Source organism: Pyrgilauda ruficollis, unplaced genomic scaffold (assembly GCF_017590135.1).
Source record: "Pyrgilauda ruficollis isolate IOZ18807 unplaced genomic scaffold, ASM1759013v1 scaffold8, whole genome shotgun sequence".
Taxonomy (NCBI): Eukaryota; Metazoa; Chordata; class Aves; order Passeriformes; family Passeridae; genus Pyrgilauda; species Pyrgilauda ruficollis.
The window spans coordinates 6,006,390-6,135,631 of record NW_024529932.1 but is presented as its reverse complement, the minus strand read 5'-3'; the positions used below and the strand labels follow the sequence as shown (position 1 = coordinate 6,135,631).

At 39.8% G+C, this 129,242-nt stretch overlaps 3 protein-coding genes across 8 annotated transcripts; 1 reads left to right on the top strand and 2 right to left on the bottom strand.

Moving 5' to 3' along the window:
* The first annotated feature begins 5,691 nt into the window (after positions 1-5,691).
* IL17D (interleukin 17D) lies at positions 5,692-16,357 on the top strand. 2 transcript variants are annotated; one of them, XM_041487375.1, is made up of 3 exons: positions 5,692-5,829; positions 6,535-6,845; positions 14,394-16,357. In XM_041487375.1, exons 1-3 carry the CDS (start codon positions 5,794-5,796, stop codon positions 14,707-14,709), a joined length of 663 nt encoding a protein of 220 aa, XP_041343309.1. In that variant the 5' UTR covers positions 5,692-5,793; the 3' UTR covers positions 14,710-16,357. The 2 variants fall into 2 exon arrangements, with proteins under 2 accessions (XP_041343309.1, XP_041343310.1); XM_041487376.1 differs by lacking the exon at positions 5,692-5,829 and adding an exon at positions 6,328-6,431.
* A 3,716-nt stretch (positions 16,358-20,073) lies between these two features.
* Positions 20,074-27,707, bottom strand: EEF1AKMT1 (EEF1A lysine methyltransferase 1). 3 transcript variants are annotated; one of them, XM_041487379.1, is made up of 6 exons: positions 27,397-27,707; positions 26,901-27,035; positions 23,859-24,011; positions 22,857-22,939; positions 21,923-22,203; positions 20,074-20,726 (listed from the first exon to the last, which is right to left on the bottom strand). In XM_041487379.1, exons 3-6 carry the CDS (start codon positions 24,006-24,008, stop codon positions 20,599-20,601), a joined length of 642 nt encoding a protein of 213 aa, XP_041343313.1. In that variant the 5' UTR covers positions 24,009-24,011; positions 26,901-27,035; positions 27,397-27,707; the 3' UTR covers positions 20,074-20,598. The 3 variants fall into 3 exon arrangements, with proteins under 3 accessions (XP_041343313.1, XP_041343314.1, XP_041343311.1); XM_041487380.1 differs by having other exon boundaries at positions 27,471-27,707; XM_041487377.1 differs by having other exon boundaries at positions 26,901-27,707.
* A 5,811-nt stretch (positions 27,708-33,518) lies between these two features.
* Positions 33,519-112,617, bottom strand: XPO4 (exportin 4). Of its 3 annotated transcripts, none has more exons than XM_041487259.1 (23): positions 112,445-112,617; positions 91,723-91,828; positions 88,069-88,210; positions 87,680-87,818; positions 75,885-76,001; positions 74,949-75,102; positions 65,686-65,798; positions 63,117-63,274; positions 62,682-62,856; positions 58,446-58,622; positions 56,450-56,592; positions 56,190-56,335; positions 54,618-54,795; positions 53,139-53,298; positions 51,366-51,535; positions 50,233-50,407; positions 48,863-49,156; positions 47,780-47,960; positions 46,194-46,312; positions 45,070-45,200; positions 44,193-44,310; positions 42,880-42,972; positions 33,519-39,831 (listed from the first exon to the last, which is right to left on the bottom strand). In XM_041487259.1, the coding sequence occupies exons 1-23, from the start codon at positions 112,523-112,525 to the stop codon at positions 39,634-39,636; spliced, it is 3,468 nt and encodes a 1,155-aa protein (XP_041343193.1). In that variant the 5' UTR covers positions 112,526-112,617; the 3' UTR covers positions 33,519-39,633. The 3 variants fall into 3 exon arrangements, with proteins under 3 accessions (XP_041343193.1, XP_041343195.1, XP_041343194.1); XM_041487261.1 differs by having other exon boundaries at positions 54,618-54,714; positions 112,445-112,572; XM_041487260.1 differs by having other exon boundaries at positions 58,446-58,592; positions 112,445-112,572.
* Positions 112,618-129,242: the final 16,625 nt, after the last annotated feature.

Sequence of the window (129,242 nt, the reverse complement as noted above, 5' to 3'; positions counted from 1 at the left end):
TCTCAGGTTTTAGAAACGCTGCCCAGTTTCATAGGATGTCTGCAAGTGGTCAGAGGTGTCCTGTGGGGTGTAAGAGCTGCTTTGTGTGCAGCATGCTTCCCGTGGGACTGGAGCAGTGTTTCATCTGGGATTGCACCGCTTCTGCCTGATGGTACAAGCAGAGCAGGTTCAGTGCTGATTATGGAACACCCCGAGGAGCTCAGCAAAGAAGGCAGACAAGGTAAGCTCTGGGGCCTGATCCTTCTAAGGGGTGGAAAAAGAGCATGAGAAGGAAGTGGATGGCAGCTGCCGTATTTCTGCAAGTCTCTTGCCTGTTCCTCAGTCCTGCTGTATCTACTGCTCTGGTCACAGAATGACATATTCCTGGATGTCATGGTAGCTCTTTCTGTCAGGCTTAGTCTTGGAAGACCTAGACCACCAGGATGCAATGTACCATGCAGGAGGGAGCATTTTCAGCTACAAACTGCAGTGGCATGAGGTATTTGAGTTAATCACAGTATGAGAAAATAAATGGGACCATGGCAGGGAGCATAGATAAAGCTGTGAAACAGTGCAGAAGAGAAGGCAGGCGAGATACTGCCGTGGTCTTCTAACACAGAGACATTTGAGTAGACTCCACTGGGTTGACCCTGGCTGGATGCCTGGCACCTACTGAAGCCTGTCACTCCCCTCTGCAGCTGGGCAGGGGAGAAAATATAACAGATGGTTCATGGGTTGAGATAAGGACTGAGAGAGATCACTCACCAAATACCATTGCAGGCAAAACAGATTTAAATTAGAGATACTAATTGAATTTATTGTTAACAAAATCAGAGCAGGATAATGAGTAGTAAAATAAACCTTCAAAACACCTTTCCCCCACCCCTCCCTTCTTCCCAACTCTACTTCCTCCCACAGTGAGGCTCAGGGAGACAGGGAATGGGGGTCATGATCAGTTCCATGGCCTCTCCCACTGCTCAGGGAGAGGAGTTGTTCCCCTGCTGGACTGTTATCTCAGAGGCATTACCACCATTTCTACATTTTGGAGCCAGCTGGCATTGGCTCCACTGGACGCTGGGGAAGCTTCTGGCAGCTTCTCACAAAAGCCAGCCCTGTAGTCCCCCCACTACCAAAGTTTGGCCATGCAAACCCAATACAGCGTCTGATCAAACATTGCAATCACATAGGCATGTCCATGATAAAGTGGCTTGAAGTACCAATAACTTGGGATACAGTTCACAGCTTAGTCTGTAGAAACACTCCTGCTGACATCTGAGAGATTTTGATCAGCAGCAGTTTCTTGATTCAGTTTGCCCAGATGCATAACTGTACATTGGGTAAAATTCTGTGGATTACAAACAATTGCACTTTTGTTCCAGCCCTGCACAAACTCACAGGCAGTTCTGGAACATGTTGTTTCCTATGTAAAGACTCCCAGGGACTTCTGGAACATGCTGTTTCCTATAGCATGAGGATCTGGTTATATAATGCTTTGGGTTATGATGAATTTGCATGTTATTTTGCAAGCACAGTTGAGCTTGTTCTGAATTGACAGAAAGCCATGTGATCCAGCTCCAACACCGGAATAATGAGTTCTGCTGACAGTCAAAATGATGTAGCCCAGGTTCATCCACTTCAAAGCCGTGTTCATTATGGCTGCATCTCTACTAGAACGTTGCCAAGGCAAGCCCAGAGCAGAGGAGGGGATGTGTACCCAGCTGTTCTGTAAGACCAGTAGCACAGCAGTGCACAGTAGCACAGTTTTGGACCATGACAATTCATCTCCCAGACAATTGCCTTGCATGATCCAAAGGTAAGCCTGGGCCAGGAGCCATTCTTTGGAAGCAGCTTCAGTGCATCATCCTTCTTCTTTGGTGTAAGATGTTCTGTATGAGGGAACACAAGACTCAAGGACTGGACTCAAGACCGAAGAGTGATCCCTGATGGAGATTAATACAACTGGGATCTGTTGAGAAAGAAGCCACATGCGCATCTCCAAAGTGCTGGGTCACCATGTTGGAACACCTCAGGCTGTCACACAGGTGAGCACACCTGTGTGATTCAGGCAGCTCAGCTCTCCAAGGACAAGTGGAGTCCTTGATTCAAATAATTACCTGGGTTATATGGGATTATTGTGCTATGCAGATGTGGTGTCCCTGACCCTGTCCTTTGTTGGCATTTAGCTCGGGTGCAGTGAATTGTGTTCCCTGCTGCCATGTAGGATGCCCTTGGTCTTGAGATAGGTCTTAAAAACCACAGGAGCGGAAACCTGAATGAGCTAAAATAGTTCTATTTTCATCCAGGAAATTCAAGCAGAAACTTTTTGTCAGGTTTGGTAGCATAAAACAGACTACATCTCCAGAAGCCACACACTGCAGGTACGTGCTTCCAGCAGCATCTAAACCCCATCTTGTGTTTATCATTCTGGAATTGGTCGATTAATCATTTAAGATTCCTGCTATTATATAGATTTATTATTTTATGTTAAAAGAGCAGCAACATTAAACCTAGGAAAATGCTGATCCCTCGAGAAACTGACTCATGAGGGTATTTTAGCTTCTATTGTCATGAAAAGATCTATTATACAATATTAAACAATCCTCAGTTCACCTCTTAGACTTGAGGTCTTCCTCAGGGCAGGAACTTTACATACCAAGCTACCTTTCTCTTTACACATATGAAAAACATCTCTTTGTACAGTAGCCAAATATAAATGACTACTTGAGTAGTATTTTATTTATTTCTGAGCAAGCATAGCTCTACTGCATCAAAACATTCTTAATATTTCATGTTTTTCTCTGAACATCCTTTGTCAGATTGCATGACTTATTACTTCTAAAACAAAGCTATTCCAGAGTAAAATAGGAATTGAAAATTGCACAAAGGTATAGTTCATAGAGTCATAGAATGGTTTGGGTTGGAAGAGACCTTAAAGATCATCCAGTTCCAACCCCCCTGCTGTGGGCAGGGACACCTTCCACTGGACCAGGTTGCTTCAAGCCCCATCCAAACTGGCCTTGAGCACTTCCAGGGATGGGGCATCCAAAATTGCCAATAAAGTTTTTTTGATAAAATTTTATTATAAAGGGCTGTTTCCCTTCCTTTGTGAGAGCAGTATGAGATCATAAGAAATTAATCTAATTTTCTACATTTTGTTTATTCTTGATGTCAAGGACATAGATGATCAATTTTATGGTAAAAAAGGTTATTTTTAACCTGTTTGCTCCTCAGTTTCCCCCTTGGCAAAATGAAGTCTTTGGAAGATTCTGCCCTTCTCAAGAATTCACTTTTGCAAAGTTAAATTGCCTAACAACTGTAAAATATGCTGAGATGCTGCTGCAGAAGATGCCATGCCATGGACGCTGCAAAGTGGTGTCACAACTGCGGGGAAGATGAATGGGAACAGAAGAATGTGGGTGGCATGTTATCTGCAAACAGAATGTGAGGCGGAAGAACATCTTCTGGGAGTAATTAAATTCTCTTTCTGAAAATTTATACCTGCTGGGGATGCCAGTTGAAAGTTTGTTCCACCCAAGAACTTGAGTTATTCAGCTTGAAGGTCTGTATGATTATTTTTAAAACCTTTTTCGCATCTATCTATTTCAGATAGAGACAGGATCTCATTAATGCTGTAGCAGGATGAGAATAATCAGGTGGAATATGCCAGTGTAGAGCAATTCTGCCATTTTTGTGACAAGCATATTACTGTGATATCATTTATAATGTTTGTCACAATAATGTGATTTATTTATGTGTGAACCATAGTATCTGAAACGGGCTGTCATGTGCCAGAGCAGCTATGAAAGACAACAACCCCAACCAGAAAATGTCCTGACAATGCTGCTCCTTGGGGATTAACGTGTCTGGGAAGAGCTACATTCTTATATTTACTGTAAGGCTTTCACCATCATTCCAATGATTCTGAAACAGTTTTCCAAATTATCATAATAGTCTGATGATAATGCATTTGAAAAGGATTTTTTTCTCCTGCTATGATATATTTTTCTCCAGCTATTGATAACAATGTAAGGTTGAAGACACAAACCTGGTGTGTCCTTCATTAAACACTTTTCAGTGTTTAACATGGCATGAAATGTTCTCTGGTCAAATCAGGTGCAGAAAATGTTTCTTCTTATTTATATGAACTCATTAAAAATGTCTGTCTTGCTCTTGCTGAGCTTTGGAACATCCTGACTTTCTCATAGTAGGAATTTGTGGAACTGAACTTATTATCAGACACTGATCACTGTGGTGATAATCTCAGGAGAGAGGTAGGTACCACTCCCAGATATAAATATTGAATGACAATCTCCAGAAAGAACATTTAGAATATTACATAAAAGTGAAAGATATAGTTCTGAATCATTTGATTGAAACATCCTGTATTATATCAATTTCAGGATGGATTTCATATTAATGCGTATATTTTTTCAATATTTTTTTTCAATATTTCATTTGTATAGATATTTTAAATCCCCCTCAAATTCTAAGGAAATTGTAAAGTAACACCAATGACGAAGATACTGGTTAGTAATTTCTTAAAGTCGTGGAAGAACCTAAGTTGCCAAAGTGTATTAGGGAATATTTTATGACTCAGATGTCTCTAGGGTAGACTATGCCACAAGAACTGGCACAGTACTCTGAGTTCCTCTGTAATGGAATCTCATTTGCTGACCTGCTGTGGTTATTATTTGAACCAATGTGATTTTTCATAAGACAATACAATGCAACTATCATACAGAATTAGAATATTGCCTAGATAAGACACAGAGCCTTAAATTCAATGGCAATTTAATGCCTGTGCCATTGTTTTGTTTTTATCTGCTCTGATTTTCTTGAGGCAGGCCTCTCCCAGAAATGTTGATGAATATAAAGGAAGTACATAAAACTCACATTTTGCAAAGCCAAGTGTGGCATCCTCATGCTAGTCAGAAATCTGAAATTTCTCAAGATGCTGGTTTGTTTTAGGAAGAGTAATATAAAAAGACCTGTGGTGATAAATATTTTCCATGTTGCCACAAACACCACTCGAAGGTGGTGAAGTAACAGAAGGCAGGTGCATGGTCAGGGGCTAGACTGGACTGGGCTAAATGGACACACACCTTGTCCTAGTCTTTTGCCTGAGGATATGACTGCAAAGGAGAGTTTGGAATTCAATGTAAAACTGTCCTTCCTCAGAGCTGAAATCTGATTCAAATCCCACACAGTTAAAGGTCAAGATACTGCTGATAAGTGGTACTGACTTGTGATACATATGGCACCAAAATCACTAAAAAGGTTAGATTTAACTGTATGACTTTTCAGAAACCACAAAATCAAGTCACTTCATTACAGTTATGAATGCCAGACCATTCTTCTCCAACTCCAGCCTGTTTGGTGAAGTTGATGTCTTGTATTTCTGCGGTACCAGGCTGGAAGTTCTCAGTCTTTGTATGATTTATGATCCCATTTTCCCTTATTCCTAACCAGTATTTTCATATTTAACTATCCTTATCCTAAATGCCTCAATAGATGTGCAGGACTTCATCAGAGCACATGAAATACTTGGTTCAAGTGATAAATTGTGCCAGAGACCATGATTATATTGTACCGTGTGTTTTTAAAAGTACAGAATTGGTGGAGAAGCCATTGGAGGTGAGACTCACCTCAACCTCCTTTAGGCAGGTACGATGCAAATTTCTCTTCTTCTGAAGGGGCTTCTCCTGCAGCCAGCAGAGTGACCCTGCCCTGGGTGTCTGCCCCAGGCTGCCTCGGCAGGAGGAACGGGAGGATCAGACTCACCTCGGTGCCTGCTGGAGAAACGGCACAGCTGGGATGGAGAAACGTGCCAGAGATGCTACCTGGAATCGGGTAAGTTGGAAATCCCAAACCCTAACGAGGGACAGTGCCAACTGCCCTAAAGGAACTGAGAGAATCCAGGCTAGAGCAGTCCCTTCCCTAGCTGTAAATCCCCACACTTTTTCACATCAGCCTTGACACTTTGGCTCCTACTGGGCCAAATCCCCCTGGCTCTGCCTCAGTCTCGAGCCCTGGCCCAGAAGGTGCCACTGGATGCCGAGTATCCCGGCGGGGTTGGGGACAGCCCGGCTCCTGCCCGTGCCGCCGGTGCGGTGGGAGGGAGAGCGGGGCTCCCGACGGCAGCCCCGGCCTTGCGGGGCGCGCCGGGCCGGTGTCTCGGCGGGGTGGGCCGGATCCGTCCGTGCCCGGGGGGTGTCCCCGGGGCCGCGGGCAGCGCTGGGATGCGGGACCGGCCCGCGCCCGGCGCTCGCCGCCGTGAGCGCCGCCGAACATGTTCCTGGCAGGCGAGGCCAGGGGAGATGCAGTGAGGCGCGGGGCACTTTTCCAACAGCTCCTCCGCCGGGAGAGCCAGTGGCACGGCGAGGCGCCGCAGCCCGCCGCTCTCCCCGGCTCCCTGGAGGAGAAGCAGCCCGGGCGCCATGCAGCGAGGCAGGGTAAGGGGCTGCGGGCCGGGGGCTGCGGGGCGCGGGCGGTGGCGGGCGGGCGGGCGCGGTGTCCCCGGTGTCCCCATCCCCGCTGACGGCGGCGTCGTTGCAGGTGCGGGCGGCGCTGGCGGCGCTGCTGGCGCTGCTCTGCGCCGCGCTGCTCCCGCTCCGCCCGGAGGCCGCCAGGGCGCCCAAGCAGCGGCCGGCGCGGACCCGGAGCTGCGGCGAGCGGCCCGAGGAGCTGCTGGAGCAGCTGTACGGGCGGCTGGCGGCGGGCATGCTCAGCGCCTTCCACCACACCCTGCAGCCCGAGCCGCCGGGCCGCCAGCACAACGCCAGCTGCCCCGCCGGGGCACGGCCGCCCGCCGACAAGAGGGTCCGGCTCCCCGTCAACCTGCGCAGCGCATCGCCCTGGGCATACAGGTGACTCCGGGCGCCGGGGAAGGGAGGTGCGGCCGCCTCAGGGGCCCGGCGGGCTGAGGGAGCCGAGGCGGGGTCCCCGTGCGGCACCGGCAGCGCCGGGCTCCGCCGGCTTTGCGCGCCGTGCCGGGGCGGCTCGGGAGGAGAAGGGCGGCCGCGGCACCGGGCAGCAGCCAGGAAAGGTGCTAAAACACACGTCTGAGTAAGAGATATAAGGTAATTATGTATAAACTGCTTGTGTGAGGAATATGTCTAATGGGCAAAAAGAGAAATGAATGAGGTGGAGCAAGCCGTGAGATGGAGCTCACACCCACATCCACACCCACCCGGGAGCACAGACCACTCTCAAAAAGTCACTTGGGCAAATTGTCATATGTGACAATCACAAGACCCTCAGCAAAGGAACACCACCAAAGAGGCACCTCTTGACTCTGCAGCAGCCACAGAGAGGCTCAGACGCTTTCCCCAAAATGTGACTCCAGACGCTCCGCTGTTTCTAAAATAGTTCAGGGTACAGTCTGTGTTCCTGCCACCCACCAAACACTCCCAAGGGCTCGATGTCCCCTTTGCTGTAGGAGCGTAGGCAAGGGATGAGTGCAGCAGTATTCTACACCTGTGTTTTCAACGTATGCTTTGCAAACCTCCTTCCCCTGAGGTGGAAACGGGCTGACAGACTATTTTTAGGGGGCATAAAAACAACTAAGTAAAGTAAGTTTGTTGTGAGGCAGGTTAATAAGCAAAACAAGGGCCTGCATTTCTATAGGAAGCTGTGGAAAACTTGGAAACCAGTGATCTAGTACACTAAACCCCAGTGTGTGATCACATTCCCAGAAGACTATGAAGCCTTCTGGTGGTTTGAACAAGACTGAGTTCTGTTTACAGTTTTCTGTAAAGGACTGCAGACAACAGGAAGCTAAAACGTGCAAACTTAAAAGGAACTGACTTTCTTGCTACTCTTTATACATTATCCCTGGTATATACTTTGATGCAGTTCCTGTGTATTCAGCAAACAGTTATCTCCTTGTTAGGCTCTCCAATAAATATTTATTTTATGGCATGGGCTTTACTCGCTTTTAGTGTAAGAAGTAATCCTACTGAGAGAAAGATGGTTTATTTGCTCAGTAAGCCTTTCATAAGCAAAGTATTTTTAGCAATACATTTTCTCTAAGAAAACTGAGGATTTTTAAGCTACCTAAGAGTGCACAAAGCAAATATCATGAGCAAAACACCTACCATTGGGCTCAGGTATTTTTTTACAGTGGTTTTGCAAATTACTAATGCTATCAGAAAATTGTTCCTCTGGTTTGAAAACAATACCTTTGTCCTTATGTCTCATTGGGCAGGTATCTATTTGCAGTTGGAGCTCTGTATAGGCTTACTTTTTAATGGAGAACCAGCTGCTTTTTGGGGCTTGGCTTACAAAAGTAAATCCGCTGTACTTTTGATCCAAGTGTTTTCAGACAGACCACTAACCATTCACATACAAGTAACTTGATGACATCTCCAAGCTAGGAATTTTAAGAGATAGCAGGGAAGAAGTATTACACCATTAAAAGCAAAATCTAAAATTATATTTAGAGGGGAAAATGTTTCTCTGCATTTTTACTGCAATGAGACAGAAACAGATACTCAAGATGTGTAATTAAAGTGTGAAATATAAGACTGCTAAAGTGCATTAGCTATTACCACCTGCTATCTCACAGATTTTGAAGCTAGATATGAATATTTGTTTTGTTCTGTGGTCTTCACCTTGGTACCCTGGAAGCTCCTTAATCCTATTAGAGTTACTCCATGTCTTTGAGAGGGACACACAGCTCTCCATTAAAGACTGCAAGTAATGTCCCATTATGCTTTGTCAATGGTTAACCAATTTCACTTATACAATCCCAACAATTTCTTCTCCATGGCTGGAGTGTTAATCTGAAAAGCTGCACAGAGCTCTCTTCCATACAGCACTTTCTTGACAAGCCTATTTGCATTTAATTATTTTCCCTCGTAAATTGCTCCCCTTCACAGATTCATTGCTGTCTCCTGAACTGCCTTCTGAATCACCAAAGTTGTTCTAGTGGTGAATGCTCATAAATAAATTCACTGTAGGCACACCCCTCTTGTACATCCTGATAGGAAACTGCTCAAAGGCTGAATTTGACTGCTTGAAATTTTCATCAAGGTGCCTGTCCCGTTCCAGCGTCTCACAGACATCCTGCTCTCCGGCTTCTTTTCTGCGCCTAAAGACTTACAGTGCAGTTCATTTCTGCTCTGTGCATAAAGGCTCTTTTTTCTTTTTGACATGCATTTTAATGCTTGAGATACCTCATGCTGTTTCTCTGTCTTCATTGGCGTTGCAGCATTTCCCATTGTTACCATCTGCAGATTTCATTAACATACTGTTTATACTCCCTATTCCAGGTCATTAATAATAAAGATATTAAGTCTGGCTCTACTTACCTTCCCCTGAATATCTCCCCAGGCACCTGCTCCCAGCTGTTTAACACTGCTTCTTGTAATTCTTCTGTTCACATGACTGTTTAGTCCAAGTCAACTGGAATTTTTTCATATCAGCATTTATGAGAAAGAATCAAATATATTACTTAGAGAACTGTGTATATTGTTGACTCTACTGCATCATCTGTATCCCAAGCCTGTCATTCTGTTTAAGTGTGAGAGAATTAGGTTTGACTGGCTCAAAGCTCAAATAATCCTTCTGTGGCTTCTTTGCTTGTCTTTGCTCTGTGCTTGCTATTTATTTTCCATTACTTGGTCTTTTAATTTGGTTATACAAAAATAAAGATTTACATCACTTTTGGCTTACTGCAAGCTAGAGATACATGGATTGCACCTCAGATCCATCTGGTTCCCAACTCTGATGCTAGCAGCAATCAACAGGTGGTATTTAAGGCAAATGTTAGGGGAAAAATACTTGTTCATGTGTCTGATACTGAAATTCCATCCTGGTGGCCACAGGAGATCAGTATATAACTCAGGGCACAGAGTTTAATCACGTGAATCGCTCTTTGCTCTGCAGAGCTATAAAGAGACAGCAGAGTTCCCTGAAGTCAGTTGAGCACGCTGGATTTGCTCAGCAGTTCAGGAAGTTGGGCTACAAATTACCCAGCTTTTTTAAAAAAAATAGAGCCAGCAGCAGAAGTTCTGCCATGAAATCATCCTTCCATGAAATCATCAGGCTGACTGTGTGCCAGCTTGTGACACCTATCCAGGGGTTGCTTGTCCTTTTTAGCAGTATTACATGGACAGTCAGTGGAATCCAGAAAGCCTGCTTGTACAAGGAGGTTCTGGCATGGGCCACTTGGCTACTGCCATGGGTCAGAGCTGCTTAACAAGAATTAATGATATGGACGGACCTGCAGACCCTGCTGACAGCACAGGATGGGTGCTCTTGTTAACATTTACAGAAGCCACAATCATGGTGAATCATTAGGTGAATCATCAAAGAATTAATTCTAAATGTCTGCCTAAACTTTTGTGGGGGTCTGATCATAAAGCTCACAGCAAATGTTCAAAAATCTGATTCTGCTGAAGTCAGCAGCACTTTTACAGGTAGTGCTGATTTGTGATTCCATTCATGGTGCTGCAGAGCACAGATGACATTCATTAACCAGCTCTATGTATCAGCTTTATTTTTATTTTCTGATGTCTTAAGGCTACAATAACAATCATTACCAGTTTGCAAACACACTTCTATGTGAGTTCAGCAAAAATTTCTGTATGTGTATTCAAGAAGTCATTCAGGTTTCTGAATTTCCAAATCCTGTGGCTTTTGTTTCTGCCTCTGGGGACTAATCCTGCATCTGCTAATGGTTAATTTGCAGAGATTTAACTTTGATTGTCAGTGATGCTCTGATGATGTTAGCCAAGTTAGCCAGTCCCTTTCTCAAACATTGCCCAGCTTGTTTTTTCTGTTTTCCAAAAATCAGTTTTATTTATAAGCATCATTGGTTTAGTGCTCATTTACATAAATTCTTAATAAAAGTAATACAGGCAAGTCATTTTTCACTGGTAAAAGCCAAGCTTGTCTGCAGTGTGTTTGGACAAAGTCATACAGGAGGGCTTTCCTTCAAGTAATACTCCAGTGATTTTCTAGAAGCTTATCCAAGGCATTTTCCAGGATTTAACATTACCATGTAGCATGGTGTGCATGTCCCAAAGATGCAGCCAAGGGAAAGAATGCAAGGGGATGCAGACCTGCCATCCTTTTTAGTTGAGCACATTTGTACAACTCTTCAGAAAATCAGTTAGCACTGGGCTACTTCTGTGCAGGCACTGTGCTACCTATAGGAGTAATACCTCTGTTGCTGCCTGTAGATAAAATAAAGCATTACATGAACAAAAGAACACCTGCTACAGGGAAATAAATGTCTTGGCAAGGGAGGGAAAAAGCTGTTAGCTCTTAATCCTGTAAGTATTTCAGAGTGTGAAGGAAGGGGATGATGATCTGCTTATTAGACTTTTGATAACATCCAGCTGTTAGCCCAGTGCTAACAGTGATTTTCTGAAGAGTCGGCTCCCTGCCCCAGCACAGCATCTGACCCTCTGGAATCAGAAGCTTGGAAATTACAAAGTGACAATATTATTAAAAATACTACTTATAAAAGTAGCAGTACAGGAGAAGGCAGATTAAGTCTCTGCAAGAGTTTTACTTCTGACAGTTTTTTGAGTTTCCAGGCTTAGTAGGTAAATGGCAGGAAGTTTGTTTTTCACTGGGAGCTCCCGAAGCACTCGTAGGGTCATAAGGAAAAGCAGCCGAGTCACACTTCATTAGCAGTTCCAGTTCAGCACAAACCTGCTTCTTGTTCCAGCAGATGGGAGCAGAGCAGCTCGGCACAGCTCACTGCTCCTGTCACTTGTGAACGAGCAGTGCTGGCGGGGCAGACTCAGCCTTCCACGGTGGTGACCTGAGCTCGCAGGACACAGACAATCCTCAGCAAAGGGTCTGGGCTGTCTGGTTTGCAGCAATGGCCACAGCAAGTGACACAAGGCTGCAGGGGACACTTGAGTACCAAGGGAAAGTTGCACTTCTCTGGTTCTCCAGCACCCTTCCCAGCTCCATCCATCTCTTGGGTGAGAGGAAAGACATAGCAGGAACTTGGAAGATGCATTTTTACCTGGTTAATTAATCTGATCAAAAATGAACCCTCTTCCAGGAGAAGATGTTAAAACCTGACTTGTAGCGGCTGGTGCTTCTTAGTGGCTCTGACCCAAGCAGGTCTGGGTTGCCTAGAAAGACACAAATCAGGTTTTATTTATACAGCTTTTCTGAACAGGTTTGAGCTGAAGATGCAGAACCTTGTATATGGCTCCAAATTTTTGTGACATTTGAGTTAAGGTATTAATTTCAGGAGGCATTACTTAGAGGCTTCAGCCTTGAAGTTCTGGTCTGGATACAAAACCACATCCATATTTTGAATCCATCATTAAGTTTGGATTCTCTCTGATTCCTTCCAGTCCTGATATGATGTATTAACATTGAACTTAGTAATATAAGAGATTTTTTCCCTTGGAAAGTAGAAAACCATGCCACAACCACACCATATTTCAAAATACCCACCCCATTAATACCTGACTTTTTCCACTTGGGAATTTGGAGGAGAAAGGTGGTTGTAGACCATGATTCCAGTGACAGTGTTCTCCTGTTATCAGTGAAACCTCTTTATATGTTTGCATGCAGAAGCATGTTCATGCTTTCCAGTAACATCATAAACCAGGTGCTAGAGATAATACAGTAGAGGAAATACCAATAACTTGACACATGGTGTGTTTAACAATCCACCACTGCAATTACTCACACTTGAGTTTGAAATGGGAATGTATCACAGTAGAAAGGCCTGTGTTCCCCTTTATTCCCTTCTGCTGGCTACCAGACATTTTATTCCACACTGGTGTGAGATCCTGTAACATGAAGGTATTTCCTGGGGAAAGAAACCGAGTATAAATGGGACAGAGAAGCACTGCAAAAAATATCTGCAACATCACAGGTGTCTGGCTGTTAGAGAACTGGTCAGATTTTTTTGTGAGGAAAATAAATTCTTTTATATCTATATAAATTAACTTAAAAGTTATTTTCCTTGATGACAGGATAACCAAGTTTGTGTTTGGCAAAAGCTGTGATTCCAGATTTCCTTTAACCAGATAAACTGGCAATACTTCCGAAAAAGGCAGCTCCCTTCTGTCCTGCCTAAGCTGCTTGTTCACTCTGGCTGGTTGGTGCAGAGCTCTGCGTACGTGTAGCAAGACAGCTGACAGACCAAGCCCCAGCTTTTGATGGAGTTACTCCTCAGCTGAATGAGTTCCTTGATCAATCCTGTGACCAGAAAAACATCAGTGTCAACCCAGGGGTGGGTGTGAGAGAGACAGCCAGGCTGCCTGTTCTCACAAGGACAGATTTTGTTGACTAGCAGTGACTGCAGTCACAGCTTGAGGCAGACTTAGGGTTCTGCCTCTTCCAAACCTGAAACCTCTTCTTGTCTCAGACACAGCCTGAAGAGATAAAAGGTGAACACTTTGATGCCCAAAGAAGTACTGCCAACCCTGAGCAACACAATTTAGAAATTGCTTTAAATCTATTAAGATTTAAGATCACTTTAAGATCTATTAAGAGATCCCACCTGGAGGACTGCATCCAGCTCTGGGACCACAACACAAGAAGGACGTGGACCTGTTAAAGTGAGTCCAGAGAAGGCCATGAAAACACTCAAAGGGATGGAGAACCTCTCCTATAAAGACAGGCTGAACCTTTCAGTATCTCAAGGGGGCCTATAAGAGAGCTGGAGAAGGACTCTTCACAAGGGCATGGAGTGATAGGACAAGGAATAATGGCTTTAAACTGGAAGATGGCAGGTTTAGATCAGATACTGGGAAGAATTAAGAAGTGAGGGTGGTGAGACACTGCCTAGGGAAGCTGTGGATGCCTCATCCAGTTTATCTCAGGGTGGACATGAAAATGTTGCTCTTCTATGGTTAGAGGAAGATACAGTAGACATGAATTAGAAAAAGCGATACAGAGTTCTGCTTTCAAGGGGAAGGCACATTTATGACCCCAAATCTACTAGGAAGAAAAACCTATTGCAGAAATAATTGTACAATTCAATTCTATTTAAATTACTAAATTTTAAAACATCTTGTCATGGCTTTAACAATAATAATGTTAACAAGGATTTGTACCAGTTTTTGGAGAACTCAGGCAGATAAGTTTAGAAATGCACAAGTGCCCTTTTTAATGCTCTGTTTAACCATTTGGTCCAAAATGCAAAACTCATTCTCTTTAAACCTTTGAATCTCATAATTCAGAAAGCCAGACACTTCATACTTCCCTGTGCACTGCAGGACCCAATCAGTTCTGTAACCTGTTCATGTTTTTTTCTTTACACTTTACAAATTAGAAGCCAGACAGCAACAGCTACAGCTATTTTTCCTGGTGAAGACAACAAAAACATGATATCATTATTATAATGATATAATAATTATAATAACATGTAAGATTACACAATTCAAGATGAAAACACCTGGAATTAATCTTTATTTGCTTCCCTCTAGGATCTCCTATGATCCCACGAGATACCCTAAGTACATTCCCGAAGCCTACTGCCTGTGCAAAGGCTGCCTGATGGGGATCTTTGGCGAGGAGAGCTTGCACTTCCGCAGCACCCCGGTGTTCATGCCCACCGTCATCCTGCGCCGCACGCCCGCCTGCGCCGGGGGCCGCTACGTCTACACCGAGGACTACATCACCATCCCCGTGGGCTGCACCTGCGTCCCCGAGCAGGAAAAGGAGGCAGAGAGCGTCAATTCCAGCATAGATAAGCAAGAAGTGAAGTTGCTGGTGGGCCAGAACAAGCCCTCATCGGAATGAAGAATGTATTAAAAGTCATGTTTCGGCACTGGCCTCATATCATCACCTCACCACCTCAGGAAACTGCACTGCAGCAGCAAACACTCTCACTCACCCTCTTTTTCTGCTTGCAGATATTTCAGATATAAAATGGAAAGTCCAGTCACTCAGATCATTAGAGATGGCAATTAATTCAATTTCTTTAGCTCGTGTAAACTTCTTTAGTTCATTATTGCAAACTCCAAAGTAGCTTTTTTTTTTTTTTTCCTTAGAGCAGAACATTTTATCTTTGCTTATTCACAGTAAATTTTAGAAGATGATGCAACTGTAAGACATGGTAGCTATTACTATAGCAGGCTATGGGTTGTAGATATTTTTGAGGAATCTCTTATATTCTACTTTTAAGTACACTCGTAGAAAAATCACACAACTGCCATACATGTGACAAATCAGCAATTAAAAGGATAATTTCTCAGGCTGGGAGAGCCTCCCTTTATACTGCACAAGCTCCAAGCTTTGCCTCTGAGCTGTTACCTCTTTGGCTAATTTATACACTACAGCAAGGAAACTTTTGCTGAGTTGGAGTCATTCATGAAGCAATATTCTATGTGCTTGCTATTTTTAAACTTGCCAAATTGCTAAGGGTACAAAGGTGTTGAGAAAAAACATAATAGAATATTGTAAAAATGCAGCAGACTTTCTTGATGTGGACTATGTCTAATTACACAGAAAATATCAATTAGGAAAAACACAGTTTGGGTCCTAAGAATTCTGTATTTGATTTCATCCATCACTGACTACTTAATTTCCTTGTGATAAAACTGTGTTCCATGCAGCTGAAAGGCCAAAACCTTTCTCATTTTAGGAGAGGAGATTCCCCATTAAAAAGTAAGTACCAAGGATTGGCTTCACCTCAGGTGCACTGCAGGTGAGTAAGCAGGCTAGATCTTAACTTCCAGATCCTACAAGAGGTCATCGAGTTGAGTCCCAGTCAATCCAAACTTGTTAAATCCACCTGATTTTGACAATTACTGTTACTCATTTCTCCTTATGCTGCATGTAACAGACGATCATCACCTGCAAAAGCTGACCGGGCAGCCTTCCATCTGTGCAGCCTGCTGCTGATGGAACTTGATGGCAGGCCTCACCAGAAACCCTGCACACACAAAAACTTGCATTTCCAGAACAAGAGACTAAAGTTGACTCAGCCTAGTGAATGAGAATCAGCAATGACCAGGCATGTCTTGCACAAACAGAATTCCTCAGAGGGCCACACTCGCCAAACGGATAAACCTCTGAATGCACAGCAGAGAATCTCTTTTACAGATAGAGGATCATGACTGCAATATCTTTACAGAATAAACATCATATGCAGCAATGTATCTACATAATGAATCTTGAAATTTGCCTTAATTCATAGCAGAGAAAGCCCCTACACTACATAAACACACTCTTCTTTGGAGTGTTGTTGGATGAAGAATGGAAAGACTATGAGCTAATCACAACAAGTTGAAGACAGAATGAAAGTCATGACAACTCCATGTCTTGGTGCATCATTATTGATTGTGCTGTCTCTGACTCAGTCTAGCATAACAGTATTTTTCCAGTGCAATCTGTGAAACCTCTTACAAAGCCTAAAATAACTTTAAGAACTCCAGAAACTAATAAAGATTCCCATCACAATGTCAGATTGAAGGTTGTAGCTGTGTTTTTTTGTGCAGATGCTTTTCCTCAATTCTCCTTGTCTTTAGATGTGCGTTTCCTCCGATTGTGATGCTTCTATCTCAAGGAGATTCTCAAAGGGGAGCTCAGAGATGGTCATAAAATGTTTATACTACTCAGAGAACAGCTAATTGCCTGGCTGCTGCCAGCAATTATGGGTAGTTACCTTTTCCCCAGAGAATGAAAACACTTGCAGCACTTACAACCTCTTTTCCTTCCTCCTAATGTGGAGGAACTTCTCACCCTCTGAGCAGAAGGAAATGGTAATCAGAGGGACTCAAAAAGGAGGCTGACCTACAAAACTGGAGAAACACTGCACTAGGTGATGTTTCAGTAGCTTGATCCCTTTGGTTTCACCATTAGATTGTGAGGTTTTCTCCACATATACACTTATGGCAGTGTGAAGTTGACCCTTCAGACTCCAGGGCATAGAAAGCAAAGTCTTCACCCTAACAGGCAATAAAATGACCCCAAACAACAACAGCAAAATGTCCAACCATGCAGCACTTGACATTTAGTAGATACCCAGAGGGGCTACCAGCTAAGTCTGGCCAAACACTGCCCTCCAGCAGAACTCATTGTCTGCCCACACACTTTTGTTATACAAATTTGTCTGCAACAAATTAGTTATTAAAGCACATGGATATATATTTGCATGATGCGGAGAAAAAAAAATCTCTTTTTTTTTTTTTTGCAACTCTCTTGTCCTCCAGACATAAATTATGGAGTCATTTTGAGGTTCTCAAGTAACTAGAGCATATTCAGGGAATTCAGGGAATTCCTGTGAGACACAAACTAAAATCTCATAAATGGAACATAATCAGTTTCTCCACTCCAGAAAAGTAGATGCTTCAGAAATGAAAGCTTCAGAAATGGGATGACTGAAAGCACTTGAGAACTGCAAAACCTCCATGGATCAATGGAGCGCTTGTGCTGGTGACTCCTTCTCGTCACACTGCAACAAGGGCAGCAAGCTTCCCATGGTTCAGGCATCTTTATGCTATTTTGTTCAGAAGCCCATTTTCCCTTCTTAATCCTCCTTTTCCTCTATGACAGACTTTTAGCTGAGCCAATTTGCTTCCTGATCCAGCTTTCCAGTTAGGTGTCTCTTAAAAGCTGTTTATGTTTTAGCACGAGCAACTGTTTGATATTTTGTTAGTGAGCAACTGTTTGTTAATACTTAACATCAAGAGCTATTAGCTACACAAACACTTGCTGGCCTTCAAAATATCCTTCCACATATCCTGTCTCTCCACATTACTCATGTGGGAAAGGTTGAGTGTTAAATGTAGTTTGCATTTGTTTGGAATTGTTTTTTTTCAGCGAGGTCATCACATCATGGATTTATATCAGTTTCACTTCAAATGTGGTGTGACATTTTCCAGCTTCCAGCCCTCTGGTTACAGCTGCCACAGCCTTGCCTTTAATTTGCATGGGGGAGGGAGTGTTCTTTGGAGTTGCTTCAAGGCTTCACAAACTGTTGACAGAAGGAAGACATGAAATGCCTCACTGAACCAACTCCAGGCCCAATAAATGCAAACAATTCAAAGCTAGAAGTATCTGGCAGCTGCAGCTGATTTGAGAAAATTTTTTGTTGTGCCAGGAAAATCTTTTCCTTCAACAAGGTTGTCCCTGGAATACATTAGGAGCCACAAAACACAGAACAATATCCTTGGTAATGAGATTATTTTCTTGTCTATAGTATCGCTTAAGGTAGTTTGGAAAATTCCTATCATTCAGGAAGGCTGAGGAAAGACTGAGATGCTAGTTTGGGTTTACTTGCCAGTCATGACCTGAAGGTGTCTGTCTGAAAAGGTGAAGATCTACAGCTACACATAAACATGGAATTGCATGGGGGAACATGAACATGAAAGCAGCAGGAGGAAAAGGGGAAAAGGCTGTGATATGCTCAGAAAGTATAAACACCCATTAATCCTGCTGGGATGAGGGAACAGCCATAACTGCCTGGACTGGGCTAGTTAAAGAGGCTGTAGCACATATGACTGTGCAGTCATAAATGCCATTGGAAAAGGAGCATGGTGCTGACACTTCACCACAGTCTGTTCCAACAGCAAGTCCATCCATGAGACAGCCCCGGGAGTCAGTCACTACTTGACACTGACATTTTTATTCACAATCCTGTTACAGAAGACAGAAGACAGACTGTCTGTCTGTCACATACTATTTCTTAAAGTTACCACGCTGGCACAAAACACAAACTCACTATGGATTTTTGTGACTTGTACCCTTCTCAGAAACATCTACTTCCTTGGAATCAAGTTTAGACAAAAATAGTTTACCACCCATCACTGATGGAGGCTGTAAATGCCACTAGTCAAGCTCTGCTTGGGCAGCTGCCTGCACTCCCCAGGCTTTTAAGAGGGAAGCTGGTGGACAACGGGCTGCTCTGTTGAGTGCATCTGCACAGATTTTCATGCACCCTCAGTTCCGTAACTATGCATCTTCACAGAGCCCCTTTTCAAAGCAGTCTGACCTACATGTGAGAAGCAGCAGTGATTTTCTTGGAAGGAACTTCTTGGTACAACTTAATGGTGCACTTTTATCTTTTTAAGAAATATCTCTGATGAAGTTAATGAAGTTGACTTTTAACTCTGCTATGGAACACCCAATAATACAAATTTACCAAAGTGAAGCGAACAAAGCAGCAAAATAGGTGAGGCTTTGATTTGAACAGCACATTCTAATTTAGGTGGGTGGCAGGGGAACAGCATCATCCCTTCTGGCAATCATACATGTCCCACCTGAAGCCTCCACGCAGTTAAAAATGAAGTTTCATGAGTTACTTCATTGTCTCCATGTGCTTGGAGCGAAGACACTGAGGTAATAAACCAGTTTAAAGTACCGGTTAGTGCCAAGAGCTACGCAGTTACCATTCTGGTTTGCTTTATTTTCAAACTGCGATGATGTAACCTCCCAGAAAACAACTAAACCCAGGTGCACTTCACCTGTGGACAGTCATTTTCAGGGCAATTCTGGCTCAGCAGCAAGGATGGCATCTGGTTTGAAAGGCAAGACTGTATGGGCCCTGGGCTCACTCAGCAGAAAGCCGAGGCCTGTGCCTGTTCTCCCTGCGAGCGCTTCCTCGCTGCACTTCCCGTGTTTTTACAACACCTGTGACCAGCCTGAAACCAAGGCGTGTGAAAGAGGAAGCTGTTACCATGGAACCCAGGAACACTACATGGACTTGATTTTATGTGATTCATTTTGTAGATGCAGCATTTCTGTTAACCTTTACACAGTACGACATACAAAGACAAGTGCTTGTGTTTTGTAGAATGCTTTTAGAGATTATAAAAGTGTTGAGTGCCTTGAAATTTATGAACTAATTTCCACCCAAAAATACTTCAGTAGTGTAGTCAAAAGGTTAGTCAAAACTGGCTTTAAAATTCTCAGTTATCAAAAATCTCTACTTATGCAAAGCAAAGCTTTTCCAATGTATCATCTATTTTGACTGCAATATAGTCCAAACCTTGAATACAAAATCTAACATTTTTCTATTTGAAACAGTGGGAGTTTATCAATATGTTATTCCTCAGTGGCCTTGTAAGATTCAATGATTTTTAAGATGCTTCTATTCTACTGCTCTGGATGCTGTCTGTGTGTCAGGAGAAAAAGACAAAACCAGACAACTGGAAAAAAAAATCATAACCATTCTTGTAACTTTACACATCTGTAGATCCTCTTTAGTTTGATATTGAAATTATTAAAAAGTAAGCATTATATTTAATCAGAGCCATTATGATTCAAGATTTAAGGGACATGTGTGGGTCACATTACTACAGAAGTATCACATTCTTTGGCAATGACGATTCTGATGCCTGCAAGGCAAACACCTATATGTTGTTATAAGCTACAATCACTTCAAATAGGTCACTGATGTGTCCTCAAATGGTAAAAGCTACCAGTTAATATGAAACTCTAACAAAGATGTTTCCATTATCCAGCACCTGCATTGCTTGGTCTGCATTTACCTAATATAAAACACAGTAACTGGAAATGCTTACTCATTTAAAAGAGAGAGGCTATCACACTGTGTTGATTCCAGCCATCCCAGAAAACAGTACTCAGAGCTGACTATTTCAGCCCTGAGAAATGTGGCATAACTGGCAGTAAACAGAAAGAAGCTTGACTGAAAAAGTTGTAGATTTGCAGATGACCGCAGGAGAATCAGTCCAGTCCAGAAGCATAGTTCACATAGCATCGAAATTCATTGGCTAAATTTCGTGAGTGTTTTGGAATAAACTTGCACATCTTCACACCAAGATGCTTTGCTGCCTGTTCCTCCATGACTGCACCTGCAGCAAAAATAACTGGTATTCAGTAAGAAAAAACAGTAACAGAATGTTTGCACTTTTTAAACAGCTCCTCCCAAATACATACTTAGAGAGCCTGGTTTTTTTTAAGGAAGGCAGGCTTAAAGCTACTACACTCTCAGCCTTCCGTAACAACAGAATCTGTTGGGAAACTTAAAGTAAATCTAGAAGAATGGAAGACATCCCAAAGAAATGAATACCCAAGAAATTTCATACAAAAAAGTAGAGGGTATCAGTGCTGTTTTTACACAAACCAAACTTGAACTCAGTCTTCTTGCTACATTCCAAGGAAGTTAAATGGTAGGGAGCCATGGGAAATGCAAACAGATTACATCTACTCTTTCACTTACATAAACCATGGAGTGATATTTGCAGCTACACAGCGAGAAATCTCTGCTTTGAGCAGTAAACTGAAGGACCACTTATCCATTCTAGGGAAAAGCTTCTGAGAACCACCCTTTTTGTGACTGCCAAGTGCACTTAAACCAAGGAGCAGGCCACTTTCTTTTAATTTTTCTTTATTTTGCCTGCTTGGTTGCCTTCCCTCAAATTGTACATACAGAGGGGTTTTGACCTTTGCTTTTTGGAAAGGTTTCCTGGATCTCTTCAGACAACAATACAGTAATAACAATACTGTATTAACAGTAATACAGTAATAACAAAACAATAAGTTTAAAAAAAGCCATGACTTGGGTAGACACACATCACTTACGAAAACAGCAAGTGCACCTTCCTAAAGAAGGACCCACAAGTACAGATATCTAGTTATATGAGTTTTGTTTTTATCACTGCTTTTTAATTCCTCTTGCTGTATTTCAGTGCCTAAGACATAAACAAAACTTGCACCTATGTTTGCCATTCCCAGATTTCAATCACTGCAACTATAGAGAGTGGCTTCTACAAGAAAAAATATATTTCTGGAATTTTGCTGGATGATCTTATAATTCCTCAAAAATTTATTAGAATTCATAATACCATAGGAAAAAACTATTAAAACCCACTTCTGTTTAAAATATAGGTTAAACTCAAGCACTCAAATAAAAAGCTTAGGATACATATTCCTCCTTAAATTGATGATAATTCAGCATTATTGAGTTAGTATTTGTCTCATGTAAGTTTGTCATTAGAAAGAGAGAAAAAAGCTACTTAAGGGGACCTAATATTTTTATTAGTTATACCTGTGCAAAGCAGAATCTTTCCTTTGGTTAGGTATTTGATGGTCTCTGCAGTCTTTTGAAGACATTCCTCAGACAGATAGGGTGGATCTGCTATTACGATATCAAAACTGTGTGGCAGGAGATTTTCAGGCAAGTCCAAAGGGTGGTTGTAATCATAGAAGATAAACTCTTCTCCATACACAGAAAACCTTCTGTCATATTCCAGTATACACACGGAAAAATCCTCACCATCCTGTTCTTTCAGTTTCTGGTACACACTCGGTGCACTAATGCATGCTATCCTGAAAAAACACACAATAACTTAAAATTGTAATTTTAAAAGGCAAACAACAGCAACAAAACTCTACAGCAGTCCTCAGAGAGGCTTTGGGAAAACATTTTAAACATTGGTCCCAAAAATGTGAAGTATTCTTACTCCATTCTAGCAATTAACTACCTTAGTAACAAAGTTTTAAGTATGAAAGTCATTACCTGTTCAGCCCCATGATACACAAAGATCTTAAGCTTAACTACAGAGAAAGTCTTGTTTCAGAAAAGCAAGGAAGTACACTCAAAAATGAAAAATTACTGTTTACAGAAGTAGGAAGAAAACCAAGTTTCTTCCATCTGTTCTACACAAACACAATATAAAAACTAAGAAAATAATTACAAGTCAATAATGTGCTCTGAAGCACTTTGTATTTCTCAAAAAATTTAAAAGATTTATAGTAAACTTTTACAAGGCACAGGCTACAACATTCAATGAAATGACAAAGAGGAACACCAGTATAAACTATTAACTAAATAACATCAAAGCAGTTCTGCAGTACCTCAGCTGAACAAAACTGAAGTACAATGAGTAATGAATTAAAACTGCAAGCTCTCGTCTACATAGCAGAAACAAAATATTTGCAGAGGAGACATGTTAAATCTACAACACAATTATTAAACCTACCTGCCACCTTTTCCAGCTGCCAGAGCTGCTTCCTTAGCCAGGCATGATGCGGTTTCATCACTGTACCAAAACTGGCTCAGTTGCTGAGAAAGATAATGCACAATTACAAACAACATCAAATTGTCTAGCTGTGCTATGCAGAGTTACATGTGGTGAGTCATAACTGGAGAAAACCACAATCCACAACAACTTCTCAGTTCACAACCTGTAAAGCTGGAAAGGTGACTGTTTTCCTGACAGTCTTCCTGCTTCTGTAATCTAGTGATATGCAGCAGGTACCTTACACTCTGTTTCCAAAGCATGAACTGCAGTATCAGGAAAACCAAGAAATCCAAACCACTCACAAGGTATCTCAAAGCCAATGTGCAGATGCACATTATTTATGTGTTCTTAAATTGAGTTCCTTCAGCAGACAAGGAAAAAGGCCCTTGAAAAGTGACAGTATAGGAACAAAGAAAAGGATAAGAAAACTAAATCAGAACTATTAGAAAAAGGAAGACCAAAAAAACCCAGCCCAGAGACAAATCAGAAATCAGTCTGTCACAAATGAAAACAAGCAGCAAAACAGCCATCCACAAAAATAAAACAAATAAAACACACACACACACACACACAAAAAAAAAAAAAAAAAAAAAAAAAGTGAAAGGAAAGATCACTTGGTCTTGTTACACTATGTCTGTCTCAGACTCAGGGAAGTCTTCACTACTATCACATGCCAGGCTGGAGTTAAAATTTCCACAAGGGACAGATGCTTCTGTTAGCAGCTTTATTCCCTCTCCAGGTACTTTCAGTTTGTACCCCCCATGCAAATGTGGAGCAAACAACTATATCCAGATTTAATACTAAAGCAAATCTCCCTACAGTGTTGCCATCCATTAATAGCAACATCTTCAGTGTTTCCCTCTTTAATTTAATTTCATTTCATTATCCAGCCACAAAAGAAACTTCGTCAGGGCTACTCCTCTATCTGTGCTTCACTCACTGAAATTTATAGTTTCTTACCCAGTCTTCTTCTATTGAGCCAATGGAATATTGATTAAACCCTTGGGAGGTCTTCATGCCCTCTCTCTGCTGCTGTTCCAAATAGAACTCCTGGAGGGCAGCCAATGTATGGGATGAAAGCTGGGGAATGTCGTCATCATCATCATCCATTTTCTTAGATGTCAACAAGAAAAAGGAAATTAATTAAATTAACCCTTTTCAATTGTGAATGTTTTTTAAAACAGCATAATCTTGTGAGGTAAAACAACTTCCACCAAGAATGCAGCTAACTAGGAAAACCTCCTAACTAAAGAAAACTTATTCCCTCTACTTAGGCACTCTTAAATCAGTGAGGCCAGATGGAATAACAAGTCTCCACAGAGAATTCAGGAAGAGCAACAGCACTGTTCTCTTTCTATACAACATGGATTTGGCTTGTGTTCTTACAGGGAAGTTGACATTACAGTTCTTGGTTTCCTGTGGATCTGGAAAAACCTATAGAAATGATTCCCTTCCTTCCTAGAAATAATGATAGCTATTGGTCATTCCCTCCCATGTTCAAAAGCCACAAAATTTTGACTCCAAATGAAGTAAACTAGCGTTCTAGCTCAGCATCACCCGGTTTTAACTTCCATGCCACAAAAAGATTCCTCTAAATGCCACAAACCTACAAGGGGAAAAAAAAAAAAAAAGCAGTCAAGAAGCTCCAAAAAGACACTGTATGTACCAGTGGAAAAGTACAGGCATTTTCAGAAAGCTCCTGAAGTGCGTGCTGCCAGGCAGCATCCCTGAGCCCTCTGACCCCAGGCAGCAGAGCAGCCTCTCCCCGGGAACGGTGCCACCTCGTGGAACGGAGGTGCCAGAAAGGAACCAGCACGTGAAAAGAACTGGAGAAAACTGAGTAAGATTCTTCTCTCAAGAAACCCATTTTCCCTGCATCCAGCCTAAGGATCAGCACACGAGCAATGCCTTTAACAGACCATGGAGATACAGACAAGGATACCGCCTGCATTATGCAAAAGTCACCGAGAACCACTGGCAACCTGAACAGAGTGAATATTTTGAGTAATTTCAAGTGGAGCTGCTCATGGCTCTTCTCCTCATTCCCTGAATTACAAGGAGAGCTCCTGCACTGGCAGTCTCCTCCCCTTCCACCTTTCCTTCTGCTCTAAAAAGCTTTCAAGATGAAGTTTCCTAAAACAGCTTCTTCCTGCTTGCTGGAAAAATGGTACCTTCCCCTGGCACTGTGAGATAACTCTGCCAATTCCTCAGTAAGTTTTTTCCTAAGGAAAGCTCTTATCTGCAGAACCTGGCTTTTCCAGAGTATCATTTACTGACTTGCTGGCTTCTCAGGGGAAGAAGGGCCAAACAGGGAATTGCTCACAGCCCAAAGATCCATCTATGGCATCAGCCTCACACAAGAGAATTCCGGAGTCAAGCTACTTAGTAAAACCAAAATCATTATTTCCCCCCTAGTTTTTCATTGAAGAAATCACAAATGCTTTAAGACTATTTACATTACTAAATTACGTATTATTTTAAATATTATAGAAATGAATGTATGTCCCGACAGATAACACAGTTTCTAGCCACAATGCTCTAACAACACACAACACTATGACCATTTTAGGTCCTATACAACAATTTATTTTTGTTAGGACATGGTAGAAGTTTACAATCAATCCTTACTCAGAACATTTTTTTAATTAAATTATCTGAATGATACATAATCTGGTCTGCTATTACCCCCTAAGCAAGAACACAACCAGGCTTTGACTCTAAGAAACTGAAATGGGTGGAAAACTTCAGTTTTTAAGTCAAAAGTTGAAATTTTTTGATTTTCTGTTCAGTAAGCCCATACTGGCCTTTGCAAAGACTAAATCCAAGTCCATGAATCGAAACTCTCACAGATAAAGTTGCTGATGAAGAATCTGCCATTGTTTCAGAAGATAAAAAAAGCATACTGCTATAGACATATTTTATCTATTAATAATTTTTAGTTGATTTTTTTAAACTCTTCCTTTTGGTTTGTAAATTAAAGCCTTAGGAACCAAGAAGTAATTAACTGTGAGGTTTTGCAAGGAGAGGTAACTCAGAACATATGGTAGAAATATTACAGCTATTAAAAATGCCTCCAAAATTCAATATATTTTTCTGAATGTATATACTGACTCAGGTTATTAGCATGAAGACATTCTCATACTTCAGAACTACATCAGAAAACCCTTAAAGTGAGTTTATGTGTACAAGACTTGTAAATTCCTTCAAGGGAGACAGTTCTACTGTTTGAAATCCCTTCATTGTCTCTTCCATTAAGTTCACTGCTCTCAAGTCCAGAAGCAACCCTGAAAGTTCTGCAGGAGGATGGGAAGAAGCACAGAAGCCCACAGTGCCTCTGGCACTCAGGGAATCTTTGCACCCTTAATTCCCAAGGCCCCTGAGGCTGCAGCTGACCAATCCCTGCTTGCCCTGGGTCCCTCCACACGCAGACCATGCTCCGTCCTCACATGGACACTCTCTGGAAGCCACAAAGGGGGAAAACAGATATCCAAGAACGGCTCAAGAACACTGCGTAAGGTTTAGAAAATGACTCTCATGGTGAAGTCAAAGTTTACCTGAAGGAAAACACCAGAAAGGGAGGTAAGCTCCCTCAGACAGAGCGGAACAGGAACAGGCAGGGCTGTGTTCCTAGGGTAAAATGGGGTGAGAAACGTGGCCTGCAGTGCAGCAGGCAGGATGAAGGGGGTGGAGGTCCCTGCAGACTCCTCAGTCCCTTCCCCTGTGCACAGCTCAATTTCTCCCTTATTAGCTGATGCACTGTTCAGGCAAATGTCATCACTACAAAGTGAAAGCTCTCCAAAGAAAACAAAAACTAAATTAAGAGAGATAAGAGCTGCTGCCACAAAGAGCAGCACAGGAGACTCCAAGGCCTTGTCCACACAAGAATGTTGAATGTATTTAACAATATGGCGGTCACGTATGAAAAGTCCATTTTTATATAGCCAAATTCTGAAACAGAGAAAAAAATACACAAAGTTAAAAGAAACACTATGGAAAAATTACCAGTCTTTGGTCCCCAGTACATTTATTTCATCTGTTGTTATGACCACGTGGAGAACAGGTGATAAGAAAACATTAGGAAGGATTGCTAAAAGGCCATGGAATAGAAATACATCTGGAAAGCCATGCTGTTCTTCTCTGGGAAGGAGGAAGAAGAGGACAGTGTTAGCCCGTTAGATCTTTTACTAAGAATATAAAAAGCACATGTGCAACTTCAGAAAAGATCTTATTCTAAGAGTAACCTTGATCAAAAGACAGAGAGCATGAAATGGAGTTAAATCTAGTTGTCTGCGTTTTTTCCAAGCTGCCCAAGTCAGTCTTTGAGACAAGCCGCTCATCATCCAAGGTGTTTGTAGCACACACCGAGAAATGCTGGCCCGTGGTGTGCAACCCGAATGAAAGTCACCTGCAAGGGGCTGCAAGCACCTGCCTGGAGGTAGAGAAGTCCTGATCTGATAGACTGGAAAGCTACTAAATATCGGGACTTGTGCCCTGATACCTCAAAAGCCGGAATTTCACAATGCGGCAAAGTCACACAAAAAGTTCATAGAAGAGAAGCACTCCGAGGATTACCCAAAACGCAGAAACTGCAGTGGATTAACAAAGTCAACTCAGGAGGCCTGGGGGCTACCTCCAGCAAAAGGAAAATAATGATGTGTGCCACGGAGGGCGCGCAGGCAGGGCTCGGGATCGCCGGTCCCCCGCCACGTGCCTGAGGGGACACGGACGGTTCCGGGAGAAGGCCGGGACCTTTCCTGCTGTCCTCTCCCCCGTGTATCGCTCCGAGAGCACTCTGCAGCCACACAGAGTCCCCGTGGGGGGCACGGGGTGACCCCAGCCAGCCCGTCCGAGCCTCGGCCGCCATCGCCCGCGGGGTGCAGCGGGCTCGGGCGGTGACGGGGCGGTGACGCGGCGCTGAGGGGGCTCCGCGCCGCCCCGGCCCCGCCACCCTGGCCGGGAGCGCCGGGACCCGCGCGCCCCCTGCTGGACGCGTTGTGGCCAGGCGGCGCTGCCGGCCCCGAGCGCGCCGGGAATGGCGTGTGGGCCGGGAGGTGGGACGGGACAGGCTCGGCAGCTGAGCTGGGCCAGACACCTCAGGCACCCGCCTGCCAGACTCGGAGAGCACAGGCATCCCTCGAGGCAGATGGCAAGTGTTCAGGAGTCGCCAGCTTCTGCCTTGCACCGCAGCCCAGCGCCCCAAACTGGTTTTCTACATCTGGCGCTCCTGTGCCGGCTTTCCATTTCTATTCAGCATTAGCAGGCTGGAACAAGCTCTCTTTCTTGCATACAAACGGAAGTCGAGCCGATTCTTAGATGCTTTCAAAAGATCGCAAGTTTTAAAATACCTTCCTTGTTTAACTTCATAAAATCATAGAATGGTTTGGGTTGCAAGGGACCTAAAGAGCATCTAGTTTCAACTGCACTGCCACGGGCAGGAACACCTTCAGCTATCCCAGGCTGCTTCAATCCCACCTGGCTTTGAACACTGTCAGGGATGATCCACAGCTTCTCTGGGCAGCCTGTTCCAACACCTCACCACTGCCACAGTAAAGAATTCCTTTATAATTCCTCATCTAAACATACTTGCTTTCACTTTGAAGTCATTCCCCCTTGTCCTGTCACTATATACCCATGTAAAAAGTTTCTCTCAATCGTTTTTGTAGGCTCATTTAAGGTACTGGAAAACTGGAAGACCACAGACCCAAATCCTTCTCTTTTCCAGACTGAACAATCCCAATTCTCTTAACCTTCCCTCATGTGAGAGGTATTCCCTGCCTCTAATCATCCTGGTGTCCATCCCTGGCACTTGTTCCGACAGGGCAATGTCCTTGTGCTGGGGACCCCAGAGCTGGAAGCACTATTCCAGGTGGGGTCTCACTAAAGCATAGGGGAAAAATTTAATTCACTATTTATTTCCCTTCGGTCATAAAAACTTCCCATTTTCCTGTTTCTCACGTGTAGGCACAACATGCTTTTCTGACATCTCTCATGATCTCACTGCCCCAAGACAAAAAGCTCACCCATTTTTCTCATTCTTTCTTTATAAAATCTGATGTTTGTAAAAGTCATGTGCATAGTGTCGCCTCTCTGCCACCCAGTGACTCCCCTAGAATCCAACTCATAGGAGGTTGCCCATCAGATTATTTAACTCCTCATGTTCTCCAGAGCCAGAAGTTCTATCAGCAGTGAGCTGAATAAGAAACTGCTGTTTTACCTAGAACCTGCTCAGTCTTCACCTGCCACAACATTTCACTGTGACTGAACAGAAAGTCACGGGCTCAACACTGGCCATTAATGAACAGAACAGAACTACTGCTTTGGAAGACAGAAATACTAAATTAATGATAAAATATTTTTGCAGCACAGCTTATGTAAGCAGCAGAGAATCAATTTTCTTGCCAGCAGAGGATATGGGGATAAGCCTGTTTTTTCCTTCAGATCTCCATATTTTTAACCTCCCTCATGTGGAAACAAAGCTCTTCACAACAGTAGAGAACTGTGGGCATTTTCATTTGGTTTAAAAGACTCCTTTGCATCTGAATCTGGCATGCAATGCACTACCCACTTTGTCTTTGAAAGCTCTTGACAAAAAAGGTCTTCATCCCAGCACAGAAAACTGTCTCATATGGAGGGCATCCATATCTATTCATGCTGCCAGCACTGCTGTAACTTAAAACAAACCAACCAACCCCTTTTCCCTGCATTGTGGAAAGTGACAATTATCTTGATATTGATACCTGTGTAGCATTACTGACTGCAGCAAGAAATGTGGTTTAGGTACTACAGTGAAGTGACACTTCAGTAATTTTCCTATTTCATGCATGTTAGTAAGGCATTTTACATGAAAAACATTCTGCACAGCGCTGAAATAAAAGTAGAAATGAGACTGGGATGGCACACACTCTCAGTCCAGATTTCCCAGAGCAGCAGAGTGCCCCTTGGCAAGCAATTCCTCCTCACCAGCAAAGTTAGACAGATCACACAAGGGCACATGGCTGTGTGGGGGCTCAGGGATGGGCTGACAGGGTGACATTATTTAGGTTATGATATCAAATACTACTTGGCAGCAAACACAGTCCTTGCTTGAATCCTGTTACAAGACAGTTCTAGAAGCAAAGCTCCAAAGGAGCTCAAGTAATGCTGTAGGAAGGAAAGATAACAGGTTATCTCTGGCTACAATTTCTTTGGGATGCGAGGACAAATAAAATACAAACACAGAAATACCTGTAAAGTGCACCCTGAAAGAAATTTCTCATTAATAACTGGGTTTTATTGTTCCCTAATATTTTTTGCAGACAGGTATTTCCAGTTAGGCTATCTCCCCTGCCCTTTCACTGACAGACCCCTGTCACCCAGCAGTGACACTGGTGTCCTTGAGACAAACCTGGTGACATAGATCACTGCCTCTTCACTAATGCATTTGATAGATCAGAAACAGTGTTTAAAAACACAGTTCTACCCTGCAAAGCAATAGCAACTTGTTACTCACAAGGCATTTCTGTTTTGGAGTTTGAGTTTTTAGTTTTACTCTGTCGCATTTTTTCTCTACTAATGAAATTCTAGTTTTGTTCTCACTGTAGCACAACCCACAGCCATATGAAAAAGTATAATCAGGTTTAATTAATATGAAAATAGATTATTAAATTCTTATTGTAGAATCTTTCCTGTTGCCATTAAGTCTAAAAAACTTCTATTAGCTTTTTTCCAAAAAAGCCCAAAAACCCACATAAAAAAACCCCTCAAACCAACTGCACATTGATTTGGAAGGCAGTGAAGCATGCAATGCTTTACAGCCATACAAGGATTATTTCTAGTTAATAACATAATCCTTCTTCTGATGATGGAAAACAGCAAAGTGAAAATATTCTACATAGAAAACAACCTGCAACACCTCCTCTTCGTAAGCAAAGCTTGCTGCACGTTTACTTTCACTCCCAAGCTGTTCCCCCTACAGATGGAGAATCAGATGTGTGTTGGAGCCCCACGGGGTACCTGTGTGGGCCAGGTGCACCACAGCTTCCCAAGACCTTGTGGCACAATGGAAGGACAGACTGCCAGTCAGCCTCTTCAAAGCTTGCAGTCACTCCATGAATTCAGGTACAGAAATAAGCTTTCATCTTTAAGTAGTTCATGGAGTCCCAACTCTTTCTCTATGTTTCTAAGATAGAAATCTTAGAAACATGACAGTGATACAGGATCCCCGTGACTTCTTTCTATTTTGCCAGGATTTGTGCATTCCTTGGAAATGATTCAGGATCCACAGAGGGCTACAGCTTTCAGATAGAAAAATGCTCTACATAAGTGACCACTGGTCACTTAATAACACCTAGTGGTATTGACATTTCAAACAGACTTTACAAGTATTTGAAAAAAGAAAACCCACCCAACCCTTCAACAGAATTACCAGTATCTACACTTCTGACCATTTTTACATCCCCATAGATTTTACCAAGGCTTCTGATTTACACAGTTCTCTCTAAAAATGTCCTGAGATGCATGGGAACATCCAACCTTCATGGCATTGTCTGGCCCCAAAGCCTTGTCATGGCTGTTTTTGCTTTTTCCCCCAAAAAGATGTAATCACTCTGCCATCACAAGAAGCAGGAAGGAAAATATATAAAATATATTTAGCAAAACCAGTAAAATTAAAGTGGAACAGAAAATGCAGTCAAGTAGCAAACATGTACAGCAGCAGATTTTACAGTTTTTCCTACACATACCTCTGCACTTATTTCACACACGCTCTTTAAGGAGAAGGAAGAAAATAGAAATCAGATAGTGTTACGAAAGAAAACATTTCTTTTCCCGAACAGTAAATGGGGTTTATTACTGCTTTCTGCTTTTGAAACTCCAATTCAGACTATATATATACCTCTAAGAAAAATAAGAGAAGGACACCCTTTTCTCTGTCCCTAAAGCAAAATTACACTGTCCTCCTTTTACAGACTATACTGGTATCTTAAATAGTTACACTCGCAGGATCTAGACATTATCTGGCCATCTTAAGAGATGCAGGTAACAAACATTTTAACCAAGATACAAAACAGGTATCCAATTTTTCCAGCTTTCCTGAGGCTGAGTGAATTGTTTAAATACATGTGCGCTTATCAAAATCCAGGTTACAGTACATTTTAACAGTAGTTTGTTAAGAAATCATGAAAGTGCATAACAGCCTAAAAGCAGGCAAAAAGTACTTCAGAAGAACAGTCTTTCCTTAAAGTGGCAGAAGAATATAAGCCTTCCCCAAAGTAGTGTTGTTCTTGTGTGAGGACATCAGTGATCTTCCTAGAGATTCCACAGTGTGGTGGTGGGCTTTTGCCTTTGGGTTTGTTTTTTTTTTTTTTGAGAGTTACAACAATCATTTCAATGAACAAAAGACCATTAGTACTATTGGTGCAGTTCCAAAACTAAAGCAAATGTCCTGACAGCTTATTAAACCAAGTTACCAGTGAGGCTTTCAAATCTATACTTGTGTTGGAGTCTAGTGATGACTTCCATTCAGGAAACACCAAACACAGAGATGGGAAGCGGTTTGAATATGCCAACCTAACCTGCAGCATCCAAAACAGTAACTTAAAGCAAATCAAACACATTTGTCTTTACAACCATTAACAGTAGGCCAGACAGAGAGAGGAAGAAAAAGGGAAGTGCATCACACCCACCCAACTTGTAAAGGCAACAGCGTGTCAGGAAAATCAAATCCAATACCATCTAAGAGATGTTAAAGTGAAAACAGCTGTTCCACAAGATTCAAATATAGACAGCAGAAAAACTAGTAATGAATTACGTATCCATCACAGTGGGTAGCTTCCTTGTTCTCTTTGGATATATAGATTTGTCTGGAATGTTTTCCAAAATAAAGAGGAATTTATTATTTAATTAACAAAACTTACACTGATAGTATCACATTTCATTTCAGTATTCCAAAACAGTACTCTTTCCCCCAACAAACTTGTTGATAAAATGGCAGGCTTTTACTAATCTCTTTCAAGATGTCATGTTAAACATTACATAATTACACTTGTAGATTGATCTGTTTTTCTTTTTCTGGATAAGATTGCAAAGTTATCACTTTCTTCTCCTTCTCCTTCCCTCTTCTAGTTCATGTACAACCTCCTCCTTGGTTGGCTGTCCAGAAAAATTCCACTTGGAGGGTTGAGCTTTTATACTTTTCTGCTTGTAAGACATGGCAAATCACTGATCAAAAAAATTCACCACCAACTCCATCACTTACAACTGAAGCCAATGTAAGTTTCAAAAAGGCAAAATTGATGGGGTTTGTGTATACTTAGACAAACAAGTGTGAATAAAGGCTTTGTACCCAAATCGTTCAAGTTTATTCCAGAACTCATATTTAAGGTAAAGCAGAATAGTTCAATTTTCTACATGAAAGGCTCTTGGATACGCTGCTGTTAGTCTTACCAATTGCATTCAGGAATTTCCTCAGAATTACCTTAAATGTTCCTGTTCCTCCCCAAAATATTCATTGAACGAAACCATGCTAATATAAATATATAACTGCATAATCTTACTTTTGAAACCAGTAAAATTCTAGTGATACATACAGCCAAGATATATAGCAAGCTGGCCCTACCACAGTTGTTGCGTAGTTTTACTTTCAGGATTTGTGAAGCTTTTTTTTTTTTTTTCATTTATCTAAATGATGTGAGTGCATGGAAGTAAGAGGGGGACACTAGAAAATTGCTGTAGTTTATTTAAATGTAATTGTATTATAGCATATTAGGAACTGCTGCCTGTAACTGTTCTGATATCCATGAAGTAACATGCTGTTAGATGTTCCTTACACAGGAACAGATTATGAGCTTGGAGAATATTTCTGTGCCAGATACCATAATAAAAACTGTTTAGATTAAATATACACACACACACACACACAAATTAAAGACCCAGAAATCAGTATCCCTTTTGAGTAGACAAATGCCACCAATAATAGTGACCAGAAAAGCCACTGTTAAAACATCTTTTGGAAGATGGGGGAAAAGATTAATCTGATTATATATTCACAGTCATTTCTGGTAATTGCAGTCCAGTGTGAGATACTGCTTTTGCACCCCTAATCACTTTTTTCTGTTGATGGATAAGCTCATGCCTTAAGTGCTGAAGTAAATTTACACCACCAACTTTTAACCTAATTACTGTGCATTCACTGTAGCCAAAGAGCAAAATGTGTAGCCTAAGATTTCATAATGTTGCTTGTTATGTTTCCACTGTAAGGAAGGATAACAAATGCTTTTTCAGGGATTCAACACAGGTGAGATTTTAGAAAAATATTAAACAAGAATACACACAAATCACACGTGGCCAAAACAAAATAAAAAAGTCTTTAGTGGAAAACAATTTTATCCTCTTCCTGCTTATGGATTTAAAAAATACACAAAGTGATCATTTCAAAATTGAAAATTCAGTCATGATAAGGCTTGATTACACAGCCACTTTCCAAGTCTTATTGCAATAAAATGTGAAATACTTCTATGCAACTTCATATCTTCAACTGTACAGATAAAACAATACTTGAAATCAACTAGCACTTCAATCCCTGTGTTTTTAATATATAAACTCAACATGGTATTGAACGACACATTTAAAATATTTACACACTTGACCAACAGCAGTACTAGCATTTATTGCCTTAAAACTGCATGTTCACTGCATGGAGGTTTCTTATTTTGCACAAAGAGAACAAATAATATATGGGGTTTTTTTTTCCTAACTGAAAATTCCAGAATGCTTTAATGAGAGATTGAAATGTGTGGCGAATACTATTAGAGAGGTTTTTATCAATTTCAAGTATTGAGCTGTAACAGACTGGAAAATTACATAGGTGGTAGTATCTTCCTCTTGAGGTTGGAAGGGCCGTCCAAATCTGCTTAAGAACAGCTTAAAAGGACAGGAAAAGCAGGGTAGGGAATAGGAAGAAATGAAAAATCAGAATAAATTTTAATTCACTGAAGAGAAGGGAAAGCCAGAGGTATCTTACTTCTCAGTTTCTAGGGTCCCAAGAAATCTCATACTGAAAAAAGGGCTTTATAATATAGCTGAGAGTTTGAGGCTCTAGAGCAAAACACACTTCGTGATTTGCTTCATGATCAGTGCTAGTAAACATTAATCTAATTTACTGAAAACAGAGCACAAGCTACTCAAATGCAAATTTATGGGGGGCAGGGGAGCAGGGCTGGCTCTTTAAATTTTAATTGTTATCATTAGGCTTTGGTTACACTTAGTGACTGGAACAGACATGGGAGAAATGTGTGGTATTTGTTCCTTGCAGAAAAATGTAAAGAAAAACCAAAAGTAAACCCCTACCACCGCAAGCAGCACTTGTCACAAGCAGAGGCACCAAAGCCTGAATAACCAATAACTGTCCTCTCTCTTTGAAGATCAGAACTGAGGCACACTGGTGGGGAATCTCACCTTATCTAAGAAGCTGCCATTTCAATTGGCTGTAATTGAAATAATGACAATTTACAGCAAGCATTACTGTACTGCAGTAGATCAGCCCTGGGAACACTGCACCACTGCTGCCTCTACTGGGCTTTACCATTATGAAAATCTTCTGTTTTCATTACAGTAAATCTTACACCTCACAAAACTAAAATTAAAGTAAATAATATTTACATAGCATCTCAGATCCTCAATGCATTTTATAGGCATAGGCTAATCCTCACAACATCCCTGTGAGGTAGGTAGGTGTTAATGCTATTTTAACAATAACACAGTTCTAGTGATTTGCCAATGGCCACAGAGGATCCTGTAGATAAACATTACAAAATTAGAGGAGCCTGGCTCCTACTCCTGCGCTTATATTCATCAAGCTACTTCAATAAAAAAACCCCACCCCTTCTTATGTAATCATTTAACCAAACCTGAAATTACTTGAAGTATTTTACAAGCAAAATGCTGCAAATTTGTATTTTTTTAATAGTTTAACAGACCATGAGTTAGAATTTGCTTTCCCTTTTAAAGAACTAGATTTTAAATGGACAACTGACTGCTTTGAACAAGCTTATTTTCTAGAACTACATGGCTTAGATATAAAGGGATTTGCCCAGGTAAACACTGGGGCTTTAGTGAGCTCTACTCACTATGAAAGCGATGACTCCAATTCAAACCCCTCTCTTTCAACTAGCAGGATTTGGACATGCTGAGAAAACAAGTTTCTCATTCCTGAGAAAAAAGGTGAGCCCTTTACCATTAAATGGTGAAACACAAACCTCTGGGCAAAAAGTAGCAGATTCTGGTAAATTCTAATTCAGTGAAGCTAATTAAGGCATAAATGCACATGAAAGTGGAAGTTTCATGCATCCAGTCCACTTCTCCCTGTCCCTATGTATCTGTGCTTTCAACAAGGTCTTGAATTTTATGACTGAACTCGATGGTTATGCTTGTCAGTGTTCAAAACTATAGGCTGAACAAAATTATTATGCATTTGAACTAACTATTACAATGGGGAAGGAGCTGTTAAAATGGAAAAGAAGCTAGTCTCAGAATGAAAACACTGGTCCAATAATCTGTTTCAGCAAGAAAAGCCTAGACAAATATATTTGTTGCAATTATATCATGCAGCATTTATAACTCTGTTTGAATTACCTTTCTTCTTCCTTCAAAAAAGAGGTGCATTTTTAGAACCATTATTCACTTTCCACAGTGAATGAAAATTAATGCAATGATGCTGTAAAACTTTCAGAACACTTATGTCGAGTCAGGTCTCAGTGTTCACTACAGTCTGAGTCCTTCCTGTGGACCTCAGTGTGCTTTCACATCCTGATTTACAGCAACTGGATGTGTAGAAGATCACAGAAGATTATTTTTTTCTTTTTTTTTTTTTTTTTTGGTAGGGATACAGAAGTCAAATAGTTCAGGTCGAAGCAGTCATCAGGAGGAGTATGAATGAACAGGACTTATTTCCAGAAGCTTTTGCAACTATTTCATGGATGTCACTAAGCAGAGACATCTTAGCATTGCTCTAAAAGAAACATAAAATGGCATGGAAAGATCCCTGTTGAATATGAGAATGAAAGGAAAATTCAAAAACAGGAAAAAGTAACATCAAGCAGGAAATTAAAAAAAAACCTCCAAATGCTTACTAGGACAGTTTTCCTTTAACATATAATATTTTTAAATGAAGGGCAAAGGAAATTTTTAAACCACCTTTAAAACTAGTCTTTGAAAGTGGGTGTTCATACTTTAGCTAAAGTATTGATACTCAAAAATAGTGTGTGTTTTTGCTTGTTACAACAAAATGGGCCTGAAAAGAAAATTAACAGGTATGCACATGACTTTGCCCAGAATACAAACTCAATTTGTGCTCCCGTTCATCACTATATGCAAGAGATTTCAACCCTTTAAAGTTAATAAATATTTTTAAATAGTGAGCCAGTTTTAGGACTAATAAAACAATAGTGACAGAGCTAGTTATAAAAGAAAGGATGACTGAGTGTATCAGTTACTCAGTCAGACCCAAGACATGGAATATTTGCTATGATCTCTTTGAAGACTTCGGTCTAGATACCTGACATCAGGCACATCATAACAAACCGCAGCTCCTACCGCTGCTGATGATCCCAGGCTTCAGTGCCCTTCATCTGAAAAAAATGAGGTTTCAGAACTTCTGCCCCAACCAATGTACAAACCAGAAAAACTCCAAAAGCAGTTTCAAAAACAGCAAACCCCAATTTAAAAATAAAAACTCAGCCATCACAACATTTTGAAACAGAATGATCTGCCAGGATCATTGTATTTTGTGCAAGTGCACAGTCAAGAAATCCTTTAAAGAAAAGCACTAGAGTTTAAAGAAAAAATTGAGAGCAATTCTCCTGTTCTAAAATACTATGCAAGTTATCTTAGAAATAAAATACTATCTGGGAAGGTACACTATTATCTAAGAAGTTTTATGGTAATTTTGTAATGTGTAAATCTGCCCTTGCCCAGTTTTCACATAAATTAAAAGAGAAAAGTATAATAAAGAGATGGCATTTTTGGCCTTGTAGATCCATGCTTGAGACACTTATGGATTTAACTTACTAAAAAAGAAAACTCAACAAAACACCACCCCCCCCCCCCAACAAGAAACCCCACAAAAAACGAAAAAACAAAACAAAAAGCGCCAAAAAACCAAAAAAACCCCAATCAAACAAAAAACCCCAACAAACCTTAGATCACTTCTAGCACAGTATTAGAGATTTGTGTCTGTTGTGAGATTCTGGCTGTTGTGACTAATTCTGAGATGAACAGCTGAAGAATGGCACAGAACTGCAAACATGAAGCTATACATAGCCATATAAAGGTGTATACCAGACTTTTTATATAAACTGTAAAACCACATGGGAAATATTTAACAGCATAATCTAGCAGAGATCTTAAACAGAAGGGCCCATTTCTGCCTCTGTGTATTTCCACAAAAATAATTTTACTAGACATGCAGCATTTGTGTTTGCTTCAATTTCCTCTGGATCATGACAGAAGACAAAGCAGGCCTTTCTTGCGTATTCATGTGCTGCTCTCCCTTGTTGGTTCTATACACTCAGGGCACTATATTCTGCTATGATAAAAGCTAAAGTGCTGATATAAAAAACCAAGCAAGAGCAGAGCATCTGGGAGAGGTCTGCAGAAGTGGGACTAGATTCAGCAAAAAACAAAAATCTCCTACAGCAGAGACTTCCCAATTACTCTTCCTCACTGGAGTCAAACAGACATGCTTGAGTAAAAGGGTTTGATGTTCCTGTGCTAGCATAATTGTTTTAGCTAATGCCCAACTTTACAAAGTTTGCCAGTAACTCACACCTTTTGGTTGTTATTGCTTAAGCAAACAGTTCAGTGTAGAAATACATTGCAGCTGCGTGCAACCCAGGTGAGAATCAAGACAGATACTGAAAGTAAAACTACACATGAACCTTGCATTAGACACTCGTTCCAAAACAACACGTCAACATGAAGGGCTGCAACAGGTACACAGCAGCTCAGTGCCAATATCCTAAATCAACTCTCAAGAGTCAAATCTTGCCTTAAAGTTCTTACCTAAAGTATATGAGCTTTTTTTTTTCTTTTAAATTAAGGCAATGAAATGGCTACAGTTCCTAAAGTTCATTTTCGGGGAACAAAAATATACACCTTTTTTTATTTTTTCTCTGAACTTTAGGCAGCAGAACATAATGTAAAAACCTGCATTGCATTAAACCTGCAATGTCAGGTTGATGTAGAAAAACAGAACTAAACACAAGTTAAAATACCATTTGGTTTTTCTTCCCCATTGGAACACAAACTCAAACTTTAAGAGAGGAAAAATAAAGCTTAAAATCAGCTAAACTGAGAGAGCTTTATATGTATCTGCTCCACACTCTAACATGATTTTGGGTAGAAAAGAAATCTGTACGTTTACATGACCATTCATATTTTAAACCAGTGCAGGGGGAAAGGCACTGCATTTACTTCATTGTGCCCATATCTGTTTGCGCATAAATGGAAAAAAACTCAATTCTGATTTTCCGTTCATTCTCTTCCATACCCAAATATGACAGATTGCAGCTAACACATAATAGCAGAAGCTGATTCAAAGTTGACCTCTCCTATTCCGTGGTGTTATGTTCAAACTTCCAGGCTCTCTAGAATCTGAGATGGCTGCAAAGAACCCAGAGACAGGTACAGGACTTAGTCAGCATTCAGCATTTCTCAGTGCATTTTGCAGAAAGGGTCTAAATTAGGCATAGAGTTTTGTTGTTTATTTTACACAGAGAAGTCCACCAACATTTGCCATAAATTCTTCTAAACTCTTTAAGAAGGCCATCTTCTGCTTACGGTCCAGTGTAGGAGGAGTGCTGCTTGCAGTAAGCTTGTTGAAGGCATCTGCTAACCGCTGGTAAATTACTGGATCTTGTTGAGTTGACAGCAATGTTTCAACTAACTCTGAATATTCAGCCTGTTAAACAAACATTAAAAAAAAAAAAAAAAGAGAACGAGAAAGATACAATATATACAACTTCTCTCATCAGGACAAGATCCAGAATACAGGCTGTGACAGAAAACTATCAGTACCTCTTCACCTGTCCTCACAGCCTTTCACCTACCTCTAAACCAGATAAAAATCCTTTATCCAGGCTGAGTATTTTGTAAAAAAAAAGAAGTCTTCAAAGCAAGGCACAGTGCTTTGCAGTGCAGAGTAAGATGAGAAATTTGAGGCAAAGGGCCTTCTGGCTCTTCCTTAGCATAGGCTTATTCCTGCAGACTAGACTGTTTTTTCTTGATGCCTCTCCCACATTCCATACCAACCATCTGCTCGCACAGGTTCTACATTTTCTAGGGCTCCTTCTCTGGGACAGAGAGCTTAGATTCCTGTCTAAGAGTATTCTACTTATTCTCATGCTTATTTAGACAGAAACAAAAGACAAAGAAACATGTCAAACATGACTAGAAGGACACTGCCACAGGGCACACACCTGAAGCAAGTCCAAAGGGACTGAGCTCTGGAAGCACAGGTGAAGGACACATGAGTCAGAATGGTAGTTCCCTCCATTCTACCCATGAGGGGTTGGGTGAGGGCAGGCACAACAAGAATTGGCCACCTGTGAGTGGTATCACAAGGTCCTTTTCTCTTACATGTTCACAAGTTCCTCTTTGAGGGATAAGGACTGCTAACGAAAGCGAGGATCCATAGGACAAAGTGGCTTAGCGACGTCTTTGCCAAAGGCTTGCCAACCTGGCAGGAAGGGCTTTCAAGGGCTTGTTGAAGGATGGTGGTAACAACTTGCAGATGAGTAAAGAGACAGAGACTGAGAGCATTAAGAACACAAAGAAATGTGATGGGCTTAAAAATGCTCCTCAGAAAGGATGAAACAGGCTGAAAGGAGGCCAACCTGAAATGCCTGTGTAGAAGTGTGTTCAGCTTTGGAAACAGAAGGAGCTAGAGCTTCACAGGCAGGTTCAGAGCTGAAACAATACTGCAGGCACTGATATGTGGAGGGACAGGTGGCATGACTGGAGTGTTCCAAGGGACGGGGGAAGCTTGTTAGAGCTCTTCAGGGCAGAAGATGACACAAGATTGACACTTCTGTGAAAAGGCAGCTCAAATTAAAGATGGTTTTCTACAGACTGGGCAGCAATCTACTTGAGTGCTTAGGAATCAGGATCAGAGAGAAGCAGTAAAGATGACATCTTTTGGGGTGAGATCTCGTTACAAATCCCCAGAACAGGGCTTTTAGTCATCTTAAAGCAACTTGAGGAAGTTTCCAGATCAGACTTACAAGAGATTATGTCCCTGACATTTGCTCACATACCAAATGGGCTACCCAGGGGTGTGACTTTGCATCTGCTATTCACAGCTAGTAAGAGCTGGTCATGGATGTGGTAATTAATGCCAGCTTTTCAGTCATCATTAAATAGTGGAGTTAAGGATTCCCAGAAAGCAAGGAAAGAGGGCAGCCAAGTACAGAACTAGGACATCATGAGAAGAGATGTCACCTTCTTCAAGACTGGTGGGTGGGATCCTGTGGGAGTGAGCTCTGAAAACAAAAGGAGCTCAAGAGAGCTGACAGGTCCTAAGGACAACCACTTCCAAGCACAAGAATGGTCTGCCCAGATATGGAGGAAAACAATAAGGACACTGAATCAGCTAAGCAGGGACTTAATGACTCAACTCCAGCACAAGAACAACACATGCAGGAAATAGAAGTAGGATGAGCTAGAAAGAAGGAAAGCAGAAACATTGTCTGGACAAGAACAATGACAGAAAAATGAAGTTCAGCTAAAGATGAATTTAGCAAAGGATATCAAAGACAACAAAAGCAGCTTCTACCAGTACTTTAAGAGTAAAAGAAGGAAGAGAGAAAATATGGGTCCTATTGCTGAATGGAATAGATGATTTAATGATAGTAGACAAGAGGTAAGACTGAAATAATCAATGCTTTCTTTTGCCTTGGTCTTCACTGACAGGTATTTCCAGATCTTTTGACTAGAGACAGAGTCCAAGGAGGAGACAAGCTATGCATAGTAAAGAGGATCAACCCAGGGACCTCTTGAGAAATCTTGATGCATTCAAGCTCATAAACAGACTCTATCCAAGGGTTCAGAAAAAAGGCTCATATCATTCATTACTGGCTGCTCTCTATCATTTTCAAATGAGTAAGAAAATCATGAAGCAAGTACTCCTGGAAGTTATTTCTGGGCATATGAAAGTCAAAAGACTCAAGGGAATGACCTGAAGTTGTGTCAGGGGAAGATTATATGGGGTATTAGGAAAAGGTTCTTCACCCAGAGGGTGGTTGGGCACTGGAACAGGCTCCCCAGGGACTGGTCACAGCACCAGCCTGAGAGAGCTCAAGAAGTGTTTTTACAATGCACTCAGGTACATGGTGTGATTCTTGGGGATGATCCTGTGCAGGGTGAGGAGTTGAACTTGATGATCCTCACGGGTCCCTTCCAACTCAGCATATTCTGTGATTCTGAGAACAGCTGATGTGGATTTACCCAGGGTAAATAATGCTTTACCAACCTGTCCTCTTAGACAGAAGGACTTACAAGTCCTTGGCTAAGACAAGTGCAGTAGATCCCGAAGGTAAGCAGGTCTTCAGCAGCTGTGTATTGCACCCTTGCAACCAAGCTAGGGTTTTATTGTCTTAATGGGTGAGAGGTCTCATCTGGACCTTGTCCTGTTAAATATTTTAGTCAGTGACCTGGAGGAGGAGGGGAAACACACTCTTCTCAAGTCTGGGGATGAAACCAAACTGGCGAGCGCAGCCAGTGCATTCAAGGGCAGGACTGACATTTAAAGACACTCAGGCTGGAGCAGTGAGCTGATAGAGAGTCATGAAACTCAGCAAGGACAAATGCAAAGACCTGCGGCTGAAACAGGCAGACCTCCTGAGGATGGCCCCTTTCAACCCAAATGACTCCATGATTTATCAGGTGCACAAGAAATAACCACTGTCCTTTAACAAATGACTTATTTTCAGGGTGTGTCTGAATGCCATACCTGATGCAAACACACTAATGTGTAGAATGCTTCACCTGCTGCAGTTGTCATTTCTGTATTGTGCTTCTGAAGTACCAGCATATCAAAAACCATCTGAAATCACAAAACAGGAGGAGTTGTGTAAGTGTAAACTTAACTTTCCACTTTATCAACATTTGCTGCTGAAGCTCATTTTCACTTCTGATAATAACAATGAACATTTATTACAAACATCCAAGGTTGGGGTTTGCTTTGTTGCCCCCATTTTTTATTTTTGGATTTAGGTACCAGAACTTTAGAAGCCAAGTCTCGGCTTAGCAGCATAAATTCACATCTCAAAGCACTGGAACCTGTTCTTGGTTTATATCAACTGTTCTTCAGAGAAACATGACATCACTTGTATTTTTCTCCGAAAGCTGCAGATATACCAGAGAAATACTGAAAAAAGCCTTTTCTCTTCCAGAATAAAATACAGAACTTTTTCTCAAGTTTTGGAGACTCCTATAGCTCACAGAAAGTCAAACAGGGAACAGATTAGTAAAGAAGATTATTATAATTTTAAGTGGAAACTCAGAAAAAAGGAATGAAACTATGTTAACTTAGCAGATACATAAAGAAAAGATTATGCAAGTTTTTCATTCTCTCAGCTTGTCTGATGAAAGCATTTAATGAGCAATCCTCAGAAATCCCAGTCAGTTTTGTAAGAAAAGACATCTTAAGTAAAACTGAAACCTATACAAAATCAGAAGACAAGAACACAGATTTCACAATTACTTTGTTGCCACTTAGTAGGAACCTAGTTGCTACCAGGTCACTCCCAAATTCATTAAAGTGGCTGGTCCTAAAAGTAAAGTACTGAACGTGATACTGAATTAAGAAAATGCATAATTTATTAGATATACTGAATACATGACAGCATTTCCTTTTTAGTTCCCAGCTATGCTCTTTTACATGCCTTTTCTTTTAGTACTCTACCCAGCCTCCAGTTCACAGAATTCTGGAAGCCTTCTGTTCACAGCTTCACCAGCAACTGCTAAACCCGTCAATCTTGAGTGCAGAGCACAGATATAAAAATTGCATTCTGAGAGGCTCAGGTCTTTTGTTTACTGGCAATAATAGATTGGTTCCCTCTACACTTCCATCCTCTTTTGTACTCTAGTCTGATATCTTCAATTCTTCACGCCCTCTGCCACTTTTTTTTTTTTTTTTTTTTGGTAACAGACTGTTTCTTACTATATGTATTATCCTGACTAATCTGGATACGATCACTGTTTGGCCTCTGGATGCTACCTTCATGCAAAAACCCAAAGTAACAAGAAAGACAGATGCCTTACCTTAAGAAAGTGCCTTGTTGCTAGAAAAAGGGTTGAATCTGTTTCTTGTGCTTTTGCACACTGTTCTGCCAACGGTGTTACAGCCTCCAGACAGAGCTGGCAAACCTCTGAGCTCATTCTGATAATCGGTGTTAAAGAATTGAAGTAAAATTTCAATTAAATTGTGGTCAAACTACCCAGCTGTGACACTAGAAAATATCTGAAATGCTTGTATGTTTCAAGGTTTCTTTTCACCACAAAGTTGCTAATTAAAAAATCAAATTAAAAAAACACTAGAAAAAGTGGTAACTTCATTACCTTCTTTTATTAGCTACATGCCCCAAGGTAACATAACCCTCTCTGACATAACATTTTCAGAAAGAGTCCCTTATGGTCAAGCTCATCTGTTTCTGACACGTGCCACAGATTAGTGAAAATGGTACTCCCATTATAAGAGGGAGAGCCCATTGGCACCCTGACAGGAAATGCTCTGGAGCCAGCCCAGTAGAACAGCAGCAATGTTTTGTATTACCAGCTGAGAGACTAATTCAGGAATGGCTTTGGGATACCAGCTGAAGGCTTATGAAGTTACACACTCTGAAATGAAGTAATGGAGGAGGCAGGAATGGCTGCCAGAAAAAACTTACATGCTAAGCTACTTAAAGGCTGCACCCAAGCACCACAAGTCAGAGGCAATTCAGCTAACACTGGAATCTCAATGGACACTGCAGTGAAACTCTCAATCCCCAGAGAGCAGAGTAAGAGTCAATTACCAATACATAATTATACATGCAGATATTGACAGAAAAAGAAAAAACAAGATATTTTTAACAGGTCCTTATGAAAGCAACTTAGATTTTTTTTTTTTAAAAACATTCCCAAGCACTATAAAGGATACGATGACATCCCTAACTCCAGTGAGTACATTAGGCTCTTAAAGAGGTCCTCTGGAAGTTGTGGAATCTTCTCAGGGAATATCTCACATATGAAAGTGATTAATTTATAATATTGATTACACAGAGATGGAAACTGTCAAAAGAAAAACATGGTATTTTTAGATTCGATCACGTAACTATTTTGGCATAATTTCCAACTGTACAAAGAGACAAGACTGATGATTTGCACTGAAGAAAAGAATTTTAGTAGGAAACTTGAGTCATTAGAATGGCTACAACTTTATATAAATACAAACACTGTGGTACAATAAAAGAAGATTCCTAAAGATAAACAGTAGATGGTGGCAGTCCGGTATCTGCTCTACACAAATTAAAGGAGTTTTATTTCAGACACAGACAAATCTAGTCCTGTGGGGTAAAAGCCTCATAAGCATTTGGAGCACAATCAAGGGGCTCCTAGGGTAGATCCCTCACTTTGGTTTGGTCTGAAATGGACGTGGCCCTCACGCTCAGCAGGAGCCACCGGATGAGAAGGCATGTGGAGAGGGGACAGCTGAGACACCCTCCTGAAGTGCTCCCCTGCTTCCAAGTAAAACATGAACACAGTGCAACAATGAAATGCTGCCATCCTGTTGTTTCATGTGTTACTGTTCTACTGACAAGCTGCTGCTGATGCCTATGATTGACAGCAATCTGTATTGTGGAATACTTAACTCATATCACTATTTATGCTTCTTGTCACGTTTCTGACACTATCAGAGAAAGGACGACAGCAATCTGTATTGTGGAAATAAATAGTTGCTCTTAACTCATATCACTATTTATGCTTCTTGTCACGTTTCTGACACTATCAGAGAAAGGACTCCATAAGACACATTTCAGGTTTGGCTGTTGATCTGCACAGACTTGCTTTTAGAATAAAAGTTTTGTTTAGGACCTTCAGATATACATTTTATCTTACAGTATTTATTTTCAAAGAGTATTTAAAACTATGGAACAGTTATTTACATTTATGAAGTCTAGAAAATTCAGCTTATTGAGGTGGAATGCATATAGGAGTGAATTCTGGGAATTCATTACAATAAAGCTTTTATATTCTAGCAGTTCCATATAAAATTATACTTACTTTCAGCAGATCTTGTGACATTAGAGGCAGAACTAGATTAACCCCATATAAGACAACATCTGCTGCTGATACAGATCTATTTGTAACTTGCCCAGGCTCATGTCCTCTAAATACTTCATCTGCAGAAAAGAAAAAATATTTTGTATAAGAGGAAGATTAAACATATTGAAGAAACAGTCCCATTTCTTTATAATACAGACATTTTTAAAAATAGGACTAGTCCCCTCTCTCTAAACAAAACCATGAGGCACTGTATTAAAATAGAAACTTAGTGAGTGGAGGCTGTCACATCACTCTATATTTATATTCATTAGGACTAAGCATTTCATAATCACTTGTACCAGATGGCACGCTAAACCAGAACACTTCAGATACTGAGGGCTCCCTTCCATTACAGAATATTGCATTTGTTTCTAGTGATAGCTGCTTCATGTCTGTACACATAAACACATAGTGAGTAAAATATTACTGCATTTTTGTACTTTTTATATATATTATATATGTGCTTTAATATCTTTTATGAACAGAATGAGAAGAAATGGGAGAGCTAAAAGATAAAGTTCTGCAGTTGGGATGTTGTCAAGTTTTCTCCAGTTACAGGTTAAGGACTACATTTCCCATCAACTAGTAATGACCTTACTTTTATAATTCCGGCATTGAGTCAACAGCAGTATGTAGAAAATTCAAAACAGATTTGATCTCTGGGCATTCTATCTAGGTTTTATTCACATTACTTTGTTTCATGGTATGTGTTTTCCACACAACTAACATCCAGATCACAAAGCAAATACTTTACAAAGCACTGGATTGTCCATTCAATGGACAAAGTCTAAATCTGGTTCTGTACTCATGTTGTGCATGCATGATAAAAAAATAAAATCATGTACTGCATTTCGGAGTACAAGGTTCTCTTTTCAATATGTACCTCAGAAAAGCAGTGAATACCAAAACATGCTTGGTATCAAACTGAATCCGCCTGGGTTGTTATCTGTGCAAAGTGTATAGAATATGGTGACATATGAACCATGCAAATGTGTTTTGGCTTATTCAAAAGCAATGCACTGCAGCTAACTGTCAGGACAACTGCAATTTTAAGTGACAAATACATGTAAGAAGGTAACAGGCTGAGATACAAGAAGGAACCCTTTACACCCACAAACCACAAGGCATGTTCTGCGAAAGAGGAATACTGAAGACCCTCACATTTTAATGACTGAACATTTCACAAAAGCTGAATCCTGTACTAAGAAAACCACTCATCTGCTCTTTTGCACTACTTTACTACTCCAACTTCTCTATGTGCTTTTTGTTATAAAACCGCTGGTACAACATATTCAGACTTGCAACATTCAGATTTCAAGCTGTCCCATACATCCATAATTTATTTTATGACAGCAATAATAATTTCAGATGTTAGAATATTGTGAAAAGTCCTTCTTTGCTGCTTAAAATAGCAATTTCCATATCCTGACCTAGTCAAGCCTAAACTTCAGCTTTTACTTTACATAGACTGAACACAAGCCCCAAAATGGTTTTTACAGTTTAGAAAACAACACGTGGTTCATCAATTACCAATTCCTTAATACCTGTATCACTGAAATCTATGAATTCCTTTGATAGAAGATTAGTGAGAAGCTCCATAATAAGAAGGAGATCCTGGTACTGGTCTTCTTCTGCTGTAACATCTATCCGTTGTCTACCTAGATTATTCTTGGAATATACCTGGAGCAGGGTTAGGCAGGCCTCATACAAATTCATGGCTTTGGCCTATAAAACAATGTTACATAATAAGAAAACTTCCATATGCTAAAAGAGAAACACTTTATTTTAAGATGGCATTACTTGGTAGACAATACTTCAAGATTTTCATTTCAGTGTATGATCACTTTTGTACCAATTGTACACAAAATCATCAAGGAAACAGACCTTAGACAATAAGAACACTTATAGCCATATATTGATGTGATACCGATTGAAAGAGCAAAACATTAATTTTCTGGATTCCTCAGTCTTAACAAAAATCCAGACAAGAGTGGTTTGGGACAGACTGACATCTCACTAATCTCACAAACTAGATTACCAACAAAATCCCCTGGGACACATTTTACTTATAGAAGTTTAGAGCCACAATACACTATTTGTGCATACCCAGTTTGGAATAGGCAGGGACTCTTCCAGATGTGAGAACAAAATTAGCCAATAGTGCAAAGATTCAAGTGCAGTGCACAAACTCAAAATTTTAACTGTTAACTTCTTGAGATCTATTAATGCCTTGCCTAGGACTAAGGCAGTGTCTTTGTGGTATGTATTTGCCACATAGAACACTGCTGCAATTTTCCAGACTAGACTTCAGAGGAGTTTGATATTGTTATAAAAAAATACACAACATAGTCTGTCCTCTTCTGCCACCCATGCATAGATTTAGACCAGTGATGAACTGTGGTTAAATTTATGGTTAAAAAATCCAGTCTAAATGTCCTGCTTTTAATATTTCCAAGTGTATGTTTTAAAACAAAGGCATTCCTTGATAGATGTGTCCATAGTCTGTCTTTCTCTCTATAAAAATCACTAAATTTTATTTTGTTTAATGAATAACACTGTATACACATTTACAAACATGCACGTGCACACACACTCTGCCCTCTCCTTCCCCTTCTGGTTGTATTTACCTCTCCAAGATAGCAAATTTGTTTATGTGCAACTTCAACAAAGACTTCTATTATGAGATTAACAGTCTCTGGTGTGTTTTTGTATACTTCCATTAATCCAATGCAATTATTAAGGAAGTCCATTAGGAAATTGAAGAGAATTGCTACGTTATCAATCTGGGTAGCCTCAGCAATGCCACAGAGCGCTTCTAATGTAGCAGTGATTTCCTGCTTCACTTCCTCCTCCTGGCAGATCTGCTGAAAGTTTTCTTGGTTTATCACATTCAAGAATCGCTGCTGAAGTGGCTGAAGAACCTTGAAATTTTTGAGAAAAGTCACATTAGGATAAGCATACTATTATATAAGATGTGAGGTTCAAACCACTTAGCAAATCATTGCTTTTGGCATGGCAGCACAAAAGTAAATCACTTCCAGCTCCCAGTGGCTCATTTATGTCATTATCTCTCACATTAATGCAAGCAGAAGTGGTAGTGAGCAGTGCCTCTCATTGTCCATCGTGGCCTGCAGGCAGGTGTCAAAATGAGCATCTCCATAAATATTTTAGGTAATTTTGTAGTGTTCAAACAAATGACAATGACTTTCTCTGGCTCAAAGCATTTGATTCCCTTCAAATTCAGCAGTAGGGGAAAAAATTGTTACAGCTTATTAATGAAGCCATTAAGACTAATGCTCACAATTATCTTTGCCCACATTATGATTCTCAATAGAAAAATCACTTTTGTCAATGTCTGTATTTTAAAATTAGGAACTTCCACAAAAATAGTCAAATTTAATTTTTTTTCCCCAATTACTTCCACTGCATTACAGTTTTACCTTAAGTCACTAATTCTGTAGCTCTGCCAATAAAAGCATGATTTTATCAGAAGGTCAATGCTCTACTAAGTCACATGGTGCTTCCTGATGCCATTTCAGCTACTTCCTAGCATCAGCCTTTCTGGTATTAAACGCTTTAATGGTGCCACGGCACAAAGAGCTGGTCAAGACTCTTCATTATGTTCCACACCAGCTTTTTACTTATTGTCATCATTAAGCGGTCATAAAATTAAAATGAAAGGAAGAAATGTCCCAGTGCAAGAGAAATTTTTAATCTTCCACAATAGTCTCTTTCAAACATATTGCTCTACTGTCTGCTTCACAGATCCTTCAATTAATTATTAGTGGTTTCTCTTTGGGTTGAGATATTTTAGATACAATTTAGATGCAACAGATACAAGTACTGACCATCAAAGAGAGAAAAATTTAAAAAATCGTAAGTATTAAATATTAAAATATGCTATACAAATTTATTTTTTGTCACTATAAAATTCCCTAAACTAACTTGTTGCACTTCTTACTTATATGGAGGTAATAGAAGTATCAAAATAGCTTACCTCTGTCCAGTATTGTTGCTTTGTTTCTGTATCCATATGAGCAAAACCTCCTAGAACTAAAGCTTTCATTAGTGTTCTCTGCACAGAACTAGACAAATAGTGAAGAGGAGGGCTTCGCCTTGCAAACTGTTTAGCTAAATTCCACCAGTTTTCACACTGAATAACTAAGTTTGCCCTAAAAGAGGGGAAAAAAATTCATTAAAGACTTCACAAAATTGTATGAACAGAGCACATCAGGTTTCTAGCAGTTGCCAGAAGTTTTTTGTTGCTATATGTTTTTTAATTCCTTTATTCTGAGGCTAAATTGCCTTTTGATTTTCATCTTACTAATGCCTCAGCTCTCAGATTTCTAAAGTATATACTCTGAAAATGAATCAATTCATACAGGAGAAAAGCAGGGAAGTGCTTTAGTTTTACACACATACACACACAAGAGTTAATGGATATATTGCACGGATTAAAAGCTTAGTCTCATTACTTCATAATAAAATAAGCAATTTATTCCAAAACTAGCTCCTGTGGGGTTTAATTTTTTTGAAAAGAAAAACCCTCAAGCATTTTAAATCCTCATACTTCAGAATAGTCTTTCAATAGACTGTGAATGTATGATTGCATGTATAATTGCATGTCAATTGACATAAATAAAGCATTCAACAACTTCCTGCTTCACAGTTTGCAATATCAAAGAAAACTTATTGAAATTTGACTGAATCCACAAAATCCTGTATTTAAAAAAAAAATAATTTAGGTTTACAAAACATATTTCATACTGGCTTAGCCAGTATCTGAACTCCTAATCAACAAAAATTAACAGCAACACAAAAATCCTTGCAATAAGAGTGGAGACCAGTAGAGTTTTCCTTTCTCACTGTTTAAGAGTGAGAACAAAAGTAGGGAAGGAGAGTGCACTTCTAAACAGTAACAAAAATTAGGTGATGTTTTGTCAAACACAGGTCTCACTCCTCAGCTTGTCAGACAAGTTTGTAGTGTTTTTTGCAGTTATAGTATGTTACTAAAGTAATTTGACTTACAGAGACATGAATATGAAGCGCCCTATATCTGGATTACTGTGGCCAAAAAACTTTAAAGGAAGCAAAAGAAACTTTTTGACTTCCAGAGGTATAGCAACTTACCGCTCTCTCCTTTCCACTAATGTTACTAGCAGTTGTACAGTATCATTTGCAAGGTCCTGCTCTGAACTCCACACTGCCAGGTTACTGATCACTTTTTCTAAAAGGTAACCCACAATCCACTGGGAACCCTCTGTATCAGCACCAAATGCTGTACTAAATGGCAGACTTATCTATAAGAAAAGCATTAAAATGAGTGAGTTTTACAGAAGCCAGAACCCAAAAGTGTATGGCAATCATTGTCAGCAAATTCTTTTCAGGCTGTCACTTCTTTCCTACTTAAACTACACAAATGTTACATAGACAAAGGCAAAGAATACCTGCAATAGAAAAATCTTTGCCAGATTTATCTTGCGATCTTAAGCACAACATCTAAAACAAAGAAAAGTTTCAACCTCGTTACAAAAAAGATTTGAGCATATCTGGAGTTTTAAGGCCAATGAAAGTTCAAAAGCTTTAATAATTAGAAGATCCCAACATCACCTCCCAAAAGTGTTTCCATTAATTTAAGACATAATTCCTCAAAATTCAGTGGTAAAAATTATTACTAGATCTTGATCTATATAGAAACCTGTAAAGATTAATTTTCACCTCAATTTTTCTGCATCTGCTTTCTGCAGATTGTTCCTTCAATCTACACATCTTTTAGGAAACATGTCATGCTCTGGTCCTGGCACATTAAAATGTGCTTCCTTGAAATTGCCTGCTCTCCTACCTTTAAAGAAAGTTTCTCAAGAGTGAAATCCAAAGACTTTGTAATAGTTATGCAGGGGCTTCCTGTCAGCACACCACTAACACTTCTACCTTTAAGAAGTCATGATATATACATGGCTGAGCATAAGGTTTAAATAGAGATTTCAATCACTTTCCCATGTCAACACAAACTAAATGTGTGCATTTCCTAGACACTCTGTTTTGTTTCTTCACATTGTTTTTCCATGGATCTCCTTTTAACACGATCTCCAATTCTTGCCCAACTGGTACCTTTATGAATTCTTAGCTGTGCTATATGTATGAGCTGAATAATATGACTCCAAATTTTTACAAGTCTGTAGGATACCTATTACTGTTAAGGAGAGGCCCCCTGAAGCGTTAGTATTCTTAGTTGCTTCAATAGTGGAAATAAAGGGGAGGAGGAGAAGACATCCCAAAAATTAGATCGAACAGGACCTCCTCAGGATGGGCGGCCTCTGTGAGCTAGCTGGATTGCAGTTAGTTTGATAAGCAAAATCAGGATCAAGTCCTAATCATGATTAGTGCTGTCCAAGCACAGTAAGAAGTTGCCCTTCACAAAGAACACATGAAATCATGATATATACAATGAGAACGAGGAGAGAAAATAGCATGACATCAGCTAATGTATACTGCCTTGTGATGGTGTTAGATATCTAACTCAGAATCACGATCAAGAGCAATCGCTGTATTAGAGATGAAACGTAAAAACTGATGGACACTCATGATTTATAACATCACTGCAGTCAGTGAGTTTCACTCACTATGCAGCCCAGGAGCACTATGTTATTCTGATATGGCAATGGCTACCAAAAAAACCCACATCTACAGCAAAATGTGTAAGAGTCCCCTAAAAACTTAAATTTCTAATTAGCAAATGAAAGAAAACACCACATTTCAAATAAATTCCAAAATAATTCTCAACCCATAAATGTTAAAAATACTTCAGCATTGCACTTTTAAATAGCTACAATGACATTTACATTCACAGGATAATACTACTGCTAATACTCACAAATAAATTCATAGAAGTTATACCCTTACCTGATCATACAACTTTTCATCTACCAGGAGGTAAGTCTTTGCCCAGCGCTTGAGGAACCATACAATATCTTTGCCCATCTGGGGGCTCAGGAGGTGTGTGAGATTTGCCCTTATTGCTCTAGATTCTACTTCTGACACTCTTAAAATAGCAGATAACAACCTGCAGATGTAAAATACAATCAGGATGCTGACAGCGGTTTTTGGCGAAGCAATGCAACTACCAAAATCACTTTCATTTTTCACAAAATATGACAGAAGGATCAGGATAATACAAAGCACTTCAACTCTAATCAAGTAAAAAGCACCTGAATTTATTGTTTTTGAAATGCACGGTGAGAGAGAGAGAGAACAGAGCAAATATCCTCCAAAAAGTTCCTTGCACCATGAAGTTTAATAAAGGGTTTTAATTGTGCAGCGTTTGCAGGGTGACACACACCAAAAAACAAATACAGAAATGACCAGTTATTTTTCTCTTGTTCATTACTGCTGGGAAATAGTCTAAAATAGTAAATCACAAGGTGATTGCATTAATATAATAAGTCCATAAAACTGCATTAAATACTAGCTCTTGTAGTACATTAATTTAATTTCATAAGAATGTGATCGTGCATAAGAAATTTAGCAGCTGACAGTGGACTATTTCTTCAAGACATTTCAGAGTTATTGCCAAAGGGCTTCAAATCTCTCCTTATTTTGATCTGGTTTTATTCCCACCACTGAGACACTGCCTCAAGTAATCCTGTTTGGTGGCCACTTCTTGAAGTGGCCAATAGTATTAAGTGAGCAGTGTTCAACCTTCTAAACACTAGGCACATACATCATTACTAATGAAGGTCCACTTTTTCTACCTTCTTCCCAGAAGAAAACATTCCATGAACGCAACAACTAATCTTAAGTGAAGACTCTTTCATGTCAATTTAAGAGTGGAATACAATCTTCTGAAGTGTGAGGATCCAAATTGAGGAGTCCTTTGTGAGCATGAGCCTTCTTGCAAAAAGAGACGGGAAATCTCTCCTGCTTCTTTTATAGGCTGACAGTGATGTCTGTACATAACTGACAACAATTCCTCACGCTCTGAGGATCAATTTTGCTGCTACTGCCAAGCTTGGGCAGTAACCCATATTCAAAGTAGAGAAGCTCACTGATGTTCTGGAAAGCATTTGCTTAAGCTGTATATGTGCTGAATGAATTTTAGAGTATATATTATCCAAAGATTTTGATCTGCCAACTTTTTTTACTTCAGTAGTTTTAAGGATTTTCTGTAAAACATAGATCAAAGATGGGTTTTCAGTAGAAATACAAAAAACATTTCTGTATATTCCCAAGACTTTGGCTTATGAAGTCTGTAAAGACTATTAGGTCAATCTTTCCTTTTATTATGTTCAGTGTTTACATATTTCTTTTCACAGAAGTCTAATCACATTTTGGGGTGTTTTTTTTCTCTGAAAAAGCATTTAATAGCACAAGATGTATCCTTACCTAATTACAGAATCAGTTCTGTTGTACCCTGGGATAGAAGAGGCCTTTTCTCCTGGAGATCCCAGAATCTGAAGTGTTGTATTGATGTCAACCTCAGCTGAATGTTTAATGGAATATTCCATTACTTCTGGAGGTATTAGCGGAGTCTCTCCCTGAGTATCATTAGCCAAGAGGTAGCCTTACATTAAAAAAGAAAGAGTGATCACAACTTTCTACCCTAGGTTAACTTATGGCTTTCTGATTAAAGAGTCCATAAGCTTAACTGCAGACATGACACAGAATCAAATGTTTGTACAGACCCTGACTAACACTGCTTAAATGCATACAAGTTAATTAGAATCCTTAAAGCCATTCAGTAGGAAAAAAACCTAAAGTGACAAGAAACCAAGACTGGAAAAAGAAACTACCAATTTAAAAACTAATAAAAAAGAGACAAGTTTTGCTTCATGTAAAAGTGCTACAGTCAATTCATCTACTTGGGGGAAGAACAAAACAACATTTTGTTGCCATTTTTTTCTTCTTCTGCTATGTGGTAAAAAAAGTAATGTTTTACAGCTTCTGTGCTGAGTCCATATCATTTGGGACTTCTGTTTTGCTAACATCTCAAATCTGTGAGAATCTTTCAGACCTCAAGTACCTGTGCTGTAACACAGTTTTCTTGCCTAGCAACTGCAGATCAGTTGAAGCATGAGTTTTCATACAATACTCTGGTATCTACATAATATTAATTCCAGCTTTAGTTGTCGTTTTCGATATCTGATCTCATAACCATCTGTGAGCTACAAACTCCATCTCAGTGTTACAAAAATATCATAAACACATTCATGTCAACATCTGAGAGCAACTAAAACTCCAGATCTTAAAGAAAGTCCCAGAAATATTTCATATATTGTACACTTCTCCGAGCAAAGTACAGATTTAGTTGTTACTACATTTGCCAACTTAAGCAAAATATCGTCATCTAAAAACCAAACCCAAAAAGGCTCTAAATTCAAGAGGCTCTAAATTTAGAGCAAAAAGGCTATAAAATACCCGAAATGTAACAAAATAGCAGGTCATGAATCATTAACACTGAGAAAGTCCAGAACTTACAAAATTCTCTGTCACCATTACCATGATCTCATATTCATTCCCTTATAAAGTCATGTGCACCCAGTCACTGATACCACCAGACTAATTTCTTGAATAGGTTGACTGATAACACAACTCAAAAAATCTATAACAAAATTAGTTGCAGGAATTTCCAACAGACATTGATGAAACCTTTACATGAGGTAATCATTAGAGATAATATTCCTGCTACTCAAGGCAGATCATAGTAAGACAAGGCCTTTGCAAGTCCTGTATATAAGACGAAATCATTGTAAGGGATAAAATGTATAGTCAACTGAGAGTAGTTGATATACTGGGATTTTTTTTTTCCCTACTTTGCAAGTCCTGTATATAAGATGAAATCATTGTAAGGGATAAACAACTGAGAGTAGTTGATATACTGGGATTTTTTTTTTCCCTGAGGTGTTCCAGCTGCAATAAAACTACCAGAATAAATACTATTTAAAGCTGTTCACTTACCTGTGACTAAAATAAGCCAATGAATATCCTCATACAGGTCGTCAAGCACTTTATTGTCAATTGAACCTGATGCTGGTGAGGCAAGTAACTGCTGCTGATGTCTTTGCAACTGTCCATGGAGCCTTGTCACTCGGTCTTCTAACAAACTGTGGACAAATAACAAAGTAGCTTCACTGTTTTTAAACTGTTTTGGCAAAGCTAGGCTTTTCCTATGTGACTGCTTTATTGATTTGCATTCATGCCTATTTTTTTATACTTACCTTGTGAGAAGAGGTATGCAGTGCTCTGCAGCAATCCTCCCCAGCATGCCTACACTGGCCAACTGGTCACAGAACTGGTCTCTGTCATCTTCCTGCAGCTCACTTATTTCTTCTTCTTCCCGAGAGGCCACACCATTGGCAGTCTTTGGTTATTTCAACAAAATTAGAAGCAACCAGTTAGAGTCATACTTGCGAAATTCATTATTACCACAATTTTCTGCATTATTTTGGCTCTTTCTTGCAAGATAATTTGCACTTATGAACAAACTTGTATTAAATTAGACACAGGAGAGTTAAACAGAGTCAACATGGGCTCATATTGTTTTAAAATTAGCATTTCACAAACTCTTTATCAAAATGCCACACTCAGTTAATTTGCTAACATTTCATAGTTCTCAGTTGTCTGAGATCTTACATGAATCACGTAATAGGCAGTATTTTTCATGATGAAATGAATGTTAGCCCTTTCATTAAAGTTTTTCCTTAACCTACTGTTTGAGGGGAAATAGTAGTTTAAAAAGTACTACTAAATTTAAAAGAACTACATCAAAAGTAAATGCTACCAACTCAGAAAACAGCAGACTAATAATCTTGATGATCTCAGTTTTATTTTTTGCTGATGCAGGAGCTGCACTGTTCAATTTCTCAAAGCTTATCTTGGTTGCACTATAAAACTATTTAAATTATAATCAGATCTTACTCCTTGAAGAGATGAAGCATGATATGCAGAAACCAAGCATAAATATTAAAAGTGTTTCTTTCTTATCTATTAATCATAAAATTTATGCAAGTAACAAAATAAAATACAGGAGGCGGAGAAAGCCATCAGCCTGCTTTGTTTCTATAGAGGCCCTGGAAAACTGAATCCACACACAACTCCTTATGCAAAGTTCTTTTAATTCATCTTTTCTTTATGTAACCCAGCAAATCATTCTCTTTTGGCAACTTCAAAGTTGCAGCTGTTTATTGAAGGGTGAGCCTCTGCTCTCAAAGCAGAGACTGAAAGTTCCTGTTACCGCTTTGATATAGAACAAGAAGCATTCTAAAATGCCAGCTGTGGCTTTTAAAGGTTACCCATGGGATAAATGACTTATCTCACAGAATGACATGAATCAACCTGTGTATACAAGTTATGTCAAGACCGCCTGATATGAATTCAAAGCTCTCTTGTGAAATATTTCTCTCAGTTTTGGCACTGTTATTACCATCTGTTACATATTGAGATAGCAGAATTATGTTTTACATAGTGCTTTTCAGAATGAGGTATCTCTGAGAGCTTTGCACAGCATCAAATTAAAGAGAGACTTTATACGGTTATTGAATTGAATTTGTGCAATAACTAATTCATCCAACATCCACATCCAACTGTCTGTATAAGAATCTATTTTAGTAAGATCCAGATTCCTGGCAAATAGACAAATCATCTTTCTTTTTCAATGATTCAACAGATACTTGATGTACTTGTAAATTTTCTTTAGACAGTCAACTGTTCAAAAACCCAACTGGGAATTTATTTTATCCAAAAAGACCACATAATATTCCAAGTTTCTTCTACTTTGAGCACAGTCAGTCTACATTTTTTCAGATATTTATGCATGTCAGCTATATTTTGAAAGAAGTGCATGGGAGGCAACAATCATAAAAAAGGCTCCCAATTTCACTGAGAATTTTAACTAACATTCTAATCCAGAAGGAAGGTCAAAAGTTTAGTCACTGTGTCCGTGGAAAGAACAAGATACACATTGATTTGAGTTACAGGTTTACTTTTTTTTTTTAAAGTGATTTCCAACTTTACATTCCTTTAGTTTCCCTCCAGAATGAGAGCAGTGGACTGAGAAATCACAACGGAGTAACAAGTTCAGCATTTTTTTTCATTTCCAAAGTCATAAAAGGCAATTCTATACCAGCTGCCTTGAGCTACATAATATACAGACACCAAAAGACATGGGCCAGTTACTGTATGTTATCATCCAAAACTACTACAATGAAGGCTTACCAAATTCCTTGTGCCATCAGGAGCAGCTAGATGGCACTGAATGTAGGAATTAAAGACTTGAACAGCATGTTGGGTAAAGAAACCTTTATGGAAATGTTTGTCATCTTGGACCAAAGTAAGCCAAGATTCCAGTAACTTATCATATGCCTCCATATATACCATGTCATCTTTGTCAAGCTGTAAGAGATGGAAAAAAAATTTTAAAAAAATCATCTTATTACTAAACTAAACCAGAGGAACATACTTATATTTATTATTATTTTACAGACTGCTGAAACAAACAAAAAATAGGATCTAAGGATAGCTAAGAAAATATCAGAATGAATTGAAGCAATGCCTCAAAAAGGTCACTGCAGCTTTCATGCCTGCTAGGCTTTAAAAACCTGCCAATGTGTTTAGCTATTTCTCTTCATCTGATGTTTCATATAGATTTATAGGTATTCCACTATCTCTGAAATAAAGAGAGAGAAAAAACAATGATTCCAGACATTATCACTGCAAGATTACAAGTGTTCAAGAAACCTTATTACAGGTAGCTAGTTTTGATGATGAATCTCAACTTCTCATTCTATGAACAAGCCAAAAGCCAAAGAATTAGAAGATAATAAGCCTGCAGCTTTAAATTCTTAGTGCATTTCAATTGATGCTTCTTCTTTGTAATTATTCATGTGCTTCTACATAGTACACAAGTTGTCAAAGGAAATAACTTCTCTCAAAAATAAAGTCCAGAGCTGCAGGCAAATGAAAGAATCCAAAAAGCCAAGTGGCCATTTCTTTTTAAAAGTATTTTTAATGTAACTCTTGACTTTTTGTTTTGACGCAAAAATTGAATGTTTGTAAATACATCCAACTTCAAAAAAACTTCAGCATGACTGTACAGATAAACATCCTACTAAGATGTTGTCGTCTTAAGTTTTAACAAGATGGCTCACAGAAGTTACCCTGAGACAGCAAAGGTTAATAAAATGGTTCAATTATGAAATAAAGAGATATTAGTCTTAGTTATGCTCCAGACACAAGAATTCCTGACTTCCAGTGAAGATACAAACATGGCTGGATGAACAGGAAAGGAAAAGAAAACACTAGCTGGATGACTGATTAAGGGAAAAAACTGATATCAAATTGGAAGCATTCCAAGATAGCTTCACAGCATCCTTTTGTAACTGCAAAGTTGTCATATTTCCAGGAGTTAAAATATGGGACATACTGACGCAATTGTGAAAACAAAACCTGAAGGTGACAAGGAGAGAGGCAAAATTGTACTCAACACTAATGTAAGTCATAAATTTAGGAAGGACAGAAAAACATGTCTTTTTAAAACTTAGCTAGATACATGAATTTACTGACAGTCATTCAGCCCTGAAGTATTTTGACATGTATGTAATATATTTACATCTATAACTTACATATATGACATTTAATTTTTAATAACTGAGAGTATAAACAAATATACATGTTTTTATGAAGAATAATATACTCTCAAATATAGCCAATTAATTTATTTGGAAAGGTAATAAAAATTTAATGCCATGAAGAAAAATTATTTCAACACTTAGAGATAGTCTCACAAGAAATCTAGGACTAATAAGTGCCTCTATAAAATAAATGACCAAACAGTAGAAAGATTTTATCCATACTGAATCAATCTGGCCCCAAAGAAACCTTACTAAAACATCCCAATTCTTATTTCAGCCTATCTACCGCTGGGCAAAGTGCCATGCTGTAGACTGGGAGCTGAATACTTCTGATGGATCAAAACTCAGATCTTCAGGAGAAGCAAGAGAAACCCAGTAAATGTAAAGCAAAGATGCTCAATTCCTCTTAATTTCCTCTCCATGAAACAAAAAGAAATTCAGTCCTTCCTTCTTCCTAGTTTGCTGACCCTTTGAAGAAGTTACACTTTGAAAGTTTGTCAAGCAGCAACAAGCTGCAAAGAATTGGAAGTACAGCAGAGGGGACCAAATTCAGAATGATCTCTGCTGCCACATGATATTTGAAAAAATATCATGAAACAGGAACAGTACATTAATATTTGTTTTGAGAAAAAGAAGCATTTGATGTCATTTTTATTGGACATTTTATCCAACATCCTGTTCATACTCTTCACTAATTCAAGTGGACTATTTGATTCTACTTCTGCATAAGCATTAAGTATTGAACAAGGCAGAGCATAGCTGTGGATGAGCATCCTCTCTCACACTCAGTGCCATTAAAGGAAGGGCTTATTGGTCCACCTTGCCCCATAAACTAACCCTCAGCACTGCTGAAGCTTACTGCCCTCCTCCACAACGGTAGCTGGTTCAGGCAAATGTTTCAACTTCCTTCAGCCGATCTCCCCAGCTCAAACTAGCAGGTTAATGTGAAACAGCATTCAAACATGATGCTTGGATTGTGGGGTTTTCCCCATGGTTGAAAATCAGTATTAGATGCTTTGAAGTGGTTTGCAGATTTTGATTTAGGATCTCCATATTTTGACAGTTTTCATAGCAGGTCTTCAGCTAAATATATTCCTTGTGCTTGATGGGGTTTCTTCCATGTTCACATGATATGTTCTGCTGGAATATCACATAGCAGAAATATGGGGAAAACAGTTCTACTAATCAGCAAAGTTTAAGAAGTACACCTGCTTGCATTCTGCTGCATTTCATATTTCTGAAAAGCTGCAGGAATATTATCTGAGGATTCTACTGAGCCCAACATGCACAGTATTTCATCTGTCAGAAATCTCTTAACAGCACATGAGCTCACGGAGAGTATCACTGCATGCATTCTAAAAGAATTGGGGAACACATTAGCCATGGCCAGGATATGCCTAAGCCAAAAGACTGCTTTCAGGGATGCAAAGTAGTACTTCCCTAGGCACAGCACATGGTATTATTGCACCAGACAGTGGTACAAGCTAGTGTAAGCTCTTGCTGAGAGATTGTTTTAAATGACATCATGTTGAGTATTATTTTCATTAAATATGATTGCATATTCTAGTTCTCAAGTAACAAGGTGCTAACTGAGGAAACAATATCCCTTCAGTTCCCTTGCATATAAATGATAGCTGTCTATGGTTTTGATGAATCTTATAAAGGCTTCAGGAGCATTTCTAAAGCACTGGTCAACACTGGAATAAGTATTCAATATTCTACTAGAAAATGTCAAAAGCACACAAATTTTGACCAGTGAAGTTTGCAAAGGAGCTTTATTTTAGATTCTAAATTTAAACACAGATTTTCTGAATATGACATGAAAAAAATGAAAAGTTTAAGTGAGCACTGGGCCAAATATAATACATTTTAACCTTGCAGCAAAGACATGATCTAATGTTCTGCAATGAATGCTTATTAATATACTTACGCTCTCTGGTAAAGAAACACATCCATCAGCTTTGTAAGTAAATACTTCTACAACAATTTTCAAACTCACTGTCACTACACCAAACTGTCAAAACAAAGAAAATCATCCCTTCTCATGACAGTGGGGAACTCTTGGTTAGTATCTTGATAGTCTTATTTTAAATCTATAGCCACTGCACGTAAACAGCTGAAGTGCAAGATTATTCACCTTAATTCTGATGTTATTTTCCTTAAACTATGTGTCCTTGGTAGTTTTTATTTTTAATGCAACTTTTAGGTGCAGAACACTTGGGCTATGCCAACTGCTCTTTAATATTACAACCAAAGTTTGAAAGAAAAAAATCCCCTTAATTCCTGTGCTAGATTTGTATGCACAAATACCATTTGAACTGTGTCAGCAATGAAGGTATGATCTGAACAGCTTAGATGTTTGATGTTAACAACAGATCTTAATGGCTACACTCACTTAAAAAAGAAATTCCTTACTCAGAACTCTAGACAGCAGTTAAGTTTCAGTCTGTCCATATGTTCATGTAGTCATTTAAACTTTCAGGACTGCAGCTTGTTCCTTATCTACAACAGCAAGTCAGCAATACTTTCAGACTTGAATATTTTAAATTAATCTGTTCACTTAAAAAATTAAGATGCACTTTAAATCAAAATGAAGTCTGAAAGATGCACACAGTGTGTATTTATGTTCATTACATTGCGTGAAATAAAAAGAAAATCCTCTCATATGTGATCTCAGAACTATCTAGGACAAAACCAATGAACTGATAACAGTTATTAACAAAATAGCCAAATTCTCATAAGTGACAAATTCTCATGTCACTTATGTTTATCACAAATAGAAGTGAAAAAGGCTACCCATTTTTTGAGAGCAGCTACTTACCACTTCTTCCAAGGCAGCACTTCTTCCAAAAGAACAGGTGAGGTGTGCGAGGCAGTTAACAAATGAAGAGAAAAGTTCATTTGGAATGGCCGTTAAAATATTGCGAGGAAATACAGTTATCAGATTGCTGATAATACTGGAAATTCCCACTGCTTCAGAGTCTTCTATTTCAATTCTATAGATAGAAATAGCAGTTTTTTGCCATTAAGAAAATTGTTAAAAGGGAATTGGTTTTGTTGATACATTTTAAATAAATCTACTTCATAATAAGCACCACCTACTTTAATCTGCCCTTTCTCAATTTAAGCAATCCAACAGTAAGCACAAATTACATCCAGAAATAGGCAAGCCATACCACTTCTCCAAACAGATATGCTACAGTCCAAACTAAAGATTAAAAGATGCCATCTAAATTTAGAGAGCAGGCATACATACCCATTGATAGTATTCAGTAATCCCTCAATGAAGTGTGCCAGGTAATCAACTTGAGAACCTTCATCAGGAAAGACTGGCCCGTGCAAAGACGCCAGCTGTGCCAGGCACTGTAATGAATCTTGGGCCATATCTGTATCTTCTCTGATTTTTCGATGTACCTTTCAGGAAGTGAGGTAGTTAATAATACATGAAAACAGCGTGTTCTTACAACAGTCACATGGCTCTCAATCCAAAAGAGCGCACACCATAAAAAAAGCTTACTATAACTTCCACTCAGTCTGAAATACAAGGGTTTCTGCAACTCCCTAAACCATGGTAAACACCAAGATCGTGACTCAGCTCACACAATCTCAAGCCTTGAATTAACTCACTGAAACTAACATTTAGTTAAGGCTCACCTACATGTTGAAAATTGAACTGTCTATCGAATGTTATGTCTTAAAGAGCGAAACAGATGCCAGTCAGCCAGACATGCTGCTCCTTCTAAAAACAGCAATAATGACAGTCATCTCTATTATGCTAACTATGCCTAGGCTACAGAGTCTTGCTAAAGTTAGTCAACAAGTTCAATCAAGATTATATAGATGCTTCTTTAGCAGAGGTAAACACTGAAGACATATACAAAAATGAATGCATCACTTCCTTGGCAACACCCTTATATTATACAAGGCCATCAGTAATCTTCCTGCATTTGTGCAAACTGTTATGTCATTATTTCTGTTGTTGAGACTTTCTAGATTTGAATCTTACTACTTCAGTAAACATATTCTCACATATTTTAATCAGTCAAGTACAGATTTAAAGAATTTTTTTAGGGTCATGCCTATTTTTTCCCAGAAGATTTATTGAATAAATAATCAAAAGAATATAAAGTAGTTTTTTCACACAGAAGTGAAATTTAGCTGAATTATTTCAGCAATATTATACCAAAAAGTACAGTTAAAACACTAACCACTTTTCTGTGGTGTTATAGTTGCAAGTTCACCCAACTCATAACTAGATGGATTAGCTGCACAGTTAATCCCTGAAAGATCAAACTAGCAGGAGAAATAAACCCTGCAACAGAAATACCCCTCCTAATACACGTCCCACATGAGGCTGAGATTAGAAATGAAGGCTCTTGCTCTAACACAGCAATCCTGCCAACTTTTGCAAGGTTATTAAAGTTTCTCAGATCAGATAAATGAATAAAAATTACGACAATTTACTTACATTACCTCAAACACCAAACTACTGCTGCAAGCCTCAACCACTGCAAATCAGGAATCTAAAACCAGAACTGACAGCATACTGCCCTGGCTAGCATTCATTCAAAAATAATAAAATACAGGCAAGCCTTGGCTACTATTAAGTAAAATGCAAATGTATTAAAACAAATCTGCAAATTATTAAAAGTATTTTTTTAGTCACAAATAAGTAATTGTAAACCAATCAAGAAAACAAATATGCAACTCTGACAATTTCATACTATTAAACATAGAAGAAGGGTTAACATGTAAGCCAAAAAGTTATTTGCATGTGGAGGTTCACAGCTGACAGTAGCAACTGTCTGGATAGTCTAGACAGCTGTTCAGATTGTGTGTAGCTGCTGAGAGTTCCGCCAGTGATTTTTTTCACCTTTTCAAAACTTCTGGATAAACTTGCAGAAAAAAAAAAAATTAAATTTATCAAAAATCCTATCAAGTAAGGACATGTATCCAAACACATACTGTCAAGCAGCACCGGAGAGTTACATTTACATTGTCTTATAACAATTTTGTCCACGTTTTGAGCACATTTCTCTGCTTTGCAAAAATGAAAAAAAAGCCTGAGAATGCTGAATTCTCAGATCCCAAGAGATGTAACCTAAGTCAAATTGCATAGCAAATTAATTTATAAGCCAATATATGTTGCTGCAGCAGTAAGTCCTAGCTGAGCGATGATTACAAACTTCTCCCAACAGTTGTAAAAACAAAACAACACAATTCTATCAATTTTTAACATTGTGGGGCTTTTAAGTTACAGAAATTGAGTACTACATTCCCCTCTCCCAACACTACCTCTTCCTTATTCCTTCTAACTTACTCTGTTTTAACTTTTGTGGATTTCCCTTGTGCTGAGGAAAGAGATGCAGAAATCTGTATGCTGAAAGTAGCTAGAAAACTACATTACTTATTTTCAGCTGTTCTTTTGAGCAAATGCTTTAAAATCAGCAACCACACGCTGCTCACTTGATATTTTCTGAGAGTCATTGCACCTTATCTGAAAGATTCAGTACTGCACTATTGCTCATCGTGCTTGCTTTTGTCTAACGCATACATATCCAGAAGTATTAAAGGTATAAAAGTTGAGATAACTATAAACTTTTTTCTACTGCTAGTGGTCGTCGATTTAAAGCAACTAATAAGCAAAATACAAATTCAGTACCCTAGAAAAAGACAATACTTCTGTTTGCTTAGATAAGCAAGCTGAAGTGAACAGAATCAGTCCTACCTGATGCAAAAGGGAGAGTCCGACAACACTGTTTTAGAACAGGAAGGAGCTGCTTTCCCTGTGGTCTGGACTATGAAAGTTGAAGAAAGAAACTTACTGTAAAGAAAAGCTCCATAACTCTGCTGTCCAGGAGGGTCTCGCGCCAGGATTCTGTTGGCTTTAGCATCACATTTTGTGAGGATTCAAACATAGCTATATAATGTCTGCCCAGTTATCTGGTGTCAAGGTCAACAATAACATTCCTACTTGGCTTTAAAAAAATCCTAGATACAACAGGATCCATTCAGAAAGAATGTAATGGAAACAAACTTTAAGCCTCTTCACATACACAGCATAATTCATGCATGAGGCCAAGGAATAAAAGGTATTAAGTATTGAAAAAAAGAATGCTCCAGGAATGTTAGATAACAGTTTGATCATAATTATGAGACATACCATAGCGATACGATCACTTTGATAACCAGGGTGTCTAATGTGACACTGCGAGAAGGGAAAAAAGCAACCGCAATTAACAGGTGTTAAAATTTATGCAAAATAGGAAATCATTTTCTAAAAAATTTTCCTGGCAGCTTTTAAAAAGGTCTTACCATAGCTAAAGATAGCTCATTGAAATCTAAATCCTATTTTTCTAAATAGCCAGATATGTGTCACAGAATGCAGATATGTTAGTCCTGCATTAATCTACATTTTCTAATCACACTGAGAAGAACTAAAGCACAAGCCAGCACAAGGCATTGTCGTATTCAACATGTTAGTAAGAGACGCTCATGAAAAATGTGCACGCTGTAAAGACACAATTTTGCTGCACCCATTTCAGCTCTGACAATGTATTTTGGCATAGCTTAATTTACGAAATTCTGCAAATAGTCTACTACAGAAAAAACAGAAACATGAGCAAAAACATTTAAACAAACAGGTTCAATTCTTTGTCAGTCTGATCACACAACAGTTTTAATCAAAAAATTTTGGAAGTACTTCTCTTTGTGACACCATCCATTTCAAGTAGTAGTTGCTAAGTTAAAGCAGTTTTACTAATGTTTTATTTGTCTTTCTTAAACCCTACATTATCCTCTTTGATCCCTTTCTAACCCAACCGTCAGAGTAAGTAACAGCATGTTCAGCTGCACATAATTTACTTACTGATGATGAACAGCATTACCTTTTGTAGAGTAAGCAATTCGGTACTATAAAACGTGTATAAGAAACTACTTCTATGTCTAGAATGAAATAAATTTTACAATGGTATAATTAAAAACAGTAAATCCTTTAACCTTTGATGGGTTTTGTTTAAGGGGAATAATATTTAAAGCAAGCAAGTAGTTGAATATGAAAAATTGTGTCACAAAGCAGGATGCACAATTTCAGTTCATTTATACTTGTCTTCTGAGTTCTGCCACAAAACAAAATTTCTAACCACACTGTGAAAAACCACATTCCAAAGAAAGGGACTTTTTCCACAGTAGAGCACCAACCAAACCTTCACTGGTGCTATCAGCATGTTATACTGCATAAGAACAATCAGGGGTTTTCACATTTCACACTGCAAAATAAAAGCAGTTTCACAATTTTCAAGATCATCAATGCATGTTGAACTAACCAGATCTGCATTATTTCAGATGGGGAAAAACTACCTGTTACAGAATTTTCTACTTTACTTCCATCTGAAACACTGATGTAGTTAAGTGATCAAATGTGCTTTGGTTCTACCCACTAAAAAAAAATAAATTATATGTGCATGAAATTATCACAGGCAAGCACCCTTTATGAAGAATAATATTCTAAATTAAAACTAATTTTATCTGGCAAATAAGGCTATGCCTTTATTCCTCTCTATTTCCAATGTCTTAGTCAAAATGGTATTTTAAAATTGCTTGCTGACAAGAATGTCTTTTGCTGTGACTCCCCAATGAGATATTGGCTTGGATGTTTTATCAGAAGGCAATTATAAACACATTATCAACCTGTGAAAAATTTACTCTTTGCTAGGTTGAGTCTACAGAGGGGATCAGCTACAAAATGCTTTTCACATGGAATGAAAGAAGTACTAGTTTGTTGTCACTATTTTAACAAGACTCACTGTTTAGAGGCCTTATCTTGTTATTTTAGTCTTGTTTCTCATGCTAACAGACTGATGACATATCTGACAATAGGAGATTTGTGGGTAAAATATCTGTTCACTGAACATTACAAATTATGGCTCCATCTATCTCGGAGATCCTGCAGCCATTTTCCAGCATGTACTACATGTGCGCAAGCATTAGCAGAAACTGGCTGTGGAGACGCTTACTGTCACAAAGTACTCCAGCTTACTCTGTGCTACAGTTTGGTCTTAGTAACAGCAGTCTAGTTATGCCAAACCTGAAAAAAATGGCACAAAATCACCTCGTACATGGGTGTACACAGGACAAATGCACTCTTCATCATCCAAAATTAAATTACTTGTCAAGACTCACAATGAAACAAAAAGTACAGAATGAGCAAAACATTTTTTTTTCTAAGCACTCAAGCTTATGATTTAGACTTACAACACAGATAAATGATAAGCATAGATTAGTCTACTTTGACACTCTGGAGAGGTTTTTTTTTGTTTCCAGAATGAAAAACAATTGTAAACCACTTCTGGTAATAATACAAATGTTTCTAACATTCCCAGGTCTACTGAGGAATGATAAACTTCTAATAAAATTCACTTTGAATTATATGGAAATCCAGCCTAACAAACAGCTACCAGAAGCATGTCAATGTTTCACTCATTTTGCAAGGCTTAGGACACCGATTCCTTCAGAGACTTGAAGCTTCTGCATGAATCAAATTATTCAGTGATGTGAACTGAACTCTACTAAAAATCATAAGAACATAATTAGATGCCTTAATGTATGATAAGGTCCATATGCTGGCTATTACTGCCTAGAGAGGAAGACTAGAAGATCATAAAGTTAAAATAGATTTTCTTTTGACTCAATTTATGCATGTAGACATTAGGTCTATGCTTGGCTTTGTTTCATGATTTGGAGAAATAAGAGTAGTTTTTTTCAAAGTTATAAATTTTTTATTTTAAAACTAATTAAGGGAAAAAAAAGTTTGAGGTTTTATGTGCTTCTCGGAGGAACATGAAAACAATGGGGAAAAAAACCAAAAACAACAAATGTGTAGTTTCCCTGTCACTGACCAGCATCTGTCCCAGGAAGGGACTGATAGGTGAAGACGAATATTAAAATATTTCATATCCTAAGGTAGTCATGAGGTATTATAGTATTTACTTCAGTACTTCAACAAATTCCAGTATCTGAGAATGAATCCCACAATCTTTTTCCTAAGAGAGGCAAGACTTGTTGTTCCACAAAACAGTAAGTTTGGAACTCAAAAAACAAAGCTGAGATTTCTTCTACTAGAACCCCATTCGTAAGTTTGTGCACAGAAGTGAAACATCTCAGAAATGGATGGAAAACTCCTGGAATGTTAAGTTCTGAATATCTTTCTTAGAAGTAATTTTAATCACTTTACTTTTGTTGTTTGAAATATTTCTGGACCTTTCTTGCCAGTCATAGACTTGCATTTTAAAAATAAAAACTGATAAAAAATAATTAGAAAGGTACCTGCCCTCCAATGTTAGGTAAAATACTGATTTTATCTGGATTTTTAAGACCTCCTCTGGCTTTCTAGCTAGTGAGCCAAGCACATGGGCTAAGTCTAAGGAGCAACTGCCTAAAACTGCTGCAGAGGCTTGCTGCCCCCTATGGAGAAATCCTTCACAGACCTTTCCATTCTTTACACTCTCAGCAAATACATCCAGCAACAAGGACAAGGAGCATATGCTTAAATATTAAACACAAGTATTCTTAACAGTCACGAGAATGAAACAATACTTTGTGTTGGAGACACTGGACTCAGATTGCAGGAACAGGAGTAGGAAGTGCAGGAACACCCAAGCTAATTTTAAACCTGGCTGATTCCACAGCCATGCCAGTTCCAAGGCTCATGACCACCCATGTGGATTCTACAGTTCTTGGTACATTCTGCTGCTATAGTTGTGCAGCTTATGATATGCAAGCTGATCACTTCCAGCCTAACTGGCACATAAAGCACCTGTGCACATGTGGCTGCCACACAGATGTGGCTCAGGAGTCACACCTTTCCACCACACACCAGCTGCCATCCAGGGTGCCGTAACCATTGCTGCAAAACTGGAAACTTAAAAACCACTGGGGCAAGAAAGCACAATATCAGCTCCCCTTCCCAAAAAGGGTAATTGCTGGTCTCTTTTCTGATATTATATTGTGAACTGATTACTGAATTCATTCAGGAAAACTGAAATAATGAAAGACTGTTAAAAAGTTCAACATCAATACAAATATGTTTAGTGCAATTATGACAGAATTCAGAAGATCTTCCAATCTTCTCGGGTTTGCATAATGTTGTCTTAAAAAGTTGCTAGAAAGGATTGACAAGAAAACACAGTGTCCTAGAAATAATTTCTAACTATCAGGGATTTCAAAGCCAGGTCAGTTTTCACCTAGAAGCTGTAGGTGATAAAAGTCTAATAAAAGTAAAATGCAGCTTTCTTAAATACAGCTGTTTCAGTTACATTGAATTTTGCTCTGTATCCTAAAAAACACACAGGATAGTGCCCCTACACTTCATTTTTCAGATAAGAACAGACTGCTGCAGTAAATTCAGGATAATTCCAGGCTGCTAAAAAACACAAGACCTATGGAAAGCAGCCATGGTGCTGAAGAAATCAATGTTGTCACTTCTTGGTGCAGGCAGAATAATTTCTGTAGCTGTGCACCAAATCAAACCTGGGCCCAAAACCTGCTAACAAAACCCCACCACATTTATAGCCAGGTGGTTCCCTGCTCAGCATCATGTTCATGGGAGGCGATAAGGCAGGATGCCTTTTCAGCAGCAATGCTAACTTGAACCATTCCTCAAAATCAACCTTGAGTTTTCTGTGTCATTTTCATGCACTTCCATTATGCACAACAGATGCTACAAATCTGGGTTGGACTGAGTTCAAATCTTAGAAGTCTGCAGAACTATATGGTTCACAGAACCTCCCAGACAGGTGTCTCATTCTGGCTTGAAGTTTAAAAGACATTTTCAAAACAGAGATAATAACTGTGTGGCCAATGAACACAAAAATATTCAGATCAGACAAAAGCTTCAGTCAGTTCATACAACTTCCATGGCACCAGCAATGATGTGATGTATATTAGTAGAGTGCAAACCACTAGGTCTGCATAACCTGCATTTTAAATCCACTATACAATCACTTGAAAACTTGCCAGCTTGCCTCAAAGCAAACACAGGCACTAAATCCAAAACTAGAACTAAAGCTCAAGTATCTCTTTATTCATGTACTACAATCCATACATTAAAGAATAAGGGATAAGTACTTTTATGACAGCTCCTAATGACAGATAATAGACACCTCTCTGTAGATGGGAGACAGCTGCACACAATTCTTATGTTCTGTTCAAGAACTTTTACATTTGAGGACACTCAGCCAAAGTCCATTAGAATATGGCTGCCAGGAACAGAAAAATCCTAAAGTCAACAAGAGAAATATCTCTGGAAAGAAAATTTCTGGACAGAAATTATAATTACATCCTGACTTCACAGGATGTCCATGCCAAGGTGTATTAAAGCCCAACAACACTCAGCTTCTTAACTGAAGACTTTGGGTACTCACAATGTACTAAAAAGCAGATTCTTGAAGAAACTTTTGTAAATGAGAGGGTGGTACTTTTTAGTACTGATCATCTGTACTTCCTTAATTAGTTGAAAATTCATTTAAGAAAAGATGCAGTCATAACTAGTTCCATATAAGTAAATAATATTTAACAATACTGCAGCAGTACTGAAAAAAGAAACTGTGCAGAAGCCAACATGCCACAAGATACTATCTCTGAAGCCTCCACAAACACCGGGTAAACTAATATCTCAAGGTGGCAGATAAAAATAACAATAGATGATGGCTGGAAAATGAAATAGGAGAAACTGGACATGACTGAATGGAGGCCTCCTAAGTCACTGTGCCTTGTCCTTCCTACTGCAGGCACTACCTCCCTAGATAATTTAAAAATACTGAATTCCAACTTGAAATTAGGTAGAGTTTCTGCCTTTGTTGTTCCAATGAGGTGAGTATTCCAGAATGCATCTTTCATGGTAGCAACAGGCAATTACCACAACTTTTCTTACAGCGGTGGCAACACTGTCCAAAACTGCACTTAACAATGCAACATTTATAAAGCTGTCCTACAACAGCACAGAACTCTTGAGAAGTGGTACGTGTTGATTCAATTGTAACAACCTGGAGATTTGAATAAGGTGCCACTTCACAAGGGCCACCATACAGTTTATGCTATTTCCCTTTTTTGGATACAAGAATCTTGTAAATATTACATAAATGTTCTGCAGATTACTGTGATGCTGCAGGGAATACTGAGAATCAATACTGTCATGCCAGGGGAAATACCAACTAAGGAAAAAATATATACCTGAGAATACAATGGATCATTTTACTCCATGCTTCAGGTATTAAATTCATGCCCATTGCTTCAGTATATGTACTGTCAAGATTTGGAAAGAGGACACCAAAAGGACTCCAACCAATTAAACAACACCACAATTCTTACTTTCTTATGTAATGTGCTATCTATTTAGAAACTACAGCCAAGCTAAGTTTCACTGCCCATGAGCTAACAATCAACAGTTAAAGAGGTCATCTTAAGGAAAAGAGATTTATGCCACAATACAATCAACATGGCACTGTAAACCCCAAGAGTCAGTGAATCTTTGGCAGCTAATACCAACTTTTCTCAAGGATGACTGAAGATGTTCCAACTTCTGTGAACACATATTGATATATAAATAAAGATGACCCAAGCTGGTGCTGTAATTCTTTCAGCAAAATGAAGCATCCAATAGTAGAAAACAAAAAGATGGTACCAGGTGGATCAGAAATTACAAAAATATTTGAAATTGATCCATTAAGAGGATGCACTTAGGTCCATCCGATCTCCAGAAACAGCCAGAACTTGTTTAAGAGCTGTAGTATCTAAAGTAGGCCAAATAGCAGAAAAGATGATTAATCTTAACAGTAGTATGGCTTGCTTTGGTATTTCTAGTAATATTTATTTACTAGCACTTAAATCACTTAGTATTATATAAATGTATAAAGGAAAGCTGGAATTCCAAGGCTCCACATGTTGCATGTGCCTGTCTCTTTATCTGGCTCCACCAGTGCAAACCTTAGCCAAGGACAAAGAGCTCATGATGAAGTACAGCCTTCACTTTTGAACCATACCAAGATCCCAGACACACCAAGGGGTTAGAAGTTAAGAGCAGCACTGCAGAGAAGGAGCTAGGGGTGATGGTTGATGAAAAACTCAACATAAGTCAACAATGTGCTCAGACAACTGCATCCTGGGCTGCATCAAAAGGTTGAAGGAGGAGATTTCTCCCTCTACTCTTTTTCTCTGAGACCCCACCTGGAGTACTGGCTACAGTTCTGGTGTCCCCCAGAATAAGAAGGATATGGAATTGATGGAGTAAGTCCAGAGGAGGCCACGTAGTTGACAGGAGACTGGAGCATCTGCCCTGTGAAGACAGGCTGAGAAAGTTGGGGCTGTTGAGCCTGCAGAAGAAAAAGTTGTGTGGAGATCTTGTAACAACCTTCCAGTGCCTGAAGGGGGCCTACAGGGAAGCTGGAGAGGGATTCCTTCTCAGGAACTGCAGTGATAGGACAAGGAGTAATGGGCACAGACTGAGAGGAAATTCAGGTTAGATAGCAGAAAGAAATTCCTTCCTGTGAGGATGGTGAGGCACTGGAACAGGTTGAAGCTGTGGATGCCCCAACCCTGGCAGTGTTCAAGGCCAGGTTGGATGGGGATCTGAGCAGCCTGATCTAGTGGAAGGTGTCTCTGCCCATGGCAGTGAGGTTGGAAATGGGTAATATTTAAGATCCCTTCCAACCCCTCATCATTCTATGATTCTGTATTTAGGACTAGATTGGAAGTCTGAGCAGAGCCAGACTAAAATACAGAAGGAACCACCACTGCACTGTAAAAACGCATTTCCTTTCTATTTGAAATCCCAAATCCACTCCCAAAGACTTTTATAAGGTGCAATAATTTGACTACAGTCTCCATTTTATAGGCTAAATTCCTCTCTGAACCCCTGCCAAATCACTTCAGGGATGAATAGAAGTGGGATATTTACTTTTAATCCATGAACTGTTCTTAAAGCCAATAAAACTGGCATTCTGCTTTACAGATGTGAACGAAGGAATATCCAGTTTCCAATAAATTTACTTTTGCTGCCTGCTGCATAATGAACAGACTAAAAGAAAACAAAACCACACAGGTATCACCTTCTAACTGCCACACCAGGAAAGCAAATAAAATCCTTCACAGTGGATTTGAGAGCAACATCAAGATTCCTGCAGTATGTATAACTTGGTAGCAATTTCAGAAGTTTTAAGAAAAAAAGTTTATAAACCAGCTTAAAAGTCTGCTGAGCTTCTTAAAGGTAGTCTGGCTATTAAAACAGGTGTTAAAATTATTTACTACACATGCTGTCTGAAACCTCTATTAAATACAGAGGGTGATTGAATATTTCTACAGTATTTGTCTAGCCCATTTTTTGGACTGAACATTTTTATATTTTTTTTTCTTTCCTTCGTTAAGAGCCTTTCTCTTTCTTATTCCCATTTCCTTCTCTACTTTCCAGCTCCACCTTTCTCTGGACTAATGAACAGCAGATATCACAAAAATATCAAAATGGAAGCAACGGCACCTGTGTAAAATGAAGTTGGCTTTCTTTTCTCAGCTACCAAACACTTTTTTTCATGCTGAAGATATTCCATATTCTAATATATACCATGTTCTTTTATAGGGAGTTGGTTCACCTGCATGAACGTCCATATTCCTGCATGATGGGGCATTGGCCTGCCCCTACCTCTTCTCTAAGGGAGAAAAGTAGGACAGATCAGATCTCTGCATAAAAATTGAACAGGGCTTAAACTCTTCACCATGTGGTTCTACACTGAAGCAGCATTTCCTGTTCCCTGCACCAACCAGACAGACCATAAACCTATAAAAGGAGGGTGCTCTGTACACTCTCTCTTCTATGTAAAATACTTTTAAACTTTAATGAAGACCAACAGCAGCTTCTGTATGTAAGCATCTCTTAGCAAGCATGGTGGAGACAAAAAGCACTAACAGAAGAGAACATAAATCAAGGACTAAACACAAAGCTTTTAAGTTCTATGTTTTACTCTCCTTGCAAAGACTTTACTCCTCATCCAAGAAGTGACCCAAGTCAAGGGAAACAAAGGGCCTGACATGAAAAGGATATAATTTGGAGGAAGGAAGTTCCAGCTTAAGACCTGATTGGCTAGTGCAAGATAACGCTGAAACACTGAAGACATCTGAGCATTGAGGTTTTCACGTCTGCTGAATTCCTGAAGTACCTCTACTGTGAGCATGAAGATCTGCCGCAGATCATCCTCCTACAATCAGGACGAACACAAGACATTCAGTATCTCAGTCATTAATGAAATGTTCATCAACAAGAAGTACTTTTCCAAAGAGAATAAAAATTTCCAGTTTTGCCATACTTTCATTCAAATACAGGAAATATTCTGAAATTGCCAGTGAGAATCCCCCCTTTCATCAAAATTAATTTATTACATTTGCAAAAACTATGAAAAAAATCCTCACATAAATACTAGTCGTTAAAAGATAAAAAACCAATATGTTTTTAATAAGTGGTGGAGAAAAGAGTTGGTCTTTGGCATGAAAAAAAGATGGTAAGTTGTTCCACAACAGTCAGTTTAAAGCAATGCCTTCACATAAACATTTCTGACTGGCCAAACAATACATCTGAGACAACCAGACTACACCATCTGCAATAATATTTTTAAATACATACATAGCTCTCCTTGGCTTTAAACCAAAGCTATATTTAAGACTATCATTGTTCCACAGAGTATTCGTTTTGTTTGTAATTGGTAGCCAAGGAATTAAAGAGTCCAATGGCATAAAGATCTGTAGCTCTACATTCATAAAATGGGCATAAAGGGGTTGCACCTTTTTGATACAAGTATTTAAAAAATACATTATCAATTTTCCTGAAGCAGCCAGTATCTGCATTATTTGCGGTATTTGCCCTATTAAATGCTTTTAGGCACACAGTGTACCTGACTGCACCTGGCACAACAAAGTATTTTTGCTTCCACATGTTTAAATTTTAGAAAGAGAGGTAGCATATATCAATACAGAACTAGTTTACCTGAAATATACGTTTACAGTTACCATGGAACTCCATGCTTAGTCCAATGTTGCTGGTTTTACTTGAACTTGAGAACTCGCTCAACAACGCCGTTAGAATGGAACAGGCCAAAGTTTGCTATAAAAAACATAAGGGGGAATAACATAACTAAAAGATGTCCAATAACACAACAGCACCTACAGTGTCTTTCATTTTTCTATTAGCATTTTAATACAACTACTACTTCAGTTTCTTCCAACACAAACTAGTCAAACTTTCAGGAAAATAGATCCCTGGATGAACCATTTCTGGAATCATCAGGGCTCCATCCTTAAAACAGAAATTAAAGTATTTGAGCAATATAAAAGCTGGCATCTGTGTGATCATCATTACAAACAAAACCAACTTATTGCAAACATTTTCCCAGCTTTGCCATTTACTTTGTCTCCCTGTGCACAGACCTTTACAGGTATTAGTTTCAGGGAAGATTCACTGTCCACTTATTTCTAGTGATGTAAGAGTTCAGGTCCCTCTGGAGTTTGTTTTGGCCCTTCTTTGCATTTGCTACACTTACCATGTTGGTATTTGATAATGATTAACTTTATAGCACCAAAAGTGATACAAGTTTGTCAAAAACAACACCTGCAATAACACTGTCTACTACATCTTTTCCCTCTCTCTCCATAAAAAACAATAGGAGAGGAATTCACTGAAAGCTTCGATACTTGAAAGATCTTGGATACCTCCCTCCAAAGCACCACATCGACAAGCCTCAGAAATAACCCCTAAAACTACTCTATTAAAATTATGTCTCTGAAATGATATAAAAATTGGTGAGAAAAAGGCATGCTAATTTTAGAGAGACAGATTCACGAAGACTAAATGTTTTAAGTATATTTTCATTCTCAAAATTTAAGATAAGGCAAATGAAATGTTTATCTAAAAAATTACTTAAAAGCCAGCTTTCTGTATGAAACACATGGCTCCAGCCATTGTTGCTGTTTTCTGAAATATATATATATAAAGCTTTTTTTCTTGATGCCAAAGTCCAGAAACCATCATCAACAGTTTTAATATCTTTTAACTGATCCTTGCATAACAAAGGGGAACAAGTACTGCACAGTGGAAATGCAAGTAGTACTTCAGACTTGTGCCGTACACTGCTGTAACAAGCACAATAGAAAGTGTATACTGCTGAAATGCAAAGACTTTTTGTTAAAGAGATGTTCTTTACAAAAAGCTCCAAAATTACTGGCAATCCTCCCAGACTGTTTGGAGCCAAGGTGCCAGGGATGGACAGAGGGATAGGAATTGTTAAAGGGTCATGCATGCCAGCAAGTGTCCAGGGGTTAAACAGAAATATGCACACTACCTCTGAACACCCGAAAGATTAAAGTGGAGATGATACTATTTATGCAAGCTCATACAACAGCTGAGACCAGTGCCATCCACCCACCAACTGCAACATCTTTGTTCAGAAATGCCTCTGAAGTCAGTACCTTGACCCCCCCAGACAACTAGTTATCTTAGTCAGTAAACACTAAATTAACATTCTTACTTGCTAAATAAGTTCCAGGCAGATCAAACATAGTGGCTTTGTGATAATACACAGGTTTTCTCTTCCACTATGCAATAAAGCTACATAAGCACAGCAGACCAGCATATAGCTGATCCGTTGCTAAGTAAAAGCCTTCCCATTTAAAAGAAATTATTTATTTCAACTGGACTATTTCTCATTTACAGTCAGCTCCGTCAAACATCACATATGACTAAAAAAGCATTTAGCCAATGAAAACCAACACCACAATTTCAACTATCCCAGTGAAAGTGCAACTTTGTCACTTACATACTAGAAGTATTTCTAATTAGCTCAAACATTTCACAATTCAAATTTCTGTGCAAGGTACTGACACAATAAATATTTTTTTTTTTAGTTAGTAGAAATACAGATTTGATCTAATACTAAAAAAACCCCAAAACAGTATAGACTAGTATCGAGTATTAAACCCAACATTAAAAGTTCCATATGAAAAGAATTAACCTGGTCAAAAACAAAAACAAAACAAAACCAATAAAACAAACAAACAAAAAAAAAAACTACTAAGAAAAACCCCTCAAGTCTGACTTTACAACAATGCTTCAGACCAGAATACAAGTTTTTAAAGAAATAATACAAAGTTTTCTCACATGACCCTCTAAATAGTTTAAAATACAAGGTTTTATTTGATGTTTAAATTACTGACTCACATTTTTCAGCTCAAAGCAGCTATGACATAAGGACATCATTAGCTGCAATTACAAATCTGTACACTTTGATGCTCTGTAACATACCCTGATTACGAAGTGGTATCAGTGGCTCCAAGAGTACAACAACCAGGCTAAAACTAAACTACTTCTACTTTAGCATGCTAAGATCTTGACATCAAGCCACCATCCAGGCCACCATGGAACAAGCAGGGCAGCGATGCAGACTACCATCATTTGCAGTTGGTTGCTAATTACTGGAAAATCAATCACCAAGTTCAAATGGGCAGGAACAACAGGAAAAGAAGTTTGTTCCCACTGTGATTACAAATACTTAATATTAGCTGAAACAGCACCTTCCCTTTTACTCCAGTTTGTTTATAGGTATATAATCATTTATCTTTTCTCTTTGCTGAGTAATGTGCTAGTGCATGGTAAAAGCGTGTTACAGATTTTTTTGGTGTGTGTTTTTCTGCTGATTTCAAGGAAAAATTTAAAAGGAAGGTTAAATTTTATTACCAATGGTAAAGACATCTCTTTGAAAGTGTAAAGAGCAATGGGCACAGGTAGGCTGGCTGAATCTGCTAAGCAGCTTGAGCAGTGGCCTATCCCCCTGCTTTCATTGAGAGCAAGTTCAGATAGTTCTGGGACATCAGTGCCTGCTTTGAACATGACAGCAGAAAAATGATGTTACTAGATTTACACACCTTATTCCACCAGGCAGGCTAGCTCACAGCAAATACCAGGGCACGCTGCACCCCTCTGCTCTACTCCCTCCTACTGAATTCCCAGCATCCCATCTTCCTTAACTTGGTATTTCAATACCTCGAGTGCAAATCCTGGCCTATTCCCTCACCATCCCTAAGGCCTCATGTGCAATATTTGTGCATCCTTGCACTTCTGTTGCCCTCTGCACCTGCACTTACCCCTTGCATCCCTAAGGAATTGTCAACACTCCTGTATATCCAGGTCACCAGGGCAGGAGAAGACCAAAGAGAAGATACTGGCCAGTAACTTCAAATTTACTGCAACAACAGGCTGAGGAGAGATAGCTCAAGACTGGTTTCCTAGGAGGCAGGTGCCAGCCCCCATGAGTTTAGCTTCCAGACAAGAGCAGAGGAACAGATCAAGATTGTAACCTGCCCTTGCAATGTCAAATATTTGCACAGAGCTTTGCAAAACCACTACAGCTCCCCAAAACTGCCATAAGGCTACAGGAATTTATACATACTACAAATTATTCATAGCAGTCAGATGGCCATTTTCAAGAGTATTAACAAATTATTAGCTTAAAAGAATATTTGCCCTGCCATCTATTAAACTTTCCTGAATACACAATAATATTTCAAAAATTCTGGAATAAAGCTCAAGTAAATTTTACTAAAAATAAAATTTGATTTTCATAAAGTAATTTTACTGAAGGTTAACTACTAACATTTTGAATTACATTTTTTTAATATACAGATATGTTTGGAGTGAAGACACTAAGTACCTCAACACAAATACTATCAGAAGAAAGTTTTCAAAAATCTGAAAACCAACAATTTCAGAGAAACCAATACTGGTGTGCCATGTGAACTAAAATTTCTTCCTCTTACACATAAGAAAATTGAATTTGCCTAACACATAAAATTCTAGGGTGGAGGGTTTTGTGTTTTGTTTTTGGGTTTTTTTTGTTTGGTTGGTTGTTTTTTTGTTGTTGGTTTTAGTGTGGTTTTGGGTGGTTGGTTTGTTCATTTGTTTTCTGGTGGGGATTTTTCATTCTTCTATAAAGGTTTTTTTTTAAAGGTTTTTGCCACACAACAGAAGAGATTAACAATGCAAGTTAGTAATACCACACTGTAATAAGTAGAAAATGCACGTGACTCTGGGCATCATATTAAAAGCCAGATCTGAATGTCTATTGTGCAGCAATGCCATTAACTTCATACCAGTAAGAGTACACCTCTGAACCTAGTTTGACTCACTCCCTAGCAATTTCACTAGTTCTGCCACAAGTACATACCCAAACAATAAGCCCATCTAACAAAATAAAATCCTTCTCTTGTTGAGAGTATTGCCTCTGAGAATAGCTTGGCACTCACCCCAGTTAGCTTTATTACCAGGAATAAACTTTATGAAAGATCGCTATACATAAAATAGACTCTCAGCTGCTCAAACAGAAGATCAATGGGACTTGTGATAAGAGATTAACTTGGCAATCAGACACCCAGTAGTAACATGGTTTTAGTGGTTTTCTTTTTAAATGACTTTAATAAAACACCAACACTATGGAAAGACCATGTGTCATTTTAACAATAAACAACATTTATATATCATTCATAAAACTCAGATGCAAAAGGTAAATACAATTTATTTCTCCAAATGGAATGTCCCCTATAAAAGAAGCTAAAGCCATAATGTTTGAAGGGATTTCACACTTGTGCCTGGGCTGCCCATGGAATAAATGAAGTGCTTAATTTGAGGGTAGTTAGGTTACAGAGCATCTGAAAGGAAGAAGAGTTCAAATACAGCCTAGAAAAAAATGGACATGTGGTACATCATTTCTGCAGCAATAAAGTCAACAGACAAAGCCAAATGAACTCCAATAACAAAACTGTTTCCTTGTTTTGAATTCAGAGCAGAGATACAGTTAGGTTATCAGAGATTTGATTAAAGAATTCCTTTTACTACAAAACCTAAACTATCATGCAGTGCCTTCTGCAAGTATCATTTACACCTACAGAAAAAGCAGTAAGCATATTTAAAATGAAGATTTTGCCTGAATAGAGCAAATCATAACATCTACTCTGTTACATTAGATCACTGCCAGCCTGAATATGCATTTAGAGGACTTAACTTGCACAAGAGCAGGAAGAATCAAAGAATAAATGTATCAGAAGCAGAATTTGCTGTGTTGCTCCTAAGTGATAGAATTCTGTAATGAGAATGTATCAAAAGCAATTTTACTAAGTTGTTTAAAGCCAGGCTTTCTTTGTAAAGGCAATAATAGTATTCTTCTCCAGTTTCCTTGAATAAGCACAGCTGTTTTTGCTAACATTTTCAGAGTATCTAAATCTCCAGAACATAAGCTGCAACTCCAAATTGGAAGGTTAAAAGGATGGCCAGAGGGCCAAAAGAAATATCTTTATGTACACAGAATAACTGGGGCCCTCCAACTTGTCAATTTGGGAGTACTGCAAGATGGGTGGGGGACCCAGGACCTGAAGTAGTGGTTCCCAACCAAAGAAAACCAGAAAATATTTTGAAGAAATGTAAGCAAGCACCAGGAAGAACCCACCGATTTTCATCTGTTCCTTCCCAAATGAGCCAACTGGTGGAAAAAAGCTACAGAGGAGGGATATGATGATAGGAATAGGACCCACAGCTGCAGTTCTGTGCTGTCAGCAGTAAGGGACTGGCTGGGCAGTGCAGTCCTTTCCTCTCATTCCCTTTCTGCCACTGTGCAAAGACAGATGAGCAGCACCAGGTTAACACATCAGAGCTACAGCGGAACAATAAGTGAGACCTTGCTTCCCTTCCCTGGGGGGAAGCAGCCAAACCAAGGGAAATCCCCAGGGGTGAGCTGAGAAAGAAAAAGTCAATTCCCCTGTGAATCACCATGGGCCAGAGGAAGATGATCTTGTGGCATGTGAAGCATGCAGGCTTTGGACAAAGAGAGAAAGGAAGTAGCAGCCTCTACTAATAATGGAAGAGGTCCAGGCAGAGTTTGCTGGAGCACAGGGTGCAAAACATGCTTTTCTTTGTTTCTCTGGAGACAGGCAAAGTAGTGAACCAGAAATCAGGAGGAGAAAAAAAAAAGCAATCTCATAAAAGAAGCTGAAGGCTCAAAAAACCATATAAAAAGGTAACATGTCCTTCTCCAGGTTCTTGTCTGAATGCCACCAGTTGCATCTTCACTCCTACCACAGCTGCATGAACAAATACAGGACTTTCAATTAAACTCAAAATAATGAATAATTAGACTAGCCATGCAGCTCACTATCAGCAGCACCCAGCTTTAAATATACACCATCCCAACAAGTGCTTTTTGGTGGGTAGGTGTCCTCCCTCCCTCCACTTTTCCCAGTCCTCGTTCCTGGTCTTTCTTGCCTAGCTCTGCCTGCCATACTGCCAGCTATGTCAAATGAGCTGCATTACACAGCTGCGCTCCACAGCAGATCTGCCCAAATTAAAAAATGAGAGGCTGTGAGGAAGAAGGGACTGTTTCTAGCAGACTAACACAAAGATCCAGTATGCTACTGAACACATTTATTCTGAAGGGCGGTACCTTTGAGAGGAAGAATGACTAAACACTAAGCAGCTAATGTCAACAAATGTCTTAAAGAGACTTTTCCCCTGGAGCCTGTTAATTTGTGTGACACCACTGTAATAAAAAAAATACATGGTGTAACACATGGAAAGGCTTCATTTCTTTCCCAGTGAGTCTGTGAGGTCACAGGTGAGGGACTCCACAGGCGCAAATCTCATGAGATGGCAAAATTGAGAAAAGAAAGGGTTTGGGATGCCATACATAGAACAGGGGATGCACATCTCACCACTTAGAGCGCATCTCCTCACATCCCAGCCCTGTCTTTGAAACTGTGGCTCTAGTGTAAATGTAACTGGGGAGTTACATTTGATAACTGGTTTATCAATTTCTAATAGTTATTAGGCAACTAAGCTGGAGACTTGCATCTCTGGTAAAGCCAGCAAACTCTCAACAGAAAAATATGAAAACTGCAAATGCACCCTAATTAATTCAACTACTCAAAAGCCTCCTACATTTTCAAGTTCTCATACATTTCTATCACTGAGTTTTAACCTCACATGTGGAGTAGTTTCTGGATTCCTAAAATTCCCAAACCAATCTTTAACGCACTAACTCAGGCCTTTATAGAGAATTTATCAATTTAAATATCCTGGTTCACCCTCTTTTAAACTCAACATGTCTCAAGGGTAATGAGGTACACAGAACAAGGTAACAATTTTATTAGACCAGAAGACACAACTTGGGGTGGATAATACACATGTTTTTGTCAAAACGTGAAAGTCAGGACAGCCTTTCCAACTCCTACCCTATCACATCAAACAGTAACAGCTAGAGAGGTTTCCAGAAGTAAAATTCCCTTTAAAGAATAGAAACATGAACTGTAAATGCTCAATAAATATAACTAGTTATCTAGGCAGCCTTTATAATGGATAGATTAACCTCAATGAAGATGAATGCCTAGAGTTTTGCTTATTAATATTTCCCACTGCTCACATGAAATCCATTCACAGCACATCCCTCAGAAGCTTTAGGTAATCTGAAGCAGCTGGATCTTCTCTCTAGCCCAACTAGGAATACTGAGAAACAGAACAACAGATTAACAAATGTTGCAAGAGAAAGAACTGTTAGGATTCCAGACCTTTTCCAGTGAGTTTTGACAAGTCTTCTTCCATACACACACACAAAAAAAAAAAAGGTAGGCTTCAGATATGGAACTTTATATTAAAATACATTCAAAAAACCACTTCTGTTGCTTCCCAGTCCCATGTCAAGTCTATAGCAGCTGGGTCCCACTGCATCTGCCTACACATATGGAAGAAATCGAGGTGTGATCCATATCTCAGTCTGGTTTTAAACAAAATCTGATTGTGTTCACATGCAGACGAGATCCTCCTCCTGGGAGTCAGTCACTTAGCTGCCAGAATTCCTGTCCTTCTGGCAGGGATGAAGGACAAATGAAATCCTTCAGCTATGCAAAAGCAGAATATTTTAACACAAGAAGAAAAGGCCAAGGAATTGAAGGCATTTATAGTTGAGAAGAACTTGGCCCATGCAATTCTCCAAAATCTTGAAATCAGTGATAGAAAACATGTATTTAGAATTGTAAGATTGGCTCATGATACTGTGGTCTGCTGCCAGAAACTCTGTCCCTAGAGAAATGAAGATTTTGAAAAGAGATCCTGAAATTGCTGTCGGAGGGAGATTACAGATTCTCCTTCAAGAGCAGAGGGATGGCTTATATTGATAATACAGGAGGAGCCAAAAAAAACAAAACCAAGAACTCCAAAGCTAATCTTTGTCCTCCTAGAGGATTACTACCTAAACTAGTTAGTTTAGTTACAAATAAATAGGCAGCCAGACTAGAAGTTTGCTTTCCCTTCTCAGACAAAGGTCTCTTCTGTGAGATTCATAAAGCACCAAATGGCAGAGAAGCAGCAGCAGAAGCCAACACTCCAGTTCTAAACCTGGCTCTAACCATGCATCCTTCCCATCCCTGAAGTATTAACTCTCCTTAGTGTCCTATTATTTCCTTAACACGTACACTGTGTTCCACTATTAAAAGATTACTCAATACTAAAGCAATTTTATTACTCTCATCACAATTCCTCTCCTTATCTTCAGTCCAACCTCCTCCTTATTTTTTCTTTCTCAACAGTTTATCCATCAGTCTTGCTCATATGTCAGTTTGCCACTACATACCTTCATGTCCTAGCCTCAAAATACATCCACCTCTGAAGATCTTTTTGACTAGTACTCGAGAAGCTGAGGTACTAAACACATCAAATCCTGCAAAAGGACACAAACAACAGACACTACCATCGGCATTCACTGCCCTCCTTATTACCCCAACTATCAAGATATTACTCAAAAGTCCCAAAGATTTCATGGAGCAGGACTGGCTGATGATCACAAAGTTAGTACAGACATCTGACAGAAATTGGGTGGAGGGTTGCAGGGAATGGAAAAGATTAAGTACTCACATTATTCTTGTAAAGCAAAGGTGGATCAAGAAGCTTCATAAACAATATGGAGGAAAAGGTAAGCAAGAAGTAGACAAGAGAATGATTTGCTTTCTTTTAAAATGGACTTTCTCTCAATCACAAACTACTGTAGAAAGCCATTACCTCAGAACACTCTGAGTTGGAAGAGACCCACAAGGATCAAGTCCAACTCTTAAGTGAATGGCCCATATGGGGACCAAACCCACAATCTTGGTGTAATTAGTACCATGCTCTAACCAATTATCAGCAGCTAAGAGCTGCTGATAGCTCGTTTGAGAGCTTTAAACATTTTTAAATATGAAGTGACCTGCTGCTGACTTAATGTGTAGTGAACCTCACACAGGAGGACACAAATAGGTGAGCAGAAGGTCAGAACAGAAGGCTGAGAAGGATACAGAAAGGACAAAGAGACTGGAAAAAGATTTAGGAGTCACAAAGGTATGATAGACTTCTGCAACTTGAGTGTACAGGGAGGCAAGAGTGCATATCACACCATGGGAAAGATGTCAAAAAAATGGAATGTTTCCTTCCACAGAGAACTAGTAAACATCTGCTGATCTCTTTCAATACCTACATCCTAGCCTCTTCCCTGATTTGAATGGAGGCCTGTATTTACAAGTAACTATTATAAATGAATCTCCACAAGTACCTGTGACAGTGCATGGCACTCGAAAGCACACTTCAGGATTTGGGCTTCACACCATACCCTGAAGCGCCCTTAGCTGAGACTCTCCACAACAGCAAGGCAACTGCACCACAGCCCCTCAGGCATGGCTGAATGCTACAGGGACACTAGTAAAGAAACAAAACCACCCAACCATATTTGAAAAGATAACTAAAATAATAAAAAATTCATTGTATGAGTTATTTCATACAACCTTTCAAAGTTGTTACATATTTATACAAGAGGCATGCCCTGACTCCCTTCAGAAAGCAGTTTTGGCAGATAGCATGCTGAAACACCATTTTATTACTGCTTATTATTGCACATGCCAGTCCTGGGTGCCAGAACCAGAGTCTCTCCTGCAGTTAAGTCTCAGAAGATTACAAGAACATTTTTGTGAATAAGAACTAGTTTATAATATAAACCGCCACATATACATGGGGGCATGGGCAAAGACAACCACTGTGCCATACAGAAAAGACCTTTCAGCAGCATCATGTGTCTTTTTTTTTTTTTTTTTTGCTAATAAGTCTTATTAGCATACCAGAACAGAAGACATCATTATACATCCTAGACATTTTCAATATCATCTTTAGAACTTGAGCACAAATATTTTGGAAAAACTGTGGAGAAATTCATACTCATGAAGAGGGGGAAATAAAGGGAAAATTAAATAAAGGGAAATGAAAAACTGAGTTCAATTTGGCAGTGAGCTGAACTTGGAGAGAAGTACCCCTTCTCCCAGCCAGAGCTCCTCTGCAACGTGCTCTGCTCTGCAGCATGCCCAGGATGATATGCTTGGAGCAGGCAGTCTTAGCTTGCTGCATGCTGTGGTCAGTGCAGTGCGTCTGTGGACAGTGCACGCACAGAATACAAACGCACAAGCTGGACTGTGCATTCCTTAGCTCAAAGTCCATGTTTCTATTTACGTCACATTTGTAGCTTTAAGCAAAGATCCTACAAACTACATGAGCATACACAGTATCGTGCATAAAACTTGAAAACCTCAGCTGCAACTCCATTGTAATAACTAGGCTATATTTCCTGGAAAAAAGCATTAACTCAGTTCTTCTTAACAAATACCCATTTCTACCAAATTATGCAGAATCAAAAGGCTGAAACAGTTTCCTTAAGGTAAATAACTGTGAAATTAAGTTTTACAAGACTAAATGAAATTTCCATACCCTGGAGCAATACTACTTGTTGCTCAGAGGTGACACACTATTTTTAGGACCATGACATGAGCTGGATTACTTCTAGTACACTTTGATTGAATTTTCAGAGTTAAACATTTGCCACTCCCATCTATCTAGTACAACTGCTGTTCTAAATGCTCAGCAGTGTCATGAGCCAGTTCTCTCAAGTTTTTTTTTTGAGAAAAGCTTCAGTTAAAGTTTCAGCATGGAATCTACATACTCTTTGATTTTCATCTGGTAGGAGAAAAAATCACCTCTCTTTGAGCTCTAGTTACATGCCTCTATTATGACCTATTCTAAACTTATCCCCTGGCATAGCAAACGGAATTTCACTAAATGCACAGATAGATATTGGACACCTTGTTTCCACTTTGAGCTCAGTATCGAAGGTAACACTTACCCCTAGTAGTATGACATTAAATCAAGAATAAGTTTTGTATTTCCATTCCATGTTTTACTTCCTCACACCCCTTTCTCTCCACCTACTGTCTCCCAAAGAACAGCAGCGGCCTATGCCTCCTGTCCATTTTGACAGCTGAGCCGCAGCAGAGTGCAGCACTGCACAGATGGAAGGGGAACAGAGTGTGCAAAGATCCTCCCAGCTAATGGAAGATCCGTTTTAGATCTTGCCATTAAAGAAAACAAATAATGATTTTTTTTTAAATGCCAAAAAAAAACCAAAACAAAGCACCAACCCTCAACTATGGCACTTAAAGCAGCTATTCAGAAAAACATTCCCTAAAAATATGGTCTCCTTGTATACTAAAGTATGTATACACATACTACCCCTAGTCCCAAAACATTTAAAAAATCTCCAATTTGGTAAATGACTGGATAGTTACCAACTTAATGACTAATTGTATAAGCAAAGTATAAAACATTTTATAGCTGCTAAGTATATAATGTAAGCTGCTGATACAGACTGCTTAACTTTTGAAGGAAAAAAACTAAGTACTTACCACAGTGGGGTTACCACTGCTGATCAGCTGGCTGACTTCATGAAAAATGCTTTTGCAGTCGATTGATTTGTCTAATGATCCCCGTTTCACTATCACCGCTACTGCTAATAAAATCTGCTCCCGAACATACTTTTGAAGGCTGTAAACAACATTGCACAAATATAATTACAAGTAATTCTGGACATTGATGCTCAATAAAATTTCAAATACATTTTTTTTCAAATATCTTGTGTGAATTCATAAGGGAAAGCTGACAGAAGTTAACGGCTAAGACTAGAAGAGAAATTCTTCTTAAAATTATCTTGGCACTGCTTCCTAGGGAAATGAAAATGATAGCCCAGAGTTTATGCAGAATCCTAGATGTTCAGAGGTGTGTTGTCTATACTTACTTAGGCCTTTGTAAGACATAGGTTAGAAGGAATGTTCGCAGTGACTCAATGCTAGCTTTTTCCAAGAGAATCCATTCTCTTACAACTGCTTCCATTATCGCTGTAGCAGCTTGGAAAAGGACATAGTCCACTTTACTAGTTTCTGTGGGAAAAAACAAACACAACTTGAGTATTAGAAGACATGTATTCAGCTTGAATGTGTTTCCAACAAATAAAAAAGGAACTTAATATCATTTATTACTAAATAGAATATTGTTGCTATGAAAACAGAGAAGGAATTTACAACTCAAAAGGGGGAGAAATAATCACTAACCCAATTATCAAATTGTCTGGTATTATTCAAGTCAATGACCTAGGGGAAAGTTGTCTGTGCTAGGAAGCTGGTTCAAAGAACAGGAATAAGAATGCTAACACAATGGGGGAATAAAATAAACAAGATGACAGATTTAGTGCAAATAGACTAATTAATAAAAGTAATTAATGTTACAGGCTTAAAGATTAAGCCTGTAATGTCAAAGCTGGAAATTTCTGTGTTTGCCTTTGAAAAAACAAATAGTGCATAAAAGTACATGTATTTCATGGGTAATAAAAAGAAACAAATTAAAAGTAACATTTGTGCTTAATTATCCAAGCAAAAAATTTTACACCATGGTGCATTTAAAGTGTTCTACTTCATGTTCAAGATTCCAGATTTATTTTGAGTTAACTAAAATGTAATTTCTGACCACAGTATGGGAATCCTTTGCCATTATTATCTGAATAGAGGATTACTACATATACAGATGCACTAAGGAAAGTATAAAAGTATATTAGGGAGAAAGGTTAACCGTTTGGGTGATTACAAAATACAATTTAAAGAGAAATGCCAGAATATGAATAAAATTTCTATGATGCTAGAAAGCTACAGAGATGTTTTTTGTTGTTGTTCCTTTGCTTTTAAAAAATTTAACTTGGAAATAGCAGGTAATATCTCAGAAGCCAGTTTCACAACATTCTGAGCTCTGCATAAAGAATTTTCAGAAAGGGTGCAGCCATAGGGTGGCAAAAGCATAAAATATTAAATAAAATTCATAAACAAGAAGCAGAGTTTGAGCTATAGTGGTTGACCTGCCAGGACTAGAAAAACTGCATTTGAAAAAACCTCAGTCATAAGATGAAGGGCTTTAAATTACTACAAAACAAACTTCCTTGCCCCAATTACAAACACACAAGTTTATAATATAAATTTCCTTTATATGCAAGTTCTATATCAAAGATAGCAGCTAATATGCTAAAATATTTTAAAGTAATTTAATCAGGTTCCAAATCTAAACCCACAGAGGTAAACATGCTTAAATAAAAATAAACCACGTTTAAATCTACTTAGCTTAATTTGGAAAACTAAGTAACCACTTAAGTAAAAGATTAATGTGTATGTCTAATACATATAAAAACAAATTGAATTATTCCTGCATGGGAATTTAATTCTGGCACTTGTTACCTTGGGCCTTCAGCTTTTCTGGCTGTACAAAGCTCATACACAGACAAAGAAAGAGAATGTAATTAGAAAAGAACAGTTTCCCCTTTGCACCAAGTCCCGCAGCCGCACAACTGCGATCGCTGACACAGAGAGCTGCAGCCCCCGGTGTAAGCCTGTGATCAGCCAGAGCAGCACCATCCTCCACGGAACTTACTAAAGAAAGGAAGGACAAGTTTTGCCAGTGCACTGAACAGTTATAAGCTTACAGCAGAACGCAGTGCCTTGTGCTTCCTGGCTTCAACTCCAGGTTTCTAAACAACAATATAGTAATGGCTGTTCCCCTTTCCCATATGCTCCATTATTCACCCTGTGTCATTCCTACACTCTTCTTTCCACGAATGACATCATCCTTCTTATGCTTCTCTACCTCCATTCCAGCTCCTGTCTTGACCATTTTTTTCCTGCTTATTTAAAAAACCATCTACTTGGTCCTCTGGTTAGAGCACATCCTCCCTGCACACATCCCTTCAGTACACCTCAAATCTTTTATTTTTCATCATGAACAGCTTGTTTCCCTTCCAGGTTCCTGATTTCACAATCCCTGCTTCTTCTTCCTCAACTCCCAAATCTTAACTAGCTTGTGTTTCTGCCCATACTGTACAGATACTTACTGAGGAAGCACAAAGTTTTGAAAAAGTCTCTAAGTTCCAGGTCTCAGCATCATAACTGCCTACATTCCCATGAAAAACCTACCCATGTGGAAACATGCTGGATTTTCAATGGTGGTAGCATATGAACAGTTTAAGGATGTAATATATCTAGACATCCAAAAAGTATTAAAATCAGCATCATATTCTGTTCAACCAGCCACGTTTAAGATTTCATTATTTATTTCTGATTGATGATGAATGCGTCCTTAGATCCAAATGGTCTGCAAACAAATTTATTTAAGGACGTTTTTGCCCACCTTATTTTCTCTAAAAATCAACATGAAAAGAAGCATCAATTTTGCTGACCCATCAAGCAAAAACTGCAAAAATTTCACAGTTTTCCAAACCAGATTAAGTATTTCTATAATATACTAAACCCAGAAGAACCTCATTTATAGAGAAAAATGTTGGTGTGGAGTGGGTGCAGGAAAGGAAGCACATCCTGGTCTATATATTACAGTGTAACATAGCAGTAGGTCTGCAATACTGACATCATAATATTAATGAATTCTAAGTCTCTAATCCAGTAAATTTATAAATAAGTGTTAAAAAAAAACCTGCAGAATGAATTAAGTAAGAAAAGAATATTTTCAACATAATTATAATATTTCTCTGTTCATTCTGGCAAATTCTTTAAAAGAAAAGTTGCTTTTTGTGGTTTTGGCATGTGTTCTTTTGTTCAAACTTTGAGGTTTCCCCTGTCAGGTCTCAGAGTCAATTTTCATTGAAATTCCACCTCACCTGTCCCCAGCACTCACATCTAGTCAATACTACAGTGCTGAGTAGCAATCTTACATCTTTACTGCTCCTGTAATTTTCAGATCTAGCTGTCAAACTCTAATAAGTCTCTATAGCACCTGTAAAAACATTTCTCTTTTATAAATAGCTACCCAACTACATTTAGAACGCTTCCACTAAAATCAAAGAAATTTCTGATGAAAGGTGGTATCTGCATCTTTCCTTTCTCCACAGGTATAATCACACAAAATTTCAAATCAATACTGTCTTGCTTCTACCAGGTGGACAGATACTTTTCTAGCTTTTTCCTCTTTTCCTCCAGCTGGGCTGACAACAGCAACGAAGTTGTTCAACTAGAAATAAACTCTCATTTCAGTACCAATGCAAAATCTGGTAGAAGTGCATAAAATTGCATCATTGGCTGATTTAATGGAAAGCAAGCACAAAGCCAAGCAACCACACTACTGGCAGCTGCACAAGCTGTACAGATTAGACAGTATTACAATAATCATGTTGCAGAGGAAATCTATTAAATCAGTTTAGGAACTCAGCTACATGAAGTTATACCTTACAGCTTTGAAACTGACAGAAATAAAATAAAAAATGAAAGTAACAGTCTTCACCCTCCATCAAAAAGTATCCCTCATTAAAATCCAAACTGATGTTCATAGTCCCAGCTGCAAAAGAACAGCACAGTTTCAGTTATAAAAGAAATGTACACACCTACATTCATTTATTGAAACTTACCCAAAATATGTTTGCAGACAGCAAATGGTGATTTTGATTTTCTAAATGATAAGAATATGTGCTCAGCGTGTTGGCGTTGTTCATTGTTGACCATGGAAGGTGGTGCCTGAAAGAAAAAAAAAAAAAGTTATTCATGCACTGATCAAACATATACTAAAAACAATGTCATCTCAATACCATGAATGTCAAATACATAAATGTTTGCCTTGTTAAACACCAAAACCCAGTATCTCTTGGCAAAACTACTTACTCTCAGGTATTACCTCTTCTTATATACCACTCTGCATTTACATTGCATGAACATAGGTGCGAATATCGAGGTATCAGGCAAGGGTGGATAATTTAAGTATAGTTTCCTAACAATGTTTCTGAATTCTAAATTCAATCAAATTCTTTTTCTACTCAGACCAAAAATACCACTGCACATCACTAAATACTGCTAAGCCTGCTCACAGTCCTGGAAGCAAAGCACTATTTTTTCTTTAGTTCTGCACTTGTTTTAAAATATGTAGTTGCATAACAAGTTCAGGGGATTTAAAAATTACTACCAATATGTTCTAAAATAAAGTATATACCAGGAACATACTACCCTCTAGTGTTTAATATTAAAATTGTCATCCTGAGTACTGGTGTGATTGAAGAGACAAGTAAGCCCATTTGGGAATGGCTATGGTGGCTCCTCAGCTTACACCCATCCCTATATACACCCACCCCATTACATCCTGGGCACCTTGCCTGCTCAGGTAACACTGCTGCTCTTCTGTTGAAAGCCAGCTCCAGGGAGGTTTCTACCTGAAAATCAGCTCAAGGTAAAGCAGGAAACTATGCAATAACCTGGACTCCTGTGAGATGCCTACGGAGCACAGAGGAGCTGCCTGTGCTGCAGCCTCACCTCACTGCGCAGCCCCAACACCCCACACTGCCCTACAAGGTAAAAACAGCCATGCAGAAAGTATCAGCAGCTCACAGCACCACACTGCTCTCCTCTTCTGCCACTAATATTCTATGACTTCTGCTTTTTGGGATTTATCTGAACTGCACATGGCATGAGATACTCTTGCAGGGGATTGATACCACAAACAGGGTAAGCAAAACTGATGCCGACCTTTGAGAAAGGAACATGCACACATGTAGGAAGATCACATCCAAACTGCAGAGCATGATCAAGGTGACAATGTAGGTTACTGAACTTCAGCTGAACTTCCAAACTCCACATTCCAGCCCTGTCCCTAGAAGTCTGAGAAGACCATGTGTGCCACCTATCTTCTACATTCGCTGCAATAGAACCAGCTGTACAGAATGCCAGAAGAATATTTGCAGCAGGTTATCAAACATGCAGGAATGACCTACACAGCAACAGCTTGATACAGACTTCAGTCAGACCTGTGGCAAATAAATCAAACCAACAGAAGAAAAGGCAGTTCCCATTTTCCCCGCCTCACTGTATGGGCAGGCATTTGCGCAAATGCATAGAGAACCAGACTGGGGAAGCGATCACCAAAAATCATCCCAGACTTTTTCATCTGGATCAGTTCCCCAGTCTGGTTCACCATAACCCAACACAAAACCCTAAACCAGCACAGTATGGGACCATATTGGGTAATGATAGCCTGCTTTTTTCCAGCACTAGTTATCATTTTAGGTGTATTTAATCTACAGTCTCTGTTGCTGTGCAATGTCTGGCAATAGTTTTAAGTCTTAAAGAACATGCAGCTCTGCCCAATGATATTTCACAAGAACTAAGAACCAAATTTCCTGAGACACATGAATTATTAAAATAACTTTCTGCTACCAAAAGGAGAGGTCCTCCTACTCCTTTCTTGATCCCACCTGCATGGTCTTGTTACCTCTTTGCATGATACTTTCTATCGACTAGTCCACAAAAGAAAAAGAGGATAAAGGGGAAATCCAGGGGCAAGGAGAATGAACATTTGTTACTCTAATAAGCATCAAAAAGCCAGACAAGTGCCAGAGCCAATGCAATGATGGGGAGAAAAGGAGTGGAGTGACATTTCCCTTTCAAAACTACTGACCTTGCAGCTCACAGCTCTGCAGTGTCATGAAGCCTCACTAATTATAGCCATGTTAGAACAAATCCTTTGGGTGTGACAAAGCGTAACATTTTGCAAGCCCAGGGTCATTTATAGTCACATCCTTAGAGCAAGAAGACCAAATCAGGGCTACCTAATCCAAACTAATTTTGCATTAACACATTATATTAAAGTTTGCCATACAAAGATTCTATCTATTGTCACAGTCCTGTAATACTTAAGGGCACTTTCAGGGATATTAGCTGCAAACTATGGCACCACTAAAAAAACAACCAGAGAAGTTTAATGGGAAATACTTCCTTTATGCTTATAATAACTAGAAAGTAGATCTCTTGTTTCATATTATTTAAGCTCTTATACTTCTCTGAAGTCCAGTTACAGAAGACATTTGACACCTTGGAAAGGCATATGGCACATCATATTCCTGTATTAATTTTTAAAATGACAATAAATAATACATTACAAACTTCAGCTCCCAAAACCATCCAGAGCAGACAAGTGCAACAGTTAAGGTTTGAACTGTGAAGCCACCAGAGGGAGCTTAAAGCTCACAGTCTACTGTCATCACTGCATTCAGACAATATTTATCTGTACAATGAAAGTAAAGTCCAGCTAGTTTTTGGTTTAAAGAAAAGGCCAGCATATACATATTCCATGCAAATTTCACATTATAAGAACACTTGCTCAGGGAGCCCAAGAGCCCTGTACCGTGGTGCCCAGCACCTCTTTGGCACAATAGGGTTAGAAACATACCCAAAGTATTCATCATGTTTGAAAGGTCCCCTAGAGCACATACACCCATGCACTGTGTTCTTTCTAATAGTCTCCTTCAAACTCTTCTCTGCTATCCAACTTACAAAGAATTAAAACACAGTAAGGTAACAAGCAGGTTCTTTTGGCATACTGAAACTACTTGCAGCTATATCACTTTCCTTTCTGTACTGTCTGACATTACCTCTAACCATCTGTTCTCTCTTTTGTCCTGCAAGTTACCTATAAAAACTTCTCCTGAACAAGAATCATCTTTCTGATTTTAGCATAACAAGCTACTGCCCCGTAAGAAGAGAGTTCCCATGTGGCACAGCATTATAAATAAAATTACAACCTTTCAACTACCAAAGCTGTCTGGATACAGAAAAGGACCAGAAGCAGCAGTGCCCACAAAAAGGATCCAGCAGGACTACTGTTTCAAAGGGCAGCTATCCACTCAAAGGGAAACAGAAAAAAGACAAGACTAGAAACACTGTAGCAGACTAGCACTAACACTTGCAAGACCTCTAAACTTACCTGAAAGCCGGCACAACTCCTAAGAAAGTAATGTAACTGCAGAAGATGGGAGACCAACTTCCATGGAAAGTACACACACACCTAGGAAACATCTATTGATGTACATGTGGGAAGAATAAAAGCTTTGGGATTTTCTTTTATTTTCAACAGGAGTAGTTAGATGTATACAGAGGAACTGATCCTACACACATGTATTCAGAAACACCTGCTTTATACAAGCATTTCTGACCTCAGTAACACACGTTTTAAAAATACAGTGTAATTATGACTTACTTCCCAGGATGGAAAGTGCCAAGACGTTAAAGCAATATATACAAATAATAGATACAAATAGATAGAAAGGAAGCAAACAGGTTGCAAATACAAGGTATTCATTACTACTAAAGCTGAAGTCACATTTGCCACTAACTGGCTGAAGAAGTAACACCACACCCACATTAGAAGTATGTTTTTTTAACTCCTTCCTCGGATCTGAAAACACCTTTTGCTTTAAAAAAAATACATGCATCAAATTCTACCCTTCCAAGTGATTCTGTTCAAGCAGTTTCATGTCAATCATCACAGATATATAAAAAACAACTTTTTTTGATCATATATTAGAAGTTACATTATTTTCTTAGTGGTTTTAGATCACAGAATAGAATTGCAGAGTCACATAATAGTTGGAAGGGACCTTTAAAGGCCATCTAGTCCAGCCCCCCACCATGGGCAGAGACACTTTCACCTTCCACCCAACCAGGGTACTCAGAGCCCCATCCAATTTGGCATTCAACGTTTTCAGGGATAGGGCATCCAATTCTCTGGGCAACAAGTGCCAGTGCTTCACCACCCTTGCTGTAAAAAAATTCTATCTTCTTACAAGGCCAATAAAAAAAGAATGAATTGGCTTCTGACTATCAATCTTGACCTCTTCAATACCTTCAACACCTTGCTGAAGTTGATTGTTTAGTAGTTTATTCTAATACCAATGTAGATTCCAGAGAATATTTTACTTATTGCTCACTTAAGACACTGATAGTATCTTAAAAGTAACAACTTCTACCATTCAAGTAACAACATTATTATGAAAATCAATAATGGAGTAGTTTTTCATTTAAATATTAGTTAACCACCTTGCATTGGTACTTCTAAAATTTTGCTACAGAAAATCCTGGCCACGATCAAATATAAACATAAGAAAGGATGAGGTGAGCAGCGTTCATTCCTTGTAGGAAAAAAAAAAAAATCTTGCTAAGACAGAACTTGATTTTTCACTTTTGCTACGGCAAGACAGCACTAAATACAACCAAAGTCAGCATCTTCCTCCAATTACACTGGGGGAAATCTGCAAATTAGCACGTCACAAAGAACACTCACGCACTCCTCCAGACTTCACTGCTTGGGAGAACACAGAGAGAGTACACTGGAATGTTTTAAGCTGACACCCACAGTATTCCCACCTACCAAAAAGGTCCCCTCTGAACAGCACAGCCTAAACACTAGGAGGATTATGGAAAGGCAAACATGCCTACTAAGATAATTTTGATTTAAAAAAAAAAAAAAAAAGGATCAAATTGCTTGTACTTGCTAGTGCTAAAGCCAAGTAGCAGCCCTTTCTGCCAAAGGCAATGTTTATGTCTGCAAGTGAAGTACCTTACAAACTTGACAAGAGCAGAAACAAAAATCTGCTACTTCTACTGAAGTGTGACTTCATAAAATTCACCACAAACTCTCCAACTGAGCTTTCCAAATATGTAGAGGAATTATGCCTTTCTTGCAGTCAAAAGGCACAATAAAACTGTCCCCAAACTCTGGTCTGTGGGCCACTCTCGGCTTATGAAAACCCAGTTCAAGACATTCTTGTTCTGCAGAATGGTGTCTAGACTCTGTGCTGCAGAGAGCCTGGGAAACCCAGGGGGAAGAGCTTAGGAAACAGGTCTCTGTCAATATACAAGGATAAGCAAAAGCCACCACAGATGGCAATGGCACTGCTGGGTCTGGACTTTGCTGACAGCCACCATCAGGCAAGACACGCTCAGAAAAGCAGGGAATAAAGGAAGCCCAGATGGTTTGCCAACATGTCCCAGCAGGCAAGGAAGCCAAGTAATAGTGAGGCATATGCAAAGGAGAAAGATCATGAGTGAACTTGAGCACCATGTGCAGGGGAACACCATGTGATGGTGACAACATAGCTGAGGAGTACAGGCAAAAAATAGAAGGAGAAAGAGAAAAAAAGGGAGAAAACAACACAGGGCCAAGCAATAATTTTTAACTAGTACACATACTGCATTTAGGACAGCTAAATATATTATTCCACCCATGTAAACAATTGTTACAGCTACAACATAACTAAATAATCAAAAGCCATTCAGTTTTAAATTAATGTGCTCCTCTACCAAGATGACCAAAACCCACTAAAACCAGATTTCTACATCTTAAATAACAAAAATACCTTCAAGTAGTTAGTTCCCAAAATAGTTCCACTATAAGCAATTTATACAAAATAATCAGACTCAGAATAAGGAGATTTCCAAGTTTAACTCTACTGAAGTCACACCAGGCAACATGCCCCAAGACTGAATTACCCTGACTTCTGCGAAGTCAAGCCATAACAAGTTTCCATTCCAATTTTAGCAGTAACACTTTTCAAGTGTTTCAAATAAACTTATTTTCCTACAATATATCACAGCACACTCAAGAACCATCACTTGTCTTAAAAGTTAAAGTAGTTAATCAAAGATATTAAATGCAGAGGTCAGGCACAGAGAACTGGACAATTAGCCACACTTTTGTTCTTAGATATTCACCCTAGTTCTCTAGCAGACGCTGATACCTAATGTTGTACAGATGTCTTGTTCTCTCCTGAAGCAGATGCCACAAGCTAACAATTCAGGCTTGATGAAGATGCTCAGTTCTGCAACTGCTTTAAAAGCAGATCAGACATCCCAGCTTTGGGCACAAGGCCAGAAGGAATTTAAGACAACTGATAACAACAGCTTCTGCTGTCCCAGTCAGATCAGTCACGACATGACTGCCTAGCTTTGAGCAATAGTTACTACAGAAAACTCAGCTGGCACAAAAACCATCTCCAACTACATCCCAACTACTTCCTTTAACTTACTATTTTGAATAATCATTTAAATTACAGCAGCGATTCAGCCTCCAATTCAAAGGAAACTCAAGATTATTTCGAGATTGGTAAGAAAGATGCAATAAATAACTTCCAACCAGAACTGCACTAGAGATAACATGGTGGAGATGTAAGACTTTCTGAACAAAAACTTCCTCTGATTTTAAAAAAAGTCTTCTCCAAAAGTAATTATGACTTGAATTATTTAAACCTCAGAGTGCCCAGTATTTTTCAGTATATATTTGGAACAAATGTGTGACTGCTAGAGGAGTTGCCTCCTACACACCTACTCACTCACATCTTGCTTTCATGCAGAAACTTAACAATAGGGAAAAAAGACTATTTTTTCCTCATCAACTTTTGCTTTACATTTTGAACCTGAAATATGTAATTAAGTCTTTTGCAAGTAAATCAGGAGACAAACTGTAGTTTGTAATAAGAGCTATTCTCAGTTTAGTAATGTTCTTGAATAAGACACTATATATATATATATACACAGTAATTGACTAAAGAGCCAAACCATTACCATCAATAACAAAACATTTTCTGAGATAAGACTTCTCTCCAAGGCAAGCAACAAACACTACTGAGATTTTACAATCTGCTAACAATTTGATCCACAAATATAGACGATTACAGGCTCACCACTGAAATTACCCTTCATTTATGTGCACAACACAGCTAAATCTGAGAAATATCCCATAATGGATATTTAGCCTACAGTAGTCCAACTGTTGACAGTGAGAAGATGAATGCTGACATGAGGCTACAGTTCAGATCCTTAAATTAAATGTTATTTATTTTCTAATCTCTACATTCACTGTTCTAACATTTCAAAGCACAAATGAGGTCTCATCTGCAGTTCTGTTTGGCAAAATAACTCTTCTAAAACATCTGACTGACTGATGGCAGTGGGCAAATCCATATGGTCCCTTGAAGTCAGTAAGATTCAACAAATCAACCAGAAGTCAATCCATGTATGCCAGAGAAAGATCAATCAAGACAGAAAGTGTGACTCTCTATGTAAGAGGACAAAGATAAGAAAAACACCGTAACTACATAGAACAGTTACAGAAAACCTCATTGTTCCAAATCCAAACCTTTTCAAAGCATTTAATGTTAACAAATAAAATCAACCACTTTGACTTCAGTAAAAATGGCACACCATGACTGCAGTAGCACAGGAACACTAAAAATATGTTACTGAAAGATACAAACAATCAAAGTGCCCTTACCACGACTCCATTCAAGCCTCAAGTCCTGCTCTCCTGTTTCCTTTCATTGTGTAAAAACAAAATCTTCCTATTAAGAGATGGGAGATTCAGCAGAAAATAATCCCCCATGCATTCTAGCTACTCCTCAGGTATCACAGGGCTGGTGGTGGCTGGCCTTAAATTCTGAATGATAACCAGTTTGGCAATCTGACCATCGCCTGGAGCTGGAGTGAGCTTGGCCTCCTCACCCTGAAGCAAGAAAGAAAAGAGTTGGTGGAAATGAACCAAATTTCTTCCTCAGCTCCTACCAACTCCAGCTGCTTCTCTCCTTCCCCACAAGGAGGCATGGAAGATACATGGGTAATAGGTGGAAAGGAGTTCCACACACCACGATCCTCACTGCAGGGTGGACTATCCCCATGACAGGTCCTGGTTCTCCAGCAAGAGATAGGATAATATCCTATCCACAGCCTCTGAAATCCTGATTGCAACTCCATCATAAGATTCAAGAGGCTCACCTCTGTATTGCTCATTTCTGTGCCTATAAGACAGCACAGACACCACTTAAAAAAATGTGCCAGGATAGTACGCAGTGAATTTCAACAGAAAGTTTGAAGTAAAGAAAGAATCATTGTGATCACTCTTCTACTAGACAGGAGATCATCATAACGCTGGTAATGGCAATACTCATTTTCCAAAGTTCATAACTTCAGATGCACACAATATATGACCCATTTATCAGGCTCACTATACATCAAATACACTCAGCATCTGCTCTCCTTCTGCAAAAGAAACTTTCATATTGTGTGTGAAGTGTCTTATACTATCTTTTTTTTTTTCCTATTGTCCAATTTCTAATTATACTTTCTGAAAGAACAGCTATAACCATCCATTGCTGTAAGGGTGGCATTACTTTTACTTGCATGTAACCTTCTACAGTGAGCACATGCAGTGGAGTGAGACATCATGGGGTAACCCCCAAGCAGCTCAGACCCCAAAACACAAGACATGAAATATTTAAACTGAGATAGTGATAAATTTTGATTTCTGAGCGTTTTAGACTTTGACTCCTATCAAAAAGGCATTTCCTCCCACCAAGCTAATGAAGAAAGGCAGGCACACAGGGCAGCCAGTTTCCCTGCCAGAATTCAGAGTTTAGCACTTCCTCCACCATCAATCTTGTTAAAATGTCAAAACCATTTTGTCCTATCATAGTTATTTAGTAAGAGCTGATTAAAAGCAAGATAAGGAAGTTTTAAATTTTATCTAAATTTGATGTTTTGAAAACTCCTTTGGTTTTTTGTACTTTCAAAATGGCATGGCCTAGAACACCTGCCTTTATTAATGGCTTTTAACTGCCAGGGCACTAATGAAAACTTACAGACACAAGTCAAACACACACAAAGTGCAATATTTGAATCATGTAAGAAAACCAAGTAAGATACAGACAGATACAAGGTACAGACAAGAAATCAAGGTTTAGCAAAAAAGAGGAGCAGAATAGAGGCCAGAGGAGGAAGTTCATAACCTGCATTAGGTGGAAGATTAGACAGCCAAGAGAATTTGTGAAATTGAAATTAATTTTGTGAAAAGAATAACATCTTTCACACACACCCAGGAAAAAGTATAAACTTTCACTGAACACACCTCGAAAAAGGTTCTTCCTCATTTTGCCCATACTGGGAAACAGCAAAAATCCATCTAGAATTGTACATATTTGAGACACTAAGATGTTTTCTACTTTTACCTTGCTTCACCACTTTGTTCCACTCTTGCAAACACAGCCTGAACCATGATACTGAAGAAGTTACACATCTCTGTATTCATCCTCTGATACACAGGAGAGCAGACACATTACACATATTTTGAGAAAAGCTCTTCTAAACATGAGTTTTCTATTATAAAGTTGGGGTTTTTTTAATCCTTACAGAAATGTTTTCGGATTTCATTTAGAAGATGCAATTTTTAGGACTCCCTTAAGGTGAGTGCCTGAGCTTACACTAAGAAACCTGCACAAATTAGCCAAATCTCAAGTTCTGAACAGTCAAAGGGCTCCACATAGTCAGGCTCCACTGAAAAACTTATCATAATCATATATTTTATTCTCAGCCCTCTTCGAGGGAATATTACTGTAAAATGAACAGAAGACTAGCTCCAGAAACAACATTGTTATTTCTCTTGATACTAGAATTTAATATTTATATATTCCCTACTAAACAATTATTATTCTGAAGCTACCCAACATCTGTTCCTAATCCCACTTAACCTCACAAAATAAAGGGTTTGCAGCTTACCCTCCCTAATTCTCTCAGGAAGAAGCACATTTGTTTTTGTGCTTGGGCTTTGGTGCTTGCTGTTGACAGGTGAGGAAAGTACTATTCATACTCTTGTCACCAGAAAGGAGTGTGCCTGTTTTGTAAACTTATTGCACATTTCCTCAATAACAATGCAAGATGTAGTCATCTGGGAAGCTACCAAGACTATGGTTGAAAGAGAAGTCAAATAGCAGCAACATTATTAGCAAAATAAACAGTGGATGCCAGTGGCCCAAGAGATAAAAAAGCTAAACTAAATGTGAACAGTTAAGACCTTGATGAAAACAAAACAAAAACCAAAACAAAATGATGATGCAGAAAAAACGCAAAGCTCTTTTTGCACCTAAGATGAGTGAAGGTAAATGTACTACTTTTCAGCCACGGCTTCAACAACACACAATTCACCTTTAAGGCACCTAGAATCAAATCAGCAGCTAGTTGCACAGGGGGAACATATTCCTTTCCCCCCACAGGGCTGCAGTCCTGTGCAACAGAGATACAGGCTGCCACTTGGGAATCTCCAGTTCCTGCATACACATATACATAGAGATGCTGTGGAGAAGTCCTCATGAAATCTAACTGTGACAAATGTGTAAAATGTCGCTTTTAGATGAGGGGTGTAACACAAGAGGAAGCCAAGTGAGCTGTAAGGTGAAAACCAGAGCAGGCAGGCAGGGTCTGCCAGCACCAACATCAACTATGTGAAGTCATGGCAAGACGAGTGAGCAACTGATTTCAGGGACCATGTGAATGCCAGGACCACCAATACAAGACCAAGCTGGGGCAGATCAGTTTTGGGGAAGTTCACAACAAAACCTTGAAGACCACCTATTTGCAGAACCAAACAAAACAAACAAAAGGAGAAGAACCTTTGCTGCTTGCCCAAGGCAGAGAAGTGACACATGTAGATGCTGGTCTGGAGAGGACTTAACCCCACATCACCAGCTTGGATACCTTCCACCCAGACAGGCAGTGCACAGAGATATGACTTCTCTTGTGCTGCCACAAGACACAGGTGGTAGTTCTGTAACTCATCAATGAGCCAGTGTGGCTGTGCTTGTACAATTGTTTCTGCTGCTTATTAACTCTGATACTGCTTGCACGCCATCACTAATGCCACAATTAATGACAGCTGGAACATTGCTTCACAGTAATAAAGAAAGGTACAATTGAGTGTTGGTTGTCATCCAATTGCACCACTTATCTTCATGCAGACCAATGCTTAAGTCCCAGAGCCACAAATGTTCTGTGGCACAAGTCAATGCACCAGCTTCTGGAGTATACACAGCAACTGGATTTTCACACTCCGTGCTAATGATGCTGCAACACATTTTTTGAATTCTGCAAACTGCCCCTGCCCTTCTTCACACACTGTTAGAGCAAAAACCTATGCAGCCAGGATATTTACTTGTGATGTGAATGAATAAAATTCAAGGTCCTTCCAAACTAGCCTGAAGAAGGGATAGAACATGGCTTCCATGTGTCTTAAAAACTATCAAATTATGCATTCCCAAAAATCCTGAAATACAAAGCTGAGGAATATACGACTCACTCCAATGCAATACCACACAGCTTTTCTGCAGCTCTTCAAATGAACAGATTTCAAAACACATTTGTGAAGGATGCTGGTATTATTTTCTATCATTACAACAGGATCCTAGTCTATGTTGACAGTAATGAAGAGAGGCTGCCTCTCCAGAACTCCAAGGCTGTGGTGCTTAGGAGGTCTTCTATTAATTCCAGCCATGTTAATTCCTCCCTGCTCCTAGACACACTTTACTATCCTGTGCTAGCTTTGGCAACTGCAAGTCCTTCTGGCAGCCAGTCCAGCTCACTAACCTAGCAGATAATCAATCCAGCAAAAAGACATGTTTTTTTCTGCCACTCAGTGTTAGGCTGGTTTAAGCTCCTGTGAAAATATAGCCTATGTCACACTTAGAAGCCTGGGACTGCAAATGTTCTTCACCTTAGCCAAGGCTTTTGAAATCCCAGAGACAGCCATCATAAACTGTAAAAGTCCATGGCAAAACACCTTTCTGCACTTCACTAATTTCCCACAGATTAATTATACAAAGCCTTCAAGAGACCCTAGCATAAGGCATATTTCCAACACTACCACAGCTGTGCCTCTAGCATTTTGCACAGCTGCACATAACACAGCTGGCCTGAATGACAACAAAGAGTGAAATTCATAATTTCAAAACAAACCATGATATACCTTTAGCCTTTCTTCATATTCACTCTTGTAGTTCTGTAAATTTTGAATTTGGTAGGCATCACTAAAGCAACTTATCTGACTTACAAAGTAACAAAAGCAAAACCCATTATTCACTTGCTCCTACATTAACTTAAATAACTTTAATGTATTTTCTACTGAAAAAAAATCAGTCTTGATTTGAAAAGAGAATTGTACATGCTACTTCCTAAGTGGTTTAACAACGTAATTCAACCAAATTTCTTCCAGGAGCATAGGCAAGCTCTCTCATCTCAGTCAAGATAGGAGAATTTTCTCTAATATAACACGGTGAAAATTAATTAAAGACACTTTTCTCCCTGAATTCACTACCCAATCTAGCTCACTACGCAACCACTCAGGTGGGTGTACTATTATCCTACGTTTTGGCAGAGCCAAAGACAGCACTATACGGCAGCCACTCATTATTATGTCTCTGAGATAGGAAAGTTTGGGGTTTTCCTTTTTGGAAGATGGGAAAGAGGAAGAAGAGGAACTATTTAAAGTATATCCTCTTGTCAATTTTCCTTCATTCCCTGAAATCCCTATCTTAACAACTACTCCCTGTTCAACGAGATGTTTTGGACTTCAAAGTCCAAAGGACCAACATCTCCTACAGCTCAGATCTGACATCTTCCCTTGTATACCGCATCTCCCAGCACATATGTGGGTTTATGCCACTCATGCACCCCACTACACATCAAAATTGCAGAGATCTTATGTACACCTAATTCAGACAGACTTTTTAGAATCAAAACACTGTCAGAAGCTGATGAAAAGGAATATTTTACTTATCTGCTTGTGACAGGATCAGCTCAACTTAATAATCAAGAGGATTTCTTCCACCTCTCCATAAGGAAAGCTGTTAATTAACTAATGAACACAGATTAGCATAACAACGATAAGACTCTTAGGAAGCAGGTTAAAGGCAAAACAGCAGTAGGTAGTCCCTGAAGAAGAACAATGCAGATGGAGTTATGGACTAATGAAGCTCCCCAGCAGATGAATGTAGAAGCAAGCAAGCACACAGTATTTACATCGCATACTCAGAACAAAATATAGAAATATGCCAATGCAACAGTGACATGTCAAATGGGTGTGAAATATATTGATTCAAAAAGACGAATACTCCCTCTGTGAAACAGTCAGGGTAAATAAACTCTAAGCATGCATAATCCCATTTCACTAGATTTTAATTTCATCAAACACAAGGTTTACTTTTCAAAGATATCATAATCTCTATCAGTTCTCACTTCTCTAATCCCAACTCTTCACTTTAGTACAGATAAGCTCCATGCACATTTGTTCTTGGCTCCCAGTTAAGAGTTTCACTAGCATGGTGCACACTGCATGCACACTTATCTCCCAGGCTGTAATCTGAACTGTGTGCCTGTAAAATGTACCAGACACACCAGCTCTTAAGCAAAAGAAGAAAAAACTATACATGTATACAATGGTCTCTTAAGTTATTTAGTACTGTTCCAAAAAAATTATCTGAACGGCTTGGGTATGGTTCTCTGAAAACATCACCTTGCTGCTCTGAAGCAATTAAGAAAAGTACAATGTTAAGTACTATTCAGAAAGGAATACAGAAGAATATAAAAAATTTACAACCATCTAAAATCCTCAAGTACCTACATCAAAGAATTCTGGTCAGCTCATTCAAAAACAGTATCATAAATCTAAAAAATTGCAGAGGGATTATCTGATGTATGGGGGAATATTCCATATGACAAAATGACAAGACCCTTCAGTTTAGCTAAGAGATGACTGGAGGATCCAATAAGATAGAGAATTATATAAAATCACAATGGATACCATAGAAGAAAAATCAGAAACCTTTATAGTTATTTCTTGCAAATTAAGAATGAATTAAATTATGAACCAGCAGTCTTCACTCAAAGAACTATATTTTTTTCCAAAAACTCTTGTAAACCCCATTACACTCAGAAAAGCATGTTTATATATATATACACACACACATATATACATATATGTATAAAGACTAAGGAAAAAAAAGCATTCCAAAAGCAACTGGACCACATTTGTGAGCAAAAAACAATGACAAAACCTCAAGCTTTTGAAACTGCTAATTCAAGTTTTTTAATTGCTAATTCAAATAATGTAAAGTGCCCACTAGTGAAAGAATCACCATTATTTTTCAGACCTCTCTAAATCAGCACCTACAGGCACCCACCAGAAAAAAAAAAACCCATCTGAGCAGAAATTTTCTCATTTCTAGCCATAATATAGCACACATCCTGCTTGTTTCATGGGTGACAACTTGGAGGACTTTCACACATCTTCTCAGGATTGGAATGATTCATTTGTCTGATTTCTTCCAACAGGCAACCTGCCATAACAAAAGCAGAGCTACTCCATCTCTCCCTTTCACCCTTACTATGAGCCATGCTTCACAGCCTGAAAAATTGCCTCACAATGAAGACATATTGCAACAAGAAACTGAACTTCCTTGTGGAATAAGGCCACGGCCTTTGTGGAGAACAGGCTGGCTGGTTATGTCAAGATGTGAGATAGTGGAGAATTGATGAGGCTGATTCAGCAAGACCACAAGCTAGGCCATTTGCTCATCTTGCACTGGGCTTGAGCAAGGCTTAACAACTGAATGTTGCCTGGGCTGAAGCAGAGGCCCCAGAGCCCGATGTTGTCTCAGTGAAGTGCAGAAACACCCAGGTCTCTGTGCCAGCCCTCAGCCTCACTGTCCCTGCACTGTGCACAACAAGCCTTGGTTTAGATCTGTTCCTCTGAGGAGACAATGATGGCAGTAAAGACCTGGTGAAGGTCAGATGGCCACCACTGCTGCCTCAGCTGTGTGGAGGAGCACACTGAAGTACCACACTTCTGTGCTTTTTCAGCCACAAGATAGGTAGCTCAGTTTGATGAAGGTAACCAAAGACCCTCATTCACCCCTTGCTTATATATTAAAAGCCACACCTACCAATAAGAAAATAAGAAAACAGATGTTCCCCCACCCTACATGTATGATGGCAGCAACAGGCAGCCAATGATTTTTAACTGCAGTCATTCATCCATTTCTCCAAGAAGTATAAAATCAATATATGAAATCCTCCACTATGGAAGGACAAGAATACAACCTCATTCTACAGACAAGTCAATGGGTTTGCTCCTCTCCCCAAGGCAGACAAAACTCTGTCGTAAGATTTGTGTCTCACTGCATTGGAGCTTACCTGGGAACACTTGTACACAGAGCTATGCACTTATATTTTGTATATCTAGTGCTGTTATCAGCAATCTAACAAGAATCTATAATCTGCTGCTTCAATAAAACAGACTGTTCATGACTCCACAACCATGAAAGTTCTTACTCAGCGTGACCGGACTTTAGTGCCTAAGTGGTTATAAATGAGAAATTAAGCCTATCTGTACCCAGCCCCTCTGATCTCTGAGGACTAGCTAGAAAGCAAGGGGGTTTATTTCCTGGCAATTTCATACACCTCCCACAACAGGCCTGATCTCCACAAAAGGTAGGCCAAAAAGAGCCAACCATATAAACTGTCATGGTTGATGGTATAAACAATCTGATCCTACTAACGTGCTCCCTCATGCTCTTATTCTGTAAGCTTATTTGAACATCTGAAAGTGAAGTTTCTAGGACCACTGTCCTAGAAACTGTCAGACCACCCAACTTTAGCCTGAAATCTGCCTTAGAATAGCAGGATAAACCACAAACTAAGTGGTACCCTGTGAAGGTGGTGATGTGAGAATCCACATCACCCCACACACACACATCCAAAACCCACACTTTGAAACAGACCACAGCCAAAACAGAATATTTACAAACTTTTAAAGAATTGAATTCTTCTGCAAAATCACAGAATGACTAGGTTGGAAGAGCCCTTCAAGATCATTGGATCCCACGCCCTAACACCTCATCTAAACCATGGCACTGAGTGCCACATCCAGTCTTTTTTTAAACACATCCAGGGACGGTGACTCCACCACCTTCCCAGGCAGACAATTCCAGTACTTGATCACTCTTTCTGTAAAGATATTTTTCCTAATATCCAACCTATATTTCCCTTGGTGCAGCTTAAGACTGTGTCCTCTCATTCTGTCAGTGTCAGTTGCTGCCTTTGCCCAAATGCTCTTTGAGCTTTCCAAGAGCCACACCACATAGACTAGCCTAACACAGACCTCTGGACCTACTTTGCTCAACCCCCAAAAATAACTCATTTCAAAGTTAGATCAGGTTGTTCAGGGACCTGTTCAGTCAAGTATTAAATATCTCCAAAGATAGGAGATCCCACATCCTCCCTACACAGTCTACTCCACTGCCTTCACCAATCACACTTACTGTGATTTTTTTGTCTTCTCTCCAGCTGGAATGTTCCCTTCTGAAACTTGTAACCTCTTCTCTTTTCAGTGTGCAGCTCTAAGTGAAGTCTGGCATTTCTAATATCAGGAGAGTCAGAGTTATCAAGTAAATTGTACAGTGGAGGTATATTATACACTTGAGCCAACCTGACAACTCACCACTAGCAGGGGCAGACTGGCTCTGTACGTGTCCAACAATCTAATTTCAGCACCCTGTGCTAGCTCTGCAACCTAAATGGCTGCAGAGATAGCCAATACATCTTGCTAACCTGACAGAAATCCATTCCCTTGTTTAATTCCTATGTCATCTCAGCAATATTAATATCTTCTGCACAGGGTCACAAGGGAGAAAGCAGCTCTGCAGGTAAGAACAGAGCACCTCTTTTTGGAGGGAGGTGGGGTGAACAAGCAATAAACTGTGAATTTACATTTAGGTGTCAGAGAATATCATATGCTAGAAAATTTCAACTTGCTTTAATAAACTCTCAGCAATAACCAGGCCATGTTAAGCATGATTCTGACTTCATCCTCTCACTTCTGGGATGAAATTTACACTTCTTTCCTTAATAATACAACCAATGTCTTCTCTAATCCATGAAGACAGCTATTAAAACAGTCCTTAACTAGTACTAATTATATTTGGCATTAATTATCACCTGAGCTAAATAGAACATAATAGATAGGAGATACGTGGTCAGGGGACACCATGCCAGTAAGAAACAGAGGAGGAGTAAATGAAATCAGTTCACACAGATATTGGTGTATGGTCCTTACTAAGTCAAAGTCACACAGGCCAAACATGGATACCAGCCTGTGGCACTGAGAAACTTCACAGCAAAGCATTAATGGGGATCTTACTTCAGGTGAACACCAGCACCTTTACTAGAAATGAATTACATATTCAATTTTTATACCTCAAATACTTTTACGCACATTAAAGAAAGTAGTCATAGCACCAGCCTTTAAAATCATATTTGGCAGCTAACAACAAGGTAAGTTTCATCTTTTATTACAATTTGTCAATTCATACCAAATTCCAATCCTTTCTCAAATTAAGCCTTTTGAATGTAGGCTACCTAGAACCTGTTGAAAGGCATTACTGGTAACATGGGAAAAGCATTTCCATGCATCTGTAGAAGAGCTTGGTGAGAGAAAAGATTGAACATTTCCAGTTTTTAAACATGGCACGCCATGGTTTGTAAAGTCCATAAAAACCAGCAATTTAGGAGATCAGGACTTGGGCGTTCTTTATCTGATATCTAAAAAGTAATTTTTCAGAGGAAAAACTCAACTAACCCAGAGCAATGAAAAAAAAATTTGTGAAAATACTTCTCAAAGATTTAGAGAGCTCACAGTAATCCTTGCTTATCCTCAAGAAAAGTTAGTTAAACACGTTCAGGTCTTTTTATTAGCATGCTATTATTTTCCTCAAGGCTTCATATTTCAATTTGAAATCAAGACAAGTATCAAGTAAACCACCACCACTCCCTGCTCCGTATTTTGAAATGCTGAAACACCCTTGATGCATCCCTAGCCATCCGTATTTTGCAAGCATTGCCACTGTCTCAGCTGCAACAGACTGTCACAAGAGAACTTTGCTGACTCCCTCCACAGCTCCTTGCCCAATTAAAACATTCTGCCATCTATTGTCAGACCATTCACAGCTCAGCCCTTTCCCATTGCTTCAGGTACAGCTCCACTGCAAGGTGGTTGACTCATGATCTCCAACACTAGCAGCAGGTTCATCACCCTTCACCCCACAAGTCCTCAGATTTTTACATAAACACCTTTCTAAGTGATCCCAGCAGGTAGCTTGATCAGTTCACCCCTCCCATCTGCCACACAGAGATAACTTCCCATCCTCATCCCTAAGAGGGCCTTTAACCAAAGAGTGCAGCCCTCTGGCTAAATGAAATTCAGATCATCACTGTCCACGGACAGTCCTGAAACACGATCAGGCCCCTCTTTTTGCACAGTTGCTAACAAGACAGAACAGGAGCAGAGCTCGTAACTCTTTCAGTCTCTGGGGTCTGACATCCACCTTTGTGAAGCATCTGTTGAGCTGCACTCCTCTCCAGCATCCCTCCAAAGACTCCATGATTTCTGAGAAGGAACACAGGGAAATAACCCTAAACAGTTCTCACAGCTCTTCCACAGCCAACCCTGCTTAAAGCCTGATTCTGAGTCCTCATCCTCACGGATAGCTTTAGTGACTATCACTCTTTCATGCAGCTTCCTCGGTAAGAGCCATCTAACTAGTTCTTCTCAGATTAGTGTTGTCTATGAAACTTCCAAAATCAGCTGTGGAAAAGAAATAAAAGAAGAAAAAGATAAATATCACAACAAGTCAGGTTTCATACTGTCAGAGGCTGTAGGGAGGAAGGTAGAAATTCAACAAGGATCCTAACATCCATGTGCTTGAAGACCCAAGACGTATTTTTACCAGCAAGTTCAGCAACTATTCTTCAACAGAGTCACAAACATTCCCATAAGAGGCCTGCACCTTTTCACTGTATTAAAGTTTTTATCTAATTCAACTCCACAGTAAGTTGCTTTTCCCTCTCTGTGCTAGCAGGCTATGCTAGACAAACAATGCCCACAGGAAGTTACCTTTAGTCTTCAAGCACAGGTGCAAGACTTTGGAGATGCCACTGCACATGCTAGTGGTTTGATACTGAAAACTTCTTAACCACCAGCTTCATTCCACACCCCCGTTCTGTTACACAGTAATACTTATATAGGCTTTCCTTATGAAGACAAACTCTCCTAGTAATTACTGCATTTGTGTTATTTTTAAATACACAGACATTACCAGAACATCTAACAATCAACACAGACATGTTTTGTAGAGCATGCACGAAGCAAAAGCAGCTCAAAGCTTAAAACCCATCACTGGTGGCATACTATGTGAAGTATTCTTCTAAAAGGACTAGTGCTTGCTGCCAACCTACTTATCTTTACTGTCCTGCTTGGAAACACAGTCAGTGTTTTACAGGCTTTTACCTGACAAAGAGTAACATGCATATTTTGATGGGACACCCATGAGTAAAGCTGATCACCTCTCACTTTACAGCTGGGCTACTTCAGCTAGACATTAAAACACAATCATTCAGGTTTTGACCACTGATTAATTATTGATACCAGAAAAACTTTGGTAGTATTTCTTTGGTTCTTTTGAAATCCCAGGAATAACAACGCCTTACAAACTTTATTTCTGTCAGAATCACTTTTTGGTAAGACAAATTCTGTGGGGAAGGCTTTCAGCTAGACATGTACAGAAGATCTGCAATAAAGACCTGTAAACTATACCAGCCAACACAGAGCTTTTCATTCAAACAAGTCTTTTACAAGGATGCAAACCTAGCATGTTTTAACACCAATGGTCACTATCGGTATTCAGCTCCATCGCATTTCTGATCTTTGCCATATGGGCGTTCTTTTCCACGCAGTTATGAAAACACGATAACACACAGACATCAGGGACAGTTAATTGATAATTAAACAGATCAAGTGCGAAGCACCACTAATGGCTTTACTTCAACGCGGCAGCACCGTGAGCCTCCGGCTCCTCGGTGCCCCTCCACTTAAAGGAAATCTCTGGAACCTGATCGCGCCACTCCCGAGGCCGCTTCCACGCTGCCCAGGGTGCCTCGCTGTCCCCGCCGGGCTGGCACGGACGCGACCTCCCGCCCTTCCTCCGCCGCTGCGGGAGGTGCCCCGGGCCCCGGCCCCGGGAGAGTTGCACACTGGCAACTTCGGCGAGGTGTGGGCGGCGGACGGTGGCGGTGCGGGGGCTCGGGGACGGACACCCCGCAGGCGGGGCGGGCAGCCGGCAGAGCCTGCCCGAGGCGGCGGGGAGCGGGCGGCACATGGAGGAGCGGCGCGGCGTGCTCGGCGGGGCCGGCCCCGGCTGCGGAGCCACAGGGACGAGCCGGCGCGGCGGCGGAGGGACAGGAAGGGAGGGAAAGAGCCCGCTCGAAAGGGGAGTGGGACGGGGCGGCGGAGGCGGCGCGCCCCGGCGGGCTGCGCCCCGAGCCCCGAGCCCGAGGGGCGAGGGCAGCGGGAACGGAGGCGGGGAGGGGAGAGGGGTCCGGCGCGGGCGCCCCTTCGGGGGCGAGGCGGCGCTCCGGGCGCGGCGGTGCCGCCGCCCGCCTCACCATGAGCACTTTGGCCGCGTTCTCCAGCTGGGCGATCACCTCGGGGGCGCCCCCCGCCGCCGCGGCCGCCGCCGCCATCATGGTCTCTCTTCAATGACGCGCCATGCGCTGCATTCTGGGGCGAGGCGGCCGCGCGGCCAATCCCGGCCCGGCCCGGCCCCGCCGCGGAAGCGGGAGGTTTTTTTTTGGGCCCGGCCCGGCCCGCAGCGCGCGGCGGGACCTCCCGAGCCGCGGGGTGGGGCCGGGCCGGCGCGGCTCCCCGCCGGGCCCAGGTCGTCGCACTTGCCCGGCCCGGTTTGTTAGGGGTGGAAGCGGACGCTGGAGATCACCCGGTCCAACCCCCTGCCAAGCCAGGGTCAGCTAGAGCAGGTTGCGCAGGAACGCGTCCAGGTGGATTTGGAATGTCTCCAGAGAGGGAGGCTCCACAATCACCCTGGGCAGCCGGTTCCAGTGCTCAGCTACCCTCCATGGAAAGTTCTTCCTCGTGTTGAGGTGGAGCTCGTTTGTTCAAGTGTGGCCATTGCTCCTCTCCCTGTCGCTGGGCACCACAGAAAAGAGCCTGGCACCATCCTCTTGGCACTCTCCCTGGAGACTTACATGCATTTCCTTGTGCTTCCCAGTGAGCCCGGTGCCAGCGCGGCCACAGGCGCTGGGTGCTGGCAGTCTCTTTGCATCGCAGTGCTTGCAGATCTGTGGTGGGATGAGAAGCTGAGTTGATAAAATATAGCTTATGAAGTGGTGGGGACAGGAGAGGGTGGTCAGCGTCTTCAAAAATGAACTGGTTTACAGCAGACAAAAAACCAAACCAAACAACAAAAAACTCACCAATGTTTAAAACTGTTCTAAAAAGCACTTTTCCCCACATAAATCCACCTGGAGCTCCTTCCATGTTATTGGTTGTGAGTCACAAGACAGTGCCAACTCTAAAAGATATGCTGAAGAGAACACTGCTGCGCAGCCTTAGGAGCAAAAGGACTCTCAGATTATGCCTTCAGTGGCATTTCATTTTGGTTAAAGGGTTGGCCTTTTAAACAAATCCGATGGTTTCCACTTCAGTTTGCACACTGGAGCAGACTTGGAGCTTTGATAGCTTCAGATGAAGCCAAAATGGAAGATCTGCAATTGCCAAGGAGCGTTCAGTGCGTAGGTCCAGGCCAGAGCACGTCCCTCCCGGTGTGGAGCACTGAGCACCATCAGCTGCTGAGCTGCCCTGAACCCGCCGGACCACTGTGCTCTTAACACAGTCAGGTGTTTGCAGCCATAGTTCTCTCAGCCTTGGGGAGGCATTAGTTGACCTCAGGTGCTGAATTTATGCAAGGTTTGGAATTTATCAGCTAGCTGGGCCGGCTGATAGCAGTGTTGAGGGCTCGTGGACTGTTCACATAATGGGAGTGTCAACGGACAATGTTTCCATGCAGATGATACAGTGTAATAGCCGAAGTGGAAGAAAGAATCAAGGAAACGAATGACAACAAGAAATCCATCTTTCTCGTTCCAAAGAAAAATGCAAGGATTTTTCTCCTAAGAAATGACAGCTTTCAATGCTCAAGAGGGCATGGCAGTGCTTATTACTAAACAAGTTTAAAAGTAGCAATAAACCCACGTAAATTATTGATTCTGGGGTTTACCTAGGAGGTAGAACTAGAACATGCATTTCAGGGTAATGTTAATCTTCAAAGCTGAAGAGTGTGGGGAGATCAGCAGGGCTGCTCTGAAAGGAGGGCTCAATATACAGAAAATTGAACAACAGTCAGAGATGGAGCAGTTCGAAGTGTGACAACACACTTAAGTCCTGGAGTGTGTTTATTGGACAAACAGGGCAATGTACAATGAGTCTCGCTCTCAAGAACAGAAACCAGAGCTAAAGACTTAGAAGTTTGTGTACAAAGAGGTCAAATGTCAAAAAAAGAATCCCTGAAAGGTATGAAAAAAACCCCTATTTTAAAGAATTCTCTGTTCAGTAAAGGACTACTTCAGTTGAGTACTTCTGTACTTGTAACTTGTAATCAAAATAAGATTCTTCAACAACTGTTTCAGCATGCTCAAAGGTCCTTCATTCTCCTGTGGCCTTGTGTGTTTAGCAGCACACTTGAATAGCCATGAAAGCAATAGAAATAGAATAGTATTCTTCAGGTTAGGAGGACTCAAGAGGTCTCTACACACACCTTCTCTTTCTTCACCCTTCTGATCAGATTGCTTAGGGCTTTATTCAGCAGGGTCTTGAAAACCTCCAGGAACAGAGAGTGCACAGTTCTCTGGGCAACCATGTCAATGCTTAATTTGTGTCACAGTGACCTCTTTTCCCCCTTAAATCAGAATGTCCTCAGGTGTCTGTTACTTCTCACCTTGCTGCTGTGCACCGCAGTAGAGACTGTTGATACATTTTCTTGACAATCTCAGGTACTGAAAGAAAACTCTCAGGTTCTCTTTCAAGGTTTCTGACTGAATGCAATTCCCTCAGCCTTTCCTTACAGGTGCTCCCACCCCCACACCAACTTGACTGCCCTCAGCTGTACTCACTGCAATTTGTCAACTTCTTTCTCATAGTGCGGGCCCCAGAGTGCAATGTGGTTTTCCAGACGTGATGTAACAAGTGCTGAGTAAAAAGGACTAGTAGTTCTTTTGATCTATTGGCTGCATGCCTGCAAAAACAACCTAATATGTCTTTATAAAGGTAGCCTTGCTCATCGCTGTGGTGTTCTGCTCACTTACATTTAGCTTGGTTCCTGTCAGGCCAAGTGAAGTGCGTGGCTGGGCCTGAACTGCCCTGACACCCTCACCTGGGGCTTTAGCATGTGCAGTGCTGTAGGTTTGCTGTGCCAAGTCCGGTCTCCTCTCATCGTGGCTCATCAGTTGTCCTTCTTCAATGTCTCCAACCCTTTCTCCTGCATGGATCTTTACTCTTACTCTGTCTTCTACTCTTTCTGGCTTCACTTTCTATCTGGACTCTGGACATGACTCATTATCTTGCCTTGTCTTGGACTCTCAAGTCCAAGTCCAACTCCAACTCTGGAGTGCCACCTCTCTAGCCCTACCCAAATCCTTTGGAACTGCACCCTTTTTGGTGAGAGCACTGCCCTGCCTGTCCTGTGGTCAACCTCAGCTTATTCATGCTCATGGAGCGGCCCTGCTCATGCTGTCTTTGCCACAGTCCACCAGGACCTCCAGATTCCTGCTTTGGTCAGACTTCAGTCTGTACTGCTGTGGTGTTTATTGCATTTTAGGTAAGGTATGACACCACAGGATCCATCTGCCAGTTCCCTGAATAGGCATAATGGTTTGGTCAATCTGTACCTATCCTTTCTGCCCTGAAGTTTTCTATTTGGGCACACTTTAGCATGTCCATTAAATCCAGTCCTCTTTCACAAGTGATATGATTTGTGCAGACAAAATCATGTGTTTTACCATATGATCATCGGGTATATCTTGTCCTCATTTTGAATGGGAGGACTGAGTGGAGTAATTTTCAGTAAAAATTACATATTCAAGTAGTCACATTTTCTCTCAGCTATATTACAATCTTAATATTCTCTTGGCTAGTCTTAGAAAAGCTGATTGTTCATTTATCTTGTCAGAGTGAATGCTGAAGCTATTTCTGCTGTTGGCTAAAAAAGATGCATCACATTGTTCCTTCACGCTTTCCTCTTTCGTGGTGCTAATCCTCTTAAAATAGTTCTAAGATTTGGAGTCATTGCCAGAAAGAGTGTTGTTGGTAGTGGAGCCTGGGCTTCCTGCTCTAGCAATCCTTTTCTACCTTGTTTTCTCCCACAGCTGAAGCCAGCCAGCTACTGCCAATTTGGGCTACAGATTAAAATGTTAAGGAAAATGAAACAACAGTTGGTTGTTGAAACTAGTCATGAATTTGGGTCTGTTTTGAATGTGTTCATCAGTCCTACGCACACATACAATAAAACTAGCAAAGATCTGCTGTAGTCAGGAGCATCTGACAAAGACTAGTGCAAGGAAATAGAAGTGACTGAGCAGTGAGTTTTATAAGGTAAGGAAATCACAGTCAGCAGGGAAGTGGATGATTAGTACAAAAGCGCAATGACAGCTGCAAGCATGCAAGTGGCAAGCTTGGTGTGGAATTAATCTTTCATCATTGGTTAGGTAGAAGCTTTAGAAATCATCCTCTCCTATCGGGACATACATCTTGATTTATTTTCTGTGCTTGATTTCCTAAGATGTTCCTAAAGTTGTTTTCCAGCACTGTTCAAGAGATCTCTGCCTACATAGCCTGCACTTTTTTTCTCAGTAGACCTAATTTCTCTGGCTGGAACATGCAATTTGCTCCCTTTCCCAGGCTCATTTTTTCCTAACACCTACCTTGACTGCATGGGTTTCTGCAGCAATTCCTGCAATAAATTCTGTAAATAAATTGCAAATAGATTCTGCAATGAATTCCTGCAATACTTCATGACTTACCTCTGTTTTTTCATCAGTGGCTAGCAGAAGTCGGTTCAGAGTAGTGATTCCAGTACTCACTATTCCAATTGTGGTAATCTGTGATGCTCATCACCAGTGATGAAGCACACAGAAGATCTCTCACCAGACACTTCAAAACAATTCAGATTAAATCCTTCAGACAACTGGGCTAGACTTCCACACAAATGGCCTCAGTCAAGTTACCTGGGCACAGTAAGTCACTATTCCCCTCTGGAGGAAAAGCTTCTACCAAAATTACTGTAAGCAAGTTTGATAGCACTGCCCAGTGCTGTTGGTCACTTGCTCTCAGTTTATTTCTTACAACACAACAGTAAGCAGTGCTGCAAAGCTGGATTCAAGTCATTCAAGCAATTAATTTCAAGTTCTGAATTTTGTTAAGAATGGCATTTGACAAGGAATGCAATGTGTCATGCATGAGTTTAACAGGGAAGAGACAAAATATTAGGTCTTTATGTGAGCAACCTCCACGTTCCAAGACTGGGTCTAACTGGAAGCAAGATTCAAACCAATTATTAACAATATTACACAACAAAAGATACAGGGGCTAAGAGTGAGGTTTTAGAGAATTGCTATGTAGTTGTGTGTGTGCAGAGTTTGTGACACTGTCAGAGCAGTGCAGAGTCGCAGTGGCCAGGAGCAGCCACAGCACACACCGAGCATCAGTTGAGCTGCCACAGCAGCAGCCTGCGGAAGGGGAATTCAAGAGAATGTCAGACATGGAAATGACTGAGTCACACTCAATATCTTAAATTAATATTCTGCCCAAGAATTGAGGCACACACCTTGCACTTGAACTGGCTTTTCACAGGCAAGGCCTTGCCTTGGAGTAGATAGACAGTGGATGACAAAATGTTAGTAGAGGTGAAAAATGTAAGCTAGGTGGGCAGTTCTACTACATACAGACTTTTGGTGTCTGGTGGTACTCATTCCTGTATTTGAAGCTGCAACCGTAAGAGCTTAAGCATTGTTTAAAGCAAGTGAGCGCATTAATTGTTTTACAGGAAACCTGCTGTATTTTGGTTTGTATCTGCTTACGTTCTGTTTCTTTCTGACTCCACTTGTCTGGCAAACACCGTGTCGGGGTTAGCACTGCAGTGTGCCGAGAAGGGGGAGCTAACAGAACAGTCACTAAGTTTAGCTACTTTGAGCTTCAGAGTTATCTTTAGGATTTATGACTGGTTGATCAGAATATGTTGCTTATGATTCACACTTGGAAGTTTATCAGTGATAGCTTACAGAAAGTATTTGGAAAATATGTATGCTTTCCTCCACACAGACTCTGTGCTGCCTCTGCCATGGACTTCTGGAGTATTTGGGAACACTTTCCTAGTATGCTAGATCGTAGGATGATAGCTTAAGCTAGCCTGTTTCAACTTGGCTGTAACAAACACTTAAAAATCTTCATGCAGCAGGTATCTATGTTGAAGGACACAAATGCCAGCTCAGACTGACAGCTTACTGCCTCTTTCATCTCAAGACTGTTGTCAGGGCAAACTTACCAACCCAAATGGGATCAATGTAGCACCAGTATATTTTAGGCTACTCTCTGTAGACTCTTGTTTCATGTAAGTGTCATTCACTTAAGATTGAGTCATTTTTGATTAGCATAGGCTAGAGTACTGATGCTTTAGTCTCTCCTCTGAAGTTGTTCTGTTTTGACCCTGCTCTAAAGATGCCTGCTTCCTACTCCTATTAGTTTATTCCTAAGGTCATCTGCTTAAGAGGGGACTTTTCCTTCCTTTCAGTAACTTACAAGTCACAGCCAAATTGTCACTGATTCTGCATAAAAAGCAAGGACATAAGTGGAGATCCTCAGCAAGACCCTTAGGTAAGACTTACCACCTTAGTACTAGGGGATTCATGGGCCCAATTTGGATGTGTGACTCTCCCTTGTGTGTTGTATAGGTACAAAACAGTGGGATCTGGAGAAGCTGACAGGTGAAATATCTGTGGTAGTTCACAGAAGGTGCCAATGAAGCTGTTATAGCTTAACACACACACGTGCACACCCCAGGCTTGTTTTACTTGTGTTTGGAAATGCTGCTGTATTACTTTGGAAGTTTTCCCTTAAGGAGGTCTGACACAAACTTTTGCTGAAAAATGTTCCTCCTGAAAGCAGAAATACCGTAAAGTACTCGCAAGTTGGTTCATCATCTATCCATTTCCTATTTAGAAGGCAGTCCATGGAAAGCAAGCTAACTGCTCAGCTGACCAATCCTCTGTACAGTCACCGTAAGTGTGTGCCATGTAATGAATCAATTGCAATAGAGAAAGCAAGGCCCAGTAGTTAGCTGTACACTGGCTATTGGAAAGTGGCTAACTTCTGAAGTTGCAGCAGAAATATGCAACAGGAGTCTCTATTTTTGTTCCATATACAGAAGAGACATGTAGTAGAAATACCTGCCAAAAGATTCTGCAGTAGGTGGGAACCCATGAGCAGAATGATCATTGCATAGAACCATGTTACTGCTTCAGTTTGAGTCTGTAGTTTGCACCAGCTCCCTGAAAAGCTCATCCTGTGAATGAGGAGATTTTTCAGCTTTGGCAGGTCCAGAATAAACTTAGATTTTCAAATAATTTCTTTCTTCCCTTGAGTTGTATGGATGGAACATGGCAGCGTACCTTAGAAGGAGATTCCTGGATGACAAGTTTGTATGAGCTGTGGCCATCACTCTTACCTGCCAAGTTTGCTCTGGGCAAACTGGCACCCTGGTTTTGAATCACTGAAAGTCTTGCCTGGATTTTGCATGTCCCCACTGCCTCCTGCAACACATCACAGCACTGCACTGTTAGAAATGAATTCTGCTTGTTAGCCCCACATGGATTTGACTGTTTTATTGAAAAAATCAGTATTAATTTTCATGGTGTGTTGAGACATTAGAAAGATCCTTTAGCAGGTCCAATTATACCAGATAGTCCAAACATTTGGTAGCCTTATCAGAGATCAGTATTAGATTAGTGTCCGTGTGGATAGTTGGTATGACCAGAACTATGACAGCCTAAAAAAGTCAAACAGGAAAAAAAAAATTGCCTATCACCTATGAGGGGAAGATTAGTGCCTAAAATGATCATGTAATTCTGATAAATCATATAGTGATAAATCAGAATAGATAACGGTTCCAAATTTAAGCCACTTACTTTGAAGAGTCATGTGTAGCCATGTACAAGACGATAGTGTCTAAGGTGAGTTAATTTTCTTCTCCTCACATCTCTTGTTGAACAGCTGTTCCAGAGTTTGACTTGGAGAGTTATTTACTTTCACTATATTTGCTGGCACATGGATAGATATTATTCTTTATCCCAATTAGATTTTTTCCTTGCTTCCCCATGTTTGTCCTAGGTCTATTAAGAATATTATGTTGCCCTTATTCTTCATTTTGTGAGTTCATATAGAATTAGAAGAGACTTTTCCCATAAATAAGTTCCTTTCCATAAATAATGCTTCTTCTATTCTTACATGTATTGATCTTTCTCAAAAAGTGACCACCAGAATGCTGATACTCCAGATGATGTTTTACAAGGGCGTTGGTTTTTCTGTAGCTGTTGGAAATGCATAGAACAAGGTGGTAAAATTGTCTCCACTAGTTTCATTTGTATAATTTTAGTCCAATACAATTTTTATAATTTTGTATAATTTTAGTGGCTTAGGCATCCCCCAATCAGCTGATGCACATACACACATAGGAATACACGTAAGGCAGGAATTTTAGAGGGCTAATCTCAGAAGTCATGCAGTAAAAAACTTCATGGCATTTTTATTATTCCATGTATCACCATTTAGTTTTCTCTTTTACAGTGCTATTAATAATCTTTTACTGAATGTGCCTGAATACTATTTGCATATTTCATTAGTGTGAAAATTTACTTTTTGTTCTCAAGCCATTTATAAAAGTATTAAAATTGGATCTATTTATAGGCTCTCCAGCCCTGGACATGTCCCTTTGCAATGCAGTCTGTATGGCAGAAATACCATCTCTGTTCTGCAGCAGCAGACCCTCAGGGACTTCACCATGGATTTTCTTAGGACTACAATCAACTCTGCATAGGGCAATTAATTTAAACAACCATAAAGAAACTCCTAATCCTTATCATAAATAAGGAACAGGAATTCTCCGTCTTGCAGGTGGACTTGGAGGTCTCAGGCATCCGTATACAAATTTTAGATTATACCCTCATGCCATGTATGTGCCCACCTCCTACTTATTTAACCAGCCCTTCCTAGCAGTTCTAGAGACACCCAGCCAGTCCCTCTTTCAGCAGCTGAGATCCCTGACCCTACTTTGTCTTCTCTGTTTTGAGGTTTGACATGGTAGCAAATGGATACCTTGGTGGCCAGCCCTGTAACCTTAACTGAAGAAAGTGATCAGCAAATCCTTTTACTGCCACTCAATTTCCAGTATGAGCATAGGGAAACTAGGGGATAATTATTTGAAGCTAGTTTCCCTGGTTTAGGTTTCCCTTTGGTCCCCAGATATGGTATTGTAGGAGGCTGATGGACAAGTCTCTCAGCTTGTTCCTTGTTTTCAAGGAGGGGTTTAGCAAGATCACAGTTGTTCCTGTAGATATCTCACCTTAGTTAAGAGTTTTTTTGCCTGGAAGTGGCCCGAGAATCTCAGGTGACTGCTGCTGCTTGCTTGCCAATTATGTGCTGTGCCCCCAGTTTTGATCAGTCCAGCTGGGCCTCCCTGACTGCCCTGCTGAGACACTGGATCTACTGCATGGCAGCTGTAAGCTGCCACTGACAGGAACAAGTGGGGAAAGTTGTCAATGGTTTGATCTTCATGGCTCTAAATGCTCTTCTAGACAATCCTCTCATCCCATTTTCCTTCCAATACAATCCATTCTAGTTCTCTTTTTGATAATTTCTATTCTAATAAACTTAAGCATCTTTAGTTTAACTAATAATTTCTGTGTGACAATGGAGCAACTGTTTTTGAACTCCAGAAAATTTAATGTGGAATAAAATAATGGTTTGACTCTGCAGTTTTTTGTTTCTGTAAAACAAATGAATAGCTATGTAGGCTTTCCCATTCTGGATCAGATTTTATATAGATCTAATGACTATCTTGTCTTGTACAGAAAGCATATCAGTTAAACTTTACCAAAGCATTGCACAATTTTCTATGCATTTTTGTGTCCTCTTTTTAAGTATCAATTCAACAAATTTGTCAGATGCACATAAAAGGTTTAGTGGCCTATGCATTTCAGCATAGAGTTATTCTACAAAGCAAGAACAATCATGGCCAGCCCCTTAACCCTCCAGCACTGCAGCTGATTTAGGAGATGGATTCACATAATGGCTGGGGTTGAAAATGAGTACTTTAAGCAGTATGGATATGAAGATTTTATGAGCCAATGCACTGTCAGAATGTGCTTCAACTCCTTGAAGCCATCACAGCTTTCTCCTGTCACGACTTCCCTGTCTTCTTTTCCAGTTAGCAGAATATTAATGTGTAGTAAAAAGGATTTCAACAATGATTTCATTATCAGTTGCCCATGTGTAATGCTGCCAGTGAAGTTACATTCACATGATTATGCAGATAAATTCAGGTGAAGTTGCATTTGTTCCTTCATATAAATGTTTTGATTTATTTACCCACACAGCAGTTTTATTTTCTAATTACATTTGCATCGACTGGAAAAGCGAATACATAATAATCTGGTTAGCTATAAAGAAATTGAAATATTACATTATGATATAAAGTATTACATCTCATAGATAAGCAGCCTTGACTTGTCAAAGGCATATTTGTAGTAAACAGATGAAATTTCCTGGAAACACAGCTTCCCAAACTAGATCTGTTAAAATTGCTGCTAGGTCTGTTAAATCTGGAAATATGTTTGTGAATAAAGGAAAACATAATGTTGAATTGATGTAATAATCTTTTTTTCTTGATGAGCTCCTGGTCTCATACGTGCAAAACCTTGAGACCTATTCCAGGTGTAATTCCCATGGAAGCCTGTGCACAGGGCAGGATTAGAAGTGAAAGCTGATGCCCTGAAATCAATGTGTGATCTCTTCCAAAAGCTAACAGTAATGTGGAGACTGATGACTCTTGACAGGCCAGACTGTACTAATGGATTTTCCTGCAGTGACTGAGCTACTTTCAATAGGATTACACTGACATTTTTCAGCAAGAGTAACACTTCTGTCCCCAGCCTGCCCACCCTGCCACTGTCATTCCATTCCCTGCACTTCCTTGTGCTCCTCCCCTGTGCTGGCATGACTGTCCATGTCACCATGAGCTGAAGTGGTTCAGAAAATCAATCCAGCTAAAATTAGCAGCTGGTGTTTCACTGGGTTGTTTTTTGGCCTGAGCTCTCTTCTCTCAGTGTACTGACCAGTGGCTCAGTTATGCCAGCACAACCTAGGGGACATGGCAGGGGCAGTGGGCAGCAGGAAATCCAACAGGCAGCATTTGGATCCTGCCATTGCTTCATCTCCCTTGCCTCCAGCACTGCTCTGGCACAAGCATTTGTGAGGCTGCACACTGACCCTTGCCAGACAGGTTTCCTAAAAAAAACCCAAAAACCAAACCAAAGTAATCCCTCGAGGTTTATTTTTCAGCAAGATTAATTCCCTAGTCTTGAAGGTCCCATGGTCACAAAAACCCCTGTCCCAGGAAGAGAACGACATGGGGCTGAAAAGCCAATGGAAAGAGCAAGCATGTATTCAGATACTGCAGTTCCTGAATGTCACATCACAGCTTTGGGAGCACAGCAGTCTTATTAGTAGCCTGGTCTGCCCCACAAATAATACTCATTGAGGAAAGAACAAGAGCAACCTTATAATAAAGATACATTTTATATTTTATGTATTTTAAAAGTTTGCTTCTTAAACACCATGGGTTTGACAGAATCACTCTTACTCCTCATGGGTTGAATTGGGCTGGCTTGGAGATTTGGGGGGCATTGGTAGCATGCTTCATTATGAATTTACTGTATGAAAAAAAATTCCAGTTTAAAGCCAGCTTAAACTAAAAAAAACCAACAAAACTTAGTGAACGAACAACCAATATCAAGTTTAAATATTGAGAGTAATTCTCCTCTACAATCAAAAACAGTAGGCAAGGGTCCTGCTTTGGTGAATGGAAGGTAGCAGTCCTAATTTATAATCAGTATCTACACATGATTTCTACATGGTGTGACAGTTTGCCTTAAAATTTAACATTTCAAAAGCAATTTGATAATGTATTGCTAATTTTCCATAAGGAAAATATTCCTAATTAGGAGTTTAACTGCAGAAGACAAGATAATTTGTTGCCTTACTTATCTTCAGAAGTTCTCCTCATGCAAATCACCTGTTTCACATTATTCTTAGCTGAAGTGTCTGCCAGCACATTTTTCAGTAACTTTACATAATTTGTCACTTGAAAGTGAGCATCAGAGTAAACAGTCTTGCCTAAATGACTAGAGCAACTGAGATAAACAGTTCTGTAGAGTAGTATTGATTTACTCAGAGGATGGTTTTCCTCAGACTCTAATTGTCCAACAGGCCAGAGGGGCTGAGTTTTCAGGGTGTCACAGTAAAATGCAATGAAACAAGACAATTCTAAGGCTTGGAAGTGACATTTTGTGTGCAGAAATACCCACTAAAAATTGTCCTTTACCTTGGGCAAAATTATGTCATCCAAATGAACTTTTGGTACATATAAAGGATAGAGAAATGCCACATGTGTAACAAGGTTTCATGCTGAGTTACATTTGGTCAGTTCACGTTGGGCATTCAAAGGACTTTTGCATTGAATAAAATGCTGAAGGAAGTTTCTGTTGGGATGTTGGGACAGTTAGTGTGACAGAAGTCAGATTAAAACTGTGTTTACTCTTTCTATGGCTGCTGTTTTGAATCTCTCCATTCTTTAAAGCTGTTAGTACAGAATTTGTTTTATTTGCTACCATCTGTATAACTTACTGTCAGCAACTGCATTTAGAAATAACCCCTCCAGAATAATCTAAGTAAAACATGCATTAGTGCTCATATTATGGAAAATGGGAAGAAACACAACACAACAGGCAATAGCAGGTCTGTGGGATCCAGCAAAGGGACATTCCAGCAGTTTAAACAATGTAAAGTCCCCTGTCCTGTTCCTTTGCTAGCTGTAGTTATGACATCAGGATGTGTCTGAAAAATAAAACAAAGAATGAAAGAAGAAAAGCAAGAGCATTGTTTTGGACTGGATGAACTCTGAAGCGGAAGGCCAAGGTGATTAAGGCAAATAAACGACAGGACTGTGTTTATTAGGCAGGAAATGGTCATTACTAAATTGTCAGGAAATGCGCTGGAGGCTGGTGTACCAACTCCACCATAGCTGTATGTATCAGTCATATTTTGTCAGTGCTGTTGAAATCACGGAATAGTCACAGCATCTGCATTAACTTCTATTTGGGAATAAGCAATTTCATTTCTTTTCAGCCACTCTTGCAACTGCATCCACCTTTATTTAGAAGGGGTGAACCCGGTTTCTCTGTTGTAAATGTTTTGGTGAAGATGGTGCTCATGAAATAGGACTGGCAATCACTGTCATAGAGTGTGTTTGGAGAGATGGCAGCTGCACTGTGTCATATCGTGGAATGGCAAGAGCAAGGACAGGCATGAGGAACACCTGGGAGACCTTTCAACATCTGTCACTGCTGGAGGCAGCTTCTTAAGAAATGCCACAAAGCTGTTTGGAGGGAAGAGGGGTCCCAGAGGCACCCACCTTCTCTCTATTTCATGAAGCAGTTTTGGCAAAATGCTCCCTTCTGTGCTGGGAGCAGCCATGCAGCTTCCCAGCTGACTGGAGGAATCTCTTCTGGAAACCACAGCACCATTCAGCCTCTGTGACCTGTTTAAGTCAGGACTGTATCCAGACACTGCTAGTAAACTCCTCCATGGACTACCTGAGGCTGCCTAAGATAATACCAGTGCCTATGTTTGGATTCCATCCCTCCATTCCTCATTTCTTCTTTTCAAATATGACATTATTGCACTTATTCCAGGGGTGCTGTGTATTTGCAATGGAGGCAGAACAGCTGGTCTAGCACAACTAAAGGCAAAATAAAGATTCTCTCCTCTGTCCATCTTGAGCAGTGGTCCTCTGCACACTCCTCCTCACCTGATGCAGATGAGGTTCTCCCCATCATCAATATGTTCTTTTACATAAGCACAGACGGAAAAGTTGTTGGATGGGGACAATGACCTCTAAACTGAGATCCAGATTGAAAAAGAGCAGGGTAGGTCTGACCCACCAAGCAACAGTAGTCCCCAGAGTAACATAGTGATTCATCCAGTTTCTCTGGCATGAAGAGATGACCTTTCTGTGGGCTTTTTTTTTTCTTTTTAATATACTGTAACTACTCTTCAAATATTTTGCTGTCACTTGTTATTTGAAGCAGAGTTGACCTTATAGCCAACTCCATGAATAGATGCTTTTTTGAAAACTGAGTATTAAAAATTACATAGGTAAGTGCCCCTTGTTGGACACTGATATTAATTGAGCCTGCAGTGAGAGCAATATACAAATAATACATAATGTAGTTCAAATTCAAGGCTTTGTTAGTATAAAGCAAGATATTAAAGCAAAATAAGAACTCTGCTTATTGGGTTTCATATTTGGAAAATTTCAGAAGACCATCAGTTTGTTGCTGGCTACAGCATGGTGTAACTTCATTGTGAGGTGACATCTATCTTGGCTTTGCTTCAAAGAACACTGAATGTGTGCACATGTCTGCACTTGGGCCAGAATATGCAGCAATGGAGCATCTCCATTACATTTTCCAAAGTTATGGAGGTCTGGCAGCACCCTGTTCACTTCCTTGACTTGCTGTACAGCAGCCTGCTGTGCTCTGCTCTAGCGTGAGGATGATGACCTGACTGTGGCAACCTGTGTTTAGCAGATTTCTTAGTCTTGTTTTAGCATATCTGTGGAGTTGTCATAACTATGGCATTTATTTTAAAAAGCATTCTTGGACACCATTTTTAAAACTGCCAGGCAATTAAATTTAAATTTAGAGAAGTTTCTAAAATCTACCTCAAAAATTAAAAATCTGTTTTACTTTGCAGCCCAGCTCACCCTGTGACTGGAGTCAGACTGTTGCTCATCCATGTTGTCAAGCCCTTGCCCAGTATGTGCCTATTGGAAAATGTCATCTTCACTTTTGGGTCTCTAAAATATCATCAGTATTGCAGAAAGATTTGGGGTGGCTCAAGTTATTTCTTTTAACCTAAGGGCATCTCCTGATGGACTGTTTTAAAATGACAACACAAGTGCCTTACCACGAGATGGCCTTTACAAACCACAGCTTTGGCTTCCATCTCCTACAGCATCTGGGGATTATTATTATCACTGCATTTCACTCCACAAAATGGTTTTCCAATGTGGCAAGCCCGTGGGTCGTTATTACCCTTGGGCTCCACAGTTACTAAACAATGAGTCCTCCTCTCTGCCCAGTTCATGAGGGCGTAGACACCATGAACATAAATTTTTGCACAGTTAACTTGGTTGTAGTTATGTGAATAACTATATGTGAAAATTATGTGAAATAACACCTAAAGGGATCACATTTAGAATGAGATTTCAAGGCAGAATCAGCAGGTCCCTCAAAGGTGGTGTCTGAGGCATTCTGTGAGAAGACAGTCCAGCAGCAGGGATGAGCTCCATGCAGGACACTCATGCTGAGAGATTAAATTAAATTTCCAGAACATTTTTCCTGTCCTTGGCTGCTGGAGTGGGAACATTTAGATCAGCAGTTATTAAGGTTAGCACTTAATCTAGTGAGTTCGTGGGGTGCTCTCAGCTCTCATTAGCATCAGCAGATGCTGAGGACATCCAGACCTCAGCCTTAAAAATCACCAGGAGTAGATCAACAAAAGGGACATCAGTGCCTGAACTTGTGGTGTCACCTCAAAGTAGACAGCCAGGTCCCATAAATAATTCTTAGGGTGAGCAGGATATCTTAATAGAAGCTTATAATAAATGCAATCCTTTGTTGAAAGAACCACCAGAGATAACCAATTTTGGCCTAGAGAAAAAAACCCAATACCTATGTCACCCAGCTCTGGCACCTCTCACCAGAGCTCTGCATCTGTTTGTGGGCAAGAGACACCCAATCCCAGCTTTCTCACCTGTGAACACATAGGAGGCTGCTTTTGTTTGAGTGTAGTCAGTAGCCACATGGCTGGAGGTAGGAAAGGGGCTCAGGATCTTGGACTTCAGATCTCCTGGAGCCAAAAGTTTCTCTTACCCCTCTTGTGACAGTCCAATTCATCAGAGTACTGGCTGTCATATAGTGGAAGCTCTTTTGATTTCACATGTTAAAGATGTTTTATTTTGTATAAATAGCAACATTAAGCTACAGAGGGACCAACTGTCTCCAGGTAACAAGGCAGTCCTTTAAAAGATGAACATATGCACTTGTAAAAACTCATATAAAATTATACAAGTTATACAGTAGCATCTACCTTCAGATATGGAATAAAGAAATTGGAAAATCCCATTCTGAAGCAGGAACTTCACCCTACACTGTATTCCAGTACCCCAATGAGACACAATTAGCCACTCCTTTCCTTCAAGATACCAGAACATGTTTAACAAAATAGTCTGTCCAGGTCAGGTCAGGTCAGTCACAAGACTCCCTTGTCTACAGTGAGAATCTTGCGCCAACCTGGCATCAGCTTGAAGAAGGATCCTCTGCAACCTGAAAGGAGTGGAGCAAAGTTTGGTGTTTGAGCATCTTCGCACAATTGAACTCAGAGACTCCATGGGATTTGGACTTGGGATGGGGGGAACAGTTTGTGATAGCTGTGCAGCAACCAGAGAGGTGCCAGGACTGTCTAAATGAAGGAGAGGCAACTAAGAAATCAAATGCTTGTAAACACCTTTTAGGAATTGTGTTTCTTCCATAGATTTTACATGTGATACATCCATCTTTCAAGCCACTGCTCAAAAGTCTGTTAGGGAGAGGGAAGGGAAGATAATCCTGGTGACAAGCCTTTGATTCCCTCTGCTTAGCCTCAGTGTTATAAGTGAAGCCAAAAGCAAGGGCAGGCTGGAGAGACCACAGAACAACACGTTTTCTGAACCTGCATCTCTCCTGTTTCACTTTCTGTCCACTGAAAGGAAGAGTGGCAGAGGAAGGAAAGTGTGCCACCCAGGCACAGGCATTTTCCCCCAAAATCTCCACTGGTTCCATACGGGTCACCTCTTGCTTCTTCTCACTGATCAGCTGTAGCTGCCTGTGTAGCGACTTAAAAGGAAATGTTTCACCTTTGACTCATATCCCAGGATTTAAAAATAATCTAGAAGCTGTTTTGCAAAGGCACAGGTGTTCTTTAATGTCTTTTCCCTGAGCTTCAAACATCCTTTCCTGCCTC

What these genes read in the sequence shown, in the direction of transcription:
- IL17D (XM_041487375.1), top strand. Translation starts at nt 5,794, where the DNA reads ATGGAGAAACGTGCCAGAGATGCTACCTGGAATCGG. An exon ending in GAGATGCTACCTGGAATCGG is followed by an intron (nt 5,830 to 6,534) that starts GTAAGTTGGAAA and finishes GCGTCGTTGCAG; the next exon opens with GTGCGGGCGGCGCTGGCGGC. An exon ending in GCATCGCCCTGGGCATACAG is followed by an intron (nt 6,846 to 14,393) that starts GTGACTCCGGGC and finishes GCTTCCCTCTAG; the next exon opens with GATCTCCTATGATCCCACGA.
- EEF1AKMT1 (XM_041487377.1), bottom strand. Translation starts at nt 24,008, where the DNA reads ATGGATGATGATGATGACGACATTCCCCAGCTTTCATCCCATACATTG. An exon ending in GCAGCTGGAAAAGGTGGCAG is followed by an intron (nt 22,204 to 22,856) that starts GTAGGTTTAATA and finishes GTGTTTTTTCAG; the next exon opens with GATAGCATGCATTAGTGCAC. An exon ending in AAAGATTCTGCTTTGCACAG is followed by an intron (nt 20,727 to 21,922) that starts GTATAACTAATA and finishes TTTTTGCTGCAG; the next exon opens with GTGCAGTCATGGAGGAACAG.
- XPO4 (XM_041487259.1), bottom strand. Translation starts at nt 112,525, where the DNA reads ATGATGGCGGCGGCGGCCGCGGCGGCGGGGGGCGCCCCCGAGGTGATC. An exon ending in TGTCTGCAAACATATTTTGG is followed by an intron (nt 88,211 to 91,722) that starts GTAAGTTTCAAT and finishes TTTTTCCCACAG; the next exon opens with AAACTAGTAAAGTGGACTAT. An exon ending in CATAGATTTCAGTGATACAG is followed by an intron (nt 46,313 to 47,779) that starts GTATTAAGGAAT and finishes TCTTTTCTGCAG; the next exon opens with ATGAAGTATTTAGAGGACAT.